Here is a 144,179-nt window from a genome sequence, read left to right on the forward strand (position 1 = left end):
TATACATATAGACATAGACGACTCATTGCTTATAAAGAAGACTCATCTGGGATAGACTTTTCCTTACACAGAGCTGAATCTTTTGTAGCTTCTCCTGTAGTTTGTTTCTGCTCTCCAGGGCCACATAGAACATCACCAACTCCTCTGGCCTGAACCCTTCCAAAGCCTGAATACTCTGATCATGCTTTCTGCTTATCTGCCCCTCTTGTTGTTGCTGTTGTTCAGTTGCCCAGTTGCATCCGACTCTTGTGACCCTGTGGACTGCAGCAAACCAGGCCTCCCTGTCCCTCACCATCTCTTGGAGTTTGCCCAAATTCATGTTCATTGCATCAGTGATGCCACTCTACTTCTCAGCAACTCCTTCCAGCCCCTCAGCTATTTCCCATACCAGAGTTTCTCTCCTCATCCTGGTCACCACTGCTGGACACACACCAATATCTCTGTATCGATCACATTGTGGGGCCCCACACAGATCAATACTTTAGCTCTGGGCTGGGTAACACAGAACAGAAAGGACCCATCACTTCCTTTGTGCTACTTACCATGCCTCTCCTAATGAAACCAATATGTGTTTTTGTTCAAAGCATCTGTGCTATTCAATTAACTTATTTAGGGTTAACAATAAACAAAAATTCTTGACTTTGCTTCTGCTAAGTCCCATCATCCTTGCAATTTTTTAAAAACAAAGATTCAGACCTTGAATGAAGGACTGTTAAATTTAATCGTGTTAGATTCAGTCTGTTGATATATTTTTATTGTTTAGTCGCTAAGTTGTGTCCAACTCCTTGCAACCCCATGGACTGTAGCCCACCAGTCTCCTCTGTCCATGGAATTTCCCAGGCAAGAATACTGGAGTGAGTTGCCATTTCCTTCTCCAGGGACCTTCTTGACCCAGGGATTGAGCCCACATCTGCTTGGCAAGCGATTCTTCACCATTGAGCCAGCCACCTGAGAAGTAATTTTCCCCATAACATCTGTGAGATTAAAAAAAATTTATCAAACCAATACATATTTGATGTCCAGTGTTGAGGAAAACACAGAAAAATATAAAGAATACAATTATAGTGACCCATGGTCCCTTGCCCACCTAAGGCAATATTGTTAGCATTGTTTTATTTTTTTCTACATTTTCTCTGTGCATATGTATATTTATATAACTGATATAATATTGTATCCAATTTTGTATCCTCCTTTTAGAAAATTTAACATTATCTTGTAAGCATTTTCTCAAATCTCTCATGATACTACATTCAGTGTTCTCACAGAGTATACAATCCTCTAGGTGAACACTTGGGCTGCTCCCAATTTTTCACTTTTTTTTTTTAACTTTGCTTTTTTTTTTTTTTTTTCCGGCTGCACTGGATCCTCATTGCTGCGTGTGAGCTTTCTCTAGTTGCAGCGAGTGGGGGCTCCTTTCCCTTGCGGTGGGAGGGCCTCTCATTGCAGTGGCTTCTCTTCCTGCAGAGCCCAGGCTCCAGGCACAGGGGTTCAGTAGTTGTGGTGCATGGGCTTCGTTGCCCTTCAGCATGTGGGATCTTCCTGCAGCAGGGATCAAATCCATGTCCCCTGCACTGGCAGGTGGATTTTTAACCACTGGACCCCCAGGGAACCCCACCCCCACCCCGTTTTTCACTCTTATGTAGAACATTTCAGTGAATTCTAAAGCATAAAACTCCTTTTTTGGATGGATTCCTTTGGATAGAGTTTTAAGACTTGCATTAATGAATCAAAGAATATGAACATTTAAAAAAAGATTTCTTGGGTTCAAAGCCAATTTGGAGACCCAGACATTCAGCTTACTGCTTAATTCAACATTAAATTACGTGATTGTTTTGCCCTATAAAAAATAAATAATAAAGATTGTTAATACACAAATTTTTCTCTAAAGGATTTTCAGATGTTTTAAAAATCCTGTCTCTGTCGTCTGACACTATCCAAGGCACTTTGGAAGAAATAAGAATGAAAATATGCTAGACCAGAATTTAACCTATCCTAGAAATTAACTTCCTAGAAGGAACACAAAAATGGAAACAAGCACACTCAAGGGTACTGTTAAGTCTCTACAGTTTCTCTTTTCACTTGTCAGTTTTCTTCTCTTTCTTTTGAAGGTTTGTTACTAGGATCATGCTATTCAGGGTTGTCATTTCTTCTTGATGGATTAACTCTTTTATCATTAGAATTGCCCTCTATCTCTTATAATAGAACTTGTCGTGAAGCCCACCTTAGCTGATAGTCACTCTGGCTTTCTATTGATTGGTGTTTGCATGATACATCTTTTTCTGTATTTATTGTTCTTGTTCATTTGCTCAGTCATGTCCAACTCTTTGCAACCCTGTGAACTGTAGCACACAAGGCTCCCCTGTCCTTAACTATCTTCCAGAGTTTGCTCAAACTCATGTCCGTTGAGTTGGTGATGCTATCCAACCATCTCATCCTCTGTCGTCCCCTTCTTCTCCCACCTTCAATCTTTCCCAGCATCAGGGTCTTTTCCGAATGAGTCAGCTCTTTGAGTCAGGTAGCCAAAGTATTGGAGCTACAGCTTCAGCATCAGGCCTTTCAATGAATATTCAGGGTTGATGTCCTTTAGGATTAACTGGTTTGATCTCCTTGCAGTCAAGGGACTCTCAAGAGTCTTCTCCAGTGCCACAGTTCGAAAGCATCAATTCTTCGCTGCTCAGTCTTCTTTACGGTCCAACTCTCACATCAATACATGATTACTAAAAAAACCTAGCTTTGACTATACAGACCATTGTTGGCAAAGTGATGTCTCTGGTTTTTAATATGCTATTTAGATTTGTCTCAGCTTTCCTTCCAAGAAGCAAGTGTCTACATTTTTCACTCTTAACCTATTTGTGTCTTTATACTTAAATAGGTTTCTAATGGATAGCCTGTCCTATGTTTTCTTCGTTTATAGCTTAGTTTTTAAAATATGTTATTTGACTTACTTATTTGTGGTAAGAAGTTAGGAAGGTATTCAACATAATATTTTTCCCAAAAGTCTTCCTAGTTTCACAATCTCTTACAAAAAAAACACCAAAATTATATTTCCCCATTGATTTAAAATAACAATTTCTTCATACTTTAAATTCTTTTATATTTGGTCTATTCTGGACCCTCTGTTTTGAACCACTGATTGGTCTGTCAACCAGTACCAAAGAGTTTTTTTTTAATCATGGTAAAATACACAGGCAAATTTGGCCTTGTAATACGGAATGAAGCAGGGCAAAGACTAATAGAGTTTTGCCAAGAAAATGCACTGGTCATAGCAAACATCCTCTTCCAACAACACAAGAGAAGACTCTACACGTGGACATCACCAGATGGTCAACACTGAAATCAGATTGATTCTATTCTTTGCAGCCAAAGATGGAGAAGCTCTATACAGTCAACAAAAACAAGACCAGGAGCTGACTGTGGCTCAGATCATGAACTCCTTATTGCCAAACTCAGACTTAAATTGAAGAAAGTAGGGAAAACCACTAGATCATTCAGGTATACCTAAATCAAATCCCTTATGATTATACAGTGGAAGTGAGAAACAGATTTAAGGGACTAGATCTGATAGATAGAGTCCCTGATGAACTATGGACGGAGGTTCGTGACATTGTACAGGAGATAGGGATCAAGACCATCTCCATGGAAAAGAAATGCAAAAAAGCAAAATGGCTGTCTGGGGAGGCCTTACAAATAGCTGTGAAAAGAAGAGAAGTGGAAAGCAAAGGAGAAAAGGAAAGATATAAGCATCTGAATGCAGAGTTCCAAAGAATGGCAAGAAGAGATAAGAAAGCCTTCCTCAGCAATCAATGCAAAGAAATAGAGGCAAATAACAGAATAAGAAAGACTAGAGAGCCCTTCAAGAAAATTAGAGATACCAAGGGAACATTTCATGCAAAGATGGGCTCTATAAAGGACAGAAATGGTATGGACCTAACAGAAGCAGAAGATATTAAGAAAAGGTGGCAAGAGTACACAGAAGAACTATACAAGAAAGATCTTCAGGACCAAGATAATCACGATGGTGTGATCACTCACCTAGAGCCAGACATCCTGGAATGTGAGGTCAAGTGGGCCTTAGAAAGCATCACTACGAACAAAGCTAGTGGAGGTGATGGAATTCCAGTTATTTCAAACCCTGAAAGATGATGCTGTGAAAGTGCTACACTTAATATGCCAGCAAATTTGGAAAACTCAGCAGTGGCCACAGGCCTGGAAAAGGTCAGTTTTCATTCCACTTCCAAAGAAAGGCAATGCCAAAGAATGCTCCAACTACTGCACAATTGCACTCATCTCACATGCTAGTAAAGTAAAGCTCAAAATTCTCCAAGCCAGGCTTCAGCAATACGTGAACCGTGAACTTCCAGACATTCAAGCTGGATTTAGAAAAGGCAGAGGAACCAGAGATCAAATTGCCAACATCCGCTGGATCATGGAAAAAGCAAGAGAGTTCCAGAAAAACATCTATTTCTGCTTTATCGACTATGCCAAAGCCTTTGACTGTGTGGATCACAATAAACTGTGGAAAATTCTTTAAGAGATGGGAATACCAGACCACCTGAGCAGCCTCTTGAAAAACCTATATGCAGGTCAGGAAGCAACAGTCAGAACTGGACATGGAACAACAGACTGGTTCCAAATAGGAAAAGGAGTACGTCAAGGCTGTATATTGTCACCCTGCTTATTTAACTTATATGCAGAGTGCATCATGAGAAATGCTGGGCTGGAAGAAACACAAGCTGGAATCAAGATTGCTGGGAGAAATATCAATAACCTCAGATATGCAGATGACACCACCCTTATGGCAGAAAGTGAAGAGGAACTAAAACGCCTCTTGATGAAAGTGAAAGAGGAGAGTGAAAAAGTTGGCTTAAAGCTCAACATTCAGAAAACGAAGATCATGGCATCTGGTCCCATCATTTCATGGGAAATAGATGGGGAAACAGTGGAAATAGTGTCAGACTTTATTTTTGGGGGGCTCCAAAATCACTGCAGATGGTGACTGCAGCCATGAAATTAAAAGACGCTTTGGAAGAAAAGTTATGACCAACCTAGATAGCATATTTAAAAGCAGAGACATTACTTTGCCGACTAAGATCCGTCTAGTCAAGGTTATGGTTTTTCCAGTAGTCATGTATGGATGTGAGAGTTGGACTATGAAGAAAGCTGAGCGCCAAAGAATTGATGCTTTTGAACTGTGGTGTTGGAGAAGACTATTGAGAGTCCCTTGGACTGCAAGGAGATCCAATCAGTCCATTCTGAAGGAGATCAGCCCTGGGATTTCTTTGGAAGGAATGATGCTAAAGCTGAAACTCTAGTACTTTGGCCACCTCATACGAAGAGTTGACTCATTAGAAAAGACTCTGATGCTGGGAGGGATTGGGGGCAGGAGGAGAAGGGGACAACAGAGGATGAGATGGCTGGATGGCATCACTAACTTGATGGTTGTGAGTCTGAGTGAACTTCGGGAGTCAGTGATGGACAGGTAGGCCTGGCGTGCTGCGATTCATGGGGTCGCAAAGAGTTGGACACGACTGAGTGACTGAACTGAACTGAACTGAAAATACACATTATATAAAAATTTATTATTTAAACTGTTTTTAAGTGTACAGGTTCAATAGCATTAAATACATTCATAATGTGCAACCATCCCCACCATCCATCTCCATAGTCCTTTTCATTTTGTAAAACTGACACTCTGTACCTATTGAATAATAACTCCATTCCCACCTCACCCAAGCCTCAGCAATCACCATTCTATTTTCTGTCTCAGATGAATTTGACTACTCTAAGCACTTCATATCAGAGAAGAAAGACAATGGCACCCCACTCCAGTACTTTTCCCTGGAAAATCCCATGGACGGAGGAGCCTGGAAGGCTGTAGTCCATGGGGTTGCCGAGGGTCGGACATGACTGAGCGACTTCACTTTCACTTTTCACTTTCATGCATTGGAGAAGGAAATGGCAACCCACTCCAGTGTTCTTGCCTGGAGAATCCCAGGGACGAGAGAGCCTGGTGGGCTGCCATCTATGGGGTCGCACAGAGTCGGACACGACTGAAGTAACTTAGCAGCAGCAGCAGCAGCAAGCACCTCATATAGGTGGAATTATATATATTTGTCTTCTTGTGACTGGCTTTTTTCACTTAGCATAATGTTTTCGAGGTTCATCCAGGTTGTAACATATATCAGCATTACCTTCCTTTTAAAGGCTGAAAAAAAAAGACTGAATGATATTTCAATGTGAATATAACCACGTTTTACTTAGCCATTCATCCACTGATAGACACTTGGGTTAATCATGTTTTAGCCATTATGAACAACGGTGCTATTGTTCGGTATACAAATCTCTCTTTGAGACACCACTTCAATCATTTTAGTACATATCCAGATGTGGACTTGCTGGATCATATGGTAATTCCATTTTCAATTTTTTGAGGAACCGCTGTACTGTTTTTTCCAAAGCAGCTGTACCATATTATATTACTACCAAAAGTGCACAAGCATTCCAATTTCTCCATATTCTTGCAACACTTGTTATGTTTAACTTTATTGACAATAGCCATCCTAATGGGTGTGAAGTGGTATCTCAAAGTTTTGCTTTGCATTTTCCTAATGATCAGAGGTTTTGATCATCTTTTCTTGTGTTCATTGGCAGTTTGTATATCATCCCTGGAGGACTTTTCTTTGCCCACTATAGAGTTGTCTTTTGGTTTTTGATTGAGTTGAGTTTTAGCTCTCTATATATTTTAGATATTAATCTTTTATCAGATATATGATTTGTAGACATTTTTCCCCATCCTATGGGTTGACTTTTCACTCAGTTGATTTTATCTTTAAAATTTTCAAGTCCAATTTGTCTATTTTTTCTTTTGCTATCTCTGCCTTTGCTGTCATAGCCAAGAAATTATTGCCGATTGTTACAAAGCTTTTGTCCTATGTTTTCTTCTAAGAATTTTATAGTTTTAGATCTCATATTCAAGTATTTGATCCATTTTGAGTTAATTTTTGTATGAAATGTTATATAAGGGTCCAGTTTCATTATTTTGCTTGAGGATATCCAGTTTTCCCAGCACCAATTGTTGAACAGACCGTTCTTTTCCCATTGAATGGTCTTGGCACCCTTTTCAAAACTCATTGTATATGCAAAGGACCAGGTATATGCAAAGGTTTCTTTCTGGGCTCCCTGTTTCATCTCACTGGTCTATATGTTTATGTCAGTACCACAGTTTTGATTACTGTGGCTTTTTAGTAAATTTTGAAATCAGGCAATGTGAGTCCTATAGCTTTGTTCTTTTTCAAGATAGTTTTGTCTGTTTGGGAAAGATTTCATATAAATTTTAGGATGGGTTTTCTATTTTGGCAAAACACCATTGAAATTCTTCATAGTGATTGCATTGAATCTATAGATTGCTTTGGATACCATTGACATCCTAATAAAATTAAATTAAGTCTTCCAATCCATGAACATGGAATGTGTTTCCATGAATTCTTCAATTTCTTTCAGTTATAATTTTCTTTGTACAAATCTTTCACTTTTGGTTAATCCCAAAGTATTTTATTCTTTCAGATGCCACTGTAAGTGGAATTTTCATAATTTCCTTTTGAGATTGTTCACTGTTGGTATATAGAAATGTAACTAATTTTTGTGTGTTGACATACTTGTTCAGAATAGTCTCATAATTATTTTTATTTCTACATAACTGGTAGTTCTCATTTTCATTTCTGATTTTAGTAATTTGCATCTTCTGTTTTTTTTATTAGTCCATCTATCTGATGGATGGTCAATTTTGTTTATCTTTTCAAAAAGCCAACTTTCAGTTCATTAACTTTATTGTTTCTCTATTCTCTATTTTACCTATATCTGCTCTGACTTTTACTATTTTTTTTCCTTCTGCAGCTTTGAGTCTAATTTAGTTTTTCCCTAGTATTTAAATTGTAAGGGTAGTTTTGTTGATTTGAGATCTTTCTTATTTTTTAATGTAAACATTTATAGCTGTAAATTTCCCTCGTAGCATGCTTTGCTGTGTCCCATAAATTCTGGTCTTCTGTGTTTTCATTTTCAATAATCTCTAAGTATTCTCTGATTGCCTCTGTAACTTGTAATTTGATCTGTTGGTGTTTTAAGGGCCTATTGTTTAATTTATACAACTTCATGAATTTTCCACTTTCACTTCTGTTACTGCTTTTTAACTTGTATAATATCTTTTAAAATCTGTTTAGACTTAATTTGTGGCCTAAGGTGTGGTCTATCCTGGAAAATGTACCAGGTGCACTTAAAAAGTATATGTATACGGTTTTTATTTGATAGAGTGTTTTGTATATGTCTCTTAGGTCTAGTTGGTTAATTGTGTTAAGTCCTCTATTTCCTTACTTTTCTTCTGTCTTGTTGTTCTAACCATTATTGAGAATGCAATATTGAAACCTCCAACTATTATTATAGAATTCTCTATTTCTCACTTCAATTCTGTTTTTGCTTGAAAATCCCCAGAAGTCACTTCAGGTGGTGATGACTAGGGGAGTTTGAAACAATAGTGGATAGGTGGATAATAGACGTCTACCTCTTCATCTGTACCTCTAAGATCAAAAGCAGCAATCAGTGAATCCTAATATTTGGAGGACGGGGTCCTTTTTGCCCATCCTGGCTCTATAAGCTGGTGCAGGTTTCTGCAGGAACCTGTGCACAGGTGCCTGCCATACTACTGAGAGGCAGGGGATCAGTAGCTCCTACTGAACAAAGAGCTGACTTGGCCAAAATCAACTGCAATTTGTTATCCAAGCCTTCTCCTCAAAGTCACAGACCTTCAATAGACTTCAGAGTTCCAAAATAGTTACAACAAACAGATTCTGCCAGTATAGTTATTATCTGGGTGGAAAGACAGATTCTTGGTGCTTTCTACTCTCCCATCTTCCCAGAATCTCCATCTCCCATCTTTTTAAAAAAAATACATAATAAAGAATTATGAAATACACTTGTAACTGTGGGAATACCAGACCACCTTACCTGTCCCCTGAGAAACCTGTATGCAGGTCAAAAAGCAACTGTTAGAACCAGACATGGAACAACCAACTGGTTCAAAATTGGGAAAGGAGTATGTCAAGGCTGTATATTGTCATCCTGTTTATTTAACTTATATGTAAACTATAACACATGAAATGCTTGACTGGATGAATCACAAGATGGAATCAACATTGCTGGGAGAAATACCAACAACCTCAGATATGCTGATGATACACCACTCTAATGGCAGAAAGCAAAGAGGAACTGAAAAACCTCTTGATGATGGTGAAAGGGGGAGAGTGAGAAAGCTGGCTTAAAGCTCAGCATTCAAAGAACTAAGATCATGACATCCAGTCCCATCACTTCATGGCAAACAGATGGGGAAAAACTGGAAACAGTGGCATACCTTATTTTTTGGGCTCAAAAATCACTGTGAAGAGTGACTGCAGCCACAAAATTAAAAGATACTTGCTCCTTGGAAGAAAAGCTACGACAAACCTAGATAGCTTATTAAAAAGCAGAGACATCACTTTGCTGACCACGGTCCGGATAGTCAAAACTATGGTTTTTCCAGTAGTTATGTACAGATGTGAAAGTTAGACCATAAAGGCCGAGTGCCAAAGAATTAATGTTTTCGAACTGTGGTGCTGGAGAAGACTTCTAAAAGTCCCTTGGATAGCAAAGAGATCAAACCGGTCAGTCCTAAAGGAAACCAACCCTTACTATTTATTGGAAGGACTGATGCTGAAGCTCCAATCCTTTGGCCACCTGATTCAAAGAGCTGACTCATTGGAAAAGACCCTGATGCTGGGAAAGATTGAGGGCAGGAGAAGGGGGGACAGCAGGGGAGACAGAGAAGAAGGGGGAGACAGTGGTTGGATGGCATCATCGACTCAATGGATATGAGTTTGAGGAAACTCCCGGAGACAGTGAAGGAAGCCTGGTGTGCTGCAGTCCATGGGGTTTCCATGAGTTGGACAGACTAAATGGCTAAACAACAACAATGGCTGCCTTGTTAATTTCCCCCAGATTTTTCTTGGCTATTCTTGTAGTATTAGCGTCTCTATGAATTTAGAGTCAATGTCTAGCTTCCAAAAGTATCTTAATTATATTTTTTCTTGGGAAATTTATAGCTTAATTCAGGAATAATTTTGTCAATGAGTTGAAAACTCAATCTAAAATTCCTGGTTTTCATAAGTACTATTAAAATAATAAAGTTCACTAAAAAATTAAATTGATATAGATGTATGTAAAGGCAAAAAATTAATAAGGCCTTCTTAAAATATTTCCTTATCACCTTCCCAACTTCCTTTCATTCCTTTTCATTACCTTGAGGTAATTTTTATGAACAGTTTGATGGTATCCTTTCATACTCAGCCATATATTTACCAGCTTTTATGTGTACATCCACACACAGGTTTTTACTGGTTTTGTTTTGTATGTTTATGAGATCATTAGTGATAAAGGAGTCAGAATACATATACACTGTATATCCATGTATTGTAATCTTCTGTAGATGCACATTCACATTTTCTTTTGTCTGCCACTAATAAAGCTGTGCTCAACAATCTCGTACATACTTTTCCACATTGTTTATTTAAGGAGAATTTCTAGAAAGGAATTGCCAGCTAGAAGGGAATGAACATATAATTTAAAATTTGAAGATACCAAGTTATCTTCAGGAAGTAGCAATGATATTCCCAACTGCAATATAGGATGGGACTTTTTTCTCACACTCCTCTGAGAACTGAACATACAAATCTTTTAAATTTTTTGCCAGTCTGTAAGTTTGAAACAACATCTAGCTCATAGTATGTCTCTAAGGGTCACACATGTAAACGACTGGCTTATTGTCAGCATCCCCCCCCTCCCTTTTTTTCCCCTGAAGCTGCCCAATCTGGCAGTAAAATACATGCAAGGGCTATAAAATGTCAGAGAATCTTAACGAATACAATTTACCATCAGACTTCATTTGAGGCCTCAAAGGAAAAAAAAAGAAAGAAAACCAAAAGCAACATTAACAACGCATACGGTCTGAAGGGACGGATCAGATGTAATGATAACTGGATGTTGAGTGCTTAAGTGGGATGTTCCCTCTTAATAATACACCCATGCCTCCCACCCCACCCCCTAAAAAGAACGGCCTTCCCCAGCCTGCCTTTGTCTCGGGAGCCATGTACCGCTCCTGAAGAGGTAAAGCTTCTTTCTGCCCCAGGGCCCCGCGCCGTCGGAAGCGCCCAGGCCGGTGTCTGTCTGGGCCCAGGCTCTCCATCAAGCCACCCAGAGCTAGCTCTTTTCTGACAAAATCCCACCAGAGTCCGCAACCGTTTCACGTTGGCTTGGTTCTGGAGACTGCAGGATTATTTGACCTGCACAGTAAAGAATCTGCAATGCGGGAGACCCGGGTTCGATCCCTGGGTCGGGAAGGCCCCCTGGAGAAGGAAATGGCAACCCACTCCAGCATTCTTGCTTGGAGAATCTCATAGACAGAGGAGCCTGGCGGGCTACAGTCCATGGGGTCGCAGAGTCCGACACGACTGAGCGACACACACAACACACGGAATGCGGCGCTAAGTGCCAGACTACCTAGGCGCCAGCGCTTCGCGACGTCGCCACCGGGATTGCCTGTGGGACAGTGTCGGACTCAACTGCGGTCAGATGGATCCATCCCATTTTCAGTTCAACGTCTTTAGCCTGGATTTTGGCTTAGTTCAACCTAAACATCTTCTTGGAACTTTATTTTATTCCAAAATCTACGAGGTGGGATCTCAACCTCGGACCGGGTGACTGTGTGAGCCCCGCAAAGGGAATTCGTAGTCGAGGGAGCCCGGGATCACTAAAGAGGGAGCCGGGCCCCGTGAGGATGGAGGAATCCTTCGGGTCCAGGCAGCGGTGGGACCAACTACCTTGCGGGCTCTGGTCACACCTGGCTCAGATACCAGGCAGTAGTGGTTGTGATTGGTGGGATTCGGCGGAAAACCTGCTGGCCTCCACCACAACGGTTCTCGATTGGCTTCAGCACACAGTCGCTTTTCTGTAGTCCAAACCTAGAGTTGCTTGGTGATAAATACCGCCTTAAAAGGCGTTTGATAACAGTTTTACGTGTTGTAAGGCAAACGGTTATTGGTCGCAGGGCTCACGGATTCGGTCGGTAGTAAACACAGCGAGGCTCCTGGGACCCTGGATTGGTTAGCGTTCCGGGAACAGAGTAAATTCCTCCGGATTCCGAGCATCGACTGGCTGCACTTCTGCCGCTGCCCCGCCCTCTCGCCTTCTGATTGGTTGCAGCTCGGGCTGGGAGAGGAGGAGGAAAGCTGCGGAGTAAGTGAGTCGTGTTGCGTCACTTCCGTTTGCTGTGGGCAGCCGCCGCGGTATTCTCAGAGTGCGGTGGCGAACTGGCTGAAGGAGCTGAGGGACTAGAGGCGGGGTGGGCGGAAAAGGGAGGAATCCCATCACGGAGCCGCCAGCCTGGACGTTTCCACCTCCTCCGACACTGTCGGGTGGGATCGGAGAAGGGTCACCGCCTCCTCCTTCGAGAAGGGGGGCGGAGCCCGGCTCAGGTGAGGCGACCCTGTCAACGCGAGCTCTGGTGGCGCGCGCGGGCGCGCTCACGTGGAGACGGTTGAGCTCTAGGGGTGCTGGGTGGGCGGTGCGGGCGGGGTCTTGTCCTGGCGTCCAGACGGCGCAGACGCGTACTGGTTTCCCTCCACACCCCACCCCCGCCTACCCTGTCTGTCTTTCTGAGGGAGTATTGTTAACCCTCGGAACGGAGGGGCCAGGCTAGTGGGTGGCGTGTTCTGCGCAGGCGTCCCCCGTGTCCCGACGCCAGGCTGTCTGTCCGCAGGGTGGGGCGGGGGTTCTTGCCCACTTGCATCTGCCGGCGGGCGACGTTGGTTACGGGGCTCGGGTGGGAACGGCTTGCGACCAACAGCCTGGCGAGGTGAATAGAAGATCTGCGGGATGGGGTCGGGTGGCTCCCTTGCCCCCATCCTGGGTCTGTTTGAGCGACGAGATTTCATTTCATCAGAGCAAGGCCAAGGCGGTCTGGAATCGGGAACCGGAGGCTGACCCTGCACGGATGGAGTTAGTGTTTTGGAATGCCCCAACTTATCAGAGGACTAAAGTGTTTATAGGCATTTATTGGTCGGCCTCTGCTTCCAGGCTTCGTGCTAGGAGCTGTGGGGAATGCAGTGGGAAGAACAGCCTTGCCCCCTCCTCCCCTCGTTTGGAGGACGTAAAGATTTATACTACTTAGATATTAACATTAGGCAGTAAATTAAAGGGGGTGTCGAGGGTTAGGTTTTTTCCTTCTAAAGAAAGTCCTTTGTCGTTAAGTCAGTCTGCCTTCTAGCATCGTGGAAGGTACTGTGGAAGCTAATTTCTGAATAGGACCCACATTCTAAATAATTTGGAGGAAAAAAAGGCGCAGCAAAGTCTTGAATACTAAATAGTATGCCTGGGTTCTGGTTAATTTTAATGAATGAAAGTAAGAAACCCTTCACCTTCAAGAATTAAAGCAAAAATATTTCCAAAATATGTTCATATACCTTTCAGTTGTAGTAGGTTGACGATATTACGTACATTGGGATCTTTCTTTAGAGGCTGAAGAGAATGCTGTGCCTTAGGCATCACTGATGATTTGTTATCCTTGTACTGGCTGTTGTGATTTAAATTAATTTAAAGAAGGTGTCTCATTGTTTTCTGAAGAAACTACATTCTGTTTTTGTGGTTTCCGTGGTGAGTGTGGTAAGCTAAAAGATTAGCAGAGAGAGAAAGACCAGGTGGAGAGAGGAGAGAGAGGATTTTAGAAAAAAGCCCCTAAATCAAGGGAAGGCCTCCTCCTACTGCTTTAGTCTGGTCTGGAAATCCCAGGAAATTTGGGAAGACTGGCTTTGCCACCACTGTTGGCTTGGTGACCTGCCAGGTAAGACTTAACTGGTTGAGGGCTTGTTCTGGGCTCTTGTGTTTTGCTAAATAAAACGAACCAGGACTTTTAAAGTCCTGAAATCAACATGTTTTCTTGCTTTCTCTTTTCTTTCCTAAAATTTTCCTAAAACATGGTTAGCAAGGGATACTGGCAGGCTGTATCCTGGCTATTTGAAGTATCTAGCAAAATTCTGAAAGTGATCAGATTTGGAAGAAAAGCATTTTAGAGAGGGGTGTTTTGCTAAACTTAGGGGGTCAGTGCTCTCAAAAGAGGCTTTGTCTCAAGACTATCACGAGAAGTTGAAGTCATTAAAAAAATACTTGGGTACAGAATGCATGTAAATGTTTAGTATTTAAAGTACTTAGTGTGAATTATGTTGAATTGGAGTTGTTTAGTACGGGCAAGACTTAAAAATATCTTATGTACAGTGAGAAATGACAAAATTTGCTCTACTGCTGTACAGAATCTTGAATCTGCCTCAAATTCTCTTTGGGGAAAGAAAAGCCCAAGTTATTGATTCCATGTTAGTCTAAAGGTTTTGTTTTTTTTAAATATAAGTCTGTTGTAAACAAATAATTTTCCTGTCTGTCAGTTTTAAGAACATGAGTTCCTTTTTTTTAACCGTATTTAACATTTCTCAAATATGGATGCTGTCCAGTAGAGCCAGATTTTATGAGTGTAGCAGGTGGGATGGAATGTAACTCTACAAGGCACCTTTTGTCTAAATATAAAGTGAACTGAGGCTAAAAGACCAGCTGTTTCTGAGTGAACTATTGCTCTTACAGTTGTTTTCATCGTTTCCATCACTGAATAGTGGCTTTTAATCTCCAGATTCCAATTTTAGGAGGTGCCTTGCATTTGACTAATTATACATCTATTAAAAGCTTTGAGTTACCTTTCTGACAGCTCAAACAGATTAGGAATTGTGTTAGAGTACTGACATTTTAGTGTAATATAGATAGATTATGGTTTTAGTATCTAAGATTATTTTATCTGTAGATAATTTTCCTTGTGATATTCTGACATATCTGAATGATATGTTTAAGGTTCCAGTATTTCCTTGATTCTAAACCGAATTCTGTTCACATTTTAATATTGACGACCCAGGGGGTAGGGGTGGGATGCCCTAAGTGAGCATTATGCCATAGTTTAATTGGCAGCGCTTTCCCCCCCTAATGTTACGTGCAATGGGATTGCACTTTATAAGCACTGGCATCCTAGATTTAATGAAACATGGTATTATTAAAAGACTTGTTTCCAATTAATTCCATGTTAATTGTAATCAATTAATTTTCCAAATCTGCCTTTGCACTTAGAAGAAAGTTTGTTACTGAAAAGAATCCCATTGGAAGTAATATTTTTCCTTATATAGATGGAAATTAGCAAACTGATTTGTTTCTTTGACATAGTTTTAAAGGATGATTGAGTGCTGGGTCTGCTTTTTGGAGACTATGCTTGGTGCTTTGTTACTTTGTGTACTTGATAACAGTTTACCAATGCTTTATTTCCTGATTCTTAAAAGTTTAAAATAATCAGGGTGAAACACTCCCCCTTTCTTCTGTACAAGATGTTGTTAACTGGGTGTAATTGATTTTTCAATACATCTTGATTAGTTATCATTTAAAATCCACTCAGCTGTCATTCTTTAAAAATGCAAGACCTTCAATTTTGTAGTCCTTCCGTTTTCGTCTCTACTGCAGAGAGGATCTGCGAAAGGAGTACAGGGAGAAGAAAACCCACCGTTTGGGGGTTCAGTTTTGAGAAGAATCACAGATAATACAAAAATCTAAGCACATTTAGTAACATACATTGTATTTTATTTTGAATAGAATGTTAAAAGCAGCTCAGCAGGTGAAGTATCAGTTGCTTGCTGAATACTCTTGATTTGATAAATAATTCAGAAGTGAAGGGATATACTGCTTTGAAAGTAAACTTGGTATAAGAAATGAATTAAATCCATTTTTCATTTTCTTCCTGAAAAGGTACCATCAATAATAGTGTCTCCAGTGCTTCAAAATGGCTTTCTTCTTGATAAAAGTTTAGTTTTTTTCTTAAGAAATATGTATCTTGATCTGTCAGGGGTAAAAGGCAATAAAGGCTGTTTTTAAAAATTGCTGAAAAGGTTGTGTGTGGCAAGGGCAACTCAAATGGGTGTCAGGCAACATTTTCTAAATAACAGAAAATATATTTAGACTTCTTAAAAATGTTAAAATATAGTCTCAAGTATACAAGCAGCTAAAAGAAGCCATTTATGAATGGTTTCTATAGATTTTTGCATACCTGTGTGAAGTTTTTACCATCGTCTGAGTGTTAAGTGGCTACAGATGTTCTTTTATCTGGATGATCAGTTGGCTAGCTAGTCATTGTAAGTTTTGGGAAAATGTAGCACCTGAGAAAGGAACAATTCTGGGACAATACAGTGCAGGTGTAAAGTTCTGAACAGGATAAAGCAGCGAAGTTTGTTGTAAATTATTTTGAAGTTGAAGTGCAGTACTATCAGATTCTGTCCTGTAACTGGATTCTGTCCTGTAACTGACTGACGTTGGGCATGCTGGTCTTTCAGACAGCATCCTACTGGTGGGCCACCATCTTGGCTGACCATCTCCCTGACAGGTTTAGGCAGATCAAGATCTTCCCCTTTTAGCAGGTGATCCTGCCATGAGGAATGCATTCTATCACTCAGCCCCTTTTCTCCCCAAAGCTGTGCTCTCTGATTCTTGTTTGGCACCAGCTTCTTGGAGGGCATGGTTGGGAGGAGCAAGAGGCAAGGAGCAGTGGAAGCAGAAGAAAAAGCTTATCTTGCATCCTGCTGACCTTCCAAATTAGGGTCTGTTGGCAATGGCGAAGGCTTGGCAGTGTGGTCTTTGGTGCTGGCAGCGTGTAGTATTGGCAGTAAAGGAGGATTTGAGGAAGAGAACAGCAGCCCATGCTCCCAGCTCTTTCAGAACCCTTACTCTAATTTTCACCCCTTAGCTGTTATTTTACACACCTTTCTTTTCACTCAACTTCCAATTCTTGTCTCTGACCTTGCTTTTCAGCTTCATCCCTCCAATCTCCTAATCCTTATTCCTAACCTTTGCTCACCGTCAGTTCAGTTCAGTTGCTCGGTCACGTCCAACTCTTTGCCACCCCATGGACTGCAGCATGCCAGGCCTCCCTGTCCATCACCAACCTGGATGAGTGTACTCAAACTCCTGTCCATCGAGTCAGTGATGCCATCCAACCATCTCATCCTCTGTTGTCCGCTTCTCCCACCTTCAATCTTTCCCAGCATCAGAGTTTTTTCAAATAAGTCAGTTCTCCGCATCAGGTGGCCAAAGTATTGGAGTTTCAGCTTCAACATCAGTCCTTCCAGTGAGTATTCAGGACTGATTTCCTTTAGGATGGACTGTTTGGATCTCCTTGCAGTCCAAGGGACTCTCAAGAGTCTTTTCCAACACTACAATTCAAAAGCATCAATTCTTCAGTGCTTAGCTTTCTTTACAGTCCAACTCTCACATTCATACATGACTACTGGACAAACCATAGCCTTGACTAGACGGACATTTTTTGGCAAAGTAATGTCTCTTCTTTTTAATATGCTGTCTAGGTTGGTCATAACTTCCCTTCCAAGGAGTAAGCATCTTATTTCATGGCTGCAGTCACCATCTGCCGGGATCCAGCCCTGGTGGATCCAGGGAATTCGAAGCGGGGACGGCGTTGGCGTGAAAAAAACTTATTTGTGTATTAATATAAGATTAGATTAAGAAACAATAGTATAGTAGGAAAATTAAGTAGAGAAAGAGGGCTGAATAACTTGGGTTATGTGGAAGACCAATAAAGTTCCAGACAAGGAACTTGCGCCATCTACGTTAGGCCACCGGCGTCCGTTTGAATATCAGAGAGTGCCCCGCCTTGGGCTCTCTCTCTTACGGATCTTAGAAGCCGGGACAAATAAGTAGACATGATGAGCCTCCCTGCTCCAGATTGGAATTCAGCCGGAAAAAGAAAAGAACGACATGGGGAAGCCCAGCATTGGTGCAAGACTCCAAAAACTATTTTCAAAATCAGTTTATGTACCCCAAGTTGTACCTAGAGAAATAGAGTTATGCAGGGGCAGCAGTCCTGACCCTCATTGAGACGAGGCTTTCTTTTTGCATACCCTCCCTTATACAAAAGGTCTCAGGTGGTTTACATTATCTTCTGGCCAAGAGGCTTGTTAACATTTTTATGGCTCTCTTCCTGGATAATTGTCCAGAAAACTCCTCTTCCCTAGAAGTATTTTTTCTTTACTCTGCATCACCCTCAAAGTACAAAAAAGTTACATTCCCATAGAACAAAGGTGTAATGGGTTATAACAAAGAAAGTACTTAACTCAAAGATCCAGTGTTGCTAATACCAGGTCTACTACCTGTTTTTCTATATACCAACTATACCTAAAAATAAAAGGTATGAAAATTTGGCAGCAAGTATTGGCTCAACAAATGAAACCTTTAATTGGTCCTATTCCCAGGATGTTTTAGGCTTCCTGTGCCTCCTGCGGTCAGGAGGCCTCAAACAATCACATTCGCAGCTGTAGAGTCCTGCAGGCAGGCTAGAAAGCCATCAGAGAGGTTTTTGTATTGAAACACTCGTATTATGCTCAGGAGATTTATTATCTAAAAGCTCTAATTTTTTCCAGAAAAAGGTGGTGGGAGGACAGTCCCCTGTTAATGACAGAAGAGTAGGTGGAAAGCATAACATAGTAAAGCAGGCAGATTCTGGTCTTGGGGGGTGGATGCTCAGGAATTTGCAGGGGGAATCCCTGAAGCTGAACACGTTGTTGCGTTTTGTCAGGCTTCCTTCCGCATGACCTTGTCACGGGTGGGATTCCTCACGCTGGCTCCCGACAACCATCTGCAGTGATTTTGGAGCCCAAAACAATAAAGTCTGACACTGTTTCCCCATCTATTTGCCATGAAGTGATGGGACCAGATGCTGTGATCTTAGTTTTCTGAACATTGAGCTTTAAGCCAACTTTTTCCCTTGCCTCTTCCACTTTCATCAAGAAGCTCTTTAGTTCTTCTTTGCCTTCTGCTCTAAGGGTGGTGTCATCTCTGTATCTGAAGTTATTGATATTTCTCCTGGCAATCTTGATTCCAGCTTGCACTTTTCCAGTCCAGCGTTTCTCATGGTGTACTCTGCATATAAGTTAAATAAGCCGGGTAAAAATATCCAGCCTTGACATACTCCTTTCCTGATTCGGAACCAGTCTGTTGTTCCATGTCCAGTTCTAACTGTTGCTTCCTGACCTGCATACAGATTTCTCAAGAGGCAGGTCAGGTGGTCTGGTATTCCCATCTCTTGAAGAATTTTCCACAGTTTGTGGTGATCCACACAGTCAAAGGCTTTGGCATAGTCAATGAAGCAGAAATAGATGTTTTTCTGGAACTCTCTTGCTTTTTCGGTGATCCAGCGAATGTTGGCAATTTGATCTCTGTTTCCTCTGCCTTTTCTAAATCCAGCTTGAACATCTGGAAGTTAACGGTTCATGTACTGTTGAAGCCTGGCTTGGAAAATTTTGAGCATTACTTCCTAGTGTGTCACACTAGTATTAATAATTGTGTAATAATATTTACACTAGTAATTAACTAGTAATAATAATTGTGTCTCCTCTGAATATATTCTTATCAGCCACTGGGCCTGTGTCTTCCTGGTGGCTGAAGTTTTGTGGTTGGACCTAGGTTCATACCTCTTCTCCTTCACTTACTGTACTAGCCAGGTGATGTTGGCCCTAGACATGGGGATGACAGTCACTGCTTGACCATCCATCCATAAGAGAGAATACATGTAAGGTACCTACAGGGCCTGGCTCTTAGTAGGCACTCCACCCTTTCATCCAATTAATTGAAGTATAGTGGTAAGTATAGTGCAGTGTTACTTAAATTGCATAGGTGCTTTGACTGTTTGCTACCATCGTAACAGGTTAAAAGGCATACTTCATGAGTGATCTTGGAAGGTAATATTGCTGAGAAAATGCTAAGTAATTTGTAAATTTGAGTAGCACAATATATGTATAAATTGAAGGCTACCTTTACACAAAAGTTCCATTTATCCTATTTTTTAAAGTGAGATTCCACATACATGCATTTTCCATATATGTGAAACTTAACCTATTTCAGTGCTATTTCAAACTTTTTGAATTCCTTAGAATTCCTCTACACATTTAAAAATTGTTGATGACTCCAAAGAGTTTGTGAGTTATAGCCATGATATTTAGCATATTAGAAATTAATATTGAGGGAAAATTTTAAGTATTCATTAAAAATAATTAACCTGTTACATGTTAACATAAATAACGTATCTTTATGAAAACTGTTTTCCAAAACAAATATCTAGTGAAAAGAGTGGCATTAAAAAAAATAAATTTTATGTTTTAGAACAGTTTTTGATGTAGAGAATGTGAAGATAGTACAGAGTTCCCATAAATATAAACCCCCACCCTGCTTCCCTATTATTAACATCTGACATTAGTATGGTACACTGGTTATAATTAATGAACCATTATCAATACTTTATTATTAAAGTCCATTCTTCATTCGAGCTTTCTTAGTTGTTTACCTCCTGTCAATTTTCTGTTGCAAGATCTCATTGCTAAATATGATGACATTACATTTAGTCATTTTGTCACCTTAAGCTTCTGGCTGTGACAGTTTCTCATGCTTTCTTTGTTTTCAGTGACTCATAATTTTGAGGAGTACCAGTCAGATACTTTGTGGGATATCCCTCAGTTGGGATTTGTCTGATTTTTCCCACAATTAGATGGAGGTTATGGGTGTCTTCGGAGAAGACCATCCTCATGACAGGAACATATGGTACATACCAAGATTCAGACTATCAACATGATTTATCACCGTTGATGTTGCCTTTGGTCACCTGGCCAAGACAGTGTTGGTCAGATTTCTCCACTGTTACATCCCTTCGCTCTCCTCCCCTCCCTTTCCATCCCTTACCCTGGGAGGAAGTCACTATGACCAGCTCACACTAAGGAGTGGAAAGTTATGTTCTAGCCGCTTTAAGGGCAGAGTAGCTACATAAATTATTTGGAATTTGTCTGCACAGCAGATCTGTCTCTTCTCTCTCATTTGTTTAATCATTTATATCAATATTGACCTATGGATATTTATATTTTGGGTTATAATCCAGTACTATTTGTCTTTTTGTTCAATTGTTCCAACTTTGGTCTTTGAGAGCTCTTACTCCTGTTGGGTAAGAGCTTTCCCCTACTTCCATTATCATGTTTGTTTGAAGCACTTCCTTACACTTTAGTACTGTGAGATGCTGCAGGCTTATATATTATATAAGGCTTATATATGCAGGCTTATATTTCCTGCCCCAGTCCTAGAACTATCCACTTCTTCAAGGAGCCCTGGTTTCTTTTTTTAGAGAATTATATTTGAAACCAAGTTCTAGGCACCAAGAATGCTTGGAATGGCAGTATTTTACATTTTTGCAAATCTCTTTAATGTCTAATAGAAGACAGGTGGATTCTCATACTTGCTTCTAATGTTCTATTTGTTGTGATATATTCTTTTTTATCTTTATTTTTGGCTGCACTGTGCGGCATTCAGGATCTTAGTTCCCCAGTCAGGGATCAAACCTGTGCCCCCTGCCTTGGGAGTGCAGAGTCTTCACCACTGGACTATCAAGGAAGTCCCTTGTATTATACTCTTGATTAAAGCCTGAAAGAAAAATCCAGCATCTCACAAATGTGTAGTTGGAAGGAAGAGTATTTTAGTAGCTTTTTCAGATGAAATTGGGTATTCTCTTCTGCTACTATAACAAACTTGACAGATGTAATTTTCTTAAGTGGTTAGTTGCTGTAGGATGTGAAGCCATATCATATTGTTGCATTAAAATATATTAGTTTATATCTTGCACTTTGAATTTTTTTACTCATATGTTATTTTGTAATATGATTACAGCATTGGATGTTTGGAAAATATTGTTTCACCGAGTTTGCAGATCTTTCAATTGTCGACCCACTTATTATACAGTGTTTTAAAAATCACGTGACATTAACATTACCAATGGTCTTGTCAGAAGACTTTGAGTTCTGGGATGCTTTGAAGCCTATGGTGGCAAACACAAATTTTCCAAAAGGTTTGTTTTCACCTGAAAGCTCAAATTTTATCATAGGCAGCAAATACTGTAGATTGTTTTCATTGAAATGACAGGCTCATTTCATCTTCAAGAAGATGTCTGGCAGATACTCAAGTCTGAATAACCATAGTTTGTCTGTTGTTTGTTCTTCCAAGTAGAAATGGTATTTGATGAAAACAGTTCAGCTTATTACGCAAGTAGTTTTCCTGAGACAATGTGTTTCAGTATGCAGTACAGTTGCTTCAAGTGCACTTCGCATTTCATCTCGTGTATTCTGAAAAAACCTGTTCAAGAATAAAAATTAGTGATAATGAAGGGAAAGGGAGATCAGATACCCTGTAGAGTCAGCTTCCTTGCGCTAGTGGCTTGTCCAGCACAGAGACTGCGTTCTGGCCAGATGGTTCCTGCTGCCTAGCTCAAGCTTAGATGGCCAGCCTTCCCATCAGTTCTGTGAGCAAACCAGTAACCTCTCAGCAACTCACCTTTATGCTGCAACCCAGAGCCCTAACATACTGTGAACAATACATTTTTTTTTTAAGTGCTTTTTACAAAAGTTATCTGAAAAAAATGATAGTCTTTAGTTCAAAATTGTATGCCTCTAATGGTTTGCTTTTCTGATGACTCACAGTAATCATTAATATCAGTTATGAGCATTCACTCTCCAGTACCTATCTTTCTAGCCTTACCTAGTTTGCAGCCAGAATGAATGCATTGCTTCCCCCACCTCAAACCTTTCCCTGCCTTTACCTCGTCTAGAATGTACTTTACATCTACAATTTATCCAAATCCAAACCAATAATTCCTAGCTCTGTTGTCAGTACCACCATGAAGCTGAAAATACCCTTTGCCTCTCTGAGCTCCTGAGTACCATCATCTCTTAGGCGGCACTTAATGCTTTTCTCTTTGAGCTATGGTTATCTGTGTATGTCTTGTTGCCACTGAGCCCCTATGACAGTAAAGACTATGCCATAGAAATTCTCTGTTCCACAGTGCTTAATCTTAAACAAAGTAGGAGCTTTAAAATGTTAGATGAATGAATTTGTAAATCAAATTCACAAGCACCTTCCTTGGCTTTTAAGATCTTTAGGTTTAATAGCCCCTCCAGTACATGCTGTTGGGCCCTTTTTCCCCCTTAGTGGGTCAGCTGTCCCTTTTTGCAGCTGTCAGCATGCAGCCGCCTCTGGTCCTCATTCTAGAATTTTTTGTGCCTGTCTTCAGTTAGTTAGAAAACTAGAAAAACTTGAATTTTGTTTGTTTGAAACAAAAGACTGTTGTGAGGGCTTCAGGGACTTTCCTATGAGGAAATCTTTCATATATGTATAGTCTTTGATCTTTGTTTTGGATTTCTGAGATTTCTTCTTTCTGACTTCTGGCTGATTGTAGGCATAGTTGTGATTCTCAGGAAAATGACTTGTTGGGTAATATGGTGTTACATTTCATTTATATACAAAATTCCAGTGGTTAAAATGCCTTACGTCCAATGCAGGGGGCACAGGTTTGATCCCTAGTTGGGAAAGTAAGATCCTACATGCTGCATGAGGGGCCAGTAAAATATCTAAAATTACTTTACAAATACTTCATTGAGTTTATATCAGGCACTTTCAGAGAGAGAGAGAGGAAATATAGTCCCTGGCCTCAGCAGGCGGTTTTAGTAGAAGCATTTTGACTTTGCACTGGAGTATAAGTAGGGTGCTAATAACTTATTCAGACTGAATTATAAAGTTCTACGTCAGCTAATTCCTAAGGATTTTTCACTGGAAAACAAGGTGGTGAAGTGGGAGCACTGAAGAGTAGGGTGAGATGGTAAGGGCTTCTGGCATTAGCTTGACATCCCCAGTCATGCTCATGTTCAGTCATTGATGGACTTCTTTTTAATAGACTTAATCTGTCCAATTTCGGCTTCCCAAGTGGTGCTAGTGGTAAAGAATCCACCTGCCAATGCAGGAGACATAAGAGACACGGGTTCGTGTTGGAAAGATCCCTGGGTTGGAAAGATACCCTGGTGGAGGACATGGCAACCCATTCCAATATTCTTGCCTAGAGTATCCCATGGACAGAGGAGCCTGGCAGGCTACAATCCATAGGGTCACAAAGAGTCAGACAAGACTGAAAAGTCTTAGCACACAAGTCCAATTTCTGAACCAGCCCTGACACAGCAGAACCAGAGATGATGAAATTAGTCATATCCAGTGGTTAAGAATCAGCCTGCTAATGCAGGGGACGTGGGTTTGATCCCTGATCCAGGGAGATCCCACATGCTGTGGCACAACTGAGCCCTTGCAACATGACTGCTGAGCCCACATGCTGGGCTGCGTGCCTGAAGCCTGCATACCTAGAGCTCATGCTCTCCAACAAGAGAAGACACCACAATGAGAAATTTGCTTGCTGCAACTAGAGGAAACCCATGCCCAGCAACAAAGACCCAGCACAGCCAAACTGAAAGAAAGAAATTAGGCTGATGGATGTGGTATCTGAAGCTAACCCTGGGCACCTGCATGCCTAGCTAGTCTCACTTAGTTGGTCAGATCAGAATATGGATGAGATTTTAGGATTCCAGGACTTGGAACCCCATCAAAATCCTAGCCTGCTTGACTGGGACCTTGTCTGTTTTGTACTCTTACATATTTATTTTCACTTTTGTCATCTCTACAAGTAGAGGGAAAGTTCTGTTTATATTTCTGCTAGGGTTTTATCTAGATTAGGGATATTGAACATAAGCGTTCTTAGAATGTTAAGATGCTTCTTAGTGGTATAGCCTTGCAGGTCCTCCCTGGCAGATGGGCAGCAGATTGCTTGCTATGTGGTAGATGATGTTTGAGTATGGGTGTACTTTTCTTTACGAACTAAGTATATTGTTGAAAAGCGTGTGGGTAGGTCAGTATATAAATCAAATAGTTTAAAATGTGCTATTAACTGGCTTGTTCTCCTAGAACACAAATGAACTTTTTTTATTAGTCTAAGTAAAGCACTCTATCTATCAGATCTAGTCCCTTAAATCTATTTCTCACTTCCATTTTATAATCATAAGGGATTTGATTTAGGTCATATCTGAATGGTCTAGTGGTTTTCCCTACTTTCTTCAATTTAAGTCTCAATTTGGCAATAAGGAGTTAGGAGATCAGCCCTGGGATTTCTTTGGAAGGAATGATGCTAAAGCTGAAACTCTAGTACTTCGGCCACCTCATGCAAAGAGTTGACTCATTGGAAAAGACTCTGATGCTGGGAGGGATTGGGGGCAGGAGGAGAAGGGGATAACAGAGGATGAGATGGCTGGATGGCATCACTGACTCGATGGACGTGAGTCTGAGTGAAGTCCGGGAGTTGGTGATGGACAGGGAGGCCTGGCGTGCTGCGATTCATGGGGTCGCAAAGAGTCAGACACGACTGAGCAACTGAACTGAAGTTAAGCACTATCAGGAAAGTGAATCTATTGAGAAAACAGTTAGCTCTTGATCATGTTACTGTAATAAGCAGTGGTATAAGTGTACTTTCTTAATTATATTTAGTTTGGAGGTTACTAACAATCTGTTCCTACAGATAAATATTGTAGTGTACACTTGCTTCGGGTCAAACACAGTTCAGTTCAGTTGCTCAGTCATGTCCGACTCTTTGCGACCCCATGGACTGCAGCACGCCAGGTTTCCCTGTCCATCACCAACTCCTGGGGTTTACTCAAACTCATGTCCATTGAGTCGATGATGCCATCCAACCATCTCATCCTCTGTTGTCCCCTTCTCCTCCCTCCTTTAGTCTTAGAAATTGGTAAATTATTTGTGCTATCTTCTGCCATATAGATGCAGTCACATTTTGAAATCTTTTTAAAAGACATGAAGCTTTTTTCCTTGGTTTGAAGGCTTCAAACAGGCAGCTTTTCATAGAACACTTATCTTCTTAGCATGAGCTCTTCTATAGCTTTCAGACTGGATCTCTGAGTTTGCTAGAGATGCTTGTGAGTTTTGAATAAGCATGCTCTTGATTCATGACTCCCTTCCATCACATTTCATACCTCCCAAACTGACTGAAGTTTTAAAACACTCTTTTTAGATCCAAAAATATTTCAATAGAGCCATGTTGTTTATATTTTTTATTAAGATTATGATTTGAGCTTTACTGTGTGACAGAAATCCAACATGAACCTGGTTAAGGTAAAAGGGGAGTTTGTTGGCTCATGAAATAGGAAGTCCTAGGATCATGCCAACTACAGTCATGGCTGGATCCCAGGGTCTTGATATCATCAGTACATTGTCTTTGGAGTTGCTTCCTTCTGTGTTGGCTTCATTCTCAAATAGGCAAAAATCAACACCATCAGTGTTAGACTTACATCTCTCTCACAGCTTGCAATCTGAGTGAAGAGAATATCTCTTTCTTTTCCTCTCTCTTTCTCACTTGTTTGTTTGTTTGTTTGTTTGTTTGTTTTTGAGATAGTCAGGCCTTCCTTTTTCTCTTCTCTAACATTGGCATTGATAAGGATCTCAGTGAGGGATTTCCCTGGAGATCCAGTGGTTAACCCACTCCTGAGCTTTTCATAGAACACTTATCTTCTTAGCATGAGCTCTTTTATAGCTTTCAGACTGGATCTCTGAGTTTGCAAGAGATGGGTTTGAGTATGGGTTTGATCCCTTGTTTGAGAACTAAGATCCATAATGCCATGCGGCATAGCCCCCCCAAAAAAAGGATCCCAGTCAGTGAAAAATATGAAACGCTTAATGAATTTGTGTGTCATCCTTGCACAGGGCACATGCTAATCTTCTCTGTATGGTTCCAATTTTAGTATGTGTGCTGCCAAAGCAAGCACAAGAATATCTTTTTTTTAATGGTGCCAGCAGAAGTCCCCAGGGCAGATTCTAATTCTGGTATGGCTTGGGTCCCATAGCCATCTCTGAAACAATCACTGTAATCAAGAGAAGTGGTTACCAAAGTAGCCAGGCATCCCTGGACCTTCTGGAACTCAGAGGTTTGGGGGCATTCATCTGTTCCATGTGGACTAACGAGGGTTTAAAAGTGATTTTCCCCAAAGACATTAATAGACACCCTCCCCCCCCAAATATTAATAAAAAATAAAAGTGTCCCTTGGGGATTGTATTTGAATATTGATTTGTTGGGAGATGCAAAGTTTCACATTGTTTCAGTTATTTATTGCTGTGTAACAAATCAAAGAGCATCCCCAAGAAAAAGAAATGCAAAAACTACAATGGCTGTCTGAGGAGGACTTACAAATAGCTGTGAAAAGAAGAGAAGCAAAAAGCAAAGGAGAAAAGGAAAGATATATCCATTGGAATGCAGAGTTCCAAAGAATGGCAAGGAGCGATAGAAAGCCTTCCTCAGCTATCAATTCAAAGAAATAGAGGTAAACAATAGAATGGGAAAGACTAGAGATCTCTTCAAGAAAATTAAAGATATCAAGGGAACATTTCATGCAAAGATGGGCTTAGTAAAGGACAGAAATGGTATGGACCTGACAGAAGCAGAAGATACTAAGAAGAGGTGGCAAGAATACACAGAATAACTGTACAAAAAGATCTTCATGACACAAATAATCATGATGGTGTGATCACTCACCTAGAGCCAGACATCCTGGAATGTGAAGTGGGCCTTAGGAAGCATCATTATGAACAAAGCTAGTGGAGGTGATGGAATTCTAGTTGAGCTGTTTTGGATCCTAAAAGATGATGCTGTGAAAGTGCTGCACTCAATATGCCAGCAAGTTTGGAAAACCCAGCAGTGGCCACAAGACTGGAAAAGGTCAGTTTTCATTCCATTGCCAAAGAATGCTCAAACTACTGCATGATTGCACTCATTTCACATGCTAGTAAAGTAATGCTCAAAATCCTCCAAGCCAGGCTTCAACAGTACGTGAACCGTGAAATTCCAGATGTTCAAGCTGGATTTAGACGAGGCAGAGGAAACAGAGATCAAATTGCCAACATTCGCTGGATCACCGAAAAAGCAAGAGAGTTCCAGAAAAACATCTATTTCTGCTCTATTGACTATGCCAAAGCCTTTGACTGTGTGGATCACAATAAACTCTGGAAAATTCTTCAAGAGATGGGAATACCAGACCACCTGACCTGCCTCTTGAGAAACCTGTATGCAGGTCAGGAAGCACCAGTTAGAACTGGACATGGAACAACAGACTGGTTCCAAATAGGAAAAGGAGTACGTCAAAGCTGTATATTGTCACCTTGCTTGTTTAACTTGTATGCAGAGTGCATCATGAGAAATGCTGGGCTGGATGAGGCACAAGCTGTAATCAAGATTGCCAGGAGAAACATCAATAACCTCAGATATGCAGATGACACCACCCTTATGGCAGAAAGTGAAGAAATAAAGAGCCTCTTGATGAAAAAGACTCTTGAGAGTCCCTTGGACTGCGAGGAGATCCAACCAGTCCATTCTAAAGGAGATCAGTCCTGGGTGCTCTTTGGAAGGAATGATGCTAACGCTGAAACTCCAGTACTTTGGCTACCTCATGAGAAGAGTGACTCATTGGAAAAGATTCTGATGCTGGGAGGGATTGGGGGCAGGAGGAGAAGGGGATGACAGAAGATGAGATGGCCGGATGGCATCACTGACTCTATGGACGTGAGTTTGAGTGAACTCCGGGAGTTGGTGATGGACAGGGAGGCCTGGCGTGCTGCGATTCATGGGATCGCAAAGAGTTGGACACGACTGAGCAACTGAACTGAACTTGATGAAAGAGGAGAGTGAAAAGGTTGGCTTAAAGCTCAACATTCAGAAAACTAAGATCATGGCACCCAGTCCCATCACTTCATGGCAAATAAGTGGGGAAACAGTGGCTGACTTTATTTTGGGGGGCTCCAAAATCACTGCAGATGGTGATTGCAGCCATGAAATTAAAAGACACTTGCTCCTTGGAAGGAAAGTTATGACCAACCTAGACAGCATATTAAAAAGCAGAGACATTACTTTGCCAGCAAAGGTCCGTCTAGTCAAGGCTATGGTTTTTCCAGGCTATCATGTATGGATGTGAGAGTTAGACTATCAAGAAATCTGAGCGCCGAAGAATTGGTGCTTATGAACTGTGGTGTTGGTGAAGACTCATGAGAGTCCCGTGGGACTGCAAGGAGATTCAGCCAGTCAATCCTAAAGGAGATCAGTCCTGGGTGTTCATTGGAAGGATTGATGTTGAAGCTGAAACTCCAATACTTTGGCCACCTGATAACGAAGAATTGACTTATTTGAAAAGACCCTGATACTAGGAAAGATTGAAGGCGGGAGGAGAAGGAGACAACAGAGGATGAGATGGTTGGATGGCATCACTGACTTGATGAACATGAGTTTGAGTAAGCTCCAGGAGTTGGTGATGGACAGGGAGGCCTGGCATGCTGCAGTCCATGGGGTCGCAAAGAGTTGAACTCGACTGAGCAACTGAACTGAATTCTTTCGCAACTTTTTCTAATTGTGTGTGTTAGGGTGGAGGTGATTATGGTCTCTTCAGGCTCTTTTTATAGTTTTAAAAATAAATTTTACCAAAGATATATATGTCTCAGTAATTTGCTAAGTACACACACTTAAGTCAAATAACCCAACAAGATTTGTTAAGTACTAGGCCTTAACCCCCCTGCATCCCATTTCCTCTTCCCCAAGACTCCCACTTTCAACTCTTAGCTAATTCTTTTGATATTTACATACATGTATGAAAAGCTATGCTTGGATCTACTCAGTTTTTCAGTTTAAACATAGTCTATTGACTTCCCCTGGTTAGAGATAAGAATTTGTCTTTTTATGAGTCTTGATTTCTCCTTATAATTTCTCCTACTAGTTTTGCCCTCTGCATTTCAGTGCTCACTCCCCATTCCTCCACCCCCCACTATACTTAGAATTTTCATTAAATCAGCAGTTCTCAAAGTATAGTCCAAGGACCAGTAGGGGCCCCTGAGAGTTTTTCAAGGAGTCTGTGAGGTTAAAACTATTTTCATAATGATACAAAAACTTACTTTTTTCACTGTCATTCTTTCATGAGTGTACACTTGTGTGTGATACTGCAAAAGCCTGATTGCAGAAGCAATATGAGCATCCAGCTGTCTTCAGTTAATGCAAAAATGTAAAACAATGCTTCTTTTCTCATTTAATTTACTATGTATTTTATCTTTTAAAACTTTTGATTTGATATTGGGGTATAGCTGATTAACAATATTGTGATAGCTTCAGGTGAACGGCGAAGGAACTCAGCCATACATATTCTTGTATCCAGTCTCCCCAAACCCCCCTCTCATCTAGGCTGCAGTATAACATGTTTCATGGGTGTACACTTGTGTGTGATACTGCAAAAGTCTGAATGCAAAAGCAAATATGAGAATCTAGCTGTCTTCTGTTAATGCAAAAATGTAAAACAATTCCTCTCTTTTTTTTTTGGTGGGAGATACTATTTTTCATAAATTAGTATGTAATTATATACTGTTATTTTTAAATTAATTTAGAAATACGTTATTTTTAAGTGGCCTCAGTTTTTAAATTCCCTAGAGCTCTATTTCCTTATTGTGGCCTATGGAATGGCTCAGTAAATGCTAGTTGGACTACGCTGGTGGTCCAGTGTTTGGGTCTCTGTGCTGCCAGTGAGTTTGACCCCTAGTTAGGGATCTAGATCCCGAATGCTGCAACTAAGACCCAGGGCAGCAAAAAATATAAAAAGATAATGCTAGTTAAAGATGTCTGCGCTGTCTGTGCCCGTGTGCTGTGACACCAGCTCTTTGACTTTCTGTTGTTTTTCTTCTCTCTCGTTTTCAGGTTGATCACCTGACACCCCACTGCATGTAGAGCAATGTATTACAAAGTCATCTGCACATGACCCTCATGGATAGGCGCTCAGATTGTCAGAGGAATGATATAGTAGCAGCTGTCCAGATTCTTTTGACCACCCCAGCCTTTACATCTGGATAGGCTGTAAATTGTGAGTCCCATTTTCCGAGGTAGAATTTTACAGTGCAGATAGGAGAACTAGGTTCTCTTGGTCATAGGTACCTGAGTGGGGTCTGGATGCAGGTGTGAGCAATATGGAATGATTTGAGCATTTAGAATTACTCTGGCCAGTCCAGTAGACATTTGATTAGTTAAATAAAATTAAAAGCTCATTTCCTTAGTCACACTAGCCCCATTTCAGGTGCTCTGTAGCTGCCAGAGACAAGTGGACAGCACAGCAGCTATGCCGGTGATTTCCATCACTGTAGAAAGTTTTATTGGATAGTGCTAGTCTAGAAGGTGCAGTGACAGCTACTCTTCTGAGCAGCTAATCCAGAGCAGGGTCCATGCAAAGTTTGAGTGGCCGTGGCAATAATGATTTTCATAATGTGGTTGGATGCTCTGCTTCATTCCAGTACTGCTCTCGCACCCTCCTGGAGATTTTGTGAGCTTCCTGACATCCTTTAATCATAAATCCCCTTGTCCTTGAATCAGTTGAATGAACTTATTGCATTCAGTTAAGAGCTCTGAGTTATCCTGAAGTGCTTTCTGACACTCTAGATATTGGAAAGAACAGCTGAATAATCTAATTGGCCAGTTTTATGGCTAAAATTAGCTTTTATCATAGTGGATTTGATTTCTATTGCTAATCTAAATGATCATAAATTGACTGATTACATGATATTGAGATAAAAGAATATTATCATTAAAGAGAAATTAGTTTGGAGTTATCTCTAAATGGGTAATTCAACACAGTTATTAATTTATGGAGAATAAGTGTTTCTCCAGGTTTTGATCATCTCTAATGCTACGATTTAGTTTCACAACTTCTAGAGCCCCTTAAGATAGGAGCCCTGGGACTTCCCTGGTGGTCTAGTGGTTAAGACTCTGCCTCCCAATGCAGGGGTTGCAGGTTCGATCCCTGGCTGGGGAGCTAAGATTCCACATGCCTCTTTACCAAAAGATGAAACAGAAGCAATATTGTAACAGATTCAATAAAGACTTCAAAAATGGTTCATATAAAAAAAAAAACACTTAATTTAAAGAAGAGGAGGAGGAAGTAAGGAATCCTGCACTGCCCTGACAGTAAGGCACACAGAACATCATAGTTCTGTCCCTAAGGTGCTTTCAGAAGAGCCTGGAGTACTCAAGTTGATTTCAAGGACTGTTTGTTGGGGCATCTAGTGTAGGGCTGACAGTCTCTAAGTGATATCAAGTTATATGGACTGTTTACCTATTTTCCAACATTATTTAATCTCTGGGTTTTTTCCCAGGGCATCTTTAGCCACCTCAATAGTCTCTTCACATAGGTTTCTGAGCCCTGGGAATTTCCTTAGAATGGTACTTTTGAGACTACAGTTTCCTTCCTACTTATGCCATTTCTATAGAAAGGGGATTGAACATTAAGTGTTTGACATTTTAGTGAATGACCTTTTGTGGAAAAGAGTGGTGGTTTCTTCTTATACTCAAGGTAACTGACATTTCAAAAAATAAGGAGACTGTTTTTCCTCAGATAGTCATATTTCTGCTGCTTGTTGAAAAGAAAGGCATTGGACAGAATATCATTATTCTTTCAAACTGATATGCTGCATCTAAATACCGCTTACTTGGGGAGTTAGTCTTTTATGTTCCCCTCATCTGTTAAGTCAGATTAATAAGGCGCACCTGGCAGGGGTGTTTTGACGATTAGAGAAAAAAATAAGTGAGAAGTACTTAAGATGGCACTTCAACAGTTACTGCAGCATTGGTTCTGGTCTCCACATTAGGAGAGAAAGCAGTAAGCTCAGCGTCTGGTGCTGCCTGCTCTCACCTAACAGGGCCCCAGTCGACATGGTCTCTCAGTTCTCAGAGTGACTCTGGGGCCAGTGCCGCTTCGGAAGACAGCTCCCTGTTTTGTTTCTTTTGAATAAGCTTGAACCAGAATGTTTCTTCCCTGTTGCTGCTATAAAATAATCACCTCCTTGGAACTTGACACCTGTTAGTGTACGTGTTTCCTTTCACAAGGCTGTCGACTTGTGAGCAGCGATTGCTTTTTGTCTAACTAATCTCCCCAAAGCCTTGAGCTCTTTGATCCCTGATTGAGTAGAGGTCCAGGCACGTGTGCTGCTGCTGACCATTGTTGACCCTTCACTCAACAATGGATATGGCCTACTCACGGCCACTGCTTTGAGGCATTTTACCATCTGCAACTTTCAAGGTACAGCAAAGGCCTGTGGCTTAATACTCTCATGGCACTGTAGACCCTTGGTTTTGATGGATTTAGAGTTTGTCATTTTTGTTACTTCCCAAGGATCATAAAGTGTGTGTTCTCTGGTTACTTGTCATTTCGCTCAATCAAGACTTGGCCTGCTCTGCGGTGCTGGGCCACTAGAGCAAGTGGGCAAGCGTGGTGTGCAGCTTGGCATCCATGTTGCATTCTGCTTGCAGTAATCCTTGCAAAGTGCCATAACAGTATCTGTGAATTTGGAGATGTGCAAAGATCTCAGGGTGTGTGCCTTTAGAATGTCAAGGATTTACCATGTTTTTTAAAATTTCATTTTATATTGGGAATTCCTGAGTGGCCCAGTACTCAGGACTCCACACTTTTGCTGCCAGGGGCCCAGGTTCAATCCTTGGTTGACCAAAAAAAAGGACGCATTTTATAAAAGTTAATGTGTGTGTATATATTTATATTTTAAAAGGCACATAGTTCCATAAAGTTTAGAGCTAAAAATAGCAGTCTTCCATCCCTTCCTTTTCCCTCCAAATTCCCCCTCCTCAAAGGCAGCCCCCACTCCAGTACTCTTGCCTGGAAAATCCCATGGACGGAGGAGCCTGGTAGGCTGCAGTCCATGGGGTCGCTAAGAGTCGGCACGACTGAGCAGCTTCACTTTCACTTTTCACTTTCATGCATTGGTGAAGGAAGTGGCAACCCACTCCAGTGTTCTTGCCTGGAGAATCCCAGGGACGGGGGAGCCTGGTGGGCTGCCGTCTGTGGGGTCGCACAGAGTCAGACACGACTGAAGCGACTTAGCAGCAAAGGCACCACTTTCACTTGCTTTAGTTTGTTTTTCCACTACCGACTTACGTATTTCCAAACAACATTCTTATATTACTGTTTCTTGAGGTAGTATTTCAGATATTATTTCTTGACTAACAGGGAAGGTGGCAGTTTAACTTTCTGTCCTCTGCCCTGCCCCACAATGCACACCAGCCTTCTCTCATGCTTCCAGTATCTCAAATGTGGCTCTGTGTTCACATCATTAGGACTCTGTAAACAAACTACACAGGATATTGCAACTAAACACCCATTAAGTTTTTAGGCTGTCCCATTTAAAATTCTTGTTTTATATGATGTCTTTACATTTTTACAGAGCTGTTAACTTGTTAGCACCCTCAGCCATGTCATGTGGTCTGCCTATTCCCTTTTCCCTTGCGGGGGACTCTGGTCTCTCAGCTTCCTGCTCCAGTCTGTTCCCCTGCCCTGCTGCCTAGCTGTCACCTTGGGCTTCAGCATCATCCTTAAAAATTCTCTTTGCCTGTTTTCTAGGATGGGTCTCAACTTTCTGTATTGTCTTCCTTTTCTTGGTTTATTCTCAGCTTCCTTAAGCACAACCTTTAATAGCTTCCAGAGAAAAGGTATGTGGGAGGTAAACTTTTGGGTTCCTGTTTGTTTGAATATGCCTTGGCCTACCCTCATAATTGATTGATAGTTTGACAGCAAGAAGAGGTAAGAAAGCCTTCTTCAGCAATCAGTGCAAAGAAATAGAGGAAAAGAACAGAATGGGAAAGACTAGAGATCTCTTCAAGAAAATTAGAGATACCAAGGGAACATTTCATGCAAAGATGGGCTCGATAAAGGACAGAAATGGTATGGACCTAACAGAAGCAGAAGATATTAAGAAGAGGTGGCAAGAATACACAGAAGAACTGTACAAAAGAGATCTTTACGACCCAGATAATCATGATGGTGTGATCACTAATCTAGAGCCAGATATCCTGGAATGTGAAGTCAAGTGGGCCTTAGAAAGCATCACTATGAACAAAGCTAGTGGAGGTGATGGAATTCCAGTTGAGCTATTTCAAATCCTGAAAGATGGTGCTGTGAAAGTGCTATACTCAATATGCCAGCAAATTTGGAAAACTCAGCAGTGGCCACAGGACTGGAAAAGGTCAGTTTTCATTCCAATTCCAAAGAAAGGCAATGCCAAAGAATGCTCCAACTACCGCACAATTGCCCTCATCTCACATGCTAGTAAAGTAAAGCTCAAAATTCTCCAAGCCAGGCTTCAGCAATACGTGAACCGTGAACTCCCTGATGTTCAAGCTGGTTTTAGAAAAGGCAGAGGAACCAGAGATCAAATTGCCAACATCCGCTGGATCATGGAAAAAGCAAGAGAGTTCCAGAAGAACATCTATTTCTGCTTTATTGACTATGCCAAAGCCTTTGACTGTGTGGATCACAATAAACTGTGGAAAATTCTTCAAGAGATGGGAATACCAGACCACCTGATCTGCCTCTTGAGAAATCTGTATGCAGGTCAGGAAGCACCAGTTAGAACTGGACATGGAACAACAGACTGGTTCCAAATAGGAAAAGGAGTACGTCAAGGCTGTATATTGTCACCCTGCTTATTTAACTTGTATGCAGAGTACATCGTGAGAAATGCTGGGCTGGAAGAAACACAAGCTGGAAACAAAGATCATGGCATCCGGTCCCATCACTTCATGGGAAATAAATGGGGAAATAGTGGAAACAGCGTCAGACTTTAGTTTTTGGGTGGCTCCAAAATCACTGCGGATGGTGACTGCAGCCATGAAATTAAAAGACACTCCTTGGGAGAAAAGTTATGACCAACCTAAGCAGAGACATTACTTTGCCGACTAAGGTCCGTCTAGTCAAGGCTATGGTTTTTCCTGTGGTCATGTATGGATGTGAGAGTTGGACTGTGAAGAAGGCTGAACGCCGAAGAATTGATGCTTTTGAACTGTGGTGTTGGAGAAGACTCTTGAGAGTCCCTTGGACTGCAAGGAGATCCAGCCAGTCCATTCTGAAGGAGATCAGCCCTGGGATTTCTTTGGAAGGAATGATGCTAAAGCTGAAACTCTAGTACTTTGGCCACCTCATGCGAAGAGTTAACTCATTGGAAAAGACTGATGCTGGGAGGGATTGGGGGCAGGATGAGAAGGGGATGACAGAGGATGAGATAGCTGGATGGCATCACTGACTCGATGGACATGAATCTGAGTGAACTCCGGGAGTTGGTGATGGACAGGGAGGCCTGGCGTGCTGCGATTCATGGGGTCGCAGAGTCGGACACGACTGAGCGACTGAACTGAACTTGACTGGGTATGGTCTAAGTTGGAAATAATTTTCTTGGAAAATTTTAATGGAACTATCACCTTTTACTTTCCAATATTGCTTTTGAAAAGTCTAATGCCAATTTTATTCCTGATTCTTTGTTAATTCCCCCACTCCAGACTTTCCAGATCTTTATCCTAAGTGTGTTAAAATGTCACTGTGATGCACCAAATGTGGGGATTTGTCCATTGTACTCATGTTGCTGAGTACCTGGTGGAACTTTCTAGTTTGAATAAGTAACTTATTCAGTTCTGGAAATTATTCTTTGCTAATTATCATTCTTGTCACTTTCTGTCTTTTCTCTTTTTGTATTCAGACATTGGACTTCATTCTTTTTTCCCTTGTTCATTCACTTTTATTTCTCCTTTGCCTTGTCTGCCACATTTCTCCAGCCATATAATCTTCCAGCCCTTCTAGTGACAACAACAACAAAATTTTTTTGCAACTTTAAATTTCCAATAATTTTGTTTCTAGAATATCTCTTAAAAAAATTAAAAACAGGGGCTTCCCTGGTGGTCCAGTGGCTAGGACTCTGTATTCCCATGCAGAGGGGCCGATTTTGATCCCTGGTCAGGAAACTAGATCCCACATGCCGCAATTAAAGATCCCACAACTAAGACCCAGCACAGCTAAATAAATGTTTTTTAAAAAATTAAAAACTTTCTCTTCTTGTTTTGTGGATATGGTATCTTAGTTCTCTGAGGATGTTAATTATAGGTGCTTTTCTTTCTTAGTTGTGTTTCTTCCAGATGTGTTTCTGTTTGTTTAGAACTTTTTATGTTAGAAGTTCCTCCCCTCCAGTTTGTGGTGTTCCTGAGTAAACTGGAAGCTGAGTTAATAGGCCTTGAGGACTGGAGGCTTCACCGTGGGGAAGTCTGAATGGGTCCCAAGTGTTCTTCTCTTGGAGGCACTTCCCGGGCATATGAACCCAGCTGCTAGTCTTCTGTTGGTGGGGAGAGGGGTGCGGGAAAGTGTCTGGCCTTCTGATGCCGACTTTAACTTCATGCCCGCTTGTGGATGTAGCAGCTCGTCCCAGCCTCGCGAGCACAGGTTGTCTTGAGTACAGTTTCTCTGGTTCAGCCATGCAAGCCCAGCAGGGGTCTGCAGCTTCTTCCCTGCAGATACCTTTCCACACCCTCTGGCAGAGGCAGGGGCCTCTTCACCCTTTCCACCTTAGCACTTGCAGTACTCTATTGTATTTGAACGTTGATTGGTCTGTTCCCCCTGAGGACAGAGATCTGATCTGTTTTGTTGATCGTTTTATCTCTAGTACCAGGCACACTAGATGCTCTGTCTGCTTGTGTTTGTATTCTGGAGTTTAATCACTAGATTCTGCTTCACCCCCTCCCAGAAGACCAGAGGGTCCTTCTTTGGAGAGGATGAAACAGGGTTTTAAACTTTGTGGCTCCTTCAGCTTCTACAGAGTCTGTGGGCAGAGGGCCCAGAGCCGCACCTCTTTGGGTATATTGACCCTGTTTTCTAACCACACAATGAGTGTGTGTGCTGAGCACTGGTCGGGGACACAGACTTTGAATCAGCAGACACGTAGTTCCTGGGAAGTATAGCAATTTCTTTGTAGAGAATAAACAAATTTTTGTTTCTAATGAGTCCAGGAGATGAAAATGTCCAGATATTTGATTCCAAACTGAGCTTCGGAAATTTTTCTACTTAGTGATGTGATCTCTTTTTCTCCTTTTTAAACGTTTATGAAAATTTTCCAGTGTACGAAAAATAAACTTTGAAACAAATGCCAGATATCATGTCATTTCATCTGTAAACATTCTAGTGTTTTCTCTTTAAAAACTATTCCTTTGAGGGAAAAAATCAGAATGCCATTATCACACGTAAGGGGTAAAAAAAAAAAAATAGTAATTCCGTAGTATTATCAAAGATATATGTGATGTTGTAAGCGGTCTGTTTGGTTTTATTTTTGTCTTTAAAAATATATATATTTAATTATTTATTTGGCTGCACTGGGTCTTAGTTGTGGCATGTGGGATCTAGTTCCCTGACCTGAGAGTGAACCCAGGCCCCCTGTATTGGGAGCACGGACCACCTGGACCACCAAGGAAGCCCCTGATTGGTTTTATAGAAGCCCTGAAGTTCAAAATGTAGTCTGAAATGGTGGTTTTATAGCTTGCTTGTCTCCTGTTTTTCTTTCCCCGTTTTTTTTTTTTTTGAAGTTTAATTAATTGAGTTTTTCTGTGGTATAATGTACATACCATAACATTCCCCATTTTAAGTGTACAGATCAAGTATTTTTAGAAAATTTGATGTGTAATCATCATATTAGAACATTTCCATCATGTCCCTGAAAGTCCCTTATTGCAGTCCTGCCCTGAGCCCAGCCCCAGAGAGCCATTAATCTGTTCTCTGTCTCTATAGGTTTACCTTTTCTGTGCCACAAGTGTGGAACCTCCGTGTTTTGGGGGTTTTTTTTAATTGAGTAGACTTCGAGCCAGTCCTTTTGTCTTGGCATCATCTTTGCTCCACTTCCTCTGGCACCGTGGCAGCCAGTTCTGAGCCTCTAGATGGATGGGGACTTATGTATATGTCAGCTTGTTTTAACCACTGCCAGTTTTAATTGTTGTTGTTTAGTCTCTAAGTCGTGTCCGACTCTTTTGTGACTCCATGGACTGTAACTTAGGGTTCAGTTTTCTAGGTGTGCTAAGTCAGCACACATTTGTTTACCTGCTCACCAGTTTCCAAAATGCCATTAACACCTCTTTCCCATTCTTTTTTTCCTTGTGGGTTTTTACCTTTAAAACAACAACAAACCAAGACACATTGGTGTCTCTTTAACGGGGTTTTGGGAGTATGTATGGGGTGGAGAGGGTAAATGCATGTGTGCAGTTTACTACCATCTAGAACTGGGCATCGTCCCACTAATGTTGATTTGCACTTTTCATCGTTTGAGGTTGCCAAAAGTCTCAGTTTGGAGTTTCTTGGAGTTTGTTGTTCTCAGGAATGCAGAACTCTGGACTTCTCAGGTATAGTTGTTCCATCACCCACATGTTGGTCTTTTCTAGCAATGGCCCCAAGTGTTAAAAGTGGGTTATTTAAGAGTAAAAGGAAGCCTGTAAACTGCCAGTTGCTGATGTGCGCGTGTCCATCTAGATTTCCGAGGCTGTTAGCTGAGTCAGCATTTGTTCCTTATTGGACAGGTGTTTCGTCTGTGTGTCCCCAGCAGAAACACCACAAGCTGTGAAAGGTCCACGCTTGGCCATTCATGCGTCTCTGGTCAGTGCCCGCTCTGTGCTCTGACTTTGACTTAAGCTGTTCTGCATGTTAATTCTTTCTTTCTTTGTATTGTAGGATCATGGATTTTCCTGGTCACTTTGAACAGATCTTCCAGCAGCTGAACTATCAGAGACTTCACGGACAGCTCTGTGACTGTGTCATTGTAGTGGGGAACAGACATTTCAAAGCCCACCGCTCGGTGCTAGCAGCGTGCAGCACGCATTTCCGAGCCCTGTTCTCAGTGGCAGAGGGAGATCAGACCATGAACATGATCCAGCTAGATAGCGAAGTGGTGACAGCAGAGGCCTTCGCCGCACTGATTGACATGATGTACACCTCCACTCTCATGCTAGGGGAGAGCAATGTCATGGATGTCTTATTGGCAGCCTCTCACCTGCACCTGAACTCTGTTGTTAAGGCATGTAAACATTACCTGACGACACGGACGCTGCCCATGTCTCCCCCCAGCGAGCGTGTTCAGGAGCAGAGCGCCCGCATGCAGCGCTCCTTTATGCTGCAGCAGCTGGGACTGAGCATTGTGAGCTCCGCCCTCAGTTCCAGCCAGAGCGGCGAGGAGCAGCCAGCCCCCATGAGCTCCTCGATGCGTGGTAACCTGGACCAGAGGACGCCCTTCCCCATGCGCCGCCTGCACAAGCGCAAGCAGTCTGCGGAGGAGCGGGCCAGACAGCGCCTCCGACCCACCCTGGACGAGTCTGCCATCTCCGACGTGACGCCAGAGAACGGGCCGGGGGTTCATTCCCGGGAGGAGTTCTTTTCTCCAGATTCTCTGAAAATCGTGGACAACCCTAAGGCCGATGGGATGGCCGACAACCCAGACGACAACACCATCATGTTTGACCAGTCCTTCGGCGCTCAAGAAGATGCCCAGGTGCCCAGCCAGTCCGACAACAGCGCCAGCAATATGGCCCAGCTCTCCATGGCCTCCCGTGCCACTCAGGTCGAGACTAGTTTTGAGCAGGAAACCACAGCTGAGAAGAGTGCTTTTCAGTGTGAAAACCCGGAGGTGGGCCTTGGTGAGAAGGAGCACATGAGAGTGGTGGTGAAATCTGAGCCCCTGAGCTCTCCTGAGCCTCAGGACGAAGTGAGTGACGTGACCTCCCAAGCGGAAGGCAGCGAGTCGGTGGAGGTGGAGGGGGTGGTGGTCAGTGCCGAGAAGATAGACCTCAGCCCAGAGAGCAGCGACCGGAGTTTTTCAGATCCCCAGTCTAGCACTGACCGGGTAGGGGACATCCACATTTTGGAAGTCACCAATAACCTCGAACATAAATCCACCTTTAGTATTTCAAATTTTCTTAACAAGAGCAGAGGAAGTAACTTTAGTACCAATCAGAACAATGACGATAATCTCCCAAACACAACCAGTGACTGCAGGCTGGAGGGGGAGGCCCCGTATTTGTTGAGTCCGGAGGCTGGGCCTGCGAGCGGGCCTTCCTCGGCCCCTGGTGCTCATGTGGAGAACCCATTCAGCGAGCCCGCGGACTCCCACTTTGTCAGGCCCATGCAGGATGTGATGGGCCTACCGTGTGTGCAGACCTCAGGCTACCAAGGAGGAGAACAGTTTGGGATGGATTTTTCCAGGTCCGGTTTGGGATTGCACTCCTCCTTTTCCAGGGTAATGATGGGTTCCCCTCGAGGAGGAGCCAGTAACTTTCCATACTACCGCCGCATAGCTCCCAAAATGCCAGTAGTAACTTCTGTCAGGAGCTCACAGATCCCAGAGAATTCTGCCAGTTCCCAGCTAATGATGAATGCAGCCACGTCCTCTTTTGAAAACGGCCACCCTTCGCAGCCCGGCCCCCCGCAGCTGACAAGGGCATCTGCTGATGTCTTGTCGAAGTGCAAGAAGGCCTTATCGGAGCACAATGTCTTGGTTGTAGAGGGAGCTCGCAAGTACGCCTGCAAAATCTGCTGCAAGACTTTCTTGACCTTGACAGATTGCAAGAAGCACATCCGTGTTCACACAGGTGAAAAACCCTATGCCTGCCTGAAGTGCGGCAAGAGGTTCAGTCAGTCCAGCCACCTGTACAAACACTCGAAGACCACCTGCCTGCGCTGGCAGAGCAGCAACCTCCCCAGCACTTTGCTCTAGCCTGACCTCGAGATAACGCCGATGCCAGTTGTAGGACCGGAACTAAAATCTCTGGTTGGTTGGTGGTTAATGCCATGGGGTTTAAGACTTCAGGCTGTGAGTGGCTCATGCAGATTTCGAAGACTAACAAGTGGAGAGTTCACAGGTGTCGTGCTTGTGCCACCGCATTTGAGTGCAGTGCACACATTCAGAGAAGGGATCCAGTCCCTGAAACCACGTTCTTCCTTAGGGTTGAGTAATGCAGTCGGAAAGTAGTCTGTAATTGATGTTAGAAGTGGCACATTGAAAAATTAAACATTGAAGTGCAAAAACATTTTTTAGCAATTTTTGTAAAACTGAAGCATTTAATTAAATTTCCTATATACCTTCTGATGAGAATATTATATACTTGTATACAGTGATGCAAAATGCACTACGTGTAACCAGTGGCAACTTTGTGCCTGTCTAAAAGGAACACCCTTGAGGACACGCCTGCCTGCCAGAAATGCTTTAAAGTCTATCATGAGCTGGCTCTAGGCTTCAGAAAGTACTGTATTTTTTTGTCTGATTTGCAGTCACAGATGCTGCACTTTGATGGTGCTGACACTGGGTCCAGAGCGAGCATTCTCTGGACTAACAGGTGTGTATATACTTTTGAAAACATCATCATTAGATAGATGTTTTAACAGTTTTTCCCAGTTTTAAAGACAAAGTTGTAAAAGGAGTATGTACTTATGAATAGAGAGCGACAAGTAAGGTGTTGTTTCTGTATGTGCTGTTTTAGCGGTATTTTAACCAACTTGTATTACACATGTTACAGTTTGGAAGTCAGAAGAGCTAGTGTTCGTCTTTGTTCTGATGATGTGGAGTCCTGTTTAGTGGGATCTTTTACGGCGCATTTACCCTTTGTTCTGTGCAGATTTCGGGGGCCGGTCCAGCCTGACACATCTCACCCAACGACAAGCCCGTTTTCTGCTTCGCTTCTTCACACTTTCATGCCACTTACAGCATCTTTCCTGGGCCTAGATTACTGTTTTCAGGTAAAAAAACAAAAGTGAAGTCAACCCCCCTCCATCGTGGGCTTTATTACTGTTCTTTAAAGTACAGACCCTGAGCTTCTGTTGTTGCCCCAACCCAATACTGAAGGTTAGTAAATATTTTCCCGTCTCTATAAGAGGATTGGGCAGCCCAGAGCATAGAAGCCACCAGGGTAGCATCTGAGACAGTCTGAGGAGACCTCTGGGTGACTGACCTGGCCTTCTCTGGGCCGACCCTGTGGCCTTCCAACCCTTTGGGCAGCATCTGTTAGGCTGAGCCTTGGCTTAAGAGCTTCCAGGGGAACAGCACAGGTTAATGTGTGTCTGTAGAGCTCATGAAGTCAGCTTAATTCATACATGAACATGAGTTCATTTTTTTATACAGTTTAATTGAGACACCCCAAACCACTGTGCATAATTGAGCAAAATCCTTCAGTTCTTATGTTTTGAGAAGTAGTCAGCATGTGTCTTCTCTTAATCCAGCATATGCAGTTACACGTCTGTCTGTGGATAAACTCATAATGCTCACTGTCAGATTTAGCATCTCCTATGAACTGATTCCCCAGGGAGGAAAACCAAAAGGGAAGCCTCTGGTCCGTCTCCTAAAAGGGGAGGGGAGAGGTGGGGAGGCGGGTGGAGGCCGTGGGATCACCTGTGAAGTTCGGTGTGTGTGGAAAATTGTTAGTAAGTCATGTTCTGACGATGTGATGAGGCTCTACATCCACCCCTCTATGGAACCAGTGACTTGTGAGATCAACCCTGGGAGGCAGGTGGGTCAGCGTGGAGGAGGAGAGGCCCTGCCTGGCCTGGGAAGAGGAGTTGGCGGCACAGAACAGCGGTCACCCTCCTCCCCTTCCACCTCTAGGAAGAGGTGCCAGGAGGTGGCCCCCTACCTGAGCTCAGGCTTCAGTGGACTTGCCTCGGGGACTGACACAGCCGCCTCTCCACTGCCCAGTGGAATCTGGAATCTCTCATCTACCTCTTAGTCAATCAGTTTCTATGTGTGAGAAGCAAGCCTGTGGGCCAGTGTCCTTGTACATGCTGTAGCACTTAAATAATTCAGAGGTTCCCTGGAAGACCAGTCCCAGGGTTCCTACAACTGGTAGTTTCTACCTGAATTTTAACTGGTATTGGGTACCTGGATTTCCATTGGTTAGCCTTAATTATAGCTTGGCATAATCATTTCTGGTGACCAAATCATAAAGTTCTATCAGGGCACCTGGGTCAGTGGTGCTATGCTGGTCAAAATTTGAGACTTTGAAATAAAAGCTTTGTCATATTAATGCCTCTAACTAATTATGTGTTCTTTTTCTTCACCTTAGGTTAAGGTTGAAACAAAAGAGTGAAATAGTGTTGCTTTTTCTGCTAACCCTGCTGTTACCATGTTACCAGTACTCTGTTTTAAACCAGGCATCTTAGAAAATACTCTGATGCTGTCAGTAACAAGTATTGGTCATTAGTCCCTTGCGCTTTTTCCCTCTGCGCTGTGGATGGGGCTGAGGCGGTGTCCTCAGTCCACCGGCCCTCCCAGAGGGCCTGCCAAATTGTGTACTTCTGCTGCTCCCTTACCTGCCTCCCAGGGGAGAAACCCCACTCTTCAGTCTGGCTTGGCTGCGGGGGAAAAGCCGGAGCGGAGTCCCTTAGCAGGCACAGGGCTTTGGCAGTGCTGGCAGCCAGGCCTGAGGAGTGAGGAGGTGCTTAGTAAAGGGCATCCACCTGGGAGTGGGAAGGGAGGAGGAAATGGACACGAGGAACAAAGTGTGACGGTGCTGAAACTAAGTTTAAAATAAAAATGAAAGAAACCTACCTACCCTGATGATTCTTGACCAAAAAGTGAGTATTGTGACTTTACCTAGTTCTCTTTGCCACGTGTATTTAATTTGCCTAATGGTCTAGGTAGCAGGTCCCATTGCTGTGGTCACCACTGGGCTGTGACTGTCCTGTCCTCAGTGAGAGAAACTTGGAGGCCTTTTGGCTGAGGCTAAGGTGGCTTGGCATCTGGTCCCACCACTTCATGTCAAATAGATGGGGAAACAATGAAAACAGTGAACTGAAGTCAGATTTTATTTTGGGGGGGGGGCTCCAAAATCACTGCAGATGGTGACTACAGCCATGAAATTAAAAGACGCTTACTCCTTGGAAGGAAAGTTATGACCAACCTAGATAGCATATTCAAAACCAGAGATATTACTTTGCCAACAAAGGTCCTTCTAGTCAAGGCTGTGGTTTTTCCAGTGATCATGTATGGATGTGAGAGCTGGACTGAAGAAAGCTGAGCGCCAAAGAATTGATGCTTTTGAACTGTGGTGTTGGAGAAGACTCTTGAGAGTCCCTTGGACTGCAAGGAGATCCAACCAGTCCATCCTAAAGGAGATCAGTCCTGGGTGTTCACTGGAAGGACTGATGCTGAGGCTGAAACTCCAATACTTTGGCCACCTCATGCAGAGTTGACTCATTGGAAAAGACTCTGATGCCGGGAGGGATTGGGGGCAGGAGAAGGGGACGACAGAGGATGAGATGTCTGGATGGCATCACTGACTTCATGCACATGAGTTTGGGTGAACTCTGGGAGTTGGTAATGGACAGGGAGGCCTGGTGTGCTGCGATTCATGGGGTCACAAAGTCAAACATGACTGAGCAACTGAACTGAAGGTGGCTTGGACAAGTTCTAGGAATTCAAATGCTCGGGGCTGAGGATGGGGGTTGGAAGCAGAACCTGGAGTCACTAGAGGCCCTGGCTTAGGAAACCCAAGCAGATGCTTTTGTCAGTTTCTCCCAGTTACATGCCCAGACATCTCCGAGAATTATTTAATAGAATTACACACTTGGGGCTGGGATGCTTCCACCACACAAGTGCAGCACATCTGTTAGTACCAGTCTTCCCTCTGCAGAATGGGTACAGATCAGACTTTTTCCTCTGGCTCCCACCCTGTGGGTCCAATCAAGCCAGGGTGCGTCTGACAGAAGCCCAGGGCCACTTGCTTTCTGGTCCACAGAGTCCCCGTGTGGCTACAGCTTGAGTTCACTGGGCATCGGCTCCCCTCGCAGGCCAGCCAGCAGGTTGTCAGCTGCCAAGACAGACATGATGTTTCGGGTCCTGTGGGTGGCACTGCCAATGTGGGGCAGGATCACTGGAAAGGAGAGGAAGGGCAGGAAATGAGAAGGGTGGTTCAAGAGCCTTACCTCGGGCTAGAGTTTGCCAGGAAAAAGAATAAGGAGAACCCCCCTCACTTCTTGATTTGCCTTCCCTCCTGTCTCAAAGCACTCCTCTCCTCGGGGCCACCAAACCCAGGCTCAAGGGTGACAAATATGCATCCTGAGCATGAGGGTCAGGGCCAGAAGGGGTCCCCAGAGCCTCCCTAGACCCACCCTTCAGATACCAGACAGTGACAGGTGCCAGTTTACCAGCTTGTCCACACCATGGGCCCCCCCTGAAGGCCCCAGGCCTCTGAAATAACTTCTCCCGAAATAACAGATGAGAGGCTGGACAGCACAGTGCCCTCTGACCCCACTGCAGGGCAAGTGGGGTCAACGGTCCCCAGAGAGTGCCTTCTGAAAGCAGTCCCAGGGCACTGCGCTGAGTGCCAGGCCTCAGGAATGGGACAGTTTCCCAGCTCTGGGCAACAGCCTGGCCGTCACAGCCCGGGCTCCCTTCACACAGGCACAGGGTGGGAATGGTAGTGCCTCCAAGGGCTGTGGCAACAGCAGCATTCAAGGGGGGAAGGCAGCTGCAGGCCTTCTCTGTGCTTTTCCATTCCAGAGGGCAAGCAAAGGGCAGGACTGGCCCAGACGGCCTACGGCCCTAACAGTTACGTGTTAGTCTGGAGACGGAAACCAAACCAGCTACCTGAATAGACAGAACGTAATATACAGAATTGTCAACTCAGCACAGAATTGTTAACTAACTGAGGAAGCTAAAGAGGAACTCTTAAGTGGTTCTCACTGCTCCCGGGCTGCGTAACCGCCACGGGCAAGATGTTAGACACATGTTGTCAGGCCCCACCCGAGACGTCCTGGGCGGATGCCCATGGGGGCCCGGCACCATGCATTTGGTCAGTCCCTCCAGGTGACCGATAGCAGAACCACTGCACTAAGGTATCACAGGGGTAGCAATGTCAAACCTCCCCTGGGGCTAGGGGATGGGGGAGAGGAATGAAGTCAAGTGAAGTGAAAGTCATTCAGTCGTGTCCGACTCGACTCTGCGACCCCATGGATTATACAGTCCATGGAATTCTCCAGGCCAGAATCCTGGAGTGGGTACCCTTTAACTTCTCTGGGGGATCTTCCCAACCCAGGTCTCCAGCATTGCAGGAGGATTCTTTACTAGCTGAGCCAAAAAGGAAGCCCAACAATACTGGAGTAGATAGCCTATCCCTTTCTCCAGTGGATCTTCCCAACCCAGGAATCAAACTGGGGTCTCCTGCATCGCAGGTGGATTCTTTACCCACTGAGCTAGAGAGCTTGGGGTGGTTAAAACTCAGCAGACTGAGGGAGGGCCTCTGGAGCTTGCCTCCTACCTCTGATAGCTGTGGCTTGTGGCTTGGAGGGGCACGGTGCCTAAGCCAAGTGTGGGAGAACTGCCACTTGGCTTCATCACCCGCAGTGGGAAGAGCCACCGCCGGGAGAAGTGTTTCTTACAAAGGGCGGTTCTTACCACAGTTCTTCAGGGTCAGGAGAGGGTGGTCAGTAGGCAGTGGTTCTGGGGTCGTCACGTCCAGACCAGCAGCTGCAATCTGACCGCTGGCCAGGGCCTGGTACAGGTCGTCCTGGTCTACCACTTCTCCCCTGGGAATGACAGGGGGTGTCGTGAAGCACTAGTAATAACTAAGAAGGGATTGGAGTGGCTGGGAGGGAAGGTCTGCTCCCGTGACATGTTCAGTGGACTAGAGGCACCCTGCAGACATTTTTGAGGACCCAAGACAACCTGGGTTTTGGGTCTGTCTTCCCAGAAGTGTGAGTTCAAGCTCACTGACTCACAGAAACAAACCCAGGCTCAGGGCCATGAAGGCTGGCCTCTAACAGGCTATAAAGACTGTCAAGTCCAACCGTTTGTGGTTAGAGGAACAAAGTTACCTAATTTGCTGCCATGGTGCCTTCACTTCCTGAGCAAGGTCAAGGTACTGCTGGGAGCCAGACCAGGCCCTGCTCTGAGCAGCTGGGACGTGCTCTGGGGCCCTTACTGTCCTGAGTTGAGCGGTTGGTTGGTTTATGGAGGGCATAGACTCAGCCTGAGTCTCATCGACAGCCTGTGGGGATCACAACAGCAGGGGCAGCCCCGCTCCAGGCTCGCCCAGTGACCCAGGATACCTGCTGATGTTGACAAACACAGCTGTTTTCTTCATCCACTGGAAGAAGTCCTTGTTGCACAGCCCCCTGGTCGCCGGTGTTAAGGAGCAGGCCACAACGATGAAATCGGACTCGGCAGCCAGCTCGGGGGTGGACACTGGGGGAGCGCAGGGCTCCGTCAGGTGCTGTGTCCCGGGTTAAGGACAGCAAGAGGGTGGGAGACCTGACCCCTCCCGCCCCCCTCCCATAACAGAAACTCCCAAGATGCTTCCTGAAGGCGGCGCCCCACCTGGACAGCTCTGATAACTGCACAGTCGATAGCCACTGACGGGATCCTGGTGTGCTATATCCTTCAGTCAGCCCCCTGCTCTAAAGGTGGGGAAACTGAGACCAGAGAGGAGCAGAAGCTTATTCGGGGTCACACAGCGGGGATCTAGGCCACACTGCTTTCACTCTTTCAAGGCCCAATGTGCCAACAGGGTGGAGTGGCTGAAATCCAGCTTGCCATCTGCTCACCAAGATATGCACCTGCCAGGGGACTGGATTCACCCAGAGGCAAGGCTGAGAGTCAGCGCTCACCAGTTTATGATGGAAACTGAGCGAAAGTTCCCAGCACTTCCTTACATGTATCATCCTTACATGTACAATTCGTTACACGTTATCACCACCCCTACTGCTGTGTGTGTACAAAGACAACAGTGAGAAGGGACCCTACAGGACAGGAGACCCGAGTCTCTCTGATACTGAGGGGACTCGGTGTCGCCTGGCTGGGTCCCTGCGCTGCCCTAATAGGCCTCTGCATGCAGGGCAGGGAAGTCAGATAAAGCCCAGGGGACATCACAGGCCTGTGGAGCTCCTGCATTCTACCCCAAAGTGCTGCCATTACAGCAAATACAGAGAACCACCTGGCCAAGCAGAAGGGGCCCCTGCGGAAATCCAGCTTTTACTTACCAAACTCTGCCTGGAATTCTGCTGCTTCCTGAGGCCTGGGCTGGCGCCCTGTGTATAGAAATCTCTGGACACCAAATGGTTTCAGACGCCGAGCTATGGCCTGGCCTGGTGGCAAGGAGTCAAGAGTCAGCACTTGTTCCCAAGCCCTCAGAGGGCAAGGGCGGGAACAGCGCCCAGCAGCTCCAGGGAGAGGGAGCCCCTGGGGGAAGAGCTGGGGGGCAAAGTCCTTTCCTACGTTAACTAATCCTGCCACAGTGCACCCAGCCCCCACCACCCCACACTGCCCTCAGCTCAGGGGTCCATCCTTCAGAGACCACAGCTCCTGTGTGGCTGGGACTGGCCTGGGCTGTCCTCACGTGGTCTGGCCATCTTGAGGGCCATTTCTAACCTTCCCCGAGCACTGGATGGACCTGGCAGCCCAAGAAAGGCCTGACCACATGGTCCCCTGCCTCCTCTGGACGCTCTGCTTGTTAATGCAGCCACAGACCCCAAATGACTCTGATGGCACTGCCAACTCACCCCACCTCTAACACCTTTCCACATACGCTGCTGCCAAGATGGGCTTGGACAGCTGTGTTTTCTGACTCAGAACATGCCCCCAAGCTGCTGGATTCCTCCAAGCAACTCTCTAGTGTGGGAGGCAGGGCTGCCAGCTAGCCAGACAAGTTATGCCCACTTCCTACCCTCAGCCTCGCCTCTGCTCCAGGCAGGATGCCGGACTTCTCCAGTGCTGGGGCCACTGGAAGAAAAATAGCTCTGCCCTGCCTCAGAATCACAGGTAAGCTCTGTCCACTGGACCCTCTGGTTTCTGTGTTAAGGCTTCAGGAGTCAAATGCCTTCTAGAAACCAGGCCTCAGGGAGCAGGGCTCCCCAACCCCTCAGCCATCACAGCTTCATCTGCTCTGTACGGAGCTATAATCATAAAGAACCCCGGCTCTTACATCTATCACCTAGTGACTTCTTAAGGAACTCATTTTATGTTTTGGCCTATCTTTTACAATGCTATGTCTTCTCGCTGGAGATATCCCTACTGCACACAGGTATGGCAACCCTTCCCAAAGAAAGTCTGTCAACATCCAGACACAGGGTGCTGGAGATTCTAACCAAGACATGTGAGCCAGGAAGCCAAATGGGTAGACGGAGCCTCACCTATGCGCCCCAGGCCAACGATGCCGACGGTGCTCTGTGAGAGGCCGTGGCCACACATCCACAGGGGTTTCCATGAGGTCCAGCCACCGCTGCAGGGAGGGAGGAGGGGCAGGTGAGCGGCCCTGGCTTTGGGCAAAGATGAGGGCTGCTGCACAGACCCCACACTCCCAGGCATGGGCTGTGGTCCAAGGGACAGGCCCCACCCTTCAGTTAAGGATGGAGGGGACCACAAGTTACACCTACAGCCACTCAGTACTGCGGATAAGCAGCGGGAATGACTCTTTTAAAGCAATCGGGGACACAGAATCTGAGGGCTGGAAAGCTTCTTAGAGGTTCTCCTCCCTTTCTGCAGACAGGGACGCTGAGATCAGAAAGGGCGACGTATAAGGTCACACAGCCAGGGCAGAGCAGCAGGTTGCAAATCTGGAATGTGGGATTCCAAAACCAATGTTCTTAGTGCTCCAGGGGAAACACAGGCCCACCCCTGTTGCCCCGGACAGACGGGGGAATGCAGCCTATCTTGAGTCAACCCCGATGAAGGGGCCAACTCCCTGGACAGGAGGGTGGGAGGGACACTCAGCACTGTGTCTACTCAGTCCCACGCAGCCTCGCCCCTGCCATATCCCACCACGAAGCCCCTCTCCTGGTCCACATTCTGATCACCTGCATCCGCATGCCTCCTGGGCTTTGCTCGGGTCAGTCCCCCCTACCTTGAGTGCTTTCCCCGATTCGGGATGTACAGCCCCATCTCAATCTGAAACTCCCAGGTCAAATGTTTTAAATTTTCAGATTTTAGAAAGGGGGTAAAGTATATATGCTGTATTCTGCATAACACACTTGACAACATCTGGGGTGGCACCTGTATCAAACACGTCAGTGTATCTGCAGCAACATGAAACAGCCTTCAGTCTTCAGAGCCTTCTGGATCCACATAAGGGTGGACAGGGCCCTCTGAGGATGCCCACCAGCTACTCCTGCAGAGACTTCCCTGGTCCACACTGCACCCCACAATTTCCCTTCACGCCCTGTTTGTTTCAGCTCTGCAGTGCACTTTAGTATCTTGCCTGAGTCTGTCTCCCTCATTAGCTGGGGATCACCCCTGGGCCAGGGGCAGCACTGAGTGCGCAAGTGCAGAGCAGAGCCAACTTCCCCGCTGGGCATTCACTCACTTCTTCACCTCCGCGATGGCCTCCGGCAACCGGCGACAAGTGGTAAGCAGCAGGGAGACGGCGAGCTCGGCCGTGGCGTCTGTCAGGACACCCGGAGTGTAGCCCACGCGGATCCCACTATGAACCAAAGAGCTGGTGGTCAATGGCTTCAAGCACCTTCCCAGTTTCTACTGCTGGGACACTGCTGTGATGCAGCTTTGCTCCTTCTGCGCTGCCTGTTGGGAAGCTCAGAGCTGTAGTGGGCTCCCAGGATTGGCCAGCCCTCAGTCCCCTCTTGACCATCTCCCGTTTTGAGAAGGATATAAGATGGAAGAACAAGCTCCAATGTGTGGAGCTCCAGTAACTGATTACTTAATTTTTCTGAATTTCCTCATCTGAAGAGAGAAATAATAATTCTTGCCTTTTCTACTTGAAGGGGTTGATGTGAGGGTCAAAAAAAAAAAGAATGAATGAGAAAGGATATTACCTGGACATTGTTAGCCACTGTTTCTGACTGCTCAGACTTATCTTAACTGACCTGTGCACACATGGGCAGATTTTATCATTGGCTACCTTACATTTTCACCAAATGGTCAAGAGATATGAAGGAAAAACAAATAGATACTCAGCTCCTCTTTTTCCCTCTCTGGTAGTCACCCTTTATTCCAGAGCCCAAGTTGCACTTACCGCTTCTTGATTTCATCCAGAGCCAAGTGGTCGACACCCACAGACATTGTGCTAATGACTTTGAGATTAGCTCCTATTGGGCAGAAAAAGCATTATTTGTATCTTTCCTCAAGGGATTCAAGGCCTTCCCACATATATAGATGGGTCTGGAAAAGGGAGGGCCCTGCTAAAGGTCATAAACCAAGCCTGAACAGAGCTGGAAAAGGGCCCAGGGCCCTGGCTCTCCTCCACACCATGGTCTTTGCCCTCTTAAGGTCTCCCTCCGGGGACTCACAGCCAGCAAAGAGGGGCACAGTGTGTGCCACATGGAGCTGTGGCCTAGGACCACAGTGAATGCCCTCAGAGCTCGCTGAAGTCACTAAAGACCTGCTTGGAAAGCAGCAGCAGCAGGCCAAGACACCCCGGGAGCCCTCCCCAGGCCTGCACAGCACACACACCTGCAGCGTCCAAGAGCTTCTTGTCTATGCGGTCCGAGAGGAGGCAGAGCAGGCCATGGGCCCCAGCCATTCTCTGTTCCAGGTCCTCTCTGGGAATGGGCTCATCAGAATCCCACTGCTCCACCTCACAGCTGAAGACAAAGGGAAGACCACTCAGAAGTGGGCAAGCCCCTCAGGTGCCCACAGGCCCCCAAAGCTCTCCGGCCACATCCACCGACCCTGTCAGAGTGGAAAACATTGTTTTCTGCTTGCTCTGGCCTCAAGCTGCCTGGGGCTGGCTGAGGGGAGTCAAGATTAGGTGGGGGCAGCCTCAGAATTGTTCTGAGGGTGGCTGAAGGGTGAAGGCTGTCACAGAGCAGAGCTCTCCAGTAAGGACTGAAAAGGGCCTAAGCTGAAAGGAGAAAGTCACGGGGACCATTCTCAGCTCAACACAAGAAGAGATTTCTTTACCCCCACAGGAGGCCTCACAGGCTGCGAGCTCCCGGGCCAGGCTGCCTATTGAGAAGGCCAGGAGGGGGCTCCTGGCAGCAGCCGGGCTTGGACCCCTTGTCTGGTTGTGCATCTTCTCCTGTGAGTCCGTGAAAGGAGTAACCCTTGTTCTTGACTTTGTACATGTGCTGTGCTCTGCTTAGTCGCTCAATCGTGTCTGACTCTTTGCGACCCCAGGGACTGTAGCCCACCAGGCTCTTCTGTCCATGGGGATTCTCCACACAAGAATACTGGAGTGGGTTGCCATGCCCTCCTCCACGGGATCTTCCCAACCCAGAGATCGAACCCAGGTCTCGCGCATCGCAGGTGGATTGTTTACCATCTGAGCCATGGACAAGACCAAAGCAGTTCAACAGGGAGGAGTTTCAAGGGGCGCTTCCAGAGTGGCTGGTGGGCCCCAGGCATGTTTCCCAGCAGTGCTGCCCAACCTCTGGCCCATGACATTTAATTCAATGCAGCCAAAACGCACGGAAAATCTACATGTGCAAGACACAGAGCTGCTGGCACTTTCCAACACCCCCTGCCCAGGCGCCGGCCTCCTCGCACGCAGCCTCCTTTCCTGGACAGTGGCCCAGCGCTGCAGCAGTGTGAGCGCCGCTACTAGTGTTCTTGTTGTCTTTGCCTTCCCCTCTCCCCCTCAATGCCTAGCACACAGCAAGTCTTCAGCAAAAGTTTGATTGCAGGCAACAAAAGAAACAAATTTCATTTTCCCCTAGCACTTGTTTCTAAGGCTGGGTCCACCTTCTCCTCGCCTGACATGGGAAGTGAAAATCTGCATACCGCAGTGCTCAGACTGCCGCAGAGCAGATTTCTAATCCCAGCTGTGCCACCTATAGAGCTTGGTGAAGGTACCTGACCTCTCCCAGTTTCTCTGTAAAGTGGGAATCACAGCACTGATTTCACAGCGTTGAAGAATTAAGAGTTTACTTATAAGAAGCACCTGGTAAGGTGCAGAGTTCAGTTTAAGAAGTGCTACCAGAGGCCCCCTGCTAACCGACGAAGGGACCAGGCCAGTGACTGCCAAGGCCCCTGACCCGTCCAAGAGACCTCAGAGGTCGCTCAGACCTTGTGACATGAGCAGTCTCCCCTCTCCCCACGCCCACGACTGGGGAAGGCTCCAGCCTTCACCCCACCCCCGCTGCAAGTGCCACGGGAACTGCGGTTCCCAGGGGCACAGCAATGGGCCTGGAGAAAGCTTGGCCCCTGAGGACTTTCTCTAAGGTTCCCCAAACTCCAAGACCGTTCCAGCCAGGCACGGGTTCGAAAGTTAGGCGAAGGCCCAAGCGCAGGATCGCAGTTCTCCCTGGCCCCACGGACCGCCGTGTCCGCCCCACCAAAAAGAAGTGGGTGGCGGGAGGCCGCCCCCCGGCCCGCCCGGAGACGCTGAGTCACCCCACGTACAGGCTGCCCGAGGTCTAGGAGCGGTGCCCCCGGCTCCGCAACCCCTTCCCGCGACGCCACCCACAGAACGCGCGCCCGGAGGGAGGGGACTCGGCGCGCGGAGAGGTCCGGGGGCGCCGGGCTCTTACTCTGCGGCCCGGGCGAGCGCGGCGCTGCCCTCGGGGGGAATCCTGCGTGTGATGAACACCTTCATGAGTCTCACTGGCCTCATTGACCCCGCAGCCGCCGGATATTGGGCCCAGAGCGGGCGGGCCGGGAAGGGGGCGGGGCCTCTGGAGGGGCGGGGCCGGAGCAGGCGGGGCGAGGGTGTGGATTGGCTCCGGAGCGGGGGGCGTGTGCGCCTTGTGCACTTCTGCGTTTGTGTGATCAAGCCTTAAGGAAACAGACTGGCCCTGGAGCTGGTGGCAGGCTCGTGCCCTTGACCACCAGGGCCTACCTCTGAGTACTCACTGCCTCAGAGCCTCCGGTCGGTCTTAGGGGTTGGGATAGGTGAAGAGGCAGCCACGGGAGGTCCTGTGTGAACGTGCAGGGGTGCCTGTGAAGGTGCCTACAGCTGTGAGTACGCTGCCTGTGCTGGGGGAGAAGGGTGTGGTCAAGGGTCATCCCCATTCCCAGGGTCTGCTGTGCCTTGGCCATCTTCTCTAGGTCTGTTCCATCATGGTCGCAATGATCCAGGCAGTGGTCTTTAGCCACACAGACTGGACTCTGAGCCTGGCCTATTGTGCAGACACAGGAGCCTGGACCAGGGCAGCCTGAATCCCAGAATGACCTCCTTAATACTTGGTGCAATTTCCCACAGGAAGCCCACAGTTGAAAGCCACCCAGTTTGCTGGACACCTGCTGACTGGCCGAAAGCCGGTCAGGCATGGGGTCAGGGCCAAGATGCTGGAGCCATGCGGGACCGTGGGGTCATGGGCAGAGACTGGGATTGCAGTCAGGTGGACAGGGTCTGACTCCCAGCTCTGTCACTAACCAGCAATGTCGTCTTGGTCGGTTCACATCCTCTTCCTAAGGCTGTTTCTTCAGCTTCAAGATGGGGTGATGAGCACTTCCCTTTGAGGGCTATTGTGATTATTAATTAAGCAGGCAACACTTGCATGGGCCCTGGGCCATGTTTGATAGTCACCAAGCACCGAGGCCATGAGAGAGGTGAGTTCGGGCTCTGGAGCCAGATTGCCTGGGTTTAAATCGCAGCTCTGTGACCCACTAAGGACAAGTCCTAACCTTCTACATGCCTCAGTTTCCTCATCTGTAAAATAGGTGTAATAGTACTTACCTGCCTCATGGCTTGTTGAGAGGATACCTATGTACAGTACTTACAAACAGCAGGTATGTTGGGCTGCACCCCTCAGGCCTACAAGCCTTGTAGTTGTCTAGCTTCGAAACTGAAGAAAGAGCCTGGAGACAGAGACATCAGTGGTTTATTTGACAGGGATCATATACAAAGGGTCCTGGAGCCACACCTTGCCAAACAGACGCTGGCAGGACATTGCAGCAGTCTTTACTACCCGAGGGAGAAGGCGACCATTTGCAGGAGGGAATTGGCATCAGGTGGGCCCATCAGTCACCAGGGACTAATTAAGCCCTCTAATTATAAGAGGATTGGATAGTCTGTGAAGCAGGGACCAGATATACAGCAGCAGATATACAGAGAAAAGAGCCTAGCACCGTGAGTGGCCTAACCACACAAGGTAACACATGTCACGAGTGCTTAATAAATAGTAACACATTCAAGGAAACCCATACCCCAGCAATAGCAGCTGGTCAGAGGTGCACATGCTGAGTAAACAAGTGAGGGGCCCAGACTTCTCTCTCAGCTTTGCCGGCTTCATCTCTACCACAGGCTATTCGCATACTTGCTCCCAGGCTTGGGAGCTCCTAGAAGGCAAAAGCCCTACCTGTTGGTCTCTTCTCTGTGGATGTTAATCTGAATCCAGTCTGCCTCTTCAAGGCCCAGATAGGAAGGAGAGACTGGCCCAGAAAGAGGCCTGTGTCACTCTATGTTATCGTATTGTATCTTGATGGCATCTTATTGTAATTTTAATTTAGTTCTCTTTTAAGCCAAGTTAAGCACTTTTCATACATTTAAGAGCCATTTCCTTTTCCATAAACTATCTATGGATGTTCTTTGCCTACTCAGGTGAGCTGGGCATCTTTGCCTTAGTGATTTGTAGGTACTATTTGTACATTATGAAATTAGCCCTTTGTCTATAATGAGTTACAAATATGGTCTTTCCCCCAGGTTTTTTTTGTCTTATGATTTTGTTAATTATTTTTAATGAAGACGTTTTTATTCTTGTGGCTTCTAGGTTTTGTCACACACTGTGTATCACAGTGTATCTACTGCTGCATAATAAATTATCTAAAAACACAGTGGCTTAAAGCAACAACAATCATTCCCTTATTACCTCTGATGGTTTTGGAGGTTGGCTGGGCTCAGTAAGAGAGTCTCATTCAGGATGATTTTTCCTGAGAAGTTGGATGGTGGCTGGGCTGCAGGGAGCTGAAGGTTTCCCCACTCAAGTGCCTGGCTGTTGAGGCTGGCCATCAGCTGGGCCCTCTGTAGGACACCCGGCCTGTGGCCTGCACATTCTCACAGCCTGGAGCCTGGGCCGTTGCAAGAGACAGAACAGGGAGCTCTCAGGCACTTAAGGCCTGAGCCTGGAAATGGCACTGCCTCACTTCTGCCATATTCTCTTGGCCACACGGTCGCTGAGCCCAGAATCAGGAGGTGACAGAGACCCCACTTCTTGATGGGAAGAGTATGGAAGAGTTGGGGGGCTATGTTTTAAAGTTGCCTTTTCACAAAAAAATCTTTTTCACATGGAGTTATATATATATACACACACACACACACATATACACGTGTGTGTGTATAATGCTTTCTAGGCTTGGTACCTTTGCGGTTTAATTTTTTACTGAAATTTTGATCCATTTATTTTTTCAGATAGCAAATTATTCAACACCTTTTATGAAATAAACCATCTTTTTCTATCATATACTAAATGTGGGTCTTTTAGGGTCTATTTCTAAATTGGATCTCCTGCTTTGTGGAACTTTCTATCTAGTTGTATGTAACTGGTCATCTGTGAGATAGTCAAGGGGTGTTGTTGCTGGAAACCACTAGGTTTGTGGTCATGTTATGCAGCCTCGTACCCAGAGGTGGGTGAGGACACCCCTGAGGGCCTAGAAGCAGAGGGTCAGGCCTGTGTGTGAGGCTCTGTGAGAACAAGGCCGGCTCACAAGATCTGCCTTGGCCGCATACTGGCCAGGTGGCATCTGGCAAAGCGCTTCTGTCTGAGCTTTGGTTTCCAAACCACAGAATGCTGCTACTGCTAAGTCGCTTCAGTCGTGTCTGACTCTGTGCGACCCCATAGACGGCAGCCCACCAGGCTCCCCTGTCCCTGGGATTCTCCAGGCAAGAACACTGGAGTGGGTTGCCATTTCCTTCTCCAATGCATGAAAGTGAAAAGTGAAAGTGAAGTCGCTCAGTCATGTCTGACTCTTCACGACCCCATTGACTGCAGGCCACCAGGCTCCTCTGCCCATGGGATTTTCCAGGCAAGAGTACTGGAGTGAGGTGCCATTGCCTTCTCCAAAACCACAGAATAGGGACAGCCATTCCCTGTCATGGTGGTTGGTGTGTGCTGAACCCAGGGCCCGGGCCTCGGAGGTGCGCAGGAAATGCTGATAAATTGGACCAAAGTTCATCCTCACTCTTTGGCCAGTGGAAGAGAATGGGCCCCAGCCACGCCCATGTCCACTGTCTGCCTCCCTGTCCTCAGGGGCTTCACTCTCCATGCGCCCCCTGCAGCGCCTTCCCCTGCTCCAGCCCTGGACCCCTCCTACCCTTGGTCAGGGGATGCAGAGAGCCCAGGGGTCTTGGATCAGGTCAGCCTGGCTGAGGGGTCTACTTGGCTCTTGGGCCTCTGTTCTGGTCATCTGGTTTCTGCCCAATTTCTGAGGCTGTTCCCTATTCCTGCCTTCTGGAACCTGGAACTTTAAGGGCCTGAGCCAACCCAGTAACCCTCCTGAGCCCTGCCCAGCTGACCTGGGGGCGTGTCTCCCTCCGTCCACCACTGTTCCCCCCAGCCATGGTTAGAGTCCAGCCTTGGTCCTCTGGGCCAGAGTCCCATTGTAGCACCCCAGGGCTGACCTTGTAAACTTGCCCTCCCCACACCCACTCAGGCATAGAGTGACACAGCCCAGCATGCTTCCAGAGACACCTGAATATCAAACAGCGCGGGGACAGCTACAGGCTGGGAGGCAGGGAGAGTGGCTGCTTCAGAGGCCACAGCGAAAGTCTGAAAGAGGCACCATATAGAAAAGTGCCCACCAGTACTGGGTGCGGCACAGGTGTCCCTGGGTGCTGATCAGATCTCTGATTCAGAATTAATGCCACTCAGCTGTTTATTCAACAAACAACTAGTAATAATATTATTCCAACATGCTAGGAGAGCTAACATTTACTGACTGCCAGCTGTGTGGCCATGGCTGTCCTTTATCTGTATTATCTCATTTAATTTTCACAGCAACCCTCTGTGGTGGGTGCTGTTATTATTCACATTTTGCAGATGAGGAAACAGTTTCAGAAATGTTAAGAAACTTGCCCAAGCATTCACAACTAATAAGTGGATGAGATGATGTTTAAATCTGAGTATATATGACTGTGGGTTGTGCTCTTATTCCCTCTGTTCCCCAACCAGCAGCTGAGAAGAGAGAGAGAGAAATGGTGCTCCTAATTTTGAGGAAGGTTCAAGGTGCTGAAGGAGGCAGAGAAACTAACTTGGGAGAAACCAGAAAGTTTTTCTAGGAGCAGACTTTGAGCGGGGCCCTGAATTATGGGGAGGATTTGGAGAGGCAGCTGGGGACAGAGGGAGGCACTGCGGTCACTGCCCGGCTCTAGCAGGAGCAAAGGTCCTGATGTGGGAGGCATGGGCCCCAAAGGGGAGCTGCGAGCTGCTCTGGGCAGCTGGTCTGAGTAGGGAGGGGCTGAGGCAGGCTGAGCTCTGCCCTCAAGCACGAGCACAGCGGGGACCATGGATGCGGCAGAGTCGGGGAGAGCTGCTTCCTTACCCAGAGTCCAGACCTTGACCGCTGTCCTCTCTGCTGTGCCCCCTCGGTACCCACACCCTTGCAAGACCCCAAAACTCCTACTGGAGACACAGCAGGCAAGTACTTGGTGACGTGAGATAAGTCTCAACTGCTGGCCTGTCCCAAAGCCTCAGAGCACCCCACAGGGTCAGGACCCCTCACTCTGTGGGTGAGTTATGGCCAGAAAGTCTCCTTCCAGCTCCCTGTGCTGACCTATGAAGCCCTTTCCTTTCCTCAGGAGCCCAGGGTTCCCTCCCTTCTCAACAAAAGGCTCATATCAGTCATGCACACTCTACCAAAAAGAACCCAGTTTCCATGGGTACCCACATCCCATTCTGGGCTCCAAACCAGCTTCATCTGAAATAGAAATTTCATTGAAATGTCTTTATTATATCATAAATCAGTCATGAATCTTTTCCAGTGACGTTATCACTCCAAATCCAGAAAAGACAAAGGCAATTCAACTGCCCAAACGAGAGGCTGTGTAACAAGACCTTATGTGGAATATGGAAATACAAACTGGGCTCCTGCGAGCTCTGACAAGTTACTGCCCTGATTCTTCAAGGAGATGAACTAGAGCAGAGATCGGCAAAATTTTTCTGCAAAGGGCCCAGTTGTAAATATTTTAGACTCTGTGGGCCATACAGTCCTGTTGCATTACTCAGCTGTGGCCATCATAGCCTGAAAGCCACCACAGACAACACGTCAGCAAATGGGCATGGCTGTGTGCTAATACAACTTTACGTATGAACACTGAAATTTGAAGTACTGTACATATAATTTTCTTGTGTCATAAAATGCCTAGATTTCATTTGTTTAAGCAAGACTCATTCTTGCCTGGGCATCGTACCAAAATATGTGGCCAGATTTGGCCCATGGCCGCAGGTCACCCCCTGACCTCTGGCTGGAGCAGAGCTTCTCACTGTAATGTGCAGATGAATTACCTGGGGATCTTGTTAAAATGCAGGTTCTGATTCAGTAGATGTAGGGTTGACCTAGGAAGCTGCATTTCCTGTGAGATTCAAGTGATGCTGCTGGTTTGAAGAGAACACTGTGAACAAGGGGATGGGGAATGCTCCAGCTCAGCCACGCGGAGACCCTAAGTGATGCTCTGATTACAGATCCTGCTGTTCCTGAAGAAATGCTCATTCAAAAGTCTGAACACAAGTGGGTCCCAGTGTTTTTTGAACAGCCTTCACCCCTATCCTGGCTTTTCTTGCTTTATTTCCTTATTTTTTTGTTTTTTCTCTCTTACCTCCTGTCACAAGAACATAAGCTCCTTGAGAGCAGGGACTTTGTTCCTCTGTTTGCCACTGTCATCCTACAGTCTTGTACATGGCAGGTGTTCAGAAATATGTGTTGAAGAAGTGAATGAATGACATCGGTGGTGCCTCGTTGGCCTCCCTTCTTGTGCATCTCCGCTCGACTTTGTCATTCCATCACCACCTAGTGGACACTTTTGTGTACTGCGGGGCAGGGGAGAACAATGCTCCACACGTGTGACTGACCCAAGCAGGAGGTACCCGAAGCCACCGCAGGCAGAGATCTGTCCCTTCCGATGCCGCTGTATCTGTGTTCTTGTCTGCTGGTACAGAGCTCCTCGGAGGAGAGCCTTCCTGGAGGAGGCAGCATTTGAACTGAACAACAAAAGCAATAAGATTGAGAATGGTGGGAATGAGGGAGGAAAGGCATTCCTGGTCGAAGGATTAGCATGAGGAGGGGCCTAGAGGCTGGAAAGTTTAGGCGTGTGCCAAGGGGAAGAGAAGTACAAGCAGCTGAGATGGGAAGTGGAAGGTGAGCCAAATAATGACACAGGAGGAAGGGAAGAGGCCCAGGGAAAGGAAATTTCCACTTGGAGTTTGATCCATGCCAGGAATTTCATATGCATGAGAGCATTTAATCTCTGCAGAGTCCAGTGAGGCAGATTTTAGTACGCCCAATTTACATACGAGGAAACTGAGGCCCAGATGGGTGAAGTGACTTGTCCAAGGTCACACAGCTGATAAAGGGCAGAACTGAATTGAGATCATCTGATCCTTTCCTCCCTGAGGGGAGTGCCTGCCCCTGATCTGTGCTTGAAGTGAGTGTGTGGTGATGGGGCATATGCAGGAAGCTAGGAGCTGGGGTTCCAGACATCCAGAGGCCTGAGCAATTAGCTCCTCCACATCATCTCAAGGCCTGACAGCTCCATAACCTGGGAGACTCCCTCTGCTCATGCTCATGGTCCTAGAGCCCTGGTCTGGGGGCAGGATGCCTGGGTTCTAGTCTGGGCTCCCTTTACCTCTCTGGGCCAGAGGGTACAATGGCTCTAATGACTGGTGAAAGGATCTCAGAGATCTCTTACTTGCCCATTATACAGATATGGAAACTGAGGCCAAGAGACGGACAAGAAGTCCCCTAATGATACACACCAAGCTAGGCTCAGTGTGGCTTCCATCTTGGCCTCTGTGTGGGTTCGCATCTGATCGCTGAAAGCTGATACGGCCATATGGGCCTGAGCCCTGGGCAGAGAGGAAGCAAAGGGCCCATTTGGGCCCCTTTGACCAGCCCAGGCCCTTGGATAATGTGTTTGAGTTTCAGCTCCCAGTGAGGTGTGTCTGGGGGATGAGGTGAATGTGTGGAGCCGCAGACTGGGGGAAAGGGAAGGAGGCTTAGCAGGACCTGCCCACAGGCTTTCCAGGGACTGGACTTACCAGAGCACAGGGAGGGATGGGGGTGACCCAGCTCTCTCAGCAAACCTCGATTGCCCCTAGACTTCCAGCCCTGCTGCAGCTCTGCTCCCAGCAAAGGAATCTTCCTGCCCATTTCTCAGTCCCTCGGCCTGCTCTTCTGGGGAGCAGAGGACCCCAGCCTGGGGTATAGGGAAGTCACTTCCATCCACACTGAGCTCAGCTCTATGTCAGATTTGAAACAATGTAAACTTCAGCACCACACAGGCCTGACAGTGGCCCTGTTAGGATTCCTCAAGAAAACTGAGGCTCAGAGAGGCAGAAGGACTCGCCCAAGGTCATAAGTTGCCCTCAAATCCAAGACAGAGTGACACCACAGCATTTGACCACAACATCCACGACTCCTCTGACCCAAGCCACCAGCCAGCCCCTCCATGTGCTAACTTGACTCTGCCCAACAGACTCCACTTCTCCCACTGACCTGCATCATTCTCCTACCCTGCCCATTGTCCCCACAAACCAGGAGGAACTTCAGGGCAAGGACAGGGTAGGATCCAAGCCTTTTGTAAGACTTCAGGACCCAGCCTGGGGGACACTCAGTAAACATCTTCCCTATGAATGAGGGAACCCCTGCAAGCGTGGACGCCACCCCCATTTTTCAAACAGGGTCAGTAGGGGATGGTGACCTGCTTGGGCCACCAGCAGGCTCCAAGCAGAGCGGTGACCAACCTGGGCCTCTTGCTGCCCAGATTCAGGTTCCCTCCATTGGACAATCTGGATTGAAGGCCCCCAGCAGCTGTACAAAGTCGTGTGCGTGTGCGTGTGCATGTGCGTGTGTGTCAGTCACTCAGTCGTGTCTGACTCTTTGCAACCCCATGGACCATAGCCCACCAGGCTCCTCTGTCCATGGGATTCTCCAGGCAAGAATACTGGAGTGGGTTGCCATTCCCTTCTCCAGGGGATCTTCCCAACCCAGGGATAGAACCTGGGTCTCCTGCATTGCAGGTGGATTCTTTATCATCTGAACCACCAAGGAAGCCCGCAAAATCCTACACGTGGACCCAAAAGCGGGCACCATCCCTCAGATGCTGCAAGCCCACTGACTTGCAAACACCTGAATGTGCTTGGGTAGAGGTGAGCAGGGGAATGACCACAGATTTGCAGGGCTCCCTGTGGCAGGAGCAGGTTATTTCTGCTGGGGATTTCTACCAGAGCTGTTTCTGTAATCTTTCTCAGGGCATGGCTGGGGTTTAGTAATGAGCTGTAACAGCCTGAATACTTGGTTCTGTGAGCTGAGAACTGTTCATTCTTACATGAGGTAGGGCTCCTCTTTCCTTGATGGCTGAGTTCAGTTGTGGCAAGGGATGGGGGAGGGTTGGGAGGCAGGGATCCAGGACCGGAAGAGCAGCAGTGCTCACACAGGACTGGAGCCGGGCACCACCTTTATACAGATGGAGCCGTGGAGGCCCAGGGCAGCTGCAAGGTCAGGGGCAGCAAAACTCCACATGCAGACTGGACTGTGGGCGTGGCAGGGCTGAGCATGGGGTTCCCCAGAAGCAAGCTCTTGGCTGAGGATTCCAATGCAAGTGATTTATCCAGGAAGTACTCCCAGAATGAGCCTGGAAAGGACTGGGATCCAGGAGGGGTGGAGGTAGGGAGGAGGGAGATCAGTTCAGTTCAGTTCAGTTCAGTTCAGTCACTCAGTCGTATCAGACTCTTTGCGACCCCATGGACTGCAGCACACCAGGCTTCCCTGTCCATCATACATGGTGCCATTTCTGGTTTCCTCCTGCAGAAGGTAACTTCAGTCTGATCCCAGGGGGCCCTGGAGTGTAAGTTACATGTCAGGGTTCTCAAAAGCCCAGGCAAGAGAGCTGGGCTTCCATGTTCCCTGCAACCATCAGTTTGCACCATCCAAGGAGACCTGAGTACAGCTTCCTGGAGGAGAAGGTGTGGCCTTGCCCTGTGATGTGGAACAGGATGTGCAGGTTCTGGCCCAGGCAGGTCACTGTCACCTACTGACCCTCAGTATTCCCATTTGAAAAATGGGGATGGTGTCCACCCTTGCAGGGGTTCCCTCACTGAGAAGATGTTTATTGAGTGTCCCCCCAGCTGGGTCCTGAGGTCTCACAAAAAGCTTGGATCCTACCCTGTCCTTGCCCAGGTGTTCCTCCTGCTGAGGAAAAGGGCTTGAGGGGTACACCAGAGAGGAGCTCAGGCATACTGCCGGAAGGCCAGGGTGGCCATGGTTAGGACAAGCCAAGGAAGAGCGTTAACTATATCCCTGGTGGCTCAGATGGTAAAGAATCCACCTGCAAGGCGGGAGACCTGGGTTCAATCCCTGGGTTGGGAAGAATCCCTGGGAATGGCTACCCATTCCAGTATTCTTGCCTAGAGAATCCCATGGACAGGAGCCTGGTGGGCTACAGTCCATGGGGTAGGAAAGAGTCAAACACAACTAAGTGACTAAAACACAAGAAAGAGCGTGGAGCTGGAGGGATGGCTTATCTCCCTGCAGGCTGCAGGTGAAGTACACTCAACTATTTCAGCAGAAGTCCCATAAACCACCTCCGGAAATCCCTCTCTCATTTGCCACTGTTTGTGGCCAAAACCCTGAACTGTGACGAGGAGAGACAAATAGCTTAGGTAGAACTGCCTTATTCAGCCAAAAATGTTCAGAAATGAGTCACTGGCCTTGATCTAGGCCCCAAGAGGCCCTGCCAACAAGAGCTCCAGGCTCCAGGTGAGGTGGGCATCAGGCCTGGGCCCAGAGGGCAGAGCCATGTTGATGAGGGGCAGCCCATGGAGGGCAGTGTGTTATTAGTGGGAACTCCTGTCTCTTTACATGACCCCACTTCCCTTCTCTTCATCCACCTGACCTTCGGGCCCCCAGCCTCCCCTCCAAGCCAGTCTCCTGGAGTTGCCAGAGGTTCCCTCTAAAAAGCAAATCTGGTCCCGTCTCCTCCCTGCCTGCCACCTTCCCTGGCTCCCCACTGCCCTTAGGAGAAAGCCCAAAGCCCGATGTTCTCCCAGGACCTCTTCTCGTGAGGACAATGCGTACCCGCAGGGACTGACAGCAGCAAACTTCAGGCAGAGATCGGGAGTTCCAGCATCTTCCTGGAGCCCACAGGCCAGGGCAGCGCTGGCAGCAGCCTGGCTCTCCAGGAAGAGGGAAGAGCTGCCCGGGACCTGCTCCCCATGTCTCCCTTCCTGACTTTGCCTCTGTAATTAATTTATGGAAAGCATCTAAATTGGGAGTCAAGACAGTCCTGCAAATCTCATTTAATCCCTGCCTCCACCGGAGGGAGCAGCACCTTGGGGGTGGAGCTTTTCTTACAGTGATTACATTTGGTTTTATTTCTGGAAAAAAGCACGAAAACGAAGCATTTAAGGTCTAATTTCCCCAATAACTTTTGGAAGGCAGAGGCTTCCAGGTGGTGTTCGGCGAGGTCACAGGGAGCCTTTCAGTCCTGCAGCCCCAGGAGGGCTTTTGGGGGGGCGGTAGACTGTAGCTCATCAAAAGTCCCTCTTGGCTCCACCTTTAAGCACAGCCAGAATCTGCCTTCTTCTCTTCCTCTGCTGCCTCCATCCCACCTAAGACACGGTCACCTCTGCAGTGGTCCCCTGGCCATCTCCCTATTTCCACCTCACCCTGCTCCAGTCTCTGCTCACAGGCAACCAGGGCCAAGCCATGGCTCCTCAGAAGCTCTCCAAGAGCTCCCTTGGAGAACTCAGGAATACTGTCAGTCCCATTAAGGGCCACACGATGCCCTCCATCCTCATTCCCTCCCCTCTCCTACCTCCCTGGAATCCCTTGACGTTGCACACTCTGCCTGCCAGCACTCCTGCAGGCTGTTTCCCCTAAGTGAAATGTTCTTCCTATTGATCTTACTCAAAAATTGGCTCTTTGCAGCTTCCCTGATCACACCCATGCCCCATTCATTCTCTGTTCTCGTCACTCCTTACCACTCACCACCAACCCGAAATATCCTAATTTTTTTCCTTATTGTCTAGCTTCCCTCTCTTCTTCATCAGAATGTCAGCTCTAAGAGCAAGGGATTTGTTTTAATAATAAAAATGTTGTATTTAGAATTAGCCAGCTGGACTTGGTTTAGATGATCCCAATTTTGTTGGCAATGTCCAAAGCCTCACAGCCAGGAGCCAGCTGAACACACGCCTTCTTCTCTCCATCAGGCCTGATCAGGGTGTTGGCCTTGGCCACGTCAGTGTCACAGAGCTTCTTCACAGCCTGCTTAATGTGATGCTTATTGGCCTTGACCTCCACGATGAACAGTGTGCTGTTGTCTGTCTTCTTCACGGCTGACCCTGTGGTGGGGGAAACTGGATGATGGCGGTGTGGTCAAGCTTGGTTCTCCTGGGCGCTCCTCCGAGAATATCTGGGCTGCCTCCTGAGCCACAGTGTTTTGGGCCAGTGGAAGGTGGGTGACTTCTGGGTCTTCTTACTGCGGCTGTGGACACCTTTCAACACCGCTTTCTCAGTATTCAAGGGCTTTCCTTTGCCTTTGGCTTTGGGAGGGGCAGGGGCTTCCTCTTCACCTTCAGCACCAATTTTGTGGAAAGGAGCAAGGGATTAGTTTTGTTCACTGACATATCTCCAGTACGGACCGCAGTGCCTGGCACATGATACTCAATGAATATTAACCAAATGAAGGAATGAACTGCATTGTGACAGCAGGTGGCAGAGATCCTGAGACACTGGGGGGCTGTCCTCTGCGGGTGGGTGGAATCAGTCTGAGCTTACCTCCTACAGGCAGTCCTCTGTCCAGGTTCTAAATGGAAGTCCTGGCTGCAGGGGGCAGCTCTGATCACTCAGTAGGACTGATTTTTCCTTTGGTGCAAACACCACCTCTTCCAGGGAGCCCTCTGAGAACCCTTCCCAACCCTCAGGGAAAGTCTGTCCTACCCCCTCCTGGCTTGACACTTTCTCTCTTGTGGTCTCTTTGGGGTGTTGGTGTCAGGCTGAGGTCCCTGGCGGGCACCTGAGTCATATCCAGAGAACACCTGGCGGGCCTGCTTCAGTTCACGCTTTACAGGGCCTCTCATGAGGCCAAAGTCACACCTTCTCCTCACTCAGGCCTCACAACAACCCTCTGAGGCAGACATTCTCATCCCCATTTTACAGAGGAGGAAACTGCGGTCAGAGGCCACAGACATGACTTACCCAAGTCCCACAGCTGTGTCACAAGGCGGAGTGTAGCTGGGCTCCCTGGCCCCGAGGCCAGCTCCCCGGCGTTCAGCAAGGTGCTCAGAAAGTGTTTGGGGAATGACAAGCCCGAGTTCTGGGGCTCCTGAGTGAGTGATGAAGATGCTGCAAACACAGCGTGTACCAACCCACTGCTGGTCTGGTCTGTGTGGACCGTCCTTGCTCAGCTGAGCATTGAGATGGAGACTCTCCTGGTGTTCTGTGCAGGTAAAGAAAAGACAGTGATTCTCTCTTCCGGGGGCCCATAGCAGGCAGGGGCACGTAAAGAGGTTGTACCATGCCCAGTGCCCATCCCTGGTCCTTAGCCTCACTCTGGTGGCAAAGACAAGGCCCAGAAGAGTTGAGCAGTGAGCCAAAAATTAGGGACAGAACTGGGAGCACGACCCTTGACATCAGTTCTACCTTGCTCTCTGAGTCTACCTGCTATGTCTGTAATGGCCACATCCCTAGGACCCAGACCTTGGTTTCCTCTTTTGTAAAGGGGGAAAACTGTACCTATTTAATAGTATCAAAGATTAAATGAGGTAACACAGGCAAGAGCCTGGCACAGTGCCTGGCAGGAAGTAAATTCTTAATAATCGGAGCATATAGTTATCAGCTGGTTCCAACAGAGGAGCCTATGTTGCACTGTCTCCTCCTTCCCTGCCCTATAGGTGGCTCTTACAGGCTTGCAGCTGCAAACTTGGTAGTAGTTAGAAGACCTATTTCTTTAGGGGAAAAAATAACAATTAAAATAACAGTGCCCCATGGTGGAAATGGTGTGACAAAATTAGCACAGCGTGGCAGCATTTTGTGAGTATCTTAAATCTGCAAGGTAAGTATTTTATGAATGTTAATAAAGTCTCATTTTGTCTGAATTCTCCCACCTTTTAAAATGTTATGTCAAGAAACAAGCAACTCTGAAGCTGTGTAGTTAAGTGAGCTGCCAACTGGATTTACAATATTGCCACGTAGGGCATTTTTTAAAACAGGTGAACAAATATAAACATCTTCTCTCATCTTTTGTCAGGATTAGTCTCGAATTCGGTGAATTTTGAATTATGCCCCAGCAGGACTAGGCCCCTCCTGGAGTAAGGTGCAGTGGTCCTACACATACCACAAGGGCCAACCATTTGGAAGTAGCACTTTGATAGAACCCATCAAAAATGCAAGCCATTCTTGCATGGGAGCTCAACGTAAGAGCCATTTACATACTTTGACTACTTAGTGACTCTGGAATTTATCCTAGTGAAGTAATTCCAAAAGAGCAAAGCAAAATGCAAGCACATGAAGATGTCAATTGTAGTGTTGCTTACAGTTGAGGAAAATGGTAAACACAATCTACAAGAGGGGAGTGATTCTGTAAATTATGCTGGGGCCCTTGATGGTTCTTTGACCAATAAAAATTATCATTTTGAAGATCATGTGGGACTTCCCTGGTGGTCCAGTGGTTAAGACACTGCGCTTCCACTGCAGGGGGCACAGGTTCGATCCCTGGTTGCGGAACTAAGATCCTCCATGCCTCTCTGTGTGGCCAAAAAGTTGAAAAGAAGATTGTGTAACAACATAGATGATGTTTACATTTAAGTGTTTCATATCGAAGGGGAAAATGCAAAGCTGCACTGGGACTCTGGTCTCTGATACTGTCGGGGCAATTTTCCTTCCCTGCTGTCTGGTCCTCCCAACAGCCCTCTGAGGTAGACAGAACAAGGTCATTAGTTACTCTTTCATAATCCAGGCAAGGAAAGAGAGACCACAGGGACTCAGATTCTGAACTAGGGCAGCTCCTGACACAGATACCAGTGCTGCCTCAGAGGAGCGTGCCCCTGCCTGGGGGCCCAGCAGCAAGCCCCCAGCTCCCGAGTGAGGACAGCGTCAGACAAACCCCAGTTCTCACAGACCCTCCCATTTCATCCAGGAGGGGTGTCCCCAGGCAACTGTTTCTTCCTCCTCAGGCTGGGATTTCCCCTCTTGGGCAATTTGGAAGAACCCCAGTGCCAGGCCCCATCTTGCTCTGAGCTGGTCTTATAGGCACACTTGACCCATGAGATCTTGCGGAAAAACCCTTAGAAACTTTATACATACTGCAGGTGCAATTGTTCCTATTATTTAAAACAAGTTGTAATGCGAAATTTTTCCATCATGCAAACATTGCTGGTAATAACAAATGCTCCCCCTCCGTGGCCACCTTAGGAAATAAAACCTTAAGGGGACAGCTGGAGGGTCCTGGGTGCCCTGATCCTCATACTGCCCTCTATCTCTCTCACACAGGTAACCCAAACCACAAAGGGGTGTCGATCTATAGTGTCAGGTAGTATTGTTTTGCACGCCTTTAAATTTTCAATATGTGGCTTCATGCTGTCTTGCATTCATTCAGTAAATATTTATTGGGTGCTTACTGTACATGAGGTACGCTTTCAAACCGTGGGAACATCAGTGAACAAAACAGACAAGATCTCTACTCTTGTGTACATTCCCATAGGGTGAGCCAAACAATAAGCAAAACGTACGAATTATAGATAAATTATATATTAGAATGTGAGAGTTGCAAAGGAGAAAAATAAAGTCAGATAGGTGGGGGCAGGGAGGTGGAATGCTGCAATTTTAAGTAGGATCATATCCTTCTATTTCCTGTTTATTTACTCCAAATTATTTTCTTTTTTATGAATGCACCATCTTTATTTGTTTTCTTGATGATGAACATTTAAGTGGTTTTCTTTGTCATTATAAACAATATTGCCATAAGCATTCTTATAAATGTCTCTTTGGATACACTCAGAAGAGATTTGGTGAGGGGCATATATCCTAGTATAATTTGCTGAGCCTAGGGCATCTCTGACTTAACTTAGACGGTACCAGTGACTTCCACAAGCAGCATATGAGGGGTCCAGTAACTCTACCTCTTCTCTAACACTTGATGGTATCAGATTTAAAAAAAATACCTGCCAATCTGACAAGCATAAAATACCATCTTTGTTTAAACTGAATTTCCCAGATAACTACAAAGGTTGAGCATACTTTCATAAATTTATTCATTGTCTGCGTTTTCCTCTTTAGTGACTAGGAATTTCATGGACTTTTGTCTGTTGATTTTATACCCAGTAATCTTGCAAACTAATAATTGGTCTGTAGACTTCTTTGGGTTTTCTAAATAATATCATCTGCAAATACTGACAGTTTCTCTGTCTTTTCAAATGTATGTCATTCATTTATTTTCTTTATTTATAAACTTCTACTAAACGTAATTATTTAAGAAAAACAAATTTGTAAGTACAAGGCTGAACAAACAATGTTAGAGTGGGCATTCTTATCTTTTCCTGATTTTAAAGGAAATGTTTCTATTGTTTACACAAGAAATAGTTCCTTTGGATGTTTTTCTAGATATCCTTTATCAGGTTAAGGAACTTCCCTTTTATTTCCAATCTGCTTAAAAGTTTATCATTGGTCAGTATATACTTGTATCAAATACCTTCTTCTGTGTCTACTTAGATAATATGCTTTTTCTTCTTTAATCTATTAATGTAGTAAATTACCTTTATAGATTTTCTAATATTAAGCCACCTTTGTATTCTTGGAACAAACTCAACTTGGTTATTTTACATTATCTTTTTTATATACAGTTGAATTCTTTTGATAATGTTACTTAGGATTATTACATCTAAATGTATGAGTGAAATGGACCTGTAATTTCCTTTTTTTATGCTATACTTGTTTAATTTTTATATTATGATTACACCAGCCTCAAAAAATGAATTTGGGAATATTCATTATTTTCATATTCCATAGAAGAATTCATGTAAGATTGGGATTGTCTATTTTTGAAATGTTTGTATAATTCACCTATAAGACCATCTGGGCCTTGAATTTTCTTTATGGGAATATTTTTCAATTATTCCTTCAAATTCTCTAATTGTTTAAAGGCTATTCATAATATCTGTTTTTTTTTTTCAGTTTTGGTAGGAATTTATTTCTACTAAGACTTTAGATTTGTTGGCATAAAGTTGTTGATAGCATTCTCTTACTACATTTTTTCTCAGTTATCTTTTATTGCAAATACAGCCACATGAAGAGATAAAATCTCCAGATATTTGTCTATCTTTACCTTATTATCTGTTACTCTTTTCATATATAATATCATTTATTTGTATATTCTCTTTTTTTTCTTTGATCAATCTTCCCAGAGATTTTTGTCTTTTCAAAGAATCAACTCTTAGTTTCATTGGTCTTCACCTTCCATTTTCTAAATTCTATTTCATTGATTTCCATTTTGTTTTTTTAAAATCTCCTTATATTGTTTTGGGGTTTACTGTAATTTTTTCAAACTCCTTACATTTGACACTAAGGTCATTGATTTGCCCTGAGGGTATTTGCCTGCCAGCTGAACTGAGCTACGCAACAGCTGTTTTGAGAGGACTTCGGGAGGAGGGAGTCAGATGTGGAGAGCCAGGTCCCAGGGTGGGGCTGGGGAGGAGTCTAATCAAGACTCTCCACCGGAAAGAAGGACTCCCTCCATACCTAACCTTAGTACAATATTGCTTTCTCTCCAAACTATTAATATAGCAAATTGACTAAAACAGAACAAACCCACACAGAGGAGGATAATAGAGGAGTCATCAGCAACAGCATTTTGGTAGTTAGAAAGTAGATGGATTTAAACAGGCCCAAGAAGGCAGTATCCCAGAGATGAAGAAGCAGCCTGATTTATACCACAGAACCATGCAGAGGTCTCAAACCAGGTTCATCAAGTATCTCAGGATTGGAGTCAATATGGGGTGATGTGGACAGAGAAAAGATTCTACATGTTTGCAGAGAAAAAGAAGGTATATACAGAGGACTACGACTCAGAATGGCTTTGGATTTTTAAAAAACAGCATCAGTGGAAGCCAGAACACAATGGAGTAACAAGTTCAAAATTCTGAAAGAGAGTCTGTGGTTAAATTAGAGATTAGAGAAAATGAGCAAGCTGAGCCAATGATTAAAACAAGTCAGTTATTACTCCAGGGAAAACAAAATGCTGTGCAGAAAAAGAAAATATAACATTTTATGCAGCTCATTTGACAATAGATTTACAGCCAGAAAGGGCTTCTCAGGTGGTGCAGTGGTAAAGAACCTGCCTGCCAATGCAGGAGGTTCAAGAGAGGCGGGTTTGATCACTGGGTTGGGAAGATCCCGTGGAGTAGGAAATGGCAAGCTGCTCCAATATTCTTGCCTGGAAAATTTCATGGACAGGGGAGCTGGATGGGCTATAGTCCCTGGGGTGGCAAAGAGTTGGACACGACTGAGAGATTGAGCACACACACATTATAGTAGGAATAAGGAATAATGAATATTGATCTAATCAGAGTGACAACTCTACTGGGAGGCTGATGACCGGGAGGTGTATGTGGGTGTGTAGGTGGGTGAGTATAGGTATGTGTTTTGTGGCGGTTGTGTTTAGTGGCAGGGGTTGGTGAGAGAGTTAAATCCTCTCTTCATGATGAGAAATCATTAGATAATGCCCAAACCTGAAAATTCAAGAAGTAGCAATATAAGCATGTTCTCTGTGGAAAATATGGTAAATATCAGAAAGATTGAAATCTGTATTTCTACAACTGAGAAAGAGGGGTAGGGTGGTGATAGGGTAAGGGGTTGAGGGAAAGGGGCTTCAGGGAATTGCTGATTTTCATAAGAAACCGTGTAGAATTTTTCAACTTTCAAAATTATATGCATGTTTAACTTTGATAAAAATAAAAACTAAATTTTAAAAATTCCAGAAGTGGGATGGCTGGGTCAACAGGTATGCATATTTTTAAGTTCTTACTCACAGAGCTAAGTAGTGCACCCATTTTACCCTCTTCCAGAAGTGAATTAGTCTCTAATTTCTAGTCCTTGCCAGTACCATTATCAATTTTCAGATCTCAGCCAGTTTGATTAAAAAAAAAAAAAAAAAGATATCCTATTGTGGTTTTAATTTGCATTTCTTTGACTTCCAAATAGTTTTACATAGTCAACATTTTTAACCATTTTTAGTTCTTTTTTGATTCATTTCCTGTTACAGTTTTGTCCATTTTTATCTTGGAGTCTTCATGTTTTTCACCATTGGTTTATAAGGGTTTTTAAAATAGTAAGCCTACTAATTCTTGATCTATCACACGTTACAAATATTTCCACCCCCCATGGGTCCTTCTGCTTATAATTTTTTTTTTTTTTTTTTGCCACAGGTGGCTCAGACAGTAAAGAGTCTACCTGAAATGAAGTAAACTCAGGTTCAACTCCTGGGTAGGGAAGATACCCTGAAGAATGGCATGGCAACCCACTTGAGTATTCTAGCCTGGAGAATTCCATAGCATGGGGTTACAAAGAGTCGGGCACGACTAAGTAACACACTCACTTTCATGTGAGATCTTAGTGCCCCCGGCCCCAGGATATGGAACCAGAGCCCCTTGCATTGGAAGTGTGGAGTCTTAACGACTGCACTGCCATGGAAGTCCTTAATTTTCTTTTTTTGATGTGAGGGGTTTTTAATTTTTATGTAGTTCAGTCTGCCTTTTACGCTTTTTGCCTTGGGATCATGCCTGGAAAACCCTTGCTCGTTTATGGTTTTTACAGCAGTATTTCACCGAGTCAAAGTTTTCACATTTTAAATCTCTGAAATTGGGATGTGTTTATAATCACCAGTGCTCAGGTGGCAGTCATTGCCTGCCTGCCCTACATCAAAATGTGCAGAAAGTGACCTAATAGTGGAGCAGACTTAAAATGCTGCATCACCACCTGTCTCCTTTTCTCCAGAGTTCTAGCCTGTAGATGGTGGGTGGAAATGACATAGGGGCTTTCCTGCTTGGCCCATGAAACCTTCCATACCACCCTCTCTTCTCTCTCTCTCAGCTGTTGGAAGATCTAGCAGTGGTTCTCAGTGATGGCAGAACCGGAGGCAGAGGAGTTTAGGTCCATGAAAAGCCTAATGGGAGATGCTTGCTGACCAGGGGTCCTCATTGTTATTTGTGTGAATAAGAAATAAACTGTTATTGTGTTAAGCTCTTGAGATTTGGGATTTTGTTTGTTATAGCTGCTAACACTGCTGACACCCAACTGATATCCTTGTCTTAATTCTGACTCAAATGTGAATCCCTCTAGATTAGAGTTGAGTGTTTTATCATTGAGTATAATGTTGGCTCCTGATTTTAGATAAACGTAATTTATCTGATGCTTTTTAAAAAATATATCAGGTCTTGGTACTGGAGTTACTCTAAGTATATAAAATTAATTGGAAAATTTTAAACATTCTTAAACTCTGGAAAAAGTTAAATAGCATAGGAGTTAATTATTATGTGACACTTTGACAAGATTCATCCTGAGAACTGCCTGTAGCAAGAGTAGAACTTGAATATGCTTTACCTTTTTTTTCTTTTTCAAAATAACTTTTTAAAATTATTTTTAAAAGCAGTTTTAGATTTATAATAAAATTGGGAGGAAGATATAGAGATTTCCCACATACCCCTTGCCCCTACACATCCATTAGCAACAACTCCACTATAGTATGGTACAGTTTTAACCAAGTATGAACCTATATTAACATATTCTTATCACCCAAAGTCTATAGTTAACCTTAGGGTTCATGTAAGTATTATACATTACATGGGTTTGGACAAATATACAATGATACTTATCCATCATTATAATAATGTACATCCTAAAAATACTCAGTGTCCCACCTACTTATCTTTCTGTCACTCCCTCCCACCAACCACTGAAAACCACTGATCTTACTGTCACCATAGTTTTGCCTTTCCTAGAATGTCTTATGGTTGGAATCATATAGTATATAGACTTTTCAGATTGGCTTCTTTCCTCTAGTAATATGCATTTAAGATTCTTGATTCTTTCATGTTCTTGACACCATAAAATTCTTAGTAGTGAACACAGGCAAAACATCCTCTGACATAAACTACACCAATATTTTCTTAGGTCAGTCTCTCTCTTCCGCATTGAAGATCTATTACCTTTCACCAGACAGAACCACTCAAGGGCTTTTACCCAGTTACTTCCACCATCTACCTGTTTTTCAAAGTCCTGCTAAAATGCAGCTCCTCCAAGGAAACTTCCAGCTTCCTAAGTCAGAATCAGTTTTGCCCTAGACTGACTTCTCTGGTGGTTCAGTGGTTAGGAATCTGTCTGCCAATGCAGGGGACACAGGTTTGATCCCTGGTCTGGGAAAATTCCACATGCCTCAGGGCAACTAAACCCATTCACAGCACAGCTACTGAAGCCTGTGTGCCATAGCTATTAAGCCTGCGTGCCCTGGAGCCTATGCTGTGCTACAAAAGAAGCCACACCGAAACTGGAGTAGCCCCTGCTCGCTGTAACTAGAGAAAGCCCACGCACAGCAACAGAGACTCAGAGCAACCAAAAATAAAAAGAATTGGTTTCCCCTCTCTCTGACCCCATACACTCTTTCTGCAGCAGGTGGTTTGTACCTCTCCACACTGCATTTAAATGCCAGTAGAGGCAGCATAAGGTAGTAGGATGCAGACAGAGCTAGGCTTGAGTCTGAGCCTTACCACTTCCTAGCTGGGACCCTGGGCCCCCTCACCCCCATTTAACCTCTTTGAGCATCAGTACTCTCATCTGTAAAATGGGATAATGATCATACCTGGGAGATCATACCTCCTAGATCCCAGGTGCTAATTATCCTATTTGATATGTGAGTGTGTCCCCTGCCAGCTCCCAAGGGCAGACTCTAGAGTGAGGGTCTTGGGAGTCCTCAGAAACATTGACTTGAAATCCTGAGAGGAAGCCCTGAGAGGCCACCTGCTAGAGTCTGTGCAAATTCCCCTCTTCTGGAGAAGCCCTAGGCTGCTTTCTCACACTCTCATGGGTTGCCTGGCTTGGCCTCCAGCCTGAGGAGTAGAAGAAGGCCAGAACAGGGATAAGCAAAAGTTGCTTCTGCTCAAAAAATTAAAAATAGAATCACTATCTGACCCAGCAATCCTATTTCTTGAATATATACCCCAAAGAGTTAAAAGCAGAGACTTGATATATTTCTGTTCATCAGCAGTATTCACAATAGCCAAAATATGGAAGCAACCCAAACATCCCTCAGTCAGACTTCCCTGGTGGTCCAGTGGTAAAGAATCCGCCTGCCAATGCAGGAGACACGGGTTTGATCCCTGGTCCAGGAAGATTCCACATGCCACAGGACAACTGTGCTCTGCCACAAGAGAAGCCATCACAGTGAGAAGACCACGCACTGCAACTAGAGAGCAGCCCCCGCTTGCCGCAACTAGAGAAAGCCCATGTGCAGCAATGAAGACCCAGCACAGCCAAAAATAAATACATTAATAAATTAATTAACAATATCCCTCAGGGGGTGGATGGATAAACAAAATCTGATATATATTAATACGTACAATAGAATATAATTTAACCTTAAAAGGAAAGGAAATCCTGACACATACTATTAATATAACATGGATGACCCTTGAGGACATTATTTCAAGTGAAATAAGCCAGTCACAAAAAGGCAAATACTGTATGCTTCCATTTACATGAAGAACCTGGAGTAGTCAGATTCATAGAGAAGGAAAGCAGAGTGGAGGTTGCCAGGGTCTGGGGAGAGGGGGCTGCTGCTGCTGCTGCTGCTGCTGCTGCTGCTGAGTCGCTTCAGTCGTGTCCGACTCTGTGCGGCCCCATAGACGGCAGCCCTCCAGGCTGCCCCGTCCCTGGGGTTCTCCAGGAGAGGGGGCAGTGGGGAGTTATCGTTTATTTGAACAGTTTCAGTTTTGCAAGATGAAAAGAGTTCTGGAGATGGATGGTGGTGGCAGTTGTATGACATGAATGGTGAATGAGCTTCATGCCACTGAACCGCAGTTAAAAACGGTTAAGATGGTAAATTTTATGCTATGTGTTTTTACTACAATTTTTAAAATGTTTTGGGGCTCTGTAGTGGCCCAGCCTGGGGATGTGCAAGGCCCCACCTAGAGAACAGTGCCCAGTGGGTGGCACGCAGCCTTCACCCCCAATCCTCAGCAGACTTTGCCCACTGCCTTCTCCACATGGCAGAGGCCAGGCAGGAGATGGGAGCCCGTGATGTCCCTCCTGCTTCTGATGAGCTGAGAATTGGAGAGGATGGAAACCTGGGCTTTTAAAAGTAGATAGAGAATTAAAAATACAATTGAAAATCCCGCTCAGTTATTCCAAGATTAAAAGCATTCTTTAGAAACTGGGCTTTATTAGAGGATATGCTTCCTGCTTCGTGTGGGAGCGAGGGAGCCAGGTCACCCGTGCTCTTCGTAGGGGGCAAGCAGGTGAAATGATTATGAAATATGTCAAATAAATGGTCCTTTTTTTTCTCTCCAGGAGATAAGGAAAGGTAATTTGGTCTGTCAGTCGCGCACACAGAAGACGTCATGGTCAACTGCATTAATACTGAATACTTTGTCCAGAGTCACAGAGCTAAAAGAAATTACAGAGTCTTTCTCCTGTGAATTCTGGCATGACTCTCAGCAGACCTTTCCCCACCTGAATTCACAAAAGAGATGAATAATAAAAGGCAGGGTCTACGGTGGGACCCAGAGCTTGCCAGGCTGTCCCAGGCGAGGTGGTCAGAGCCAGCGCTTCCCTCGCACAACTGTGACCTTACATCCTAGCCATTCCTGGGTCTTGTTACAGCCCAAGTCCCAGCTGTTTCCAGTGGTTCCCTGTGCCTCCCTGCCTGGGGCTGTTGTTCCTGTTCCTCTCTCTTCTGTGCTGTCGAAGCCCATCAGTCCTTCTAACTGGATCCCGGCACCTTCTCTTCTTCTGCACCTCACCTCTGTCTGCAGCTGTCATGGGAATTTTGCATTTGCATTTTCTTTCCCTAACACCCCAGACCGGAGACTCAGCCAGGCAGCCTCCCTGCCAGTGTCCAGTCTGGGGACTGGCACTGACCGTGGAAGGGATGAGTTCCTAAGGTCTCTGCAAGTTTTCTCTTTTATAACCTAACAAAATGATGTGAATAGTGGTTTGGTTTTTTCTTCTCTTTCTTGGGATTGGTGGTGATGAAAGGGTGCTGTCAAGGCTGGGGTGGGCATTGGGATGCTCTTTAAATCCACTGTCAAGTTGCTGAGTTGTAAGAGGCAGTCTTTACCTCCACCCCTTCCAGGAGGGGCGTCAGGGAGCCACACACGGGAACCCTTATCCAGCGTCTGGACAAAGCCTTTTCCTTTCGCTGCTTTTGGGGACTTTTTCGGTCTTTGAAACAGTCAGACTTCTTTTCAACGCAGTTATATTCCCTCAGGTAATGAGTAGTCCATTATTTTTAGGCTGTTTTATCTAATTAATTTTATTATCAGTTAATTACATATTAACAGTTTAAGAAAATGAATATTTGTTCAGTTTCTTAAACTAAATCATTATATATGTATGTATTCCTTTTTTTTATTTTTTTTCTATTAGTATTTGTTTATTTTTTTTTCTTTATGAGTATTAACATTTTATTTTATTTTTTTTTTTTTTAATTTTAAAATCTTTAATTCTTACATGCATTCCCAAACATGAACCCCCCTCCCTATGTATTCCTTTTTAAAGATGCACATCCATTATCTCCTGCAGATGGAGAAGACCGGTCTGGGGCCACCTGGGCCTCTGAAACAGACCTTTCTACAAAGGTGCCTTCTTGGCTATATGGGGTGGGCGCACAGGGCTGGGAGGGGCTTGGTAGGAGAGGCCCACAGCGTGTGGCAGAGACCAGGCATCACAGGTGACAGGGGAAGGTCACTGTCAGACCGCCGCTGCTTGGTGGTATCTGGGGTGAGGCGAGGTGGGTGCAGCCAAGAGCCAAGTGTGTGAGGGTGTGTGAAGATGAAACCAGCACCTGGAGGAGTGCGGCTAAAGGAAAAACCTCCTCTGGTCACTGCTGGGTGGTTGGGTGAAAGCCTCTCGGGTGACGGCACACCTGGTCCCCTGGGACCCAGACTCACCAAGGTGTGTGACCTGGAGCCAGTCGGTAGGCTTAAGCAGTCTCAGCTCCCTGGTTCTGTAGTAGGTACAGCTGTGTTGTGCTCTTCTGACATGCCGAGAGCCCGTGGATCACCGGAAGTTGGCCCAATCTCTGATTCACGTAGTGAGGGCAGGCGAAGGCCAAGGCTGCCATACCAGGTGATAGCCGTTCCAGCTCCAAGACCCGGAATCAGGGGGGAGATGCAACTTCCTTCCAGTGCCCCCTGTGGATGGAGGTGCCGTGACTGTCTGCACCAGGAGTTAGCAAACTGAGGCCTATGGGCCAGATCCTGCCAGGTTCCTATTTTTGTATGACTTGAGAGCTATGAATGACTTTTATATTGTGAAGTAGTTTGGAAAACTCAAAAGAAGAATAATATTGTGTGACATGGAAATTATATGAAATTACAGTGTCTGTAAATAATGTTTTATTGGAATGCAGCCAGGCTTATTGGAGTGCTTTTATGCTGCAACAGGAGGAGTGAAAGTCATGACACAGTTGATGTGCTAAGCCTAAAATATTTACTATCTGGTTCTTTACAGAAACAAGTCTGTTGATTCCCGATCTACCTGTGGCAACTATAAGGGGAATTTTCTTTACAACAAACTAGACAGGACATTCCGGTTGTTTGTTGTCATAAGATTTGATGATAATTCACTTTATAAACATCTAAGCACATTCTCAGTTGGGTCACTGAGGAAAAAGAGATAAATCAGATCTAGTTCATACAAGGGAGGTGCCAGTCTGTGGGGAGACAGGCAGATGTGTGTGTATGTAAACTGCAATATAGAGGGATTAGCTCCACAGTGTATTTTTTCACAAAACTCCTGAAAGCACTGAGGAGGGCTGACTGCCTGGGGAAATCAAAGTGGGCTTTGAGAGGGGGTGATGCCTGAGCACCATACTAGTTTCAGCTGAGCAGAATGTGTATTAGGTTGAATAAGTCTAGGATGCCACCTCTGGTTACATAGTGCATACCTGCACAACTGTACAGGGCAGCTCTGTTGAATGGACCTGGAAGGGCTCTTGGTTACAAGTGAGAGGTACCCAACTCACTTGAACCTAGACAATCAAGGAATTCATCGGTTCCTGAAAGGAATTCTGGGCAACCAGGCATGGTTTATGTGGGAGTTCAGGCAATCAGAGCCTTGCCTCTCTCTGCCCATCTCTTGGCTCTGCTTGGCTTTCTTCTTTCCATGAGTTAGGAAAGATGGTGGTGGGCAGCCCAGATACAGAACCTCCCAGAAAAACAAGGCTATCTAGAGGAGGCTCTCTTTTTCCCAAGGATCACAGAACAATACCAGAAAAGGATTCTGATTGGTTGTTTGAGTCAGATGCCCATTTGTGAAACAACCACTGTACTGAGGGGCAGGGTGGAGTGGTCCTTAAGATTATCTGCTTCAGAGGGTCAGGGTTGGAGGGTGAAGCTATTATAATTGATAGCCTCATGAAGTTGAGAAGGACTGGTTTCCCCAAGGGAACTTGCAAACAAAACCATATATCCCTGGTGGTCCAGTGGCTAGGACCCTGAGCTCCCAATGCAGGGGGCCCAGGGTTTGAGTCCTGATCAGGGAACTAGATCCCACCCGCTGCAACTAAGACCCAGCACAGCCAAGTAGATAAATAAAAATAAAATATTAAAAAAAGCAGATCCACCACAAAGAGTCAGAAAGACCTCTTCTGGCAGACTAGGCAGAAAAAGTCTATAAATAGAACATTGCCAGTTCTATCCTGAGGGTCTCCACCATACCTAAAGCCATCATGAGTAGTGACCCTTAAGAAGCACCACTGGAAAATAAATGACCTGTGCAAGTTCGATACATGAAGCAGGGCACCCAAAGCTTGTGCTCTGGGACAACCCAGAGGGATAGGGTGGGAAGGGAGGTAGGACGGGGGTTCAGGATAGGGGGAACACACGTACACCTGTGGCCAATTCAAGCCGATGTATGGCAAAAGCCATCACAATATTGTAAAGTAATTATCCTCTAATTAGAGTAAATTAATTAATTAAAAAAAAAGAAGTACCACTGGGCAGCCCTGCCCATTCCAGTCTGTGAGGACTGCTGACCTCTGAACCCAGCTGCGGGAAGAAAAAGCAAGCATCCCCCTCCCCACCTCTTCTCGAGGCTGTCAGAGCTCAGAGCATGGCTGGAGTTCACTTATTTGATCTGTGGAGCTCTTTAAAATAACAAGATCACCCACTGATTGGGAGACAGTATTTACTAAAGACGTATCTGATAAAGGACTGATACCAAAATATACAAAGAACTCTTTTTTGTTGTTGTTTTTGGCTGTACTGCATAGCATATGGGACCTTAGGTGCCCTCACGGGACCAAATTTGTACCCAGTGAAGTGGAAGTGCAGTCTTCACCACTGGACCACCAGGGAAGTCCCACAAAGAATTCTTAAAACTCAACAACAAGAAAACAAACTACCCAGTTAAAAAACGGGAGAAAGACCTCAATAGACACCTCATCTATTGAAGATAACAGAAGACTAATAAGCACATTAAATGATGCTCCACATGATATTCCATCAGGGAAATGCATGTTAAAACAACAAGGGTCTTCCCTGGTGGTTAAGAATCCACCTCCCAATGCAGGGGACGTGGGCTCAATCTCTGGTCAGGGAACTAACATCCCACAGGCCACAGGGCAACTCCTGAGCCTGCAGGCCTCAACTAGCGAGAGGCCTGCACACCACGGTGAAAGCTGCCGCAACTAAGACCCAATAAAGCCAAAAACAAATGAATATTTAATTTAAAAAGCAACAACAATTACAATTATACGCCAATTAGAATGACCAAAATCCCAAACACTGACAGCATCAAATGCTGACGACGAGGAGGAGCCACAGAAACCCTCCATCACTGCTGGTGGGAATGCATACCCATCACTTTGGAAGACAGTTTATCTGTTTGTTACAAAGCCAAATGTGCTGTTACTATAGGATCCAGCAATCAAGCTCCTTGGTATTGACCCAAAGGAACTGAAACTTATGCCCACGTGAAAACCTGCACAGGGATATTTATAATAGCTTTATTCATAACTGCCAAAACTTCAAAACAACCAAGATGTCCTTGAGTAGGTGAGTGAATGAATAAACAGTGGTACTTCCAGGCCGTGGGATACTATTCAGAACTAAAAAGAAACGAGCTCTAAAGCTATAAATAAGACTAGGAGGAATCTTAAAGGTATGTTACTAAGTGAAAGAAGACAATCTGAAAAAGCTACATACTGTATGATTCCAACTATAAGACATTCTGCAAAAGTCAAAACTATGGAAACAGTAAGAGATAAGTGATTGTGGGGGTGGAGGTAGGTGGGAAGAACGAACAGGCAGAGCACAGAGGATTTTCAAGGCTGTGAAGATATTCTGGATGGTACTAAGGTGATGGATGCATGTCACCTAACAGAAGATATAACACCAGGAGTGACCTCTGCGGCTGACTACGGACTTTGGGTGACCGGTGTGTCAGTGCAGGTTTGCTGCCGCTGCTGCTTAGTCGCTTCAGTCCTATCTGACTCCGTGAGACCTTAAGGACTGCAGCCTGCCAGGCCCCTGTCCATGGGATTCTCTAGGCAAGAGTACTGGAGTGGGTTGCCATGCCCACCTCCAGGGGATCTTCCCGACTCAGGGGTCGAACCCGGGTCTCCTGCATTGCACGTAGATTCTTTACCGCTGCCATCAGTGTAGGTTCACCCTTGGTGAGAAGTGTGCCACTCTGCTACATGACGCTGACCATGAGGGAAGCTGTGCCTGTGTGCAGGAGGAGGCATATGAGAAGCCTCTGTAACTTCCTTTCACTTTTGCTGTGTATCTAGAACTACTCTAAAAAAAATTAAGTCTCAAAAAAATGGTAAGAGTTTCTGAGTTAAAAGGAAACACCTTTCTTTTAAAAGCTCCTTCACTCAGCCACCAACCATGGGAATTAAGTTTTGTAGTGCAAGGGCATTTAATAGACAATGAACACTGAGCAAGGTCACAAATACATGTTGAGATTACAAGACAGGACACCGAGCAGAAACCAGCAATCACATGCAGGCTTGTGATGGCTGCCTGGCCTAGAGACATGCATCTAACATCATTCTGGCACATGCCAGCCGGCACCTCTCTCACTGTGTCCTCTGCTTTATACACAGCATCGTTTCTTAAAGGTGGGTCACTGCAGGGCAGGAAGAATGACGCACATGTGCCATGTGCATTTCTTATGTATTTAAAAATATATGTAAGGGAAATTCCCTGATGATTAAAGCTCTAGACTTCCACTATAGGGGCATGGGTTCAACCCCTGGTTGGGGAACTAAGATCCCACATGCTGAGTGGCATGGCCAATTTTTTTTTTAATTAAAAAAAAAATACATGTGATATGGAGATAAGATGTATAGCAGTAGCCCGTGCACACCCACACTTATGGAAAATACTGGATGGAAACACACCCAATATCTCAGGGACATTATTAATAGATGCCTGGGGGTAATTTTACTTTTCCCCTTTTCCAAAGGTTCTGTGATGCTCTTACGTAACATTTATAGAATGCCTTTTTATGAAATACAGTGTAGGTTGGTCTCACTTGGGACTCTTATGCTGGAGGTGGCAACAGACCCAAGAACTTCTTTGGAGGAGTCCTAATCATTCATGCTGTCACTAGAATAAGACCCTCTTGTGGCCAGAGACAAGCTACTGTCACAGGCAAAAAAAAAAAATCCTTTGTTCAGACTTTGACCCCACAAATGAGCAAACCTCGAAACCCTTTTTTCCCTGCTCCACAGTACTGGGACACCAAGAAATTTTCTCACGTGCCCCTCCTTCTGGACCACCTGCTGGCCTGGCCGAGTCTCCCACCCGTCCTCCTCTATGATGCTTCCCCCCTTACCCGTCCCCCGTCCACCTCAGCGTATGCACATCCCCAAATACTGCAGGTGCAGCTCCAGTCCAGCTCCTCCAGGAGCTGGTCTCCCCACTGCAGACTCTCCATTCGGAGCTTCTAGAACACCTCCCTGGATCACACTCAAGTCTCCTTCCCACCGAGCAGAGTGCACACTCGTATTTCAGTTCTGTGCCCACACTTGGGTTCAGTGAGGACACAGTCACCCTGGGCATCTTGGCTTCACCCAGCCCCACCTCAGGGACTGCAACAAGGGCAGGAACAAAGAAGAAATCACAGAGAGAGGTTTAGAAATGATCCAGTGTAACCCTTTTGGTTCGTAAAAGGGGAGAGTCAAGGTGTGCCTGGCCCACATCTGGTGGCAGAGACAGAGTTGGGAGTCGCACATCTTGAGCTGCATTCAGTGTTCTTCCCATCAGTCACCCAGCCTCCGGCAAGGTTGGGGACTGGGCTGGGCCAGGGTGAGGCAAGCCTGTGTGAGGATTCCCTTCTGGGCTGAGTCTGCACTTCCTGGCTAGCAGAGTCAGGGCCTGTGCACGCCCTGCCCCCTCACTGCCCCCCCTCAACCTCCACACCCCCCCGCCCCTGTGGGCCTGGCCTGCTGTAGAGTTCCTCCGAGAGTGTCCTATGACTGCAGTGCTGCCCTGGATCTGGGCTGGCTCTACCACTTGGCAGTAGAAGAGCCACCATGATACCTCCCCACAGACACTGAAAGGGCCCTGAGCAAAAACTCATAAGAATTCAATGTCTATAATTTTTGAGGCTGTGTCCTCTCCTTTCATTTTTTTACATGAATGGGTGTTTCAGTGGGAATGGGATTCCTACATTTCAGATGTTAATGTGCCTACCCCATTTAATAATGTTTTGGCTTAATTTTTACAGAGTACTGAAGATGTTTGGTAGGGTTGTTGTAATAACGTACTGCAAACAGGTGACTTAAACAACAACAACAACAACAACAACAACAACAAAAAGAATTCAATGTCTAGAGCTGCCTACAGAGGTTTAGTACAACCGGAAGAGTGGTGGTACCACCCGTTTCCCCACTGAAGGGGGATTTGGTTTCTGTGTTGCTGTTGTTTATCGTGTTTTGGTTGCACCATGTGGCAGTCAGGATCTTCCCCATCTAGGGATTGAACCCATGCCCACTGCACTGGGGGTGTGCAGTCTTAACCATCAGACCACCAGGGAAGTCCTGATGGTGGTGATGACATAACTCCTCTCTCCACACTCGCAACATGTGCACAATCTCCCACTGGGTGGACTTCATATAGGTCCAGGACAGGGAGATGGAAAATGTCTCAGGACGGGGAAATCAGGAGTCTTTAGGAATGGAGGGTGAAGAGACAGTCTTCATCTCCTTCAGAAACTGAGGTTAGATATTTTAAAGCCTTACGACTATCAAAGAACTTTCAGTTTCATCTAGGAAACAGAGCAGAGTAAAATTACAATTTTAAACCTATGTTACCTCTTTAAATGTATAAAATGCCTTCAGAATTTCCCAGGTTACATCTATACTTCTGTTTAGAGATTTTTGTTTTGTTAGTGGGGTTAATGAACTTAGGAGACTCGGAAAAGCAGGGAGAGGCTGTAGGGATGGTTGAGGCCAGGTACCCAGGTCACTGCTGATGAGAGTGAGACCCTGAGGGAGGGTCCTTGCCTCAGGTCCCAGACTCCCCAGCCAGGAGGAGAGAGTGGGGGAGACAGTGATTCTTGGCCTTCATACTTGGCCACTAAGTGTCTCCTAGATGCCAGGCACGTTCTGGGCATCAGGACAGAGTCAGGGACCAAAGGAGCTCCAGACCCATGGACTTACCTGCTGGTAGACAGCAGTGAGTTCAGTGAAGGAAGCCAAGCCAGAAGGGTGATAGAAAGCGTGCAAGTGGGGGACTTCATGCCAGGTAGTCAGTGAGGGTCTCCTTCAGAAGTTGACTTCTGAGTTGAAATCTGTGTGGTGAGAATGAGGGGAGCTCTGAGCTGGGAAGAGGGCAGATGAAAGACTCATGCGGCTGGAGGGGAGGGAGGGAAAGGAGCGGGTGAGGGTCAGAGAACCAGCTGGTGGGTGGGGTAGGCTGAGGTACAGGGTGCATTCCACATACCACCACAAGCTCATTCCCAACTCTGAGGCTCCCTCTCCCCACAACAGGGTGGCCTGGATGTTCCCAGCCTGGGGGAGTTTCTCTAGAGAATGTGCTCTTTACAAAGAATGGTTGGAGGGGAGCCCTGAGAGGCATGTGTACCAGCAGACCCAACTTCAGGGGACATGGGGCCCCAGGGAGACCCGCCCAGAGCAGAGAGAGCCCAGCAGGCTCTCAGGCTGCCATCAAGGCTCAGCAGGCAGCTGAGGGACACGGCCTTGAGGGCAAAGCCAGTGAAGGAAGCCATGGGGATGCGGAGCCCAGTGCATGCAAGACGGTTTTCTCAGTCAGAGCCACTCAACAGGTGCAAGTGCTGTGGGAAACACTACGGTGCTTCCTCAAACACTTAAGCATAGAATTACCACATAAGCCAGCAATCCCCCTTCTAGGTATATCCTCCAAAGAATGGAAAGTAAGGACTTGCAGAGATATTTGCACACTCATGTTTGCTGCAGCATGATTCACAAGAGCAACTGGCTATCAACAGATAAATGGATAAATAAAATGCAGTATATACACATAATGGGATATTATTCAGTCACAAAAAGGAATGCAGTGCTGATACAGGTTACAACACGATGAACCTTGAAGACATTATGCTGAGTGAAATAAGCCAGGCACAAAAGAACAAACACTGCAGGTATGATTCCACTTATATACTATATCCAGAGTAGTCAAATGAACTGAGATGGAAAGCAGAATGATGGCTGCTGGGGGTGGGGGAGGGGAGATTGGGAGTTAGTGTTAATGGGTCTAGAGAGTCAGTTCAGGAAGATAAAAAAGTTCTGGAGATGGATGGTGGTGATGGTGACACAACATTATAGATATATTAATACTCAGTGACACCAAACTGTGCACTTAAAATGGGTTAAAATGGTATATTTTATGTTATGTATATACCACAATAAACGATAAACAAAGGTGTTCACAGTGACTCGGGCTGACTTGGGAACCAGTGATCTGTCTGTCAGTAGAGGTGTGCAAGAGAGGCTGGACACCTTCTGGATGCTGGGGAAGGAGAACGAAACCAAGGGAGCAGAGTGCAGGTCATCCTGGACTTTGAGTCAGGACAGAGACATGCGGGCCAGCATGTTCTGAGCCCTCACTGTATGCAGGCCTGAGCTTAGGTTCGCAGCCTTCACTATGCAGGCCTGAGCTTAGGTTCGCAGCCCTCTCTATGCAGGCCTGAGCTTAGGTTCGCATACATTATCTCTTTCTGCCCTGGGGCCCTGAGGCAGGGCCAGGATTACCCTCACTGGACAGATGGGATGCAACACCAGACAGCGTCTGTTGTTGCTGCCTTCCAAGACCCTCTTCCATGGAGGCCCAGCTGCCTGGTCACTTCCACTGACTGCCCAAGGTCACTTCCCTTCCCAGGCAGCCCGTTATCTATGACGCACCTATGTGGGGCCACTGAGGCCTGGCCGGCTTGCTCTGTGTAACTCCGAACACCACTGACATTCCACTTCAGGGGTCTCCCCTCCTTACTGAGCCTGTCTACCAGCTAGAATCTTCTCTTTGCCCATGGCTGCTTCCTCCCTGTCCTTCCTCAGTTGTTGATCCAGGAACCTCCTCCATAAACTTCCTGCTTGATGAACTCCTCAGCCTTAGCTCAGGGAAACCCATCAGCAGTGTTTGTCAAGGTCACTCAGCTGGGTAATGGAGAGGGTGGCTGGGGCCAGGGAAGGGTATCTGATGTTCTTGGACAGAGGGAAGCTTTCCAATCCTCAGGAGAGTGGGTCAGAACTTCTTGGATGACTCTGGCCCTCAGCACCCAGCCAGCCCGACGCCAAGGGTGCCTCATACTTGTGATATCCATAGTGCTCCTTGTATATCAGCAAAACCACACCACATATGATGCTGGTGCAAAATTCTAATAGACAGCCTGGCCCATTAATGGTCTCTTATATATTTAAATTGGGTGTGATCCATTTGGGAATGGTAACTTTATTCACGGAGATTGCACCATCTAATTTGAATACAGCAAACTGTACCTGAGAGGTATGGTGGCTCCACGGTTTCTTCTCTCCCAATTCCTGTCCAGTCTGGTTTCAGGGCCCTGGCACCGTCACTTTTGATCTTTTTGTCTCCACTTAGTTGAGAAGAGAATGTGGGGCTGAAGTCAGTTGAAACTGACAAGAAGTCAGACCATGGTCTGAGTTACACTCTGTGACCTGGACAAACCATGTAGCCACTCTGAGCCTCTGTTTCCTCATCTGTCAGTGACCAGGGCAGTAGCAGAACTGTACACCAGTGAATATACAGGAGACTCCAGTATGGAGCCCTATGGCCGTCCCCAACCTGGCCACTCAGTGGCAGGACTGTCTGAGCTCTGAGGAGCGCCAGCCAGGGCTGGAAAAGCAGAGGGACAGCAGTACCTGCTGTGGGGCCTGGCAAAGAGCCTGGTACCCTCTGAGGCACCCTGGAAGTCTTTGGCTCTACCGTAAGCCTCTCCCACTGTCCCAACTACCCAGATACCATTCTAGGTAGGTGTCTTAAACCCAGCAGTGCAGCAAGGCTGCAGTCCTCTCTGCTCTCAGATCCTTGGCTCATGAGGGGCTATTATCACCCCTACCTCCAGGCCAAGCCTCTGAGCGAGAGATCAGGAACTTGGCCCCTTCTCAAAAACCCTCCAGCATTACATTTTCATGCTTACCCTCCATTCATCTTCCTCCACCAGGGGGAAATTTAGCTAATCTTAGGGGAGGATGGAGGAGGGAAAAGCTGGCTTTTCTGATCAGTATTCCTTTGATCTACTGCTGATGGCATGAAGTTGATGTCCAAAGGCCTCCTGAGTTTCAGGCTTTTGGGGTGGGTGGTGAATTTCATAGACCTAGAGCTCCAATACTTCAGCCACCTGATGCAAAGAGCCGACTCACTGGAAAAGACTCTGATGCTGGGAAAGATTGACGGCAAGAGGAGAAGGGGGTGACAGAGGACAAGATGGTTAGCAAGTTGGATAGCATCACTAACTCAATGGACATGAGTTTCAGCAAGCTCCAGGAGACAGTGAAGGACAGGGAAGCCTGGAGTGCTGCAGTCCGTGGGGTTGCAAAGAGTTGGACAAAACTGAGCGACTGAACAAGAGCTTTGGAGGGTTTTTTCCTCCCCTCCTTGGTTTCTTGTAGCATCTTTCCTGAAGCATCAAATATTGGAAATACTGGACACAAAAATTCACATCAGCTTTTTGTTTGGATCACCTTAATCCTCGTTTCTTTCTATGTAAGTAATAATAGGAGGGTGGGCAGGAAGGCAGTTTTTCTTTTTTCCCCCAATAATGGGATCATATGTATTGTCAGATTTTCATTTTCATTTCATTTTCACTTAGCAATATGTACTCTTTTCACACAAATATTTATAAACATCTTTCCACATAAATAAATATAGAACAAATAATTCATATTACTTAATATATCAACCACATTATCCACCCCCTACCCCATCCCACACAAACACTGATCTCTTTCCTCAAGGGCAGAGTTTATTGTTTAAAAATAGGCTTGCACGTGTTATCGTGGCTTCCTCATATTTCTCCCAAATTGTTCCCCAGGCCTCCTTGAGGTTCCCTAGGGAGGATGTAGGGTGGGGAGTGGAGGTTAGGAGGCCAGTAGGGGCCACAGGGCTCTACCACCACCTGCACAGAGCTGGAGCTCAGCTGATCTGCCTCGGTGAGGGGAAAAGGTTTCTGGACTGTGTATTTGGCTGTTCTTGATAAATCTGATCATGTTCAAGTTCAATAAGGAATGTATGAACTTAAGAGTCTTTCTCAGTGCACAATTATAACTGCATCTACATTTGGATTCATAATGAAAATATAGCATTAGGAAGAAGGAAGACATTGGTGGGAGATGTTCTTGGCAGCTGAATCGGTAGAGAGGGGTTTTACCCAGAATCACAACAGTAGAGAAGAACTGAAAGCGGAAGTGAAGAGTTCTAGTCTGAAGTGGGAGTATGACATCAACATAAAGTAATGAGACTTGCAGGCCCACGTGACTCTGTGAAGACCTCTGTAAGATGGACCAAAGAGTGGTGAGCAAGTAAAGCGACTCGAAATAACTTGTACACACAACATAGGGTATCAGAAGGTGTGGCAAGGGATGGGTCTGGCTGGGTGTGCTGCCTTTACAGCCAAATGAACAGCCTTATGGCTTCTTCAAACCTGATATCAAGGCCTGACTGGGCAGTGGCTGAGGTTAGCAGGGTGACCAGACCATTCAGGAGTACTCCAAGGCACATGTGTCCTCAGGAGGCAGGAAGGCTTGCATGGGGATACATAGCTAGTCTGGAACTGCCTCTGTTCAGGGCCCTTCTCAGCACCAGTTGCTTTTCCAGTACCTGGCAGTTGCCAAGAGGTGCTTCCTTCTCGGTTCAAGGCAGAAAAAGGCAGCTGCAGTGCAGGGAATCAGCAGGCAGACCAGGCCACTGGTGCCACGTGGCCCATGAGGTGAGAGGTGCCCCAGGAGGGACAGCCCTTCACCTCATGGAAAACATGCTGATGGGTCTCCCTGGCATTGCCTCCTTGTTTCTTGGGTGGGATAAACTGTTTGGTCTTTGGAAAAGATTGTTTTTGCACAAAACAGGATTTTATCACTTAATTGAAAATAATTATCCAATGAAAATTGAGCTCCACTTGTCTCGCTGGAAATAAAGAAGTGAACATTTTGGCCAGTTTCACTGATGCAAAGGCAGATATTTTAAGAAAATGAAAGTAATGAGAACAGACTGCATTCTCAGCAGGAAGCCTTAGGAAATCTCAGGACCTCCCTTGAGTGGCTCCCATGCCTGGGAAGACTAATTCACCCCCTGTCCAAGTCAGGGCTTGTTCCAATGAGTTTGTAGTGGAGGTGAGGGGTTCTGACAGAGCCAGAGTATCACTGAGTGTGGTGGCAGGGATGCAGGTGATCCCATTCAGTGGTTTAGCCCCCAAGGGGTTTTTCCTCACAGACAGGCCCCAGACTCCTTCAGAAACAAAGAAATAGAGTTGGGGCGAGGAGAGAGAGTTGCTGACGTAACTCTAATGCAGGAGGTCACTTCTGTCCTTCTTCCCCATGCCCTCCAGTGCAGGGACTGCCCCTCCAGCCGCCCGGAAACCTGAGCCCAATCTCCAAGCCCTCAGAGATGCTCCATCTGTCTCACCCACCCGCCCTGATGACCACCAACTCCATCTGCTTGCCTAGGCCCTCTCTGGCTTTGTTCACGTCCTCCCATCCTCGCTGTATCAGTTATTGCTGCTGCAGCACTGCTGCCTAACACACAGCCATGACCCTCTGTGGCCTACAGTAACAGGTAGCTCTTCCTCCCGGCTCTGTACTTTTACTGACCTCCGCTGCACTGACCCGCAAATCCACAAGCAGGAGGGGTGGGGGTGCTGCATGCATGCCTCTTACCCTCCAGGATCACAAGCTAGCTGGGCACATCCTTCTCCTGGTGATGAGCAGGTAGAAACATGTGAAGTCTCTTAATTAAGGTCAAGTCTCAGAACTGGTATCCAGTCACTCCTGCCCCATTTCATCCATTGACCAGAATAAGTCACAGACCAAGCCCGCAGTCCAGGACTAGTAGAGTACACTCCTGCCGTGATGAAGCTGTGGCTGGAGCCTGGGAGGAGGGGGAACCTACCAGTCTAGTTCTCACCTTTCTGCTAGAATCCTCACTTCTGGTCTCACCCCCTCTAGTCTATTCTGCACAGAACAGTTGCTCCGTCTACAATGCAAACCTGACTACATCACTTTTCAGCTTAAAATCCTAAAAATCCTTCCTTTCCTTTTTCTGAGAATAATTAAAACTCAGTTGAAAACGTTCTGTCCTTAAGGCTAGCCTAAGGGTCCTATGAATTGCGTCAACAGCACAGCTGTCATGGAGGCCCTTCAGACTGAGCTTCCCTGGCTCTTCTCTCTTCCAGGGGCAGCCCTGGCTGTGCACACGTGTGTGTGGCAGTGTGCAGGTGACCGACCACCTGTGTGTACCAGTGCACCCTGCAGGAACACAACGCAGACTCCCAAGAGCGTGGGAGCAGCAGCTGCGGGATGGAGTACCCTTGTGTGTGGCTGCCCAGGAAGGCCAAGACACAACTCCGGCTTGGAGGCAGGGAGGTTATTACTCTCCTTCCAAACCCAAGCACAAATCCCCCCAGAGGGTGGATTTCCCATTGAATCCACTCATGCTCAATGAAGCTGTCTAGACAAGTACTATTCAAGATGCGACCTCAGACCAGCACTGGTCTGAATTTTTGGTTAAATGTCCAAGAAGGAGTAAGGAGTTTGCACCAGAATGTACCTCACTGTGACACCAGGCTCACTGTTTAGTTCAGTTGACTTTTCTTTGTAGCAAGACTTTCTCCAGGAAGGAAGCAGTGATTGACTCTGACGGAAGCTCTTTTTCTAGCGTGGACTGGTAAACTAATAATGTGTGGCCCGGCCACTTTGACACCTGATAGCTCAGTTGTAACGAATCCACCTGTAATGCAGAAGACCCTCGTTCGATTCCTGGGTCAGGAAGATCTGCTGGAGATTCTTGGGCTTCCTCTGTGGCTCAGCTGGTAAAGAATCTGCCTACAATGTGGGAGACCTGGGTTTGATCCCTGGGTTGGGAAGATCCCCTAGAGAAGGGAAAGGCTACCCACTCCAGTATTCTGGTCTGAAGAATTCCATGGACTGTATAGTCCATGAGGTCGCAAAGAGTCAGACACGACTGAGTGACTTTCACTTTCACTTTGATATGGCCCAGCTCTTCTTTGCTTCCAGAGACAAGGATCTGAGGTGCTAAAACATCTTTGAATGGCACCCCAGAGTAAAATTATAAGACACTGGGCAAAGGCTAGTAATTAAAAAATTAATACAGTGCTGTAATAAAAAAGGGACTCTACTTTAATATAACAACAGATAGTTGCCTAAATAAATTATATATGCTCTCTTAATGAAGTCAACTGCACTCATAGTTTGGGGAATTTCTAACAGGATGAAAAAAGCTGAGTAGTTTTTTAAAAGCATGATACAAAATGGTGTGAGCAGTCTACTAGGTAACATGTAGATTCAGTAAATGTGCACACATTCACATAACCTGAAGGAAGTGCATGAAAACACAGAGAGTGGATATGTTAGTGTGGTGTGAGTATACCCTTTTCTTCTTTCTTCTTTCAAATTTCTGAAGTATAATTCTGTTACTTCATAATGAAAAAAAATTTACACCTGTTGAATACACAGTTCTAAGACCTCTTCGGTTGGTATTTTCTTTCATTGTGTCTTTGGTTTCTAATATTAATATATTACAAAACCATTAATTCCTTCCTTGGTGGTCCAGTCACACCATTTTGTGTCGTGCTTTTAAAAAAACTTACTGTTAGATTCTCAGCCTTTTTCATTCTGTTAGAAATTCCCCAAATTATTATGAATGCAGTTGATTTCATTAAGGGAGCATATATAATTTATTTAGGCAACCATCTGTTGTTATATTGAAGTAGAGTCCCTTTTTTACTAAAGCACTGTATTAATTTTTTAATTACAACCTTTTGCCCAGTGTCTTCCTTGGTGGTCTAGTGGCTAAGACCCCATGGTCCCAATGCAGGGGGCCTGGTTGGATTCCTGGTCAGGGAGCTAGATCCCACATGCCACAACTAAAGATCCTGATGCCACCACTAAGATGCAGCACAGCCAAATAAGTAAATAAAAATATGGAAAAACTCGTTTGGTTCAGAAATAAATTCAGAAGTTATGATCACTGAGACTGGATTCTTGTTCATTTGTTCACTCATTCAACAAATATTTCCTGAGGACTCCTGAGTGCCCTTCCAGCACTGTGATGCAGTAACATCATGTCCCTGTCTCAAGGGGGGTGCACTCTCCCCTTGCACTCTCCATGATTCGCTTAACACACACTTGCCCACTTTGCACTGTGCCCTGGCCTGGGCTGGCATGTTGGGGACAGAGGCAAATTCAGCCAGGGGAAAAGAGACATGGGTTTGATCCCTAGTTGGGGAAGATCCCACATGCCTCAGGGCAACTGAGCCCCTGTGCTACAATTACTGAAGCCTGCACACTCTAGAGCCCGTGCTCCACAGCAAGATAAGCCACTGCAATGAAAAGCCCGTGCACCAGAGCTAGAGAATAGCCTCTGGTCACCGCAACTAGAGAAAACCCATGCACAGCAAGACCCAGCACAGCCAAAGATAAATAAATAAAAAATAAATAATAAATAAAATAAATGTTAAAGTGTATTAAAAAGACATATCTCTTATATATGTGCATACATTCCCAAATGTTCTATATTCATGTCTACATAAATAGTCATTTTATTTTATTTTATTTTTTTCAAAAAAATGGATATTAGAATATATTCAGTCCTGCAACTTCAGTGCTTATTTTTCTGAAACAAAGCATTGTTGTTGTCGTTCAGTTGCTGAGTCGTGACTGACTCTTTGTGACCTCATGGCTTGCAGCCTGCCAAGCTCCTTTGTCCATGGGCTTTCCCAGGCAAGAATACTGGAGTGGGTTGACATTTCCTCCTCCAGGGGATCTTCCCGACCCAGGGACTGAACCCACGTCTTCTTCACTGGCAGAAACAAAGCTTACAAATGTGCAAGTGCTGAGAAATCACAGAGGACGAGCTCCTGGTGCCAGAGAAAGGTGGCCCTGATAGTGGCTGTGAGTGTGAGATCTTCACAGCCATCCTGAGAGGTCTTCCCGCCCTGAAGCCTGAGCTCTCTGCTGCCTGCTTGTCCAGCCCGGCTTCACTAAGCCGGCCCTGGATGTGGTAGGATTTTGCTGGTCAGAGAGGTGGAAGGAAGGGATGCCAGGAGGAAGGAATGGCAGAAGTAAAGGCCTAGAGGGAGATGAGGTGGCACCTCTGTGGTGCAGACCCTCATCAAACAATTGTGAGTATATGCCCAGACTCAAGTAGGTCTTCACTTACGGTGATCTCTTTTTTCTGTCTTCCTTCCAGAACTCCCAACCCAGCAATCCCAAACCTGCCCCTTCAGTCCCTCCAGCACCAGAAACCAGGGAGTGGCCTTGCTGGGAAAAGAGGTTAGTTTGCATTGGAATAGTGATACTGAGGTCTCAACTCATTACAAGAGCAAATGTTGCACTAAAACATTAAGGAAAGAGTTGCATTTACAAAGTCCGTGTTGTTTACATGGTGAGGAGATATTAATTCATGACAAGGTGGAGAGTGGGGTTTGGAGAGGTCCCACTGTCCTCTGTCCACTAAACACCGGCTGGTGGGCAAACCCAGCATGTGCTTACTTCCACTTTGACAGTTGGTCTTACAAAATGGGGACCCTTTAATCATGGGAATTCACCTAATGCTAATCTAGATAATTAAAACAAATACAAAAACAAAAAACCCAAGCAAAATACCCAACAGAAATTCAGAAGGAACTGCTGCTAACTTGTACAGATAGGCCAGGCACATTTCTGCATCATATTTGGTTCACACTCCTGAAATGACTGGCTCGGGCCTCACTAGGTGACAGGGGGAGGGTTTCTTCTGAGGTCCTCCTGGACCAGGCTGCTCTGAAGTGAGCTTGAGTGGGCTTGCTGGCCCCAGGCCAAGGCCAGGACACCAGCAGGTCCCTTACATGGTTGCTTCACATTGCTTAACCCACCTGCATGCCCCTTCCTTGTCAACTCTCTACCCTTTCCTGGGCCTTAGTGTTGTCCTCTATAAATTGAGGTAAGGGGTGAGGGGACAAAAAGGTCATCACAAAATAAAATGAGTAGGAGGGACTGCTTTGGTGATTCAGTGGTTAAGAATCTGCCTGTCAGTGCAGGGGACATGGGTTTATCCCTATTCCAGGAAGATTCTACATGCCATGGGGTGACTAAGCTTATGTGCCTTAACTACTGAGCCCACAAGCCACAACTACTGAACCTGGGCCTAGAGCCCATGCTCTGCAACAAGAGAAGCCACCACAATGAGAAGCCCATGCCCTGTAACTAAAGAGTAAAAAGCCGATGTGTAACAAGAAAGACCCAGTGCAGCCAAAAATAAATAAATATTAAAAAAAAAAAACAAACCCCAAACAAGGAGAAAACAGATCAGCCAAGAGCCTGACCCAGTCTGGGTTCAAGGCCACAACCAAGACCTTTTCCTGAGATCTTCTCGCCCTATCCTTCTGTCTATATTCTTTGGTTCCCAAAGTTTAAGCTCCCAATCAGTTCCCTGCTCCCCTTCACACTCAAAGACCTACAAAGCCTAGCCCTCCAGCCTGGGCCCACTCATTTGTATCCCAAAGTACAGTGACTTGGGAGCTCAGCCACATCATGTAGACCCTTTCCTCCACCTTCACATCCCCCCACTCTCCCCTGCGCCCCACAGCTGGGACAGCTGCCCAGTCCCCACCTCCACCCCCCAGCAGAGATCACTGACAAAGCAGATCACTTGACCTGCCATGCTAGGATCCTTCCTGGACTCAGCACAACAGACCACTCCCTCTGGTGACCTGTCACATCCCTCATCCTTTACCAGCCCCACCTTCCCACCTGAACGCATCCCCACTGGCCTCTGAGCCTGTGAACAAGAATATCTGAGACATTCAATCTCCACTATTCATTCTTTGAGCCTGTAAGTCTTAGTACAGGAGCCACCTCTCAGCAGAACCTTCCCTGATTCCACACTTCCAACTTAAGAGAAACTGAGCCTCCTGTCCCTGCCTTTCCCAGATCCACAGACTCTGTATCAGTCACCTGTGTAGGTATCTATTAAATTCCAGCATTTTTCCATTTGCATTACAAAATACTTTTAAAAATTGATGCATAATTTATATGCAGTAAAGTGCAGTTACAACTCAATACATTTCTCATATATACACACTTGTGTATGGGTTTGGGATAGAGAGGTACAAGCTAGAAAGCTAGAAGACTCCCTGTGGGTCCATGTGTGGTGAGGAGGGGGTGCTACCTGTAGGTAACTTAGATGCTGGAGGCCAAAGAAAGTAGACACACAGCCAGCATCCTGGGATGGGGTTAAGAGATCTCAGGATGAGATCCTTGATCTAGATTAAGAACAATTCGTTTTCACATAGGTGAGAGATCATGCTGAATATACAACTTAAAAAATCTCAATAACTTAATAACTTCTTGCTCAGTTGATCTGATTGCTATCATTTATTCCTTTATTCACCCACTATCAAACATTGCCAATAACTACAACTATAAAGAATATTCTATGGCCATCTTAGCCGATAATTTTTTAAGGTCATTCCTGATTAATGTATAGGGTAGAGTCCTAGAAGTGGAGACACTGGGCCAGAGAATAACCCTTGTAAGACTCTTTACACATATGGCCAAAGAGCTGACATGGAATGTGTTAGTCTGTTTGAGCCGCCATAACAAAATGGCACAGACTGGGTGCCTTAAAACAACAGAAATTCATTTTCTCACAGTTCTGGAGGATGGAAGTCCAAGATCAGGGTGCTGGCAGGGTTGGATTCTCCTGAGGCTTCTTTCCTCGGCTTATAGATGGTAGCTCTCTCGCTGCCTCTTCACAGGGTCATCCCTCCATGCATGTGGCTCTGGTATTTTGCCTGCCCTAATTTCCTCTTTTTATAAGGACCATCCTAGTGGCCTCATTTTAACCTTACTACCTTTTTAAAGGCAGTTAGAGTCACATTCTGAAGTACTAGGAGTAGGGCTTCAATATCTGGGGAACACAGTTCACCCCACAACAGAATTCTTCCTGAGAGGCTGGAAATGTCCTTTGGTGACTTGTGGCTTGGCTGAGGTTCCCTCGGTTCCTTCCTAAGCTGAGATGTATTTTTGTGCGATGCCCTCTCCTTGTCTCTCAGCCTCACCCGTTCCCCTTTTTTGTCTCTCACCCCATCACTGTCCACAGCTGTCAATCAGCCTAAAGTAGAGATTCTCAACTTCTGGTGCACATGGGAATCTGAGAGCTTAAAAAACTATTCTGGTGTCTAGGTCCCAACCTAACAGATTCCCATGTCGCTGGTCTGAGGGTACAGCTGAGATACGAGAAGCATCAAAGCTCTTTAGGTGGCTCAGTGTTTTGCCAACCTCCAGTTGCTGGTCTCTCTTCTTTGCTTTTGCAAAGCATGAGACAGGGCACAGGGGCTGTTTAATTACCATCTTCCAGAGTTAATTAAAGCTCCATATTCTTAAAGCCTGTTTTAAACTTCCCTAAACAAGTTCATTTTAAAGCATGGTGGTAATTTGGCTCTTTTGTTAAAATTAAGTCCTTAGAGCAAAAATTAAAAGACAAAAATGGAAAACCACTGGGCATAGAAAATCCACCCTGAATTTAATAGAGTCTCTTAAGTCGTGGACCGTAGTGAGACTCTTGCTGCTCAGTATGGCTGGGGCAGCTCGCTATACATCGTGGTCCTTGAGGCTTATGTTCTGTGTAAGCTTTTAAAAGAAGAGGATAAAAGCTAATTTTCATGAGAGCCCTGCTTCTGTGGTGGGGTGATTAGAAAACTGTTAAGTCTGGGCTCCCTCAAGTTTCACACCCCAACCCTCAATGTTGGAAACAAAGTTTTTAAAAGGATTCTACTCAGGGGTGAATCTCACAGACACAGTGAGCTAAAGAAGCCAAAGATAAACGAGTCCATATTGGATGATTCCATTTAGATGAGGTTCAAGTACAGGTGAAACTGATGACAGTGACAGGAATCAGACATGGGTTGCTGCTGATATGTGTGTTTCTTGGAGGACAGTCAGACACTAAACACTTTTCCAAGGCCTTGGTGATGGACAGATGGGCATATGGCTCAGATAGTTTTGGGGAAGACATCGGAAATACTGGCTCCCTTTCGAATCATGGTTTTCACAAGCGGACTGGGGCCCATCGTTGGCAGGACAGAGTCACAGCCAAAAGGCGCACCCTGGTGCAGTCTGGCTTCTGCTTGCTCGCTCTGCTCCTGCACTCTCAGCTCCACCCTCACAGGTCATCAGCTGGGCTCCTTCCCTCCACCACTTTTGTGTATGTCCTTCCTGCCTAAGATGACCCTCCCTTATTCTGTTCACCTGGAATTTGGTCATCACACAGCAGGGAAGGCATTTGTCCACCTCCAGGGATGTCATTAATCGCACCCTTCACTTGCCACTAATTGTTTTTGCCATTAGACTGGGTACTCCTTTAGGGGCAGTACTGCCTCTGTTGGTAATGCTGGGCATGGTGCCAGGCACTAGTAGAGGCTTTAAACAGTGTTTGTCACTGAACTGTGTTAAAAAGGAGAAGCAGAGAGTATTAGACAAAAGTCTTTTGATAAAGCCATCCATCTAGTCATAACAATATTTGAAACCAGGTAGAGAAACATGATTCAAATAACTCTGGGAAAGTCAATACCTGGGGGTGGAGATCCACAGACAGAGGTATGAGCTGCCCCCAACTCCAGGGTGCACGGCAGAAAGCTTCTGCAAAACAGAGAGACAAGGATTTGACGTTGTGGGGGGGTACTGCTGGAGAAATGGAGGGAAGAGGTGGGGAAAGATGGTGAAAGTGGGGAGAAGGAACTGCAAGACAGTGGGAACTATGCGCTGTGTCAAGTGACACCTCCCTGCAGCCCTGAAACCCTCACTGAGGGTTCGTAAGCAAACTAATGAAATGCTTCATAGAAGTGTATTTGTGAGTGTGGGAATATGTGCATGTGACACAAGTGTGTGCATATGTGTGAGAATATGTATATATGTGTGAGAGCATGTGTGTGTCAGCTTGCATGTGTGGGGGTATGCATATCGGAGCATGTGTGGATGTGTGCATGCGTGAGGGGAAATGCGTGTGTAAATGTACAAGAGTGAGAAAATGTGGGAGTATGTGCATGTGCTGAGAAGAGCTGTGGGTTTCCTGCTGGGATTTCTTCGGGAGTGAGGTTGAGGCAACATGAGGAAGTCCACTCTGCATCTCTCAGCAATCACGGTAAGCCCAGAGCATGGCCCTGGAGCCGAATATCTGAGGGGCCAGCAGCCCCCAGCTGAGAGATCTGAGTTGAGTATTTAATGAGTCACTAGTTGCCGTCAAGAAAGCTCATCTTGGTTCCTGGGCAGTTGTTGTTGTTCAGTCACTCAGTCTTGCCGACCCTTTGCAACCCTATGACTGCAGCACGATGGGCTCCCCTGGCCTTCACAACCTCCTGGAGCTTGCTCAAACTCATGTCCATTGAATCAGTAATGCTATCTAACCATCCGGTCCTCTGTCATCTCCTTCTCCTCCTACCTTCAATCTTTCCCAGTATCAGGGGCTTTTCTAATGAGTCAGCTTTTTGCATCAGATGGCCAAAGTACTGGAGCTTCAGCTTCAGCATCAGTTCTCCCAATGAATATTCAAGGTTGATTTCCTTTCGGATTGACTGGTTTGATCTCTTTGCAGTCCAAGGGACTCTCAGCTGGAAAAGCCATAACTTTGACTAGACAGACCTTTGTTTGCAAAATAATGTCTCTGCCTTTTAACATGTTGTCTAGGTTGGTCATAACTTTTCTTCTAAGGAGCAAGCGTCTTTTAATTTCATGGCTGCAGTCACCATCTGCAGTGATTTTGGAGCCCAAGAAAATAAAGTCTTTCACTGTTTCCATTGTTTCCCCAACTTTGCCATGAAATGATGGGACCAGATGCCATGATCTTAGGTTTTAGAACGTTGAGCTTCTGCCAGCTTTTTCACTCTCCTCTTTCATCTTCATCAAGAGGCTTTTTTTTGAGAAGGAAATGGCAACCCACTCCAGTACTCTTGCCTGGAAAACCCATGGGCAGAGGAGCCTGGTAGGCTGCAGTCCATGGGGTCACGAAGAGTCGGACATGACTGAGCGACTTCACTTTTACTTGTCACTTTCCTGCATTGGAGAAGGAAATAGCAACCCACTCCAGTGTTCTTGCCTGGAGAATCCCAGGGACAGAGGAGCCTGGTGGGCTGCCGTCTATGCGGTCGCACAGAGTCGGACACAACTGAAGTGACTTAGCAGCAGCAGCAGCAGCAAAAGGCTTTTTAGTTTCTCTTTGCTTTCTGCCATAAGGGTAGTGTCATCTGCATACCTGAAGTTATTGATATTTCTCCCAGCAATCTTGATTCCAGCTTGTGCTTCTTCCAGCTCAGCATTTCTCATGATGTACTCTGCATATAAGTTAAATAAGCACGGTGACAATATGCAGCCTTGACATACTCCCTTCCCAATTTGGAATGAACCCATTGCTCCATGTCTGGTTCTAACTGTTGTTTCTTGACCTGCATACAGGTTTCTCAGGAGGCAGGTCAGGTGGTCTGGTATTCCCATCTCTCTCAGAATTTTCCACAGTTTGTTGTGATCCACACAGTCAAAGGCTTTATTTAGCGTAGTCAATGAAGCAGAAGTAGATGTTTTACAGGAATTCTCTTGCTTTTTTTATGAGCCAATGAATGTTGGCAATTTGATCCCTGGTTCTTCTGCCTTTTCTAAATCCAGCTTGAACATATGGAGGTTCTCGGTTCACCTGTTGTTGAAGCCTAGCTTGGAGAATTTTGAGCATCCCTTTGCTAGCATATGAGATGAGTCCAATTGTGTGGTAGTTTGAACATTTTTGGCATTGCTTTTCTTTCATATTGGAATGAAAACTGACCAATTCCAGTCATGTAGGCAGTGCTGAGTTTTCAAAATTTGCTGGCATATTGAGTGCAGCACTTTTACAGCATCATCTTTTTGGATTTGAAACAGCTCAACTGGAATTCCATCATCTCCACTAGCTTTGTTTGTAGTGATGCTTCCTAAGGCCCACTTGACTTTGCACTCTAGGATGCCTGGCTCTAGGTGAGTGATCACACCATCATGATTATCTGGGTCATTCAGATCTCTTTTGTAAAGTTCTGTGTATTCTTGCCACCTCTTCTTAATATCTTCTGCTTCTGTTAGTTCCACATTGTTTCTGTCCTTTATTGTGCCTGTCTTTGCATGAAATGTTCCCTTGGTATCTCTAATTTTCTTGAACAGATCTCTAGTCTTTCCCATTCTATTGTTTTCCTCTATTTCTTTGCATCGATCGCTGAGGAAGGCTTTCTTATCTCTCCTTGCTATTCTTTGGAACTCTGGATTCAAATGGATATATCGTTCCTTTTCTCCTTTGCCTTTCGCTTCTCTTCTTTTTCTCAGCTCTTTGTAAGGCCTCCTCAGACAGCCATCTTGCCTTTTGCATTTCTTTTTCTTGGGGATGGTTTTCATTACTGCCTCTTGTACAATGTTATGAACCTCCATCCTTGTGTTTTTCAGGCACTCTGTCTATCAGATCTAATCCCTTGAATCTATTTGTCACTTCTACTGTATAATCATAAGGGATTTGATTTAGGTCATATCTGAATGGCCTGGTGTCTTTCCCTACTTTCTCAATTTAAGTCTGAATTTGGCAATAAGGAGAGCGAAAAAGCTGGCTTACAACTCAACATTCAAAAAAGAAAGATCATGGCATCTGGCCCCATCACTCCATGGCAAATAGATGGAGAAACAATGGAAACAGTGACAGATTTTATTTTCTTGGGCTCCAAAATCACTGCAGATGGTGACTGCAGCCATGTCATTAAAAGACACTTGCTCCTTGGAAGAAAAATTATGACCAACCTAGACAGCATATTAAAAAGCAGAAACATTACTTTGCCAACAAAGGTGCATCTAGTCAAGGCTATGGTTTTTCCAGTAGTCATGTATGGATGTGAGAGTTGGACTATAAAGAAAGCTAAGCACTGAAGAATTGATGCTTTTGAACTGTGGTGTTGGAGAAGACCCTTAAGAGTCCCTTGAATAGCAAGGAGATCCAAACAGCCCATTCTAAAGGAAATCAGTCCTGAATATTCATTGGAAGGACTGATGCTGAAGCTGAAGGTCCAATACTTTGGCCACCTGATGTGAAGAACTGACTCATTTGAAAAGACCTGATGCTGGGAAAGATTGAAGGCGAGAGGAGAAGGGGACAACAGAGGATGAGATGGTTGGATGGTATCGCCGACTCAATGGACATGAGTTTCAGTAAACTCTGGGAGTTGGTGATGGACAGGGAGGTCTGGCATGCTGTAGTCCATGGGGTTGCAAAGAGTCGTACATGACTGAAAGAATGAATTCAATTTGGCAATAAGGAGTTCATGATCTGAGCCACAGTCAGCTTCTGGTCTTGTTTTTGCTGACTGTATAGAGCTTCTCCATCTTCAGCTGCAAAGAATATAATCAATCTGATTTTGTATTGACCATCTGGTGATGTTCATGTGTAGAGTCTTCTCATGTTGTTGGAAGAGGTGTTTGCTATGACCAGTGTGTTCTCTTGGCAAAACTCTATTAGAGTTTGCTCTGCTTCATTCTGTACTCCAAGGCCAAATTTGCCTGTTACTCTAGGTATCTCTTGACTTACTACTTTTGCATTCCAGTCCCCTATGATGAAAAGGACATCTTTTTTTGGGTGTTAGTTCTATAACGTCATGTAGGTCTTCATAGAACTGTTCAACTTCAGCTTCTTTGGTATTGATGGTTGGGGCATAGACTTGGATTACTTTGATACTGAATGGCTTGCCTTGGAAACAAACAGAGATCAGTCTGTCATTTTTGAGACTGCACCCAAGTATTGTGGACTCTCTCGTTGACTAGAAGGGCTACTCCATTTCTTCTAAGGGATTCTTGCCCACAGTAGTACATATAATGGTCATTTGAATTAAATTCACCCATTATGGCCCATTTTAGTTCACTGATTCCCTAAGAAGAAATGAAGTAGCCATCATAGTCAACAAAAGAGTCTAAAATACAGTACTTGGGTGCAATCTCAAAAATGACAGAATGATCTTTGTTCATTTCCAAGGCAAACCATTCAATATCACAGTAATTCAAGTGTATCCCCTGACCAGTAATGCTGAAGAAGTTGAAGTTGAATGGTTCTATGAACACCTACAAGACTTTCTAGAACTAACACCCCCAAAAGATGTCCTTTTCATTATAGGATACTGGAATGCAAAAGTAGGAAGTCAAGAGATACCTGGAGTAACAGGCAAATTTGGCCTTGGAGTACAGACTGAAGAAGAGCAAAGGCTAATAGCATTTTGCTAAGAGAATGCACTGGTCATAGCAAACACCCTGTTCCAACAACACAAGAGAAGACTCTACACATGAACATCACCAGATGGTCAATACAAAATCAGATTGATTATATTCTTTGCAGCCAAAGATGGAGAAGCTCTATACAGTTAGCAAAACCAAGACTGGGAGCTGACTGTGTCTCAGATCATGAACTCCTTATTGCCAAATTTAGACTTAAATTGAAGAAAGTAGGGAAAACCACTAGGCCATTCAGATATGACCTAAATCAAATCCCTTATGATTATATAGTGGAAATGACAAATAGATTCAAGGGATTAGATCTGATAGAGTACCTGAAGAACTATGGACAGAGGTTTATAACATTATACAAGAGGCAGTAATGAAAACCATCCCCAAGAAAAAGAAATGAAAAAGGTAAAATGGCTGTCTGAGGAGGCCTTACAAAGAGCTGAGAAAAAGAAGAGAAGCAAAAGGCAAAGGAGAAAAGGAACGATATATCCATTTGAATCCAGAGTTCCAAAGAATAGCAAGGAGAGATAAGAAAACCTTCCTTAGTGATCAGTGCAAAGAAATAGAGGAAAACAATAGAATGGGAAAGACTAGAGATCTGTTCAAGAAAATTAGAGATACCAAGGGAACATTTCATGCAAAGACAGGCACAATAAAGGACAGAAACAATGTGGAACTAACAGAAGCAGAAGATATTAAGAAGAGGTGGCAAGAATACACAGAACTTTGCAAAAGAGATCTTAATGACCCAGATAATCATGATGGTGTGATCACTCACCTAGAGCCAGGCATCCTAGAGTGCAAAGTCAAGTGGGCCTTAGGAAGCATCACAAACAAAGCTAGTGGAGGTGATGGAATTCCAGTTGAGCTATTGTATGCGAGACAGCAAAAGAGACACAGATGTATAGAACAGACTTTTGGACTCTATGGGAGAGGGAGAGGGTGGGATGATTTGGGAGAATGGCATTGAAACATGTATAATGTCATGTAAGAAATGAATCGCCAGTCTAAGTCTGATGCAGGATACAGGATGCTTGGGGCTCGTGCACTGGGATGACCCAGAGAGATGGAATGGGGAGGCAGGTGGGAGGGGGGTTCAGGATTGGGAACTCATGTACACCCATGGCGGATTCATGTTGATGTATGGCAAAACCAATATAGTATTGTAAAATAAAAGAAAGTAAAAAAATAAATAAAAGATGATGCTGTGAAAGTGCTGCACTCAATATGCCAGCAAATTTTGAAAACTCAGCAGTGGCCACAGGACTGGAAAAGGTCAGTTTTCACTGCAATCCCAAAGAAAGGCAATGATAAAGAATGCTCAAACTACCACACAGTTGCGCTTATCTCACATGCTAGCACAGTGGTGCTCAAAATTCTCCAAGCCAGGCTTCAATAATATATGAATTGTGAACTTCCAGATGTTCAAGCTGGATTTAGAAAAGGCAGAGGAACCAGAGATCAAATTGCCAACATCTGCTGGATCATCGAAAAAGTGAGAGTTCCAGAAAAACATCTACTTCTGCTTTATTGACTACACCAAAGCCTTTGACTGTGTGGATCACAACAAACTGTGGAAAATTCCTCAAGTGATGGGGTTACCAGACCACCTGACCTGCCTCCTAAGAAACCTGTATGTAGGACAAGAAGCAACAGTTATAACTGGACATGGAACAGATTGGTTCCAGATCGGGAAAGGAGTACGTCAAGGCTGTATATTTTCACCCTGCTTATTTAACTTATATGCAGAGTACATCATGAGAAATGCTGGGCTGGAAGAAGTACAAGCTGGAATCAAGATTACTGGGAGAAATATCAATAACCTCAGATATGCAGGTGACACCACCCTTATAGCAGAAAACGAAGAACTAAAGAGCCTCTTGATGAAAGTGAAAGAGTGAAAAATTGGCTTAAAACTCAAGATTCACAAAACTAAGATCATGGCATCTGGCCCCATCACTTCATGGCAAACAGATGGGGAAACAATGGAAACAGGGACAGACTTTTATTTTCTTGGGGCTCCAAAATCACTGCTGATGGTGACTGCAGCCATGAAATTAAAAGACACTCGCTCCTTGGAAGAGAAATTATGACCAACCTAGACAGCATATTCAAAAGCAGAGATATTACTTTGCCAACAAAGGACTGTCTAGTCAAAGCTATGGCTTTTCTAGTAGTCACATATGGATGTGAGAGTTGGACTATAGAGAAGGCTCAGCGCCAAAGAATTGATGCTTTTGAGAGTCCCTTGGACAGCAAAGAGATCCAAACAGTCCATCCGAAAGGAAATCAATGCTGAATATTCATTGGAAGGACTGATGTTGAAACTGCAACTGCAATACTTCGGCCCCCTGATGCAAAGAACTGACTCATTGGAAAAGACCCTGATGCTGGGAAAAATTGAAGGCAGGAGGAGAAGGGGATGACAGAGGACGAGATGGTTGGATAGCATCATCAACTCAATGGACATGAGTTTGAGTAAACTCTGGGAGTTGGTGATGGACAGGGAGGCCTGGTGTGCTGCAGTCCACGGGGTCACAAAAAGTTGGATACGACTGAACAACTGAACTGAACTGATTCCTAAATATGTCGAATGTCACTCTTGATATCTCCTGTTTGACCACTTCCAGTTTACCTGATTCATGGACCTAACTTTCCAGGTTCCTATGCAATATTGTTCTTAACAGTATCAGACAATACTTTCACCACCAGACACATCCAGAACTGGTTGTTCCCACTTCGGCTCAGCCTCTTCATTCTTTCTGGAGCTATTTCTCCGCTCTTCTCCAGTAGCATATTGGGCACCTACCAACCTGGGAAGTTCATCTTTCAGTGTTATTTTCATACTGTTCATGGGGTTCTCAAGGCAAGAATGCTGAAGTGGTTTGGCATTCCCTTCTCGAGTGCACCATGTTTTGGAACCCTATGTGGAAGACTGAAGCCTCTTGAGACTCCAAGGGAAACGTGACCCTGAGTGACTGGCAATGACAGCCCTGGCTCTGACTGGGATGGTGGCAGCCTGTACCCTGGCCTCCAGTGGCGCCAAGCGAAGGGCTTGGCTTTGGAGTACAAAGATGAACCTGACATAGTAACTGTCCTCCTGGGGCTCCCAGTCTTCTGAGGGAGACTGAAAGAATAAATAGACAACTGAAAGTAGATATGGGCTACGTGAGGTTGAGAGCCATGGTTGGGACACTGCTAGCGCCTCGAGCCAAATGGGAGGTTACCTCGTGGAATTTCTGACAGGGCTGACAGGACTGGAGAAGTAAAGGAAGGAGGGCATTTCCAGCAGGAGATGTAGCATGAGCAAATTCTCACAAGAATGAAAATATGGGGGTATCTGGGGGCAGAACAAAATGCGGAGTGACAGGAGGTGAGCAGGGCAGGGAGCCGGGAGCTGAGGGCAGGGGAGGCAGGGGCCCCTGGGAATGCTGTCCCTAGCAGCTAGTCCCTACCAGGTTTACCTCAGTCAGGCACAAAGGAGACTGGCTCTCAGCCCAGCGGACACCTCCATGTGGAGCCCGGGCACCCCAGCACATCCCTCCCTGAACAGCAGCGGCCATCTCTGTTTCCATCTTCCTGGAACAGGACCGTGGGAACCGAGCCCATGGATCCTGCTGTTGTATATGCCGTGAGCTGCTGCAGGTGTGGGACACAAAGCCACAGACAATTTGCATGGGATAGAGAGCACATTTTCAGTTTCCCTCTCTCACAAATCGTAAATTTCACTTTCACAGCCCTTCTTTCCTCATGACAACCGCACTGGTTTCTCCTCAGCACCTCAGGAGTCTATTGTCACAGAGACACTCCAGCTTTCCTGTGTGGTGTTTTTGCCTCACCAGGCTCCAGGGCTCCAGAAAGCTCTACATTGTCTTTGAGGTCCCCTGCTCTAAGCCTCCCCCAAACCCTGGCCCCGTGGCCCACCCTGGCTCATGGAGACAGTCCCACACGGGGAGGCAGGGGCTGGGCTCCAGTCCTGGCTCTGCTCCTAACTCAGTGCAGGATATGAAGCACTCTGTGGGTTTCCCCTTATGTACTGCAGCAGGTTCTAGACTTAATAACTTCTGAAGGTCATCCAACTTGTAGAATGGTGACTTTTTGATCTTGACAGTATCCTTGTTATGGAAACCCTGAGATGATCTTTTATAGCAAGTGTCTGGACTTCTGCTGGCCCATGATGGTCTGGGAACTTGAGGTCTTTCCGGTGTCTCCCTTGTATTCCCTGGATCTGCTGCTGTTTCCCCCTCCTTTATAATTTTCTCCCTGTCCTTTGGTCTAGTTCCTGTATCCTCATGTTCATTTGTTCCATGGCTTGTGATAATGACTCTTAGGAGATACCCAGATTACTGTGCTATAAGAGTTCCTGCCTGGGAGGAAGGTCTTTTTTCCCACCCACCCTCAGCTCCATGCCACAGCCCAGCCCATGGCCATTCCCAGAACATCTTGCAAACTGCTGCCATCTGAGCAGAGGATGCCCGGAGGTCAGTGAGTTCCAAAATTTAAACACTAAACATGTTTTTCACTCATGCCTAATATGCTGATGTTTTCAGATGCTTTCTGTTTTCTGTTGACAAGGTGTGGCACAGAAAGACAGGGAGGCTGAGGGAAAGGGTCCCAAAGCCTAGGCTCAGCTCTACCTCTGACTTGAGGTATGACCACGGACACACCTCTTCCCTGTCTGGTCTTGGATTCCCCATTTGTAGAGTGGGGGTGAAATCGAGTGGGCCAGAGTGGACTAGACAATCTTTTAGGCCTTTGAAACTCTGAGCAGAACTTCAAGAATCCAGCCCTGTCCAAGACCTCCCCATCCCTTGCAAGATGGTGCTGCATACATAGCCTGGCTTGTTGATGGTAAGGGAAGCCTTCTGAGAACACAAGGACCTTCTGGAACATAGATAGACAGGCTACAGAGGCCAGGTCTGTGGTGGGTTGGCAGGGGAATCCACAGTGACCCAGGAGGCCAGTGTTAATTGAGGCAATGAAACCAGAAAACTCCCCTGAGCAGCTAAGCACAAGAGGGTTGCCATGCAAATCACCAGGAAGTGATGATTAATTGGGTGTGGGCACAGAGGAGAGGTGGTTGGTGACCCATGACTTGTCCAGGATGAAGGTGGATCCCCTGGGCCCCTTAAGGCTCCATGGGGGATAGGCGTGGAGGATAAGGTGGGGTGTGAAAGGAGGCTGAGGCAGAGGTGAATTTGACAAGCTCCCCTCCCAGAAAGATCAACCAGGCGAAGCTGACTGGGGAGAGGGGGCTGGTGGAGGAAGGGTGAGAAAGATATGAAGATGGTTTCCATTTAGGGGAGGTTCCATGTTCTGCCCCAGCCTCTGATGCCTCACATTGGGGTAGGGGAGGGGTATAGAGAGGAGGAAGAAGCAGGGACTTTTCTGAGCAACATTTTTAGAATCTAGAGTTATCAGAATCTGTTGACCCTCCACGGGGGCTTTCTCCTACAACCTGGGCCCACTCTCAGGAAATGCTTAAATCTCCTCTGGTTGCTTACCTCGCAAGCCCACTTCATCCCAGGTGGTCTGTCTCACTGTTGGAAACTCCAGTCAGGAAGGGTTTCTTGGCACCAAGTCGAAGTCTGCATATCTGGCAGGATCAGCATTTGGCACAATATATTCCATAGAGATTCAGCTTGGTCCTGGTACATAGAAAGTTTTATGCAAGAAGCAGGAATAAATAACGTAAAATTATTACCAAGGTACAGGAGTCATCTGGCAGGTCTAGTACCATGTTCTAGGGACTAAGGTTTTACAAGACCACTCAGCTGGTTAATTCTGTATGTCCACTTAGCTAGGCGATGGGGCAGCCAGTTATTTGGTCAAATACCAGTCTACATGTTGCTGGGAAGGTGATCTATAGATGTGATTAACATCTACAACAAATGGACTTTCAGTAAAGGAGATTACTCTCTACAAGGTGGGAAGGACTCATCTAATTAGCTGAAGATCTTAAGGGCAAAAATTGAGGTTTCCTGAAGAAGAAGGAATTCTGCTTCCAAACTCTAAGATAGAAATCCTGCCTGAGTTTCCAGCCTGCTGGCCTGCCCTACAGATTTTATACTTGCTGGTCCCAACAACTGTGTGGTCTTACATTGAAAAAAAAAATCAGTTTTATTTCTCTGGAGAACCCTGATGCAACCACCCATTACCTTTCTGTGTAAAGGCAGATAAAGAATACTTAATTCCATAGAAGAGCAACGTCTGAAAGGACTAATATTATAAAAGTGCTAGCTTGTGTGGTGCTGTGTTAATCTAAATCCATGTCTGAGGGTGTCATCCATTAGATACTTTAATTCTTACAATAGAAAGAGTATTCTTTCCATTTTTATGGATGAGGAAAATGAAACACAGAGGAGCACACTTCTTGGCCTGAAATGTGGAGCCTTTAGTGAACTTGATCCAATTACCTCCCTCTACTCCCTTTCATATTGTCCATTCAGTTCAGTTCAGTCGCTCAGTCATGTCTGACTCTTTGTGACCCCATGAACTGCAGCACGCCAGGCCTCCCTGTCCATCACCAACTCCCAGAGTTCACTCAGACTCACGTCCATCGAGTCAGTGATGCCATCCAGCCGTCTCATCCTGGGTCGTCCCCTTCTCCTCCTGCCACAGTCAAGGCAAGTGAAATAGACCCTTTTAAGTGTGCTCTGGATTTTCCTATATACCAGCTATTGCCTATACCTAGAATTCTTCTGAAACGTTATTTCCTTTTATCCTACATGTCAAAGTCTTCTCTCTGCTCCAAGGGCCAGTCCTAAGGTCATTTCCTCTGTGAAGTCTTCCTGGGCCCCTACCATCATTGATCCTGGAATTGACTCCTTCCTGCACAGTCTCACATCTGGGCTTCTTTCCAACTTGAGTTACTGCTGTCTGTTTCAGGGTTTCTCTCTCCTCCAATCAAAACGAAAGCTCTCTGAAGGCAGGAAAACAAGTCTGATGGATTACAACTGAGGACAGTCCTGAACCCCGGAAAATTTCTTTCTAAAACAGGGAAGTTTTGAGTTACTTCTCTTAGTATAAGGTGTCTGTGTGGTTGTTTTTTGAAAGATGAGGGCTACTTCTGCTCTGGCATCATGTCAGTGGACTTGAATTTTCTTTGTTCTTCCATTTGAACAACAGACCTCACATTGATAATTTTAGAAGGCTTTGTCCTGTTTGGTCTGCCTGAGGCTTGACAGAGCAACACCAGCAAGCTCAGTAACCCTCAAACCCTACAATGGGCCCCAGATTCATACTCTTTAGCCTTAGGCCACCTTCCCAAAGGAACCACTGCGGACCTTTCCATTTGGAAGGTCAACATCCCAGTCCAGTGGACTAAAGCTTTAGTTGTCCCTATTTTGGTACTCTCAGGCACAGGATGGTATTAGGGAGCAGTGAGGTACATTCATTTACTGAAACCTATGTCCTCGTCTCTCAGGACTCTCTGAAAGAGGATAAAGAAGACATAGTCTTTTATCAACATATGTTTGAGCCCCTACTCTACACCAGGAACACTTTGTAGCACTCAACTCACTTGCACAGAGTCTATCTTTCCTATGAGCTATGAGCCCCGTGAGGGCATGGATCTTATTTACCTGGCTCATCACTGTGCCATGACTTCAGAGTAGGTATTCTATAAATACCTGTGGTAGAACTGAATGGAGTTTGAATCTGTCTCATCCACTAGAGAAAATGAGAGCTCCTCAAGGGTAGGGTAGCCCTTGATGTCAGTACAGAACCTGGCTCAGGTAAGATACTCAAGACGTGTTTATTGAGTTGGTTGGATGACCCAGTGTGGAGGTCCAGTGTGGGCCACGCCTGACCAGGGCATGGGTTGGGGTGTGAATTCTGAGTTCTTCATGGGTTCCCATCTGCCTTGCTATGGGAACTGTGCTCTTACTTTCTTTTGTGACTTCTGCTCCTTATGTGTGGATTTGGGTATTGAACTATTGTGTGAAAGCTAAAAATATAGCCCCATCTCCATGACACTGCCATAGAATAGCCAGTTATAAGCACTTAATGCTAACTGTATGCTCAAAAAGGTGCTGTGAGGGAACACAACTCACACTGAAACTGGAGGGCTTACATTCATTATCAAGGGATGGATACCCAAATTTTCCTAAAAAGGACCACGAGTGTGGTGTTTAACCAACTATCATGGCACTTATATAGTGGCATCACCAATAAGGGGTTAATATCCAAAATATATAAACAGCTCATACAAAGCAATATAAAAAAGTCAACCCAATTTAAAAATGGGCAGAAGACCTCAATAGGCAGTTTTCCAAAGAAGACCTACAGATAGTTAACACACACAGTAAAAGATGTTCAACATTACTAGTCATCAGAGAAATATAAATTTAAAAACCACAATGAGATATCACCTCACACCTGTCAGAATGGCTATCATTAAAAAGATTACAAATAAAAAAACTTTGGCAAGAATGTGGAAAAAAGGGAGCCTTTGTACACTGTTGGTGGGAATGTAACTTAGGGCAGCCATGATGGAAAACACTGTGGAAGTTCCTAAAAAAAAAAAAAAAAAAAGAATTACCACATGATCCAGCAGTTCTACTCCTGGGTATATATCCAGGAAAATGAAAATGCTAACTCAAAAAGATACATGCATTTTGAAGTTCATAGCAGCATTACTCCCAATAGCCAAGATTTGAAAGTAACCTAGGTGTCCATCAACAGGTGAATGGATAAAGATGTGGTACAGCACTCAGTCATTAAAAAAGAATGAAAATTTGCCATTTGCAGCAACATGGATGAACCTGGAGTGCACTATGCTAAGTGAAATAAGTCAGAGAAAGACAAATACCAAATGATATCACTTACATGTGAAATCTGAAAAATACAACAAACTAGTGAATATAACGAAAAAGGAGCAGACTCACAGATAGAGAGAACAAACTAGGACTACCAGTGGGGAGAGGGAAGGCGGAGGGGCAAAATAGAGGTAGAGGAATTAAGAGGTGCAAACTACTATGCATGAAATAAAGAAGTTACAAGGATATACTGTACAACACAGGGAATACAGCCAATGCTTTATAACAACTTTCTGTGGGCTTCCCAGGTAGTGCTAGTGGTAAAGAATCTGCCTGCCAATGCAGGAGATGCTAGAGTCATGAGTTCTATCCCTGGGCCAGGAAGGCCCCCCTGGAGTAGGAAAGGCAACCCACTCCAGTATTCTTGACTGGAAAATTTCATGGACAGCAGAGCTTGGCAGGCTACAGACCATAAGGCTGCAAAGAGTTGGACACGACTGAGCATACAATCTTTTCTTTGTAACTTTAAATGGGGTACAATCTATAAAAATTTTGAATCACTATGTTATATGCCAGAAACTAATATAGTATTGTAAATCAATTATACTTCAATTTTAAAAAAATTTAAAAAGGAAATTTATGTTGACATTTTTGATGTTAGACTTCTGGCCTCCAGAACTGTGAAAGAACAAATTCTACAGCTTCATGTCATCTAGTTTGGGCCCCAGGAAATGAGGGTGGGCAAACAGCCTTGCTGTTTCATATCTCCAGATTCCTTCTTCCTGAAGGGCTCTTTCCTATTGTTATCCCGGAAATTTTGCATTCTGTTATGAAGACCCAGTGGAAGTCTTGGGCAAGAGAGGTCCTGCCATCTCCTTGACTCTTTTTGACAGTGTGATCCATATTCGTCCTTGCACTCCTCACATGTATGACAGTCATTTTTGTGTTTGCTTTTTAATTGCTTAAGTCTTTGAGCCTTGAGATTTCTTAGTAAAGTCAACCTTAAGCAATACTACTACCTGGCACAAAAGGATTCACGGTGAAGATCTGTTGACTAAATAACTCAAACAGGAATACCAAAGAGAGAAGGATTAACGTTGTCTGGGGTGTTCATAAAAGTGGAATAGGATATTCCGGAAGGAGGCAACAGCATAGGTAAAACATGACTTGTTTAGGGACTAGTCATTTATCCAATGGGTTTGGAAGGGTGAAGGAGGCAGAAGACGAACTGGGAAAGCTTTGAATGTTAGGCCACGAAGTCAGACACCAACCTGTGGGCCAAGGTCCCCCAATGGTGGTGCAGATTTTCACAGCATGCCTCTTAGACACATTTCCTACCACTTGGGCCTGAGAGTCAGCTACTGCCCTCCCCCAGACCCCAAAATTTAGACACTTGTTTTGTGGTCAGTCTCCTTCTTGGCCTGCCATGGGCAAATCAGGGAACAAAACTGAGGATGGTGTCTTCCCTGGTGATCCAGGGGCTAAGACTCCACACTGCCAATGCAGGTGGCTTGGGGTCAATACCTGGTCAAGGAACTAGTCCCACATGCCACAACTATGAGTCTGCATGCTACAACTAAAGATCCTGCATGCAGCGATGAAGATCCTATGTGCTGCAACTAAGACCCAGTACAGCCAAATAAATAAATAATTAAAAAACAAAAAACCTCTGAGGATGGCCCTTGGACTATTGATCCTTGGTCTTGCCCTCTCTTTTTTCCAGAATATTCCCAACTCAGTGAAAAAACATCAAAATGTTTCCAGTAAATTATGAATGAAATTAAGACTTTTTATACACATACACACACACACATCTGTGAAACCATCCCCACAATCAAGATAATGAAGGTATTCACCATCCCCAGGTCTCCTTGTGCCGGCCCCTTCCTAATCTTCCTACCCTACCCAACCATCCTCACCTGCAAGCCACCATGGATCTTCTGCTCCTATAGATTAATTTGCATTTTTGGTAGTATTCCATTGACAACCTGACCTTATTGGGTGCTGCATATTTTTGTATTCCTATAAATGATCTTGAGTTTTGTTCTTAGAACGGGTTATTTGGAAACACTTTGGCTCTTTCATGTCTTGGTTTTAAGCTAGTTAGAACCAGAGAGGTTTAGACCAGGACTAATTTCCCCCCATTATCAAGGCAAACACTCTTCTGAGTATTGTAGTCAACGCTGCATGAACTATGAAGTGTTCCACTCTGGTGAGGACACTATTCTTGGCCCTCCTTGATCTCCACAAACAGTTCCCTCTAATCCTTTCCGGCGGCTTCTTCACACATATGCACCAGCCAGTACTTAGCTGGAACCCTCTGCAGGTAGATCTCTGGGCTATTTGGCTCTCTCCTTTCTGGTAATCCAATCTGCAGACTAGACACTTTGGCTTTTCTAGGATCCCAGCTGTTTCCTTAATGAGGCCCTTCATAGGTTCCCCTCCACAATTGGAAAACCCTTTTAGCAGTCTGCTGGGGTAGTCAGGGGTCATCTCTCAAAAGTTCACTGTCCTTCTTTGTCTATGTTTAATGTCTTGAAAACTGCTTTACATATTTTACTGTGTCAGGATGGATGGTAAATCTGGTCCCTGTTACTCCAGTCTTGGTTGGAAGTAGAACTCCCTGGAACTTTTGATAATGGCTATGGTATATGCTGCAATAAATTTGGTATTTTGGACTCTTTCATGTTACACTGTTATATATGAATACAATAAGCTGATAAAAGTCTGAAAAAAATGATTGCATACAGTTCATCAAAATGAAGTTTGTTTTTTTTGCATTAAAAAAAACACCCACATTTTGGCAGTATGACTGCCAAGTATTTAGTGGGAAGGACTTCTGAGTTCATGGTTGTAGCAGGTGATGTGCTTCTTTCATATCCCCGTGTCAATGTCAGGGGGCTGCCTTCTCACTGCCCAAACCTACTTTGCCTGGGTGCACAGAAAGCCAGAGTTGACTGAAAAAGGCTCCTGAAGCAGCTCTTAAACAATGACTGATTTATTTAACATGAAACAAAAAATGATACAGGAACACACTCCTCTAGCCCTGATCAGGGAGACTTTGAGGTGGCCCATGCTGTCTCTAGCACTCCTCTGGGAGTCTAAGAGCTGCCTTCTGTGGGATCCTGACTTGATAAGGCATCCAGTTTGGATACGTTCTCTTCTCTGTCCCACTTCCCCACTCTCACTGGGTTTTATTGGAAATACTTCCTAGTAAATCACTTGAAAAACTCATTTATTTCACAATTGTTAGGATGGTAGTAGAATGTAAGTTAGATATACATTAAATGCACCAGAGACTTTCCTCTGGATAGAGCAACTCTGAAATGGTTTCATCATGTGAAGTGATTCTTTGCATGGCATGCACTGCCTGTCTTCCAAAGGTTGGTACTTCTCTGCCATGCTGATAAGCCCAAACCCTAAGTGCCTGTGCTGGACTAGGGTCCTGGTGATGGCATCTACAACCTACTGATGTTCTTAACCAATCAAGTGTCCCGCTAGATAGTAGCCCAACCCTCCTCACCGCACTGCCCCCTGCCTCAGCTGACTCCCTTTGTTCTCACACCACTATTCTCTTGACAGAGCTAACACCCTAGCCTGGTGCTCTAAAATTTGCATCCATGTTTTCTGGTTATGCTGGTAATTCCCCTAAGCTGGCTGAGTTGCCAGTGGCCTTGTCCTTCCTCAAAGGGGTCCACATGGTCTATAGACATTCATGCCATGAAACTAGTGGCCCTTATTTCAGATGAGCAGGACATGTCCCATCAAACTCTCAAATACCAGTCTGATGAAAATATTAATATTAATATAAGCTTTATAAGATGTGGAAGGCAATCTACACCGACTCCTTCTGGTGAGAATTCCTTTTGAGAAATGTGTTGGGGGTTTAATTAGGGTTTCTCAACCTCAGCACTACTGACATTTTGGGCTGCTCAACTTTCTGTTGCAGGAGACTGTCTTGTGCACTGTAGCATTTTAGCAACATTCCTGGCCTCTACTCACTAGATGCCAGCAGCACCTTCTAAACCGTGAAAACCAAAAATGGTAAGATCAAGGGATCAAGACAGCAATGAAGGAATGAAAGGCTCTACTATTTCATATGCAACCTTTTGTTGTCAGAGAATTTTCAGTTGTTTCCTATGAGGAGCTGCTTCTGTATCTTTCATTAACAGGTTGTTGATACACTGTTAACCCTGTCTCTCCTTCAATAAACACAGCCCACATCAATATTTTCACCGCAGCACTAACAAATAATGTTTCTTTGCCCATCAGAGTGGCAAAGAGAAAAAGGAATGAAAATATTCCATGTTATTGTGGGAATGAGGAGATGAACATTCTCATATACTGCTAGGAATATAATTTCCAACATGTACTAAAACCTGCATGAAATATATGCATGTTCTTTGACCCATAAATTTGGTTTTATATGGAATAATTGGAGAAGATACAACGTGCACAGAGGAATTAAAAAAAATAATGAAAATCAGAAGCAACCAAAAACTTCAACAACAGAGGAATGATTAAATAAAGTATGGTATAACTATATACTAGGAAGCCCAGGTGATGCAGTAGTAAAGAATCTGCCTGCCAGTGCAAGAGACCAGGGTTTAACTCTTGGGTCAGGAAGATCCCCTGGAGTAGGAAATGGCAAGCTGCTCCAGTATTCTAGCCTGGAAAATTCCAGGGACAGAGGAGCCTGGTAGGCTAAAGTCCATGGGGCCATGAAGAGGTGGACACAACTGAGCAACTGCGTGGACACATGCATGCACATGCGCGCGTGCACACACACACACACACACAATCTTAGCAACTGTGGATCCTTACTGTTCGGGACATTTGCTTTTCTCTTAATCACATTTATCCATTTAAAATCTTACTTCATTGTCAGATTGGTAAACTCCTTATTCTTGTATGGAAAGTTAGCATGTTAGTAGACTTACTGACTTTAACCGAACACTTGGTATAAGAGCCAGGTGACAAGGCTAACAAAGAGGAAATACAGCAAAAGCTCGTCTTATGTTTCTGCTCTTTCCTTACCATTCCCTACTGCCCCAAAGTGAAGAAATGCAGCTGTGTTTCCTAGCTTCATCTAAAAACATGGACCTGAAGGGCAAATTAAATGCCTGAACAAAATGTTAAAAAAAAAAAAATTGGGGAGGAAAAGTAAGATAATGTTCAGAAACAAACAGAGAAGTGCTTCCTTTCTTCCTGCCTCCAGTTTTCTGAGTATGAAAGGCAATCCCATTTCTGTCCTGAAATTAGAGGTCCTCAGATATGCAGGAATGCTAGTCACATCATGTCAATAATAAGCCATGCTTGTCCCAAGTCCTACTGAGAAACAATGCCAATCAGTTCAAGGCTCAGCATGCTATGAAGTCATTTTTTATGGCTGCCACTTTTAGCAGGGTTATTAAAAAGACTGTCCACTTACCTTAGGGTCAAAACAAGTAAAACAATCCCAGTAGATGTTAGGAAGCCAAGCACCAACACGTAACGGATGCTGACACTTAGCTGAAAGCTAGGCAGCCAAAGGGGAGGTGATGGACTAAAGACTTAAGTCTGATTAAAGAGCAGAGACTCTCCCTTCCCCTCAAGAGAGAGCTGATGCTATCAGACACATGGTTCCCAAGAGGGAACCACAAATTTAAGACTCCAGTTGTTGGAGACCATGGAGGAACATGTTTCTCCATCTCATTTTATTCTGGCATAGACCTAGTGCTCAGGAAGTAAGGGCATTTGACCCCAGTTTATAGAGATTCTATAACTTCAGTCATTTGCCCAACCCAAGTATGCCCTTTGTCACTCAAACTCTCATTGTCTTTTTATATAGTAGACAAATATACATTTCAGACATTTTATTTTTCTTATTCTAACATTAGGCTCTGGTAAGTACAAAAGGTCACAAATACAAAAACTTCTGTATAACTCTGTGGTAGTTAAAAAACCCAAGAGAAGAAAACAATTTTTTAAGTTGGGTAACATTCATCTTAAATATCTGAGGGACAGTATTCCTCAGGTATGGTATAAAAATAGTAAAAAACAATTTCACTGCAATTATGTCAAAATTTTTGATGACTCTTTTCACTTGGTTCAGGAAATCTCTCAACATTTATTCTGGATGGATTCCTTACTTCTAAAATCCAATTCCCCATCTCTCCAGGGCTTTCAAGGAGGACATCTTCATTTTCAGCCTGTGATGCTCTGATCAAAGTAAGATTCTGATACCAGTTTCAGAAGAAAAGCCAGATTTAGATATATACTTATTATCCTTTCCAATATTAAAAGGAATGCTAAAAAAAGGGATGGATTTTCCATATTAGTGTTAATTTCTCCTTATAAGGACTTAATTTTCATACATTGCAGATGAATTACATTTAATGAGTTTTTATTTTTTTCAAAATATTTCAAAAACTTTTTTGTGAAAAGATTAAGTTTTCCTATCCCTAGGATACTGAGTGAATAAAAATGATGTCTGGCAACAGGGGAAGTCCAAGTTTATCTGTTTTCTTACCTAGGAACCTGCTGAACATAGAACTGAGATCTTCAAGGAGTTTGTTCAATAGCTCTAGATACGGCTGAGATTACAGAAACAAAAATCTCGTTTTATTTAATCACAGATAATAAAAATATGGACAGGATGTTGTAGACATGAAGAACAGACAAACACTGGGAAACCCAATCAGAAGCTGACTCACAGCTTAGACTTTTTTTTCCTCTGCTTAATGAGAAACAAATTATCATTACTATCCTCCTCCAAGCAGCTCTCCTTTTTCTTATGCTTGCCCCGCTTGCCCTCTTTGGATAGCCTGTCTTCTCTCGGCTTGAGGTAATGTGACGAGTGGTGAAAGGGCTTGTGAGGCTTCTGGGTTTTGGAAGTGCCAGGAGTAGAGTGGACTTTGGGGCCCCTGGGGAAGTCCTCATCGTCTTCATGACACCTGGCAGCCTTTCTGTGCTTCTCACGTTCTCTCATGTTCCTGCTCATGGTTTCTTTTTGGGTTTCTTTCTTTTCTTGAGGCCACCTGTTGTTTTTCCATGAGGCATGGCTTGTTCTTATATCACGGGGCCTCTTATCTGCTGCTTCCATATGAGGCCTCTTGAACTTTCTTGGCAAATCCCCATTTTTCTGGAGTTCTGGAAAACATCAAAGTATTTCTGCATATTCAGCAGTTAGATTGGCATAGCATATTCAGAGCTTTCACTGGTCTGTAAAAAACTCAGCAGAGAGGAAAGCCAGATACTTGAATGCATTAATGATATGACATTCTAAAGAGCCCTTACTAAGGTTAAACTCACTCACTAAAAACCCTGTGGTTGTAGTTCTATATTTCCAAACATGAAAAAAACATCCAGATAGCCAATGATATTTATTTTGTTCAACACAGTTTAACTAACTAGGTTAAACAATGGAGACAGAGATCAGTGAGAGAAGCAATCATTTTAACTTTGTGAAGAAAAGTCATGTCTGACCAACTCAAGTTCCTGCAGTGATAGAGTCCTTGATGATAAGGTGAAGCAAGATGTAGAAAATGGCTTTCTGACAGTTTCATATGACATTTCAACTATCCTCTGAAGATAAAGTCTGGCCACAGTACTTACAGGTGAATGCCACAGTGGACAGCAGATTATTCCTCAGAGTAAAGATCACAAGCTTGGAGACTGAATGTGACATGTGCATGCACTTGTATATCCAAGAGGTTTAAGTGCCAGATCTGACGTTATGTTTTGTCAGGACTTGGCACTCTTACTGCAAATATCTGATGTAGTGATTCTGAAGGGATAAGTGGGAGGTGAGGGTACAGTGAGGGATGAAAAATTACATCAACAGAACCTTGAAAGATTACAGAATTCACCAACAAAAAAAATGAGGTAGAGTATGAAGTAGTATATTTAGGGAACAAAAATGAATTCTAGAATACAAAGCAAAAATAAGTAATTACTTATAGCTGCTGCTGCTGCATCGCGTCAGTTGTGTCCGACTCTGTGTGACCCCACAGACGGCAGCCCACCAGGCTCCCCCATCCCTGAGATTCTCCAGGCAAGAACACTGGAGTGGGTTGCCATTTCCTTCTCCAATGCATGGAGGTGAAAAGTGAAAGTGAAGTTATGTCCGACTCTTAGTGACCCCATGGACTGCAGCCTACCAGGCTCCTCCATCCATGGATTTTCCAGGCAATAGTACTGGAGTGGGGCGCCACTGCCGTCTCCAAATTACTTATAGACTTCAGTATAAAACACAAAGTCCACTATGGCGAGCCTCAAAGTGGATCTGTACCACAGAGTTGTCAATAACTCAAAGATGGGAAATACAGAAAAAGCATAGAGAAAATAAAAGAGAAAGCACACACAACCCTTTAATTCAGAGATGACATTTTGGTGCATTTCTTTGTAATCTTTTAAAATTCAGCTGCTAACATTATCTTCTTATACTGTAATTTCTCTACATATAGTTGAGATAAACTTTATATAAAATAAAATATGCAAAATATGCAGAAGTTGAAGTGATTCATTTACTTTTCTCCAGAATTAGTGTCTTCATTTTGAAAGGATCTGAACTCAGAGCCAGTCAGGAAAAGAATAATGAAAAGGCCAAGGGTCAACAATGTATGAGCAAACATGAAAAATACAGAACTATTTAGTCCTGAAGGCAAAAAAAGTAACTTTGTAAACCATCTTGAAGTATATAGCAAGAAAGAAGAGAGGTAGAGAGAATAGATGTAAATTATAAAACAATTTGGTGAGAAAGAGCATTATGTTAGCAATGGCAAATAAGAAATGGAGGGTAACTGTGGATCTGAGCTCTGCTCATAATGGTGGCCAATGACTTCTTCGGGGAAGCTCCAGGAATCACCGAGCAGAGAAAGCTTTTTCCTTGCTTGAAAAATACTAGAGGGAAAACATAATTACTTGTTGAAAAGAAAAATCTCAAAGGAGCCTTTAAAAATTCTGCATGCATAAATGGACAGAAGTGTTTTTCTGGACATTTTCTAAAATAATCACAGTGTGAGAAAAATGTTCATTGTGAACAGATTATAAAGCAGGATTTTTGAAGTGGATGCTTGACTTCTGTAGATCAAGAAAGTTCCAGTTTCTACAGTAATTATTAAAAACATTTTCTGTGCTAACCAAAGGCCCACAAAGCAGTTTGCAAAGACAGCACAAAAAAAAAAGAAAGAAAGAAAGAAAGAAATTTAGGAACTATTGCAAAGGTGATTTAGGAAAAAGTCTAGTAACATACCTTTCACTTTTCGTTTTATTCTCTGATCTCTCTCCCGGATTTCATATTTGTCATCATAGTAATAGATGAATGGAGATGTTGGAAAGGTCTGGTTAAACATTCGTCTTTCTGAGCATTCCTGCAAATTGTATTTGAAATTACAATGTCATAAGGTCACACAGTTCAGATAACCATTTGGTAAGATTATGGACCACTGTAATTAAGAGATGAGCCCTGCATCACTCATAAGCACTATGGCTGCAGGATGTGGTTTGCTGGGACACTGGGAGGATCAAACACTCGACTGTGCTTACATGCTAGTCTTTCAGGCTTGGGTTTTCTTCCTTTACTTCTTTACCTATGAAACCATTCTAATCTTTTTAAAGTTTTTCTTGCCAACATTCTCCGCCAGCAGTGCCTTGTTCCTCTGTTAGAGGGTTTGTTTCATTTGAAATTATGTTTTATCAGTCCTTTGCATCTCTGTCTCTTCCAACAGCCTTCCTTCAAGTGCTTCTCCTTTTCTTCTTCTCATCACATTTACACTCTCATGTGGGGCTAAATTCTTAGACTTTTGCTCTTTTTCCTCCACACAAGTGGTTTTTGCAAGCTTATTTTAAGTCAACACCACTGCTCACAAGGGCAGTGATTCTTATAGTGGGGAGCAGGGTGCTGAGAAATGCTGGGCTGGATGAAGCACAAGCTGGAATCAAGATTGCCGGGAGAAATATCTATAACCATAGATATGCAGATCACACCATCCTTATGGCAGAAAGAGAAGAAGAACTAAAGAGCCTCTTGATGAAAGTGGAAGAGGAGAGTGAAAAACTTGGCTTAAACCTCAAGATTCAGAAAACTAAGATCATGGCATCTGGTCCCATCTCTTCATGGCAAATAGATGGGGAAACAGTGGCAGACTTTATGTTTTTGGGCTCCAAAATCACTGCAGATGGTGACTGCAGCCATGAAATTAAAAGACGCTTGCTCCTTAGAAGAAAAGTTATGACCAACCTAGACAGCATGTTAAAAAGCAGAGACATTATTTTGCCAAAAAAGGCACGTCTAGTCAAAGCTATGGTTTTTCCAGTAGTCGTGTATGGATGTGAGAGTTGGACTATAAAGAAAGCTAAGTGCTGAAGAACTGATGCTTTTGAACTGTGGTGTTGGAAAAGACTCTTGAGAGTCCCTTGGACTGCAAGGAGATCCAACCAGCCCATCCTAAAGGAAATCAGTCCTGAATATTCATTGGAAGGACTGACGTTAAAGCTTAAATTCCAATATTTTGGCCACCTGATACCAAGAACTGACTCATTTGAAAAGACCCTGATGCTGGGAAAGATTGAAGGCAGGAGAAGGGGACAGCAGAGGATGAGATGGTTGGATGGCATCACTGACTCAATGGACATAAGTTTAAGTAAACTCCGGGAGCTGGTGATGGACAGGGAGGCCTGGCGTGCTGCAGTCCACGGGGTCGCAAAGAGTTGGACATGACTGAGCGACTGAACTGAACTGAACTGAGGGTAGTGGTGGGTTTCCCTAGCTAGAAAGTGCTCCTACATGATTTTGAAGGTAACCTTTCTCCTCTTTGCTTCCCCTACTCATGAAAAGATTACTCCTCTCACTTGCCCCACTCTCCTTACTCTGGTCTTTTGGTGGTTGCCAGTTCCCAAATCCACATCCTTGGCCTGAGCCATGTCCCATGTAGTAGGCTTTGTTTATCCTGATCTGTGACAAAGATCCATTCCACTTGTTTCAAACCAAATAATGTCTTTTATTTGAAAAAGGCTGGTCTCTGGAACCTTTCACTTCTATCTTCTGTGATCTTGCCTAAAATTTACCATAAACATTCAGTACTTCTTCAGTTCAGTTGCTCAGTCATGTCCAGCTCTTTGAGATCCCATGGACAGCAGCACACCAGGCCTCCCTGTCCATTACCAACTCCTGGAGTTTACTCAAACTCATGTCTAGTCAGTTGTTGATGCCATCCAACCATCTCATCCTCTGCTGTCCCCTTCTCTTTCCGCTTTCAATCTTTCTCAGCATCAGGGTCTTTTCAAATGAGTCAGTTCTTCGCATCATGTGGCCAAAGTATTGGAGTTTCAGCTTCAACATGAGTCCTTCCAATGAATATTTAGGACTAATTTCCTTTAGGATGGGCTGGTTGGATCTCCTTGCAGTCCAAGGGACTCTCAAGAGTCTTTTCCAACACCACAGTTCAAAAGCATCAGTTCTTCGGTGCTCAGCTTTCTTTATAGTCCAACTCTCACATCCATACATGACTACTGGAAAAACCATAGCCTTGACTAGACGGACCTTTTTTGGCAAAGTAATATCTCTGCTTTTTAATATGCTGTCTAGGTTGTCAGTACTTCTTAGCTAGGTACTAAAGAAAAGTTAATGTACAAGTAGCCCCTGCTTTTTAAAAGTTCGCTTTACCCTGATTCACTTTTATGAAAGCTTTTTTTCACTAACAGAAAGAACTATGAAGCCGATTTTCACCTTTATAAGGAAAGGTGAAAATGAAAATAGCCTTTAGCATCTTTTGCAGCAACCATTATACAGTGAGTAACCAGAGTAGCTTTTTCACAATGTTCATACTGCAAGGAGATCAAACAAGTCAATTCTAAAGGAAATCAACCCTGAATATTCATTGGAAGGATTGATGCTGAAGCTGAAACTCCAATATTTTGGCTACCTGACGTGAAGAACTGACTCACTGGAAAAGACCCTGATGCTGGGAACGATTGAAGGCAGGAGGAGAAGGGGACAACAGAGGAAGAGATGGTTGGATGGCATCACCAACTCGATAAGCATAAGTTTGAGCAAGCTCTGGGAGCTGGTGATGGACATGGGGTTGCAGAGTTGGACACGACTGACTGAACTGAACTGACTGGGAGTAGCAGGAGTGGCACCATCAAGCTCCCTCTTCATAAACTACACTCAGCATCTCAGCATCAAGCCACCATAGCTTTGAACTGTGTCTGTGAGCATCTGTGTTTTATCTCCACTTATGTTTTGCACTCATTGGAAAGATGTATTATAAGGTAACTGCTTCTTTGCTTTATAGCTACTTTGGTTTAGGTAAGGTTTCACAGGAGCACTCTACTTTAAGAAAATGGAGGCTATCTGTATCTCTTAGCAAGAAAATATGTTAATTACCTGCATAGAATTTAGCTGATTTATCATAACTCTGTCATGATATACTCAAGTTGTAATTCTAAGATACTTGATCAAGCTGGCAGCCATACACTTGGAGACATAATCTGTAATTTAAAGAACTAGCAATCATTCTAAATACATACTAAAGTACAGAAAATAAAGTAATAGAAATCTACACCTAACCATGTAGCTTTATAAAATCAACATTTACCGTTAATTCAGTTCTCTTCCCACTGGGCATTAATGATAGACTTGAGATCTTCTGAGTAACTGTCCTTCCCACTTCCCATTTATCTCCTTCCCTTTCCAGAAGCCGCCATGGTCTTAAAGTTGGTATCTACCATTCTCATGCTTTAATACTTTTACTATTAATTTACTATTAATAAATATGTCAATAAACAACATTATAAGTTTGAAGTGTTCAGATTTCATAAAAATGGTAACATTCTGTAAATATTTTGAAGTAGCTTTAGGTTATAATAGCTTCAAAAAATAAGTCGAGTAGCGTTCTTTTGGATTATCTATCTGAATAAATGTTTGGTAAAACTTGACTACAAACCTACCTGGTTCTGGTATATTTTGGTAGGAAGAATTTTGATTATTAATTCAATCTTTTTAGTGGTATTGTTTCATGTAGGTTTGTTCTTCTTCAGTCATTTTGATTAGCTCATATTTTTCCATAGTTATTTATTTCATTTTAATTTTCAGATTTAACACTGAACTTTATTTTGGCCATGTGGCAAGCGGGATCTTAGTTCCCTGACTATGGATTGAACCTATGCCCCCTGCAGTAGCAGAGTCTTAACCACACGATGGCGAGGGAAGTCCCTAATGCTGAACTTCATGAAGTTTATACAGTATTAGCCTATAATTAAAAATTATACTGTATTTCAAGCTGTTTACATTTTTCACCTATCGTTTATTTGTATCTTTTCCTTTTCTTTGAGAAGCTTTGCCAGAAGTCTGTCTCTCTTCTTTTGAAAAGAAAATGTTTTCAAAGAACCAGCTTTTGGTTTTGATGATGCTATTTAATCTCGTTTTCTATTTCAGTAATTTGGTTCATTATAATTTCCTTCTTCCAACTATCTTTAGATTTAACCTGCTGTTGAGTTTCTGATTCTTTTTGGGTATTGAAAGTTATGAGGCAAACCTACATGGTAACATAGAGAATTGCTTTTATAAATCTCTATCCACAGTGGCACCAAGTTTCCAGAATAAAGGATATCCATAAAAGATTTAGGTCTAAGATTCTGGTATGCTGCTGCTGCTGCTAAGTCGCTTCAGTCCCTCAACCCAATACATGTGTTGAAATCTAAACCTCAAGGTAATGGCATTAGGAGGTAGACCCTTTGGGACTGTGATTAGATCATGAGGGTGGAACTCTTAAAGAGATTCCCACAGAGCTCTCTATCCTTTCCTACCATGTGAGGACACAGCAAGAAAGTGAGGAAGCGGCCCTCAGCAGACACTGATTCTGCACCATCATCTTGGTGAAAAATAAATTCCGGTGGTTTATAAGCCTACTCTGTCTATGGTAGCTTGTTTATAGCAGTCTGAATGGACTAAGACAGATTCTAATTATAAAATATAAAGAGCAAATGAGAAGCCTACCAGGCTCCTCTGTCCATGGGATTTCCCAGGCAAGAATACTGGAGTGGGTTGTCATTTCCTCCTCCAGGGGATCTTCTCAACCCAGGGATTGAACTTGTATCTCAAATGTCTCCTATACTGCAGGTGGATTCTTTACCCACAACCCAGCCTGGAAGCCTAAGAGCAAATCACAATTACAAAAAGGTACTAGTGCTCTTATACTCCCAGCACCCCATTGATCCTGCTGGAGTGGTCTCCTTATACAGTGACCACCATTTTCTATCAGTTTGCCTCATACCAAGCTGCTTATGATCATCCCTCCCTTCCCAATTAAAGAGAGAGTGGAATTAGAGAAGGGAGCAGTCACATTTACCTTAGAGTATCTTTCACATGAAGAAGCTATTTATTAACATCTGTACAGCTGAATTTCTGAAACTGAAGGGAAGGCATCCTCAGACATCTCTTAACTACCTACCTACACAGTCTCCTATTTGGATCCTGTACAGTCTAGACTGATGTGGCTATACAGAGCTTTATAGTACTACAAACATTTTCCAAAGCTACATGTAAATTATATTTTGATTATCCACATCGCTGGTCCCCTCCATTAGCACAGACAATTGATAGTTGGGTGTATAATTTATCTACTATTCTGGATTAGCCACACCACTGATCTTCTTCATTAGTGTCGATAATCTAGAGTTCTTCATCTATGGCAGTGATAAGGCTGCCAAATTTGCTTTATTGTGAATTAAAAATCATCTAAATCTAGATTTCAGGGATAAATTCCAAATGATTTTAATATATTTCCTATCTCCATTAACAGGAGTGACTAGCAAGCGGTATGTGTTCAACTATAATTGTTTTTCCTTAATTGAACAAACATAAATGCTAAAATTATACCCCTCTGCTTTAAAAAGGTAAGCAAGCATAAATGGTACATCTATGTGATCTGTGTGGCAGTGGACTGCTTATGTGAAAACATTCACTGAACAGTATTAGCAACATCTGAGTTTTGGCAACAAGGTACACAGAGCAGAGAAAGATCTGGAGATGATAACTTTCAAAAAAATTGAAAATTCTGTAACTAGGTTTTCAGTGTGAGCTCTACAAAAGTGAAGTTATATCAGTCACACAAGTACATTCACATTGTTGTGCAACTCTCATTATTATCCACCTCCTGACATTTTCATCTTCCTAAACTGAAACTCTGTCCTCATTAAACACTAACTCCTCATTCCCCATCCCCCATCCCCAGCACCCACAGTGTAAGTCACATGGTTGTCAGTAGTACAGCAAAAATTACAACTAAGGGTCAGAATTCCATCCTAGCTTTCATATTCTATCCCTCACTCCATAGTCATACTGTCCCAATGAGGAAGAAAAGCATCATCTGTTGATGGACTCTGTCCCACGCTTTTTCTTCTCCAGACTTTTTCTCTCTCTCCATATCATAGAGCTCTAACCCAGGGTCTTGCACTGGTGAAATGCCATGGTCAGAACTCAAGATGTGATCTGTAATACCACTCCATCCTACTGCTCATACCTGTAGCCATTTTGGGGACTCCCTACTTTTGTATGCTTTCCACTTCCTGTCATCAGATCTGATTTGATATCAGTTTATTTTGGCTTCTAGGCTGTTAGAAGCCTATGTGGAGACTGGGAGTATATTTCTCAGTACAGATTTTCTATATCCTGTGCTACCACCTTTCTTCCTCTTCCTCAAGATTCCCAGACTGCGAATCGATTCTTACTGCATCCCATCTCTGCAATGAGCTGTTGCTCATTCATACTTAATGAAATAACTGGCTAGGAGTCTCTCTCCCACCTTACAGCAACAAGCTTCTGCTTTGACACCTCAGCATCTATAACACAGGTTTGGCCCTTTCAGTTAGGGTTAGGAAATATGCAGGTGGGACAGGGAATCTGGGCATGTGTGGGGTGGGCAGGCTGGCTGAGCATGTGTGGGATAGGGTGGAAGCACCCCTCTGTCCTTCCACCAGTGAGTGTTGGGGTTTGCATGTGAGTAGTAAAGATTTAACTGAACACAATACCAGGGGAAACCAGAGACAGTGGAGAACTATGTAGAAAATCTAAAATCACGATTCAGCTGGGACAAAGTACTACCAATCCTTGAAATTCCTGAGAATTGTAAACCTATTAACTACTATATTTTGTCTGAATAATTCTATGAGCTGTATTTGTTTCAGACTAACCTGCAAGTATATTTAAAACAAATATATGAACGTGCTCTGTCAGATCTATTTCTGTGGTAGGGATGGAAGAAGTAACTCAGTTGAAAATATATTTAGGTCTTACCTCAAGATATTAGTTTATATATATAAAAAAAGTAAGTGTTTAGAATTATTCTTTTCAAGTTCACCTTTCAGCAACCACTCCTGAGCAACAGAATGCTTTACGTCCAAATTACCACTTAAACTTACATGTCCATAATGGCCTTCTTGCCCACAGTTGTAGCAATACACCAAGGCTGATTGTCCAGAAGGGGTCTTTGGCTTTTTGGGTGGTCCAGGTTTGGTCTGCAAAATGAATATTTGTGAAGATTTAGGGAATGTCAGAAGGAAACTAAAACCTCATACTTTCCAAAAGAACTTTTTTTAGGTAAAAGATTCCTTAGAAACACTGCCTCCTACAATTTAGTGTGGAGAACCCATATTCAGATGGTTCTGTGTGATTAAAGTGTGTAACATGATAACAATTCTTTTATTTTTAACATCAACATGTGCTTTCCTCAGCCTCCTCACTTCTCAATTCCACTCGGTGTTGTGCCCAATACTGTGACTGTGTTATGTATTAGGTATCTCAGATAAAGGAGAATAAAAGCCTAGTAGAATGTGACAGACATATAAACAGATGGGTTTAGTCGCTAAGTCATGTCCAACTCTTTGTGACCCCATGGACTTTAGTCTGCCAGGCTCCTCTGTCCATGGGATTCTCCAGGCAAGAATACTGGAGTGGGTTGCATTTCCTTCTCCATGGGATCTGCCTGACCCAGGAATATAAATAGATAATGGCAAACAATGTAAACACAGTGATAGAAGCATATACAAAGTATTAAAGGACTGACAAAAGGGATCCATTATTGGATGGGATGAGGAACTCAGGTAAAGCTTCTCTTGAAATATAAAATTTAAATTTACTCTTAAAGAATTAGGCATATATCAAATAGAAAATTTTAGGTAGAGGGTAAGGAGAAATTAGGATGCTTTTCAGGTTTCTAACTTGGGGGAACTAGTGAGTAGTAGTATCAACAACTGATTGAGAAAAGGTAGGAAAACAGGGCAGAGTCAATTTAGAGGGAAAGATGATCAAGTCTGTTTTGGATACTGAGCATCTAGGTTGAGACAGATGTCCACCAGAAAGTTATCTGTTTTAAGATAAAGTTTAGGAAACATGTTCTGAGCTAAAGGTTAGATCTGAAAGTAAGTTACACAACAGCTGAGGCTGAAATGACCGGAGTGTTCAGAATCACCACGGCCAATTGAGCAGCAGTGAGCTGAAGATGGAACCCCTGAGCACAGCAACGCAAGAGGGGCAGGCAGAAAAGCCTATGACAGACAAAGGAGGAGAGGTTAAAGAACACAGAGCCACAGAGACAACAGTCATATACCTTAGAGTAGTTCCAAGATGGATGAACTGATCTATGATGTCAAACATAGCAGAGAGGCCTAGTGAGATTAGAACTGAGAAACACCCATGAGATTTGTCATTGTTCATGGATAATCTCATTGTGAGAACTCTGGAATCTGTGGGAAGGTAGAGAGAATAGAAGGCAATGAGTGAAGAAGATGCACTCAAAGGTGGTAGAACTACAAAGAAGAGCAAGGAAATGATAACCCACAAAAGCCAGGATGGTGATTACTTCCTGTGGGGAGAGAATAGAGCACAGAGGGTTTCAGGGTAGTGGTAATTTTCTATTTTTGAACACACTGGTGTCATATGACTTGAATGGAAGTTATATAACTAAGTACTGTACACATATGTTTGATGCACTTTTCAGGACATATATTACATTTCATAATAAAAAATGTCTAAAAAATGAATGGAAGTTGAAGAAATGTGGAGAGTAGGTGAAAGTGAAAGTCGCTCAGTTGTGTCCTACTTGTCCTACTCTTTGCAACCCCATGGACTCCATGGAATTCTCCAGGCCAGAACACTGAAGTGGGTAGCCTTTCCCTTCTCCAGGAGATCTTCCCAACCCAGGGATCCAACCCAGGTCTCCCACATTGGAGGTGGATTCTTTATCAGCTAAGCCACAAGGGAAGCCTGGAGAGTAGGTATATATTGCTTTATAAAGCATATATAAGAAGGGGCAAAATAAGATCAGTCAGGACCAAGGGAGAGGATTTGGCAGAGTTTGTTACTAGAATGCAAGAGATTTGAACATGTGAGAAAGCTAGTAGAGATGGAGAAGTTGAAGACACAGAAAGTGGATAGAGAGAGCAAAACTCCTGAAAAAGGCAGGGGCTTTAAATAGGAGAAAAAACTAATTCCCCCCCATATTTTTGGAGACGGGATGGATGACATTAAACTTGAATAAGTTTATTTCTTGTATTCTTTATTGGGTGCCAACAAGAGTGCCAACTAATTGGCCTGCCAACTAACTTTGTTATTTAATGTGTCAAATAGGTAGATTGTGGATGTTTTATTTTCTTGATATACAAAAATAAACTATAGGTTATAAAAGTAACCTTCTTCAAACAACTTTACTTTTAGCTCCTGTTTCCTAAAATGAAAAACTGGAGGATAACAGTAACCTGAAAGATGCTTTCTACTGAAAATACAAAACGGAATTTACAATTTCAGCTATTACAAATTGGGATATAATAAAAAACACAACCAACAAATACATCCTTCAGTGAAAAATGGGGGTCATGAATTAAGACTAGCAAAAAGCCATTAAATGAAGTTTTAACAGGTATGCACAGAAGCATGTACCACTCTTGCTCAGTGGCTTACAAATCTGTTCAGGTAGCAGAGTGCTAGGAAGACATGAAGTTAGCAAGGAGAAATAATTTTTCCATCTAAAAGATATTATTTGATGTGACATAAAATTTGCAACCATAAGCACATAATGGTTTAAGAGAAAGAAATAAAACCCAAAAAGATGGTACCATGGATGTGAAGGCAGAATGGAGAAGTTGTCAAACACTACAGATGAATCAAATACGACAAAGACTACAAAATCCATTAGATGTGGCAGCCAGGACGTTGTTGGCAACTGGTGTGAGCAGTTTCATTTGAGAGGCAGAGGCACCAGCCAGATTGTAAGGGGTTTATTACAAGTAGGAAGATGCTGAAGAACAGAATATAGATGACTTTTTCAAGAAACCACAGTGTGTATGGGAGAAAAGAAGGGGACAAGCAGAGCAAAATCTAAGTCCACTGATGCCTCCATCAGTGACAATTATCAGAGTGTGAGGCACGTGGCATAAGCATCTGTATACACTTTCCTTAAACCACACAAAAGATAATTATTGAGTGCCTAATACACGCCAGATATTGCTCTAAGATTAACTAATAGACAAGAGAAAAATCAAATAAATAACCTAACTTTACACCTAACGCAACTAGAAAAAGAAGAAATGAAGCATCCCAGGGTTAGTAGAAGGAAAGAAATCATAAAAATTAGGACAGAAATAAATGAAAAAGAAACAAAGGAGACTACACCAAAATCAACAAAACTGGTTCTTTGAGAAGATAAATAATATAGACAAACCATTAGCCAGACCCATCAAGGAAAAAAGGGAGAAGAATCAAACCAACAAAATTAGAAATGAAAATGGAGAAATCACAACAAACACAGAAATATAAAGGATCATAAGAGACTACTATCAGCAACTATATGACAATAAAATGGACAACTTGGAAGAAATGGACGAATTCTTAGAAAAGCATAACCTTCCAAAACTGAAATAGGAAGAAATAGAAAATCTTAACAGACCCATCACAAGCACGGAAATAAAAACTGTAATGTTCCAACAAACAAAAGCCCAGGACCAGATGGCTTCACAGGTGAATTCTACCAAAAATTTAGAGAAGAGCTAACACCTATCCTACTCAAACTCTTCCAGAGAACTGCAGAGGAAGGTAAAATCCCAGACTCATTCTATGAGGCCACCATCATCTTAATACCAAAACCAGACAAAGATGCCACACACACAAAAAGAAAACTACATGCCAATATCACTGATGAACATAGATGCAAAATTCCTTAACAAAATTCGAGCAAACAGAATCCAACAACATATTAAAAAGATCATACACCATGACCAAGTGGGCTTTATCCCAGGGATGCAAGAATTCTTCAATATTCGCAAATCAATCAATGTGATACACCACATTAACAAATAAAAGATAAAAACCACATGATTATCTCAATAGATGCAGAGAAAGCCTTTGACAAAATTCAACACCCATTTATGATCCAAACTCTCCAGAAAGCAGGCATAGAAGGAACATAATTCAACATAATAAAAGCCATAAATGATAAATCCACAGCAAACATCCTCAATGGTGAAAAACTGAAAGCATTTCCCTTAAAGTCAGGAACAAGACACGGGTGCTCACTCTCACTACTACTATTCAACACAGTTTTGGAAGTTTTAGCCACAGCAATCAGAGAAGAAAAAGAAATAAAACAAATCCAGATTGGAAAAGAAGAAGTAAAACTCTCACTGTTTGCAGATGACATGATCCTCTACATAGAAAACCCTAAAGACTCCACCAGAAAATTACTGGAGCTAATCAATGAATATAGTAAAGTTGCAGGATATAAAATGAATACACAGAAATCCCTTGCATTCCTATACACTAACAATGAGAAAACAGAAAAAGAATTTAAAAAAAATCCCATTCACTATTGCGACGAAAGAATAAAATACTTAGGAATAAATCTACCTAAAGAAACAAAAGACCTATATATAGAAAACTATAAAACACTGATGAAAGACATGAAAGAGGACACAAACAGATGGAGAAATATACCATGTTCACGGATTGGAAGAATCAATATAGTAAAAATGAGTATATTACCCAAAGCAATCTATAGACTCAATGCAATCCCTATCAAGTTACCAACAGTATTTTTCACAGAACTAGAACAAATAGTTTCACAATCTGTATGGAAATACAAAAACCCTTGAATAACCAAAGCAATCTTGAGAAAGAAGAATGGAACTGGAGGAATCAACCTGCCTGACTTCAGACTATACTACAAAGCTACAGTCATCAAGACAGTATGGTACTGGCACAAAGACAGAAATATAGATCAATAGAACAAAATAGAAAGCCCAGAGATAAATCCACACACCTATGAACATCCTCTCTTTGACAAAGGAGGCAAAAATATACAATGGAAAAAAGACAATCTCTTTAACAAATGGTGCTGGGAAAGCTGGTCAACCACTTGTAAAAGAATGAAACTAGAACACTTTCTAATACCACACACAAAAATAAACTCAAAATCTATTAAAGATCTAAATGTAAGACCAGAAACTATAAAACTGCTAGAGGAAAACGCAGGCAAAACACTCTCTGACATAAATCACAAGCAAGATCCTCTATGACCCACCTCCCAGAGTACTGGAAATAAAAACAAAAACAAACAAATGGGATCTAATTAAACTTAAAAGCTTCTGCACAATGAAGGAAACTACAAGCCAGGTGAAAATACAGCCTTCAGAGTGGGATAAAATAACAGCAAATGAAGCAACTGACAAAGAATTAATCTAAAAAATATATAAACAGCTCATGTAGCTCAATACTAGAAAAATAAATGATCCAATCAAAAAATGGGCCAAAGAACTAAACAGACATTTCTCCAAGGAAGACATACAGATGGCTAACAAACACATGAAAAAATGCTCAACATCACTCGTTATCAGAGAAATGCAAATCAAAACCACAATGAGGTACCATCTCACGCCAGTCAGAATGGCTGCTATCAAAAAGTCTACAAACAAAAATGCTGGAGAGGGTGTGGAGAAAAAGGACGCTCTTACACTTGTTGGTAGGAATCCAAACTAGCACAGCCACTATAGAGAAGAGTGTGGAGATTCCTTAAAAAATTGGAAATAGAACTGCCTTATGACCCAGCAATCCCACTGTCAGGCATACACACCGAGGAAATCAGAATTGAAAGAGACACATGTACCTCAATGTTCATCGCAGCACTGTTTATAATAGCCAGGACATGGAAACAACCTAGATGTCCATCAGCAGATGAATGGATAAGAAAGTTGTAATACATACACACAATGGATTATTACTCAGCTATTAAAAAGAACACATTTGAATCAGTTCTAATGAGGTGGATGAAACTGGAGCCTATTATACAGAGTGAAGTAAGTTAGAAAGAAAAACACTAATACAGTATATTAATACATATATGTGGAATTTAGAAAGATGGCAGTGATGACCCTATATGCGAGACAGCAAAAGAGACACAGATATAAAGAACAGAATTTTGGACTTTTGGGAGAAGACGAGGGGGGGATGATTTGAGAGAATAGCACTGAAACATGTATATTACCATATGTGAAACAGATTACCAGTCCAAGTTCGATGCATGAAACAGGGCACTCGAGGCTGGTGCACTGGGACAACTCAGAGGGATGGGATGGGGGGGGAGGAAGGAGGGGGGTTCAGGATGGGGAACAGGTGTATACCTGTGGCGGATTCATGTTGATGTATGGCAAAACCAATACGATATTGTAAAGTAATTAATCTCCAATTAAAATAAATAAATTTATATTAAAAAAAAAGAACAGACTTTTGGACTCTTGGGAGAAGGCGAGGGTGGGATGATTTGAGAGAATAGCACTGAAACATGTATATTACCATATGCGAAATAGATTACCAGTCCAAGCTCGATGCATGAAACATGGCCCTCAAGGCTGGTGCACTGGGACAACCGAGAGGGATGGGATGGGAGGGAGGTGGGTTCGGGATGGGGGATACATGTACACCCATGCTGATTCATGTCAATGTATGGCAAAAACCAGCACAATATTGTAAAGTAATTAGCCTCCAATTAAAATAAATAATTTTTTTTAAAAGAGTAGCTAATGGAGCAGTGAGCAAGACAAAAATTGCTACTCGCATCTCCAGTGGTGAAAGACAGATAAAACCAAGAATACACATTCATGGAGAGTATCAGATAGTAATAAATGGTATACAGGCAATTAAAATATTATGTAAATGAGTCACTGGTGGTGACTCAGAGTATGGGGGAACGCTCACTGCGAAGGTCATTTCTCATAATAACCCCACCAAGTATGTGATGACTGGGGAAATAGCATTTTAGGCCTAAGGCATGGGAACAGGTAGTGCAAAGTCCTGAGGTGAGCATAAACTTGCTATATTTGAGTATCTGAAAAATATCTATAACTTGGAAGTGTGGTAGGTGAAGGAAAATTGGGAGAAAAGGAGGTTCTAGAGTTGAAAAGGGACCAGATCATAAATGAGGGTGAAAAGCATTGGATTTAAGTGGCACGGGAAGCTAGTGTGAAGCTAATGGTAGGTACTCAACAACTAACTAGTGACTGTTAGCACAGACTATAATCAATGATAGCATAATCCATCCCCCAAATAATAAATGTTCTCTGGAAAACTTATCTATGTTTAAAAGTTTCTCTGTGTCTGTGTAGATACATGACAATCTATCTCTGAGCCAAGATTTCTAGATTCATTCATGGGAAGGAAAATACTCTCGCTTATATTTATTTCACTGAGTAAAGGTTCCATTGGTTCAAATCCTATGCAAAAGGATAAGGAAGTAATTATGAGGGGACTTGATGAGAACCAAATTAGCAAGTATATCCAGACATTGGAACTTGACTGGTATGGATACAAGCAGGGACTTCCTCATATGCAGGGGCACCTGTACCCCTTACAATACTTCTGGCTTCTCCCTGGGAGTACAGAACACAAAGAAAGTCACACTACAACACAACTCTTCAGTGGTTCATTCCTGTCACTTCCTCTCAGAGTAGAGGCCACAGTGCTCTGGATCCCCTTTTCCTATGTCACCCTTTAATATACTAAACTGGTTATTCATTATTATTTGCCTCCCTATTCCTAGAATGCAAGATGCTAAGGACAGAGATCTTCATCTAGTCCACTCTGCATCCCTATGCCAAGATTCTAGAGTAAGTGTTGGCAAACCATGGCTGGCAGGCCAAATCTGGCCCACTTCCTGTTGTGTATGGCCCAAGAATGATTTTAACATTTTAAAATAGTTCAGCACTTTTAAACCACTGGGAGTGGTTAAGACTCCGTGCTTCCACTGCAGGGGACACGGGTTTGATCCCTGGTTGGGGAAAGAAGATCCCCCATGCTGCATGGTGCAGCCAAAAATAATAATATATTTATTAAATGCATTAATAAATAAATAATACATTTTGATGGCCTCTCAGATTTGCATATATATATCCAAACTGATCAAACTGTACACTTTAAATATGTGATGGTTACTGAAATTTAATTATATTTCAGTGAAGTTGAAAGAAATAAAAAATTAGAAAGGGATAATATTAAATCCATTTTAGGAGAGAGGTCTGTAATAAAAAACACATTTTTAGAATAGAAAAAATAAACGGTTTAAAAATCTTTAAAAAAGAATATTTTGTAAGATGTGAAAATTATACACAATTCAAAATTCAATGTCTCTAAGTCAAGTTTTATTGGACCACAGCCAGGCTGCTTTTCATGCTATATGGATAGAACTATGACAGAGACCAGTGGGTGGCCTACAAAGCTAAAATATTTACTATCTGGCTCTTGACAAAAAAAAAAAAGTCTCCCAATATCTCACCTAGAACACAGCACAGGCTCAATAAATACCTGGTGAATGAATAGATGTTACAGCCTCCAAAATTTTAGAAAGTGACAATGAATTATGCAGCCAATAAAACTATTTAAAGTAGACATGAATACTGAAACTCTGCTATTGATTGAGGATACACAGCAAAAGCTCAATGGAATTTCTCTGAGTTTACTTTATTGCTTAAGTTTGAGGAAATTGCAGAGTACCAATGCTGCTCTGTCTGTCTGCAGCACTCTTCCCCCAGACAAGCATGGTTAATTAAGCTCCTTTGCCTCCTTCAAGTCTTGGCTCAGATGTCATTTTCTTAGTAAGGCCCTCCTGACCACCCTATTTAACACTGCTAGCTCCCTCCATTTCGTGTTCCCTATCCTGTTTCACTACTTTTTTTAAAAAAACTCCAAGGTACTCACTATATCTGACACCTGTACTGTTTACTTATTTGGTTTGCCTGTCCCCTAACTTGCAGGGATGTTGTCTGTTTTTTTGTTCAGTGTCTTACCCTCGCTCCTGGAACAGGCCTAGATGTATAGTAGGAGTTCACTAAGTATTAATAAATTAATAATCAGATAATGCATGTGTAAGCATCCAATACATTTTAGTTATTTTTAATAGTCTGGATACTTTGGGAAATAATATTAAGTTTTTTGTGTCATTAAGGGAGAACTCATAAAATTATGCCTTTATATATTAAAAAGGCTGAAAAAATTAATACAGCTTCGTAAGCTCTCATACTTCACCTTGAGGGTGAGTGATGTACTCTGGCAGAACCAGGAAGGAATTAGTAATACAAAGAGAATAGGAATCAGTCATAGTACCAGGAACAGAGAAATCCTTCTAATCAAGATTTTAAAATCATGTTTAATGTTGACACATTTTATTTTGAAAGTAATCTCATTCAAAAAGCTTCATATTTAGTCCCACTGTTCATTTATGCCCCTGGATGAATGCAAACATCTGAATGTTCATTCATCTGAATAATATCACTAGTTAAAAACTTCTATTATTATAATAAAAATAGCAACAGTATTTATATCGTGCTATGGAAATTCAAACTTTTGCAATAATTAATTAGTAAATGACATGACAAATGCTATCTGCTGCTATCATGTACTAGGACTTAATAGGAATGAAATCAGCCTAGATCTTACCTAATTAGAGAACATTTCTGTATTAGAAAATACAGTACTGAAAACTCAATAACGATTTCCAGTAGACAAGTTTTCATACTATGACCTAACAAAAATCTTACAGCTCTTTAAAGTGTTAGAAATAGAAATCTGTTACTCAATACTTCTGCCTTGGAGCATGTCTTTATTTTTAATTAACGGTAAAGGTCCAATTTAAAGCAGAATGTGTCAACTGATTAGCTCTAAGTTCAAAGTTCCGTCATACATATCTATACTGCAGACAAAAAGTTAAATGCAAGGGAATGAATGTAGTTTTTTAGAACTTTTTTTAAAGTTAGAAGATTTACCTAAAGACTGACCCACTGGATAACCAAATTAACTATTTATGAAAGCAGTTTTGTTTTTGTTTTTTTGGTTACAGATATTTAAATAATCTGTATTTGTAGGGTGATATCTTGGAGATTACTTTACCATCAATATATAGAAGTAATAACCTGGTAGATAGCATTACCTATGAAAGGTCCATCCCATCTGCTATTCTTGCTAAAAGCTTTTCATGCACCAGTAAACTCAGTAAATATCAGAAGATAAAGCATAAGCCTACCACGCCACGGATTTACTCCTAATGTCTCCTCAAAGTGCAGCCCGATGCAACGATTACAAATGATTTTCTTCTAATGTCATTTTACATAACCCTTTTTTCTGCATGAGTAGTTAGTGTGGAATGAATGAATGAATGCCATTAAAACAGTTAATCATTATCTGGGACACTGGCCTTACTCCCTTCACTACCAGGAATCTCCATGACAAAGGCCAAGAGATCAAAACGCCAGAGCTACCTCAGTATCCTATTTCTAACAGTAATTTTTTATGCAAATGAACCTGCTGGGGATCTCCCTCTGTGACCTTGGGCTGCCCTTATCTAGACTGACTTTGATCCAATGAGGGCTTGTATCTAGCTGAAGCTCATTACTATATAGGATCTGCAATCAATTTCATTAATTAAAGGGAATTTTCTACTCCTGTGAATACAAAATAGACTTATTTTTATAATCATACATATGCTTAAAGATTAGACTATGTTTTTATTAATCTAATTTGTTATATGAATATAGATTAAAAAGCAAATACATTAAGTGCTTGAAGTTAAATATATTCATGACCAAATGTAACACTGAGTAAAGCACTGAGCTTAGCTTCAGTCCTCCTGAACATCTGTATACATACCTCTCAAATCAATTATGCTTTTCATGCTTGAGAACTACCTTATTCTTTCAAAAATATTTCCAATTAATTTATTCTTTTAATAAACTAACAGCTCAAGACTCCTTCCAATATTCATGTATTTTAAAATATCCAACTCAAGTAATCAAATAGGATTTGTCAAGAAAATGTTCCAGCAATCCGAAAGCTTGCCCACATAGTCAAAGTCCACTAGTTGAAGTGACCTAATGGCATGAATTTCACATTTGGACAGAACAAAAGTTGGAATTTAAAACATACTTCTGGGGAGGGAGGTGGGAGGGGGGTTCATGTTTGGGAACGCATGTAAGAATTAAAGATTTTAAAATTAAAAAAAAAATTAAAACATACTTCTCCCCCAATTTAAAGATAATATTTTTACCACCAACTCTAAAATCAGATATAGTATTCTAAGTATTTTATTTAGTTTTTGAAAAGTAGTCACGGAAAGAATGGATGCCTTCCCTTTCCTTTGGTGTTGTTCACAAAATAAATGCCAACAGAAAAGTAACTGGTATACATTCAAGGAAAATCACAGCTGGTGCCTAAAAGAATCAAAGAAAGACTTTAAAGTTGGGCAAATAGCTTTGCAGTGAACTGAACCAAAGCTGAGTCTGTGAAAAGGCAAAACTGCTTATCCTATAAAGGCTAGTATCTTGTTCTCTGTTTTCAGTGGTTCTCTGGAGTGGGCCCTCACACCTAGCAACCTGAACTCCAGGTCTACTCCACCCACGGTTTGAACAAAACCTTCTATATGCATACTGTTCTGACAAATATTCATAGTATTACTTCCCTGTGAGAGATTTGGGAAGAAAGTCTCTTCTCAAGCTAAAGGCTTTGAAATTATTTTAAAACAAAGCTTCCTTCATGAAGATTTTTAAGCTTTGTTTTTCCTCAGTGAAAAAAAAGAATTCAATTGTATTCCATCAGACATTGCCATTAATTTCCCTTATAACCTAAAAATTCCATTAAAAGCACCATATATAATGACATACCTGTATTTTCGATGTGTTAAAAAAACTATGTCATGTACCCAACAGATTCCCAATCCATTGAGTAATTCCTTAATTAGGCAGATTTTTGAAACATGTATTATGTACACAACAGACCGTAACGTCTCCTTTGGAGCATTTTCTAGTCTATCGGGTGATTACATCATTAAGCCACACATGCTACGTAGAAAAAATCCTTATGAAAATTCATGAAAAAATGTACAGCACATCATTAGCATGCAGCAGACGTGTATGCTTTTGATATTTTCTCTGTTAAAAAAACACTACATGAAGTAATTAGTCCAGGTCATGAAAACATGAGAAAGGTACCAGACACTGGTGAAAATGAAAATTGCAAAAAAAAAAAAAAAAAAAAAATTGCATCTCTCATGGTTAAGCGGAGAGTAATAATAGAGCAATTTGCTTTATTGGAAGATGAATTCTAAAACAGTGTTCATTTGAACTGTAACAAATAAAGTGTGTTGCTTTATTCTGATTTGAAATTTGATTTGAAATTTCCTATGTACACATAACTGCCTCCCTATCCCTCTTTTGGATACTCTTAAGTTTTATAAGCCAGTGGGTTGAAGGCGGCAAATAACCAGTGTGGCAAGACCATTAAGTATTCAAGTCCTTGAAGTACTGTATGTTTGTATACTTATATCTTTATTTTATGTAGCCTACAGTGTAAGGGATTACATGACTGTATCTTTTTCAAGTCAAAACTACACTACAGTAATAAGGACAGGGGTAAACAGTTGGTATAACTCCCAAACAGATAATATATTCACAATGTTGAGTGTTAGGCAAAATCTAACAGACAATATATTTGAAGACTAAAATGAATGAAGCATAAGTTTTATAAGGAGCTATTAAATTTATTAATTTATGGTTTTTCCTTTTGTAAATGACATTCTAACCCTACCTGACCTCCCCCCAAAAAACCCAACAACAGAAAAGAAAACCTCAGCAAGCAGAGAACAATGAACATATGCAAGACAGTAAGGATCACAGTAATTTACCCTCTGAATGCTCCAAATCTTCATGGCTTAAAAAGCATCCCAATTTTCTCCAAAGGCAGTGGCATTTATTCACTGGGCCATAGCTAATTTTACATGGAATGCAAAAATGTTAGTTTAAGTTTAATTTACCACCCTATTTAAATATTTCCAATGTAGCTCTCAAACTGCAGAGCTATCCCTCCGTCTATTTTAATTTTAAAGTAAGTTAGCAAAGGCTTCTTTCTTAATCCCCAGAGACTACCTACATAGTGACACAAACGCACAAATTTATGACAGCAACATAAATGCTCTTCTGAAGTAATGTGCAACATTAAGTGAAAATCGTTTCCTGGAAAGATATTATAGGTATCTATATTTTATTTGCCATCTTAAACATATCTGGGTCTTTATGGCCTTATTTTAAAAATGTATTTCCTTTTTATATTTCCTGGTGCAAATGGACTGCATAAATAAGCAATGTGCTATGAGGCTTCAGACCAGCCGATAAAACCTTTCAATTTTCATGCCAGCTTCTTCTTTTGTAATTCAAATCCGCCTGGAAACTGGCAGCTCTGAAAACTGAAACAAGCACTGCCACAAATACCTTGTAATGCTATCGACCTTGTCTGCCCATGCAGTGAGAAAGGGGGATGCGTATGTGTCTGCAGCCATCCAGATAACACAACTCATTTTTTTTGGGGGGTGGGGGGTGGGGTGGGGTGGGGATAACAGAAGCCAGCCCCAGACTGTGCACCAAAAGCAGTCATTACCAGTCGTGCTGGAGAATAAGTCTCTTCAAAATACACAGTGCATTTAAAAACCATATATGAGGCTGAGCCACTGCTGTCATTACCAATTTTAATTTAGCTCCTTCAGTTTGCCAGGCAGATAAACTCTTTAGTGCTGTTTTTTAATCTATTTGCCACATTTTATGTTTAAGATTATAGTAATATGGACAGGAGAAGGAATCACTTTTAGCGGAAATAAAGAAATAGATCCGCTTATCAGTGCCCATCAGAAAGTTCATTAATCAGCTGGGCTTTGTGCCCTCTAAATTGAAAGGTTAAATAATCCTCTCAGGAATATTTCTCGGCCCCTCCGCCAATTGTCCGGAGAGGAGCTGCCATTCATAGCACGCGGGATCGGTGACAGGGTATCTTACCACTGTTTGGACCCCAAACAATGATGGACAAATGGCCTGGTTTACAAAGAACCTTTTAGTACACGGATGGAAAAGGACCACAAGCTTTGATGAAGGGTGGAGGGATGAGGAGGGCATGGAGACAGGATGTGGGGGGAAGGGAAAGAGAAGAAAACATACATGTGTGAATCCATTGATATTTTATGTGAATGTTTACTGGGGTAGATCATAAAACACAGAAACCACATTAATATACATCTTCCAACCACATGCAGTGCTTAACATATTCAAATCTGCCTATATATTTTGCATATAATTGCATATACACTATCCCACTGAAAAACTGTAGAATAATAGAACCACAGCTTTATTATATTTATTAGCTAATACACAGGGGATCCAAATAAGCCCCAAGATTCTCATTTTTGTCATAACTTCACATGACTTACAACACATACTTCTTCCCCTGCTGATAGCCCACCCATGCTTATCCTACTGAAATACTCTTAGCCACCAGCCACAAAGGTAGAGAATTCCACAGCAGTAAGTACCTCCTTAAAGCGGGAGAAGTAATGCTTTTACAATATGTTCCATCTTAGCTCCTGCTTGTCCTAAAATAAAGAATATGGAATAGGAATGCTCTTTGAAAGACTATCAATCACATCCATTGAGGAAGTGTTTTAATTTTTTGTTGTCCTTTCTGCTGGACCTATATGAGAATATGGGTGGGAGTCTTCAGAACAACTGACCAAGCTCTTATAACTCAATATTTCATTGTGAAATCAGGCTGGTTTCTGGCATCAGTCATATGAAGGCACAGGAAGCAGTTTTACCTGAAGGGCAAAAATTGATATGCTATTTTGCTTCATTTTTTATCTGATTAACATAAACTCTCTAGCTTTGGTAGAAAGTATTATAATTGCTTATGAGAGATAACTATATTCAGATGA

The 144,179-nt window shown here is 44.0% G+C and overlaps 3 protein-coding genes, 1 long non-coding RNA gene and 1 other non-coding gene across 15 annotated transcripts in view; 2 read left to right on the forward strand and 3 right to left on the reverse strand.

Annotated features, from left to right (window-relative positions):
* Positions 1 to 12,328: 12,328 nt before the first annotated feature.
* ZBTB5 (zinc finger and BTB domain containing 5) lies at positions 12,329 to 43,960 on the forward strand. Of its 6 annotated transcripts, none has more exons than XR_011254321.1 (3): positions 12,329 to 12,554; positions 39,618 to 42,271; positions 42,551 to 43,960. XR_011254321.1 is itself a non-coding variant. In XM_069576146.1 (2 exons), the coding sequence occupies exon 2, from the start codon at positions 39,622 to 39,624 to the stop codon at positions 41,650 to 41,652; it is 2,031 nt and encodes a 676-aa protein (XP_069432247.1). In that variant the 5' UTR covers positions 12,329 to 12,554; positions 39,618 to 39,621; the 3' UTR covers positions 41,653 to 43,960. The 6 variants fall into 6 exon arrangements, 3 of the variants coding, with proteins under 3 accessions (XP_069432247.1, XP_069432248.1, XP_069432250.1); XR_011254323.1 differs by having other exon boundaries at positions 39,618 to 41,706; XR_011254322.1 differs by lacking the exon at positions 12,329 to 12,554 and adding an exon at positions 12,586 to 12,934.
* Positions 26,731 to 26,837, reverse strand: LOC138434800 (U6 spliceosomal RNA). Its single transcript, XR_011254881.1, has one exon. It is a non-coding gene; the product is annotated as a U6 spliceosomal RNA (small nuclear RNA).
* Positions 43,961 to 44,709: 749 nt separating the features above from the next.
* Positions 44,710 to 107,706, reverse strand: GRHPR (glyoxylate and hydroxypyruvate reductase). Of its 3 annotated transcripts, XM_069576150.1 has the most exons (14): positions 107,623 to 107,706; positions 99,465 to 99,532; positions 85,844 to 85,974; positions 79,119 to 79,361; positions 67,162 to 67,402; positions 54,345 to 55,614; positions 52,327 to 52,457; positions 51,890 to 51,962; positions 51,224 to 51,340; positions 50,055 to 50,143; positions 48,906 to 49,010; positions 47,976 to 48,111; positions 47,323 to 47,453; positions 44,710 to 45,799 (listed from the first exon to the last, which is right to left on the reverse strand). In XM_069576150.1, the coding sequence occupies exons 6-14, from the start codon at positions 54,425 to 54,427 to the stop codon at positions 45,678 to 45,680; spliced, it is 987 nt and encodes a 328-aa protein (XP_069432251.1). In that variant the 5' UTR covers positions 54,428 to 55,614; positions 67,162 to 67,402; positions 79,119 to 79,361; positions 85,844 to 85,974; positions 99,465 to 99,532; positions 107,623 to 107,706; the 3' UTR covers positions 44,710 to 45,677. The 3 variants fall into 3 exon arrangements, with proteins under 3 accessions (XP_069432251.1, XP_069432252.1, XP_069432253.1); XM_069576151.1 differs by lacking the exons at positions 67,162 to 67,402; positions 79,119 to 79,361; positions 85,844 to 85,974; positions 99,465 to 99,532; positions 107,623 to 107,706 and having other exon boundaries at positions 52,327 to 52,545; positions 54,345 to 54,481; XM_069576152.1 differs by lacking the exons at positions 67,162 to 67,402; positions 79,119 to 79,361; positions 85,844 to 85,974; positions 99,465 to 99,532; positions 107,623 to 107,706 and having other exon boundaries at positions 54,217 to 54,443.
* Positions 54,561 to 74,195, forward strand: LOC138433460 (uncharacterized). Its single transcript, XR_011254324.1, has 4 exons — positions 54,561 to 54,771; positions 66,174 to 66,418; positions 73,383 to 73,440; positions 74,047 to 74,195. It is a non-coding gene; the product is annotated as an uncharacterized lncRNA (long non-coding RNA).
* Positions 107,707 to 119,285: 11,579 nt separating the features above from the next.
* ZCCHC7 (zinc finger CCHC-type containing 7) overlaps positions 119,286 to 144,179 on the reverse strand; it is a 246,933-nt gene continuing 222,039 nt past the window's right edge. For all 4 annotated transcript variants that reach the window (XM_069576155.1, XM_069576153.1, XM_069576154.1 and 1 more), the window contains 3 exons: positions 129,322 to 129,417; positions 122,153 to 122,270; positions 119,286 to 120,048 (listed from right to left, as the gene is read on the reverse strand). In XM_069576155.1, the coding sequence (XP_069432256.1) occupies positions 119,609 to 120,048; positions 122,153 to 122,270; positions 129,322 to 129,417 (654 nt within the window). In that variant the 3' untranslated portion in view covers positions 119,286 to 119,608. The remainder of the gene's footprint in view (positions 120,049 to 122,152; positions 122,271 to 129,321; positions 129,418 to 144,179) is intronic.

The sequence above is a fragment of the Ovis canadensis genome, chromosome 2, assembly GCF_042477335.2.
Source record: "Ovis canadensis isolate MfBH-ARS-UI-01 breed Bighorn chromosome 2, ARS-UI_OviCan_v2, whole genome shotgun sequence".
Lineage (NCBI taxonomy): Eukaryota > Metazoa > Chordata > Mammalia > Artiodactyla > Bovidae > Ovis > Ovis canadensis.

Coding starts and splice junctions, on each gene's coding strand:
- GRHPR (XM_069576150.1), bottom strand. CDS start 54,427: ATGAGGCCAGTGAGACTCATGAAGGTGTTCATCACACGCAGGATTCCC. Junction 52,458..54,344: donor GCGCTCGCCCGGGCCGCAGA/GTAAGAGCCCGG, acceptor CTTTGTCTTCAG/CTGTGAGGTGGAGCAGTGGG. Junction 51,341..51,889: donor CTGGATGAAATCAAGAAGCG/GTAAGTGCAACT, acceptor TTTGGTTCATAG/TGGGATCCGCGTGGGCTACA.
- ZBTB5 (XM_069576146.1), top strand. CDS start 39,622: ATGGATTTTCCTGGTCACTTTGAACAGATCTTCCAGCAGCTGAACTAT.